The sequence below is a fragment of the Scatophagus argus genome, chromosome 1 (genome assembly GCF_020382885.2).
Source record: "Scatophagus argus isolate fScaArg1 chromosome 1, fScaArg1.pri, whole genome shotgun sequence".
Taxonomy (NCBI): domain Eukaryota; kingdom Metazoa; phylum Chordata; class Actinopteri; family Scatophagidae; genus Scatophagus; species Scatophagus argus.
The window spans coordinates 27,277,820-27,384,235 of record NC_058493.1 but is presented as its reverse complement, the minus strand read 5'-3'; the positions used below and the strand labels follow the sequence as shown (position 1 = coordinate 27,384,235).

Below are 106,416 nucleotides of genomic sequence, written 5' to 3'. Positions count from 1 at the left end.
TTGAGCTTTCCTGTCTGGTACAGTAGTACAGTATGTGTACATGCATCTTGGTCCCTGAACAGAAATGAAAAAACTCTCATCGCTGGCTGCGTTTGAGGGCCGCAACACGTCATGTGACACGCGTTAGGTTTGAATTCCTGTTTCCTGTGACAACTGCAGTGAACTGAAGTGTTTTATGTATTTCACTGGAGTCACTTACAAAATGAATATATTGCTACCCAAAGCCTTTCCCGGTTATTTCCCGAAGCCTATAACCAAACCTAACCTGACTCTTAGCATCAGATGTGCTCATAAAATAAGTGAAACTCTCTACAGCAAAGGGAATAATTTGCTTAAAGCTTGTTAATCAAACTGCCACGTTTCTTACTGCATCTTATCGCTGCTGTCTGAATGTGGTGACAGGGGAAAGATGCTCCAGTGCAAAGTGTCATTGAAGGGTGTGGATTTTGTTCAGGTTTCAGAATTCGTTATTGTCATTTCCACCTGCAAACATGTCAAGGTGAAATGCAGTATTCTGGCTCTGGTTTAGCAGCAAGATAATAGGAGCAAAATAAAAACAACAGTTGCAATAAATCAGATAAGAATAAGGTAATAAAATAAACAAGATAATAAAAGAACAAGATGATTTTGTAATAAATGCTTTTATGTTCATCTTTAAAACCTGCTCTGTTATTTTATTATGTAAGAATACAATAATAATGCAGCTTATACAGTAACAGTAAATTACTGTAATTACAGACACTTAATACAAGCATTACATGGTTTTATGTGCACACGTCAAAACCTGTTTTGGTTGGTTCTCCAGTCATGATACTCCTTTAACAGGAGCGGCTGTGGCTCAGGAGGTCGTCCGCTAATTGGAAGGTCTGTAGTTTGATCCCCGGCTGCTCCGTTGGTGTGTGAGTGTTGAAAGCACAGAGGGCTTTGGATATGAGCTGCATCTCTCCTAATGAGCAGGCCGACGTCTTGCCGCTGCCATCGGTGTGAATGTGTGTGTGTGAGTGCAGCGAGTGTGTGGAGTCGGTAGACTAGAAAAGCTCTAAACAAAGAATAACAACAGCTTACTCCTCTATTTATGTAATATTGTGGAAAACAGTTGAGTTAAAATGTGCAGTTTGTCACCAGATCAGTAAGGAATTTGTTTGCAGTCAACACAGCCTGTTTTTTCCCTGCATTAAAACAGCACTGATGTGTCGTGCCAATGGCTTCACAATCACTGTTATTACTGTTGCTTGTGAGGGATACTCGCCCCTGAAAATCATTGATCACATGGGCTGACTCCTCATGTAATGCTAACCAGGTGAATAAAGGCTGTAAAATCTCCCACCTCTTTCTCACACACACACACACACACACACACAGAGTCAGACACTGTAGGGATTGCTGGTGTTTGTCTGTACACATTTGTACCCATATGTGAGTGTGTGAATGCCTGCAGCACGTTAGATGAGAGGGACGCCTCTCAAAATAAAGCTTTCTGTGGAGAGCCACTTTCTGCTGGCGCTAAAATTTCACCTAATTTTAGTTTTTGCCAGGGAAACGATGAGAGCTCGCTGGGCTGGGAGACGAATCCCAGTGCTGCTGAGTGATGAGTCACTTCAGTCAAATAAACAGCAGAGAGAGAGGGAGAACAGCGAAAGGAAAAGCTGGAAAATGATCTGTTTATGAGGACTGTGCAGGCACTTGGTGTCAGCTACCAGCTGGATGATGAAGTTGGAGAATATTTGGCTTCTTAAGCACCCAAAATCTGGCCATCATGTCAGTAAATTGTAGTTTTCGTATTAATAATTGGTGCAGTTGACAAGGATGTTCTGGAGAAGATTGCACTTCTCTGTTTGTTTGCCCACAGCCCTGAGCACATTAGCTGTGTGCCTCCTCTCCATCACGACGGCTGCCTCACATGTTTATGTTTTGCTTAGTCAGCCTCCAGCCTCCTCTCACTTCTCACTTCCGCCAGTCCAGCCATGCATTTCTGAGGAACTTCCCAGACCTGCCTTTCTCCATCTGTTCACCTTCCCAAATCATCCCCACCTGCTGATAACCTGGTCTCATGACCTCATCAGTCCTTCATTTGGGTGTGTCTCAAAGTCAAGGAAGGGACCTCGAATGGCTCTATTTTAAAGATGTCATGAGATGCCATTGAAAGACTGTTCCGATGTTCAGGTTCCTTCATAATCTACAAAGTTTCTTCGTTAGTGCCACCAACAAAGATGGCGAACAAGAGTAACAGAAACAAATCGCAGACCACGCAGTATGCATTAAAACACTCACTAGTCTGTTGTGTTCTTCACAAGCTAAGAAGGAGTCTTGCCTGACCTCTGCGGAGCCCTGCTTTACAGAGCCAGTCCTTCCAAGGAAGCATCCTACACTTTGAGAAGCAGCAAGATTATACCGTCTAACCTGCTCACCATTAAAGTTGCTATAGCTACTAGAGATGCATCGATCGACCTGCCGGGAACCGAAATCGTCCTGTTTTCAGCGTGCTCGGCCTGAATCGGACTCCAGCTGGTCCGTCTCCTGTATCTCCAATTCCAAGCTGGTCCATTTTACGCGTGGGCCACATGCACACAGAGCACACAGGTAATGACGTCACAGCTGCATGCTAACAAGTTCTTCACTGTGAGTGAAGAAGACACAAATCTGTTCATACGTAATACATAAAGGCCTACATAAACCGTGGGGGACTACCACGAAAACATTCAGAACAACAAATCTAATCAGACACTTAAAACACCATCACCCAGCTGAGCATGCCCAGTCTGAAGAAGCTAACAAAGGGCTAATGGTAAACCTCAGCACCAGACACAAGCCACAGCCTCCTGTCTGTCCTTGGTACGCGCACTGAAAAGACCAATGTGTTCATATGGAAAATTAAGGAATTCATTGGAGTGAGTGGGGAAGTGAGAACCAGAGCGCAAGTGGCCAGTTGTGGCATGTGTGCAGCGAATCAAAAGTGTACGCAGAATTAGTCACAAGTTTGAGCTGACTAAATGCCCGGTACAAGTCACAGCCAGTCGGTAAATAAGTGCTAAGACTTCTGAAGTCCAAGCAGAACTCCTGTGTGCTGTTTCAGTTTGCAAAGCGAAGGGTTTAGACCCGAAGCCCAGGAGGGAAATCTCCCGTTTCCTGACCACACTCAGGAAAATAAACAGAGAAAAGTTTACCAGGAGGCTTCAGAAATCTGAGAAATGACCTCGGCCCTGATGAATTTGTAAGCTTACTGTAAAATGATAAAATTAACTAACATTTATTTTGTTGTACAAATCTGTTGCACCTGCTTTTGCTTGGTAAAGTAAAATATGTCCGATAAAGTTCAGTGTGCAGCTCATTTTCAGTTAACTGTTATTTGTAGCTCTTTCCAGTTACTTTATTTTGTGAGGAAAAGTTTAATAATTTCCTTTATTATGAAAGTAAAATTTTGCGTTGAAGAAAAGTTGAGTTTTGTTTGTCACATGTCCAAAATAATCAGAATCGGCTGAGAAGACTGCAGTCGGTGCACCTCTCGTAGCCACACTTGGGCCACTGGCAATCAGGTTACTTGACCTTCTATGAAAGGATACCTGCTACCAAACAGAACAAACATTTTTGAAACTGCATACATCAAATCCTAAATGCTGAAGTTTACATGGACCACCCAGCAGCCTGAGTTTTGACGCTGCAGTGATGGGACCAGAGGTGTTGTGGAACATTATGTCTTTAAAATGACGACTAATTTAGACTGCGTATAAAGAACCTGCTGTGTTGGTTCAACGTTCACTGCTGCTCCTGAAGGGACTATGTACACATATTTTGTTTCAAATTTATGATCAGTGTAGACCCTCACTGTTTATGAGCAGTTTTCCGACAGATTCAGGATTAAAACATTTTGAGCAACAGCAACCAAACCGGATTTTAAATAAAGAGTAGAAGGTTTTCAGTATCTCTCTCTGGAGCTACAGTAGATTAAGACAAACAAAACAGACAGCACTGATCAAAGAATTAAAAGAACTAAAAATATCAGTCAAACTGAGAGTGTACATAAATAGACAAGCTGGCACAGTGCTGTCAGAAAGTGTGCTCGTGGCTGCTATTCTTGATAGCAGTTAGTCACGGTCCTGTCTATAACCTGCAGGTGACACAGTATGAGTCAGTGTGATGACTGGAATAAAACTGAGGACGAATCCGGAAATGTGGGCCTGAAAAGCATTCACCATTCCATGAGTTGTTGAGACCTTCCGCCTCTCGTCATCTTAGTAGGTTGATGCTAAAATAGGAAAATTTAACCAACGTCTGAGAGTTGCACATTTCATTCCTCTTGAATTTGTCTCCTTATATTACCTACAGCAGATTGGGATTGAGTCTTTTGCACGTCACAAGGAAATACCAAATCTTTCCACTCAAGTCCCAAATCAAGACTGACGAGTTCTGAGCCGAGACCCAAGTCCTTAACTTTGAGTTTTAAGCATAAAGCAATTCATAATATGTCCTTTGACAGCTTAACAACAGAGTAATAATATGTTAACTTAAAGAAATCATAAGTGTGCTTTAAATGAAAGGAGTAACGTTATGTTATCATTTTGCAGCTGTGTTTCAGTTTCTAGTCTCATCAGTTAACTAGGAAGCTAGCTAACCATTAGCTTGCTGACTGCTTTCTGATGTCTCACTCCTTGTACAACTTCAAATGCTGTCAGTCCACACATTATGCGTACTACACTTCATGTTTTGGGGAATAAATAGCATTAACATCATGAAAATGAGAGTCCATGTGAAGTCACAAGTCATCTGCGTTCCACTGTTAAGAAGGCCAGGCGGCGTCTGCTCCACCTCAGAGACTTCAGGCTCCCCCTCAAGGTGCTCAGGAACTTCTACACCTGCACCACTGAGAGCATCTTGAGTGGGAGCATCACCACATGGAGGGGCAGCTGCACAAAGCAGGACCTCTCGGCCCTCAGGAGGGAAGTCCACTCAGCTGACCGGACAATCAGAACAACTTTACCCGACCTGCAGGACATTTACACCAAACGATGCAGGTCGAGAGCCGAGAAGATCCTCAGGCAGCCCCATCACCCCGGACACTCACTCTTCTCCCTGTTGCCATCAGGCCGTCGGTTCTGCTGCCTGAGAACCAACACTGAGAGGATGAGGAAAAGCTTCTTCCTCCAGGCCATCCGTCTGCTCAACAGTGAGTGTTAATCTGGACAATCCCACTCCCACCTGCACTACATGTAAATACTGTACATGTAAATACTGCACATTTTCACTTTTTTAATTTTATTAATTTTTTTATAAGCGTTCTATTTTACAATATTTAAATTTTTTACATACCTATTTTTGGTAGCAGGGGCATAAAGAATTTCACTGCACATTGTACCGTGTATGATTGTGTGTGTGACAAATAAACCTATCTTGTATCTGGTATCTTGTAAGTGATTCAACTCCAGGTTTTGAGAAAAACTGTAAAATGTTTGGCAGCCACTGGACTTGACCAGCCGACTGTACAGAAGATTTTTCGTCCAGTTCCAACACGTTACACGTTACAATATGCAACTAACATATTTGAAAATGCAACTTAGATGGCACACTGATGCATCAGTAGTCATTTATAGTGTGATACATCAGTCACACGGGCAGTGCATTATATCCATAGTTAAAGATGCAGATGCATTTTACTGACCCTGTGATTGCTTTTAATGATAGAAGTGTACAGTTTATCAACCAGAAACAAGAACTGATATGAAATTTAAGCTGACGACCTGTGAGGAACCCCTGATCCAAAGCGTGCTGCATGGCCCTGTTAAAGTGATGGAGGTCTGCTGCCTCCTTTTGATGGAAATATAAAATCACACCTTTATTGTTGTTAATTGTATTTATTAAATGTCTCACTCCATTGTAGAAATGAATACAAACTGACTGACCATAAATCTTGAACAAACAAAAGAAAGAACCCCACCCCCCAAAAAACAGAGATAAAGAAAGGACATTTACCCCTTGTTGTAATGATATTATTGACAGGCAGTTCAGAATTGATATCATTCATAATGTGATATCCCATCAGATCTTGGCAGTGGTGAAAAGTAACAAAATACCTTTGTACGATTTTGAGGCACTTTATATTTTAACTTAATCATAGTAATTTGACAGCTCTAGTGAGTATAATTAAGCTCAGATTAACATTTTCATACATATATGATCATATATGACTTGTTGACTGTTTCATCATCATTTCCATGCAGAGTTTATTACTTTTTCCATCATTAACATTCAACAATTCAGATTATTGCCTCTTGGCTCTCTCTGAGCACACTCAAAACCATAACCAGATATTAAAATTTATAATGTAAAATCAATAAAGGAATGAGTAAATCACTTAAATCAGAATACAAGCATCTGATGTCAGCAGAAGAAGATGTAATACCATGGACCTCCAACAGGTGGCCCTGTAGTCTGGCATGTTAAAAATGTAGATGCTGATTTTTTTAATTTATTTTTTTTGCAGTGTAGTGAATCTGGACTTTGGCGTGATCGTGTCCGAATGAGGCTTGAGCTGTCTCCAGATTTCCTTCCATCATTAAACCTCTGGTTCAAAAGAAAAAGAAAGAAAAGAAAAAGGAAATGGTGAGATTCTGATTTATAGAGAACAACACAGGTCTCTAATATTTCAACTTCTTGTTGCACTGTGCTGCTGTCACACCATAACTCAGTCAGTAGAGGGAAGTATTTGCATGTGTACATGATATAACATTTGTTTTTCACTCACCGCACTGGTAAAGCTTGTTGACACGCTCAATGTCATTGGCGCTCATCTCGCTGGCGAGTCCGAATTCAAGGTTTGGATCGCTCTTAGCTACGATGGTTGGCAAGCCGTTTTTGGAGAAGGCGTATCTTTAGGAGTACAGTAACACAACATTATTTAACACACAGCTGAACACACACAAGCACACTGACTCTGTGGTCACGCTCAAACAACTCCTGATACTTTTGATTGGTTTTGATGGAGCAACATTTAACTGCAGATGAGATATTTATTTCAGTTAACTTGTTATTGAATTAGTTATTACTTACAGTCAGCCAACATAACAGATGATAAATACATTGAAAAGCCCACATGTTTGCACTCACACAAACACTCACTTGCTGTAGTGCATGACAGAGTCAAAGTCGTAGGGAGTATTCAAGTTGTTAGTCTCAACCTTCGCAAAGTTTGATTCCGTTCCTGCACAGGAGAACAGAAAGAAGGCAGATATGTAAGCACAGCTTTTAAGTTTTCATCTCTTCTGTCTATCAGGATCAGTGGGTTTACTTTTTTTGCTCGTGGTTAAACCCCTGACGCGATGAGGACTCCCCAAAAGTGAAGCTAAAATGTTTGGATGGCCCCCTGGTGGCAGGCTGCAGTACAGCTCATAAACTCCTCGCCTTCCACATTAGCAGATGGAAAACCGGCCAAACTAAAATAAAATGTGTAAAGCTATGGCTTCTTGGCCACGCTAGCAAATGTGCTGATGTGATGCCTCTTGTAGAATTGTAAAACAAAAGTGAGCTGACCTGACAGGATGTTTTCGAAGAGGATGTTGACGTACGTGTCCCTGTCAGAGCGGACTTGCTCGTGGTGGAAGCCCAGCGCGTGGAGAATCTCGTGCTGCACTATGTCCAAGTACACGCAACCGTTGCTCTGGAGGGAAAGCCTCTGTCTTCCACCGATACGACCCACATAGGACCAACAGCTGACACAACAAAGACAGTGACATTATAGTTAAAAGAAAAAAAAGGATTTCTGGCCTTCTGCCAAATCAATAGAACAGGCACTTGTTTCCTTTCTGTTTCTACTGTCTTCACATATCAAGAAAGTCTAAAAAATAACTGGCTAAATAATGATAATGTTTATATTATATTACTAATGTCATAAATACAGTGTTTATAACTGCCTTTTAGAACATTTTCTACACTCACAAAACAAAAATCGTAGCATATTTTTAAATTTAATTCATCTTGGTATTGATTCATTTATTTTATTACTTTGTTTATAATTTTCTTATTTAATTTACAGCAGGAAATGTCTCATTTTACTCTTCTTTCTTTCTTCTAACATGTTGTTTTTTACTTGTTTTATTCAGCTGTGTTGGTCGTCCCGTCTTTTCATGTTAGCATAGCGTAGTGTGTGTTCCTACCCACTTCCAGGGAAAATCTGGATGTAATCGTTGCTTCTACGGGTCTTTTTGACGAAGCGAATGCAGGTTACATCTTCCACAGTCTTCAGGGATGAAAGGATGAAACTGCGCTGTTGTCTTCCTTAAGAGACAAAAAATCAGACTGCTGAGACATCTTCTCCCCGAGCAGGCCAGGCGCTTCCTCGAAGCAGATGTTTCCCACTTAATTCAAAATCTCACTCGCAGTTGGGAAACAGAAGTTGGACCGTGTGACAGCAAAGCGTTCAGTCAGTTTTTTCTACAGCCAACATTCCTGTGTCCAAATTTAAAGCCTGATTATCCCCCAACGGAGGTGAGACAGTAACAATCCATTAATATTAACTTTTCCCATGTTGCAGTGTCGGTAAATAAAATCAGAAGTTATCCAAGTCTCTGTTTGTTTACTCAAATACATATGCGAAGACAGTGAAAGCAAGCAACCCTGACTGGGCTGTTTTTTAGGGTTTGACAGTTTGACAGCCACTTACCGAACTTTCTGGAGATGGCGACGGGCACCTCGACGTAGCTTCCAGTTTTAGGCCAGAGGCAGCGGCCTCCGGTGGTGCAGGGGTCTGCGTTGTCGTACACATCTTCCATTACGTCACCGTGTTTCAGCTTCTTCACTGCGCACAAGCACATCAAGAGACACTCGGCCTTCAAACCAGGAGTTTCACAGGTTGATGGACATGTGCTAAGGCTGCAACTAACAGCTTTTACATTATTGCTTAAACAACATAACATCAACATGGCCATTATATACTTGAATTTTAGCCAGAAGATGATATTAAAGTGTCTTACCCATGCCGGCATTAACTTTCTCGATCATTTTAGAGGCACCTCCTCGCCTTCCTGGAGGAAAACGGAGAAAACAGAAGACATCAGAAACAAAGTACCAGCGATTTGAACTTATTGACATGTCAGTTGGGAAAGCAGTATAGAAAATGGATGCAAATTTTGCTTCAGTATTTTTCATTATTCAGCTCACCTTGAACCTCTTTGGTTGTTCCCTGTAAGGCACCAAATTGCACATTTTAAATCACGTTTTCTGTTTGTTTCTGTTTAATGATTTTATTTTTCAGTTTTTATGTGTAAAAGTTAAGGTCAGTGTGAAATCAGAACCAACTGAATTTTCTCAAAAATGACCGTCTGGTTGATTCCAAGTTAACCTGACAGACTTACCGTAGGACCTGCACTCGCCAACGAGAGGAAGAGGAGGAAGAGGAAAGCTGGAATCATGACGGTGGTCTTCTTCAGCTGCACTTCAAATCTGAAAAGTCAAAATCTGATCAGTGTTTGCTCACACACAAATGCGTTCGGTGTGTGTAAGTGCCGAATCGGTGATGTCAGAGCTCAGAGGAGCGCAGAGGAGTTTACCTGCTGTACCTGTCCTCCCGATGCTTGATGCAGCAGGTGCTCAGCTCGTTTTATAGGCAGCTCACACAGGGTGTGTCTGAGGCTTCGGCAGCATCTGTCAAGCTCAGCTGTCAATCAAACACCTTATGTGAAGCTGCTCATGTAGAATAAAGTTGCCGATTTTCCAGAAGGGGCTCACATCACAGTGATGGCATGCAGCGGGGGAGGAAGCCTTTACTTTTGTTCAAGTAACAACACAAAAGCAACAATACTGACAACGAGTTCTGCGGATCCATAAACACACTTTCTTTGTAATTTGAAAAACACAAACACAACACACTGTGGTACAGGTGGAGTACAGGAAGTCTGCTGCTCATTAACTGGGAAGAATAAAATTAAATCTGAAATCAGTGCCAAATTAACAGTAACATACTGTAAATCACTGAATTCCTCATGTCATGGCCAGCTGGTGATTCAAAAAGAAAATGACTCATTGTAGGTTTTCCATTAATATCGAGCAAAATATATTTCTGTTGTTTCAAAAAGTTTAACATATTTTGGTTGTCAGTAACATTTGCATTCTGTTAGTGTGGGACATTCAGATTCGTCCTTCTGACAGGATTATATGAATGCATAATGTTGCCCTGTCACTCGTGTCACTTTGATTACTACCTGAAGCAGTCTGTTATGCATGTTGGAAACAGGAAGGGCAGGTGGTGGCTTCAGAGCTGCGCCCAGGGTGTCGAGATGCTGTTCACCTCAGACTTCAAGTTCACGTCAAAGCTCAGTTTCCATAAGGTTACCTGATGAACAAAATGTTCTTGGAGACAGGAATGTGGTGTGGCTGCATGCTGTTCAAGGCCCACCCATTAAACCGGAACAAACAAGGGGAGATGTATTTTATTCATTCATTTTATATAACAATTTTTTAAGAGATTGTTGGAGATCAGGACAGTTTATTCAATACTGCAAAATGTTGAATTACTGGCGAAACTGGGATTATACTCTGTAATAATCAGGCGGATTATTGATGAAATGTTCTACCTGTAGTTTAATGTAAACCACACTTAACCTTCTGTGCCAAAAACTGAAAAATTCCACTTTTCAGTTGCAATTCTTTTATATTATGAGCACCACAATCAAAAATCCATTCAGCTCTTCTGTAAATCTCAAATGCCAAAAAAAACAATTTTTTCTTCAAAAAATAAGTAGTAGTACACAGTTAACCAAGCACATACTGATTTCTGAGCCAAAAAATTCTTATATATTTTTTATAAATATAATTTAATTTAATTCTAATTTAATAATTTAATTTATATTATAAAATTACTGGTCAGTTTAAATGATGTTTGGATGCAAAAATGTTCAGAAAATTAGGTGCAAATAAGTTGGGAAATAAACTGAATATTATATAAATACATACATTGTATTACGTAATATAATTACATAATTGGTTGCTGTGCATTCCTGAGGACCTGCTGATTTGTAAAAGTAGTTTATGTTTGAACCATAACTGTAACTGTAGCAATTTTTACCATAAAATACAGTGAAACACCTTCTTGAACTCTCTTGTTAACTGCTGAGTCATTTCCTGTGTTTATCACAGAATTTATAATAATGAAGCAGCTACTGTTAGTGGCCACAAAGTAGAAGAACAAGAACTTGGACACAGTGACAAGACATCTGCATAATGAAGTCAGGTGCTGAGACAACAGGGTGCGACACTGCCTCGTGTTTGCCACGTCTGAAATCCTACCTTTCAGGTGTCTGTCTCTGTTTTGACCTTTCATGAACCCGTCTTTTATCCATCTGTAAACTGCTTTATGTCTCATTCACATGTAAAAGAACACCTAACAACATTATAGTGAATGTAAACAACAAACATGGCCGCTTGTTAGCACTCTGTCAAGGCAGCAAGTTACGTTATGGAAGTTTTGGATCTGCCAGCCATCCTATGCGATCAGCTCGCCAACAGCTCAGGCTCAGCCAACCGGACGTGATTCAAACGAATGGACGGCCTTATGACAGACCTGCAACAGCCTCACAAGCAAAACGTCAGAGCGCTTTAATGGTTGCTGTTGAGATTTTCAGCACATAGAACAAATGATTCTAATACATTACAAAAGCTCACCAGCCCTTTGAAACAGACACAGTCCAGAGTAGGAGAGCGCTGATTATTTGTTTACATGTTTTTCCTGCAGTGACATGTTTGAATAACAGCAGTCCTCTCTCCTATAATGCTGCAGGTTGGTTTCCCCTGAGAACCAGATGTCAGTGAGCAGATCAAGCAATCATCATCAAAATGTGGACACCCAGTTGGAAATCAACTGGAATTATGTCCAGATCATGCACAGGAAGCAGGAAAACTGTGGCCACAACACTTGGAAGCATACTGTTGTTATTATAAGTAAGTGAGTTTAATTTTTTATGGCTTAAAAAAAGAAAATCCTCTCAGTTTAGTGCAGATTCTGACTTAAAGGTTTACAAAAATGATTGTCATGCTTGCTCTCTCACATAAATGGCCTGTGGGTTTTAACATATTTTAAAAGCTGTAATTATGACTACTGTGTGGAAGTGTGTTGTTGTTTGTGTGTCACACAGTGTCAGTGTGCAGTTCTGTTTGGGTGTGTGATTGATTTAAGCTTGGCAGAGAGTACGAGTGTGGAATGGCACCATGTCCCATCACAGACCTTCACTTCCACAGCCTACCTTATACTTTATAATACTTTACATACTTTATTTGCCATGAGCACAGTCTTCCCCAACTCTAACCAGACCATAATTATAGAGACAGCAAATATGCACGATTAAGCACAGGGAAGCAGGAGAGCTGTGGCCTCAACATTTAGAGACACACTCTGGTTATTGTAAGTAAGACGCTTAAGTGAGTTTCTTCATATAACGCAAACCATCAGTGTCCAACAGAAGCTATCTGAAAATTCTGTCTGAAGTTTCTCCTCAGTCTCAGTTTAGTGCCGATCTGACTCGACGGGTTAGAAGAATGCTTAACATGCGACCTGGAACAATGCCTGTGGACTTGAACAGTACATTTTAAATGGCTATAATTGTGACTACTGTGTGGAAAGGCATGAGTATGTAATTATGTTTGGGTGTGTAAGGGATATTTAGGTGCGCTCAAGAATGTAAATGCTGAAAAGACAGCTGCTCATGTCGCATTTAAAACTAAAAGTCAAGAGTTATTTCAACCTATGCCCATAGGTAAATGTAATTGTTTCAACCTTAACCACATCATTTTTACCGTGACGACAGAGGTCACCGCAGTCCTTTCCTGCATGTGGACCTCGTTAAATGATATGCAAAAATCTTTAAAATGTGAGGGCATAAGAGATAAAATGTCCTGAAAGAGTAACTAAACCCCAGAGTTGTGATTTAACTTTTGCTATCCATGAAATTCAAAAAAATGCATTAAGAACATTAAAGTATCAACTTGGTGCTGACTGATGCTAAATCAGAATCAGAAGCCTTTATTGTCATTGTACAAGGAATACAACGAAAATTGTAACAGCCTTGGAGTGGTGTTATTCTAAATGTACATTTATGTACAAGTATGTAAAAGACAAGACAACTTTATTTGTATAGCCCATTTTTACAAGCAGTTCGTCTCAAAGGGCTTTACATAACATCATAGCAACATCCTCTGCCCTTAGACCCTCACATCGACTAAGGAAAAGCTCCCAGAAGAAACCTGTAACAGGAAGAAAATGGGGGAGGGAGTTAACAGTCATGAAAGTATGGCAGAGATGGGGAATGTTCAGGATCAGAGTGTTAATATGGATATAAATAACTGTCTGGATGGATGCAGAGCTGTACTGCACATCGCCATATGGCACACATAATCGGGTCAGGGTGGTGTGTGTATGTGTGTGTTCAGTATGGTGACTGCTTGTGGAGAAAAGCTGTTCCTGAGTCTGTTTGTCCTGGTTCTGATGGACCTGCATCTCCTGCCAGAGGGCAGCAGTTCGACCAGATGGAAGCCAGGATGGGTGTAGTCGAGGCAACGTGACAGGTGAATGACCTTCAGGGAGGGGAGAGGGCAGCCGATGATCCTCTGCGCCGTCTTTACCGCCCTCTGGAGCCTCTGCCGCTCCGCTTCAAATCAAACCAGTCTAAAATACACAAAGTTAATCTACAAGTTAAATCTAGCCTACAGCGACACGAGCTAAAGCTAGCCCACAGCAGAACGAGCTAAAGCTAGCCTACAGCGAAACGAGCTAAAGCTAGCCCACAGCAGAACGAGCTAAAGCTAGCCTACAGCGAAACGAGCTAAAGCTAGCCCACAGCAGAACGAGCTAAAGCTAGCCCACAGCGGAACGAGCTAAAGCTAGCCCACAGCGGAACGAGCCAAATCTAGCCTACAGCGGAACGAGCTAAAGCTAGCCCACAGCGGAACGAGCTAAAGCTAGCCCACAGTGGAACGAGCTAAATCTAGCCTACAGCGAAACGAGCTAAAGCTAGCCTACAGCGGAACGAGCTAAATCTAGCCTACAGCGGAACGAGCTAAAGCTAGCCTACAGTGGGAAAAATGACAACCTAACACCTGTCTAAAATCACTAACCAACCTACTGCGAGGGGTGGTTGATGGCGTAGGCCGCCTCCAAAACGTCGCCTGCCTCCATATCAGCCTTTCATAAATTTCAGTTAGAGTAGCCGAGTTTCAGCATGTCTTGTTCATTAAAAATTGTTTAAATTTAAAGTTGTTAGTGTTTGACTGTGATGTTACTGCCTTGGCCAATGTGCTTACGACATGTGGTGCACGCATTAAACAAACAGGCTTGGAGTCAGAGATACAGGAGACCGACTGACTGGTCTCCAGTCCGGGCCGAGAACACTGAAAACCGTCTGATTCTGGTCCCTGGTCAGTCAATTGGTGCATCTCTAAAAAAAAAAGAAAAAAAGAAAGTGGTTTAGGGTTTAGTTCCTCCTTCAATTTATATAGTGCCTAAAAGTTGTCCTATGACACTTTCCAATTAGAGCAGGTGTTACCGGCGCCAGAGGTAAGGGCCTCTGGTCCGACAACATGTCAGTCAGGCGGCGGCCCAGAGTAACTACGTCACGGTGCCTGTGCGGCTGTGGATCCAACCAACAAGAGAGCTGTTCGGTTGTTGCTGCTGCTCGGCACGTTTATTCTCTGCACATGCTCAGAGCAGAGCAGAGACTGCTCGCTTGGACCCACTGGTGTTAGAGCACCCTCTTCTGGTGCAAAGTGGTAACGTTTTAGGTGAACTGTTTGTGTCTATGTTCATTTAAGGTTCAAGTATGAAAATGAAAAAGAGGGGGTGTCTGTTAACCTAATGAACTATATGTGGCTATTTCAGAGCCACTACACAGGTCTAGACCAAACTCTTTAATTAAATTATTTTTTTCAAGGGCGTTTAAATCAAAAGGAGACAAATGAAAATGCACCTTAAACAGTTGTGTCCAGACTCTCACAGTGATGACAGACTGAAGAACAAACGGCTGAAGATCTGGATGCAGGTGATGTTCCTCATGATCCATCTGGAGGGACCTATTGGAAAGCTGGTTCTGATGAAGCAGAAAATAAATCAGCTGAAGGTGAGTTGCAGTCATGACTTCACAAATTATGACTGGTTGAAGAAAAACGTAGGAACGCTATCTGTGAACTGACTGAAAAGGAAAAAGATTTCAGTGAACTGAGGGAACGTGGACATAGTCCTTCATCAGATGCCAATGCTGGGTGATGAGACCTGGCTCTGGATGGGGTTGATGTCAGGCCTCTGTGCCTCTGATACGCCGTCACAGAACAGTCTGTAATTATTTCTGGGTGTGTGAACGATTTAGTAGCCTGAAATAGAAATGTGTATAAACTGGGATTAGTTGTGTAAAAGTCAACGTTTTGGCATGCGGTTTAGGATGTACAGAGAAAACATGATGTACAAGTCAGACTGTTAGTGCAGACTTGATAGCGTGTGACTGTTGTTTATTATGGTCTTGTTGTTCCTCTGAAGAAATGCTTTCCCCTCGAAACAGTCAATGTAATGGAGAAAGATAATGTGACTCAGCAGTACAGAGTGTCCCCGTGTTGCTGTAAGATCGTGAACATATTTTTAACATGTCAGGAATATTTTAGCGTCTCTGTGGTGTCTCAAGAGAATTTGAATCCCTTTTCATATTATAAAAATGTTAAATTCAGTTTTCTATTTTTGAAAATAAAAACTGTGCTCATAGTTGCAAAATATTTAAAGGGCACGAGAGCATAAACGTACACAGTGAGAAGTAAAACACGATGACATGAAATAATAAATGCAGACTTAGTGAATGATAAATGCACATTAGGCTTCCCTGTTCGCACTGTATAACCAATAAATAAAGCAACAATAACTGACTTTTTGCCCACTTGGTTGGGGTGAGCTGTGTGCCTCCTCCTCTGTCACGACGGCTGCCTCATCACCTTCAGCCACTGGTAGCTTTCAGCGACTGTTGAAGAGTAAAACTATCCAGTATCTCAAAGCTGGAACTTCTCATCTCACAATCCTCCAGATGACTAAAGAATTAAAACTTTGTTTTTGACCACAGGACTAGACGAGCTAACTTTATGTAAATCATCTCCATCTCCACAAACTGTAGTATTAAAATGTTATTCACCAATGCTGCATCACTATTAATTTGATATGTGATATGTAATATATGACATATAACCTACAGGTGGAGTTTCTTTGTGCACGACATACATTAATGTTTAACGGAATTGTACGAAATAAAGAACTGATATGAAATTTAAACTGACGAGCCGTGAAGAAACTCTGATCCAAAGCGTACTGCATGTCCCTGTTGGTGGAAATATAAAATCACACCTTTGCTGTTGCTGACTTTATTGAATAAATGTCTCACTCCATTGTAGGAATGAATACAAAGTGAAAAAAACAAGGCAAAAAAAAAAAAAAAACATATAAAAATAAAGAGAAGACATTTGGTTCTTCTGATATTCACTGCATCAGTTTCCACGCTGCATCTGTCAACATCATCATTAACAATCATCAGATCTAAAGATCAAAGTCAATTTGAAGTAATATTCTAAAATCATTTTTTAATCAGTTCTTTTAACAGTATAATCGATCTGGACCTTTGGCCTGATCACAACCAGCAGAGACTTGAAGTATCTGGATGCCGACCGTTTCCTTCCATCATTAACCTTCTGGTTGGTTTGGAGGAAAAAAGAAGTGAGATTGTGATTTGTAGAAAACAGTCTTAGATAGATAATATCTCTTCTCTCACACCATAACTCAGTCAGTACAGGGAAGTATTTGTTGTGTTAATTATATGTTGTATAATTATAACATTTGTTTTTCACTCACCGCACTGGTAAAGCTTGTTGACACGCTCAATGTCATTGGCGCTCATCGCGGTGGCGAGTCCGAATTCAAGGTTTGGATCGCTCTTAGCGACGATGGTTGGCAAGCCGTTTTTGGAGAAGGCGTATCTTTAGGAGTACAATAACACAACATTATTTAACACACAGCTGAACACACACAAGCACACTGACTCTGTGGTCACGCTCAAACAACTCCTGATACTTTTGATTGGTTTTGTTGGAGCAACATTTAACTGCAGATGAGATATTTATTTCAGTTAACTTGTTATTGAATTTGTTATTACTTACAGTCAGCCAACATAACAGATGATAAATACATTGAAAAGCCCACATGTTTGCACTCACACAAACACTCACTTGCTGTAGTGCATGACAGAGTCAAAGTCGTAGGGAGTATTCAAGTTGTTAGTCTCAACCTTTGCAAAGTTTGATTCCGTTCCTGCACAGGAGAACAGAAAGAAGGCAGATATGTAAGCACAGCTTTTAAGTTTTCATCTCTTCTGTCTATCAGGATCAGCGGGTTGTTATTTATGTCTGTGGTTGTTTTTCTTCACACACATGCAGTGTAATTTCTGGTGCTTTTCCAAGAACCAAAAATCTCAGCGCACCACAACCTGGAGAACCTGGTTCCAGTCTTCTGGAAGTCCTGAGACCTAAAAAGTTCTTGCAAATCAGGGCCAAGCCCAGACTTACATCCCGACTTCATACACATTGCATTTCCAACACTGATACGTCTCCAAATATTTATTGGATTGATGAAAATTTGTACAGATGTTTATGAGGCTCAGAGAGGGAATCCTGAAGAGTCCGTGATTGCTGACTTTTCCTCTCATCCTGTCATAGGTGTTGTGAAACAAAGGTCTTTGCAGGTGAACTGACCTGACCGGATGTTTTTGGTGAGGATGGAGACGTACGTGTCCCTGTCAGAGCGGACCTGCTCATGGTGGAAGCCCAGAGCGTGGAGGACCTCGTGCTGCACCGTGTCCTGGTACAAACAGCCATTTTTCCTCAGAGAGATTGGCTGTCCTCGCCTCTGACGGCCCAGGTAGGACCAACACCTGACACACACACAGTGAAATTATCAGGAATAAAAACAGGTATTGTTGACTTGTGGACAGGGTGTCCTGCAGCCAAGTGGTTTTCCTCTCTGACTCTACTGTTTCCACGTGTCAATAAAGACTAAAATGTTAAAAATATGACTGTTTAAACACAGCAGATGATACAACTTCTGAGCCATTTGGTTTACGACCCAATTTCTTTACATTCTTGCATCAATATTCATTTTATAATTTCACTGATAATACATCGAATATGACACCATTTTACTGCAGAACTGTTTTTTTGTACTTTTAGCTGATAATACTGATAATACAGAGGTCATGAAAACACAACAATACTACTGGAAACATAATTATGTATAGTATACTCATTTTCTGCCAATACATCCTTCTAAATCTTATACACCTTGAGTAGAATTTTGAATGCAGGGCTATGGAGTACTTTTACATTGTTGTAGTGGTACTTTTACTCGAGTGAAGGATCTGAGCACAACGCTGACAGAATGTAAGATGAGAAAATGGGTGCAGGTGGACATGAGCTTGGCAAAGCGGATCAGCAAAGGAAAGTTGCATTCAGAGAGAAGGTGTTGGTCCTGGCCTTCGTGTCTTAGTTCCTACCCAGTTCCAGAGAAGAAGTAAAGGAAGTTGCGATGCCTCCTGTTCCTCCGGACAAAGCGAATGCAGGTGGATTTGTGGAAGGTCAGCAGGCCTCTGATGATGATGTTGCGCTCTCGCCAGGCTGCAGAGACAAAACCAGGACGTCTGAGACGTCCTCCCTCAAGCATAGTAACTCAGATTATTTCATAATCAGTTCAACTTTCTCACTTTTCATTCTCAGCTGGGAAACACAAAAGTGTAATGGTGACACTTTCTTCAAATTACAAGCAAGTATCATCATTCAGCTGTGCTTTTCGCTATCATCAGTGTGGATGTTCCACAGCTTCACCTTGATGTCAGTTTGAGCTTTGGCCACCAAAATGGATTTGATGATATTGCAGTTGAAAACTCAGGTTCCGTGTTCTGGAGGAGTTACAGCCCAGCATGTGAGTGGCCATTACAGCACATGAATGTGTACGGGACAGTTTCAGATCAAAGTTCATATTAATGGATTACTATTGTCTGATTTACATCTATTATCTGAAGTTCCCATGAAACTTTGGGGGATGGCAACACGAATAATTTTTTGCATGATGATAGAGAACAACTGGGAGGTGTTGGGGACGTGTCGCCATCTCGATTTTGTCTGAAGTGTCACTTTGAAAACTAATAAGCACAGCTAAAATAAGAAATAGTTATGGATGTAAATGTTTTGAAGAGTTGTAGTCAACAAAGCTTGACTGGTTTTAAACGACACAATGAGTTAACACCGCTCACTGTAATCTTTGGAGAAGTCGACGGGCACTCGGACGTAGCCTCTGCGTTTGGGCCACAGACAGCCTTTGGCGACGCAGGGGTCCGCATTCCTCTGAAGACTCCGTCGAATGTCGCCGTGCATCAGTCTCGTTGCTGCGGAACGACACATGATCTATCTACATATCTTCAAACCAGGAGTTTAACAAGTTTTAGTCTGTCCATTATTTTATTTATTATGATTTACCTGTTTGGTCTGACCAACAGTCCAAAACCCCAAAGATATCCAATTTACAAAGATATAAAAGAAGTCTCACATTTGACAAGCTGAAACCAGCAAATATTTGGAATTAATCCATGACAAACAACATCAACAACTGATTGCCAGACTAATTGATTAGTTGTTTCAGCTGTTCAGGTAACTTCACTAAGTCTCAGTGAGTTAGATGATATAAAACTGTCTTACATATGCCTTCATTAGCTCTCTCGATGATGTTAGAGACGTCTCCCGGCCCGTCTGAAGGCAAACAGAGAAAACAGAAGACATCAGAAACAAAGTACCAGCAAATTAAACTTATTTAAATGTCAGATGTGCATTGAGGGGAATAGAGAAGATCAAATTTTATTTCTATATTCTTTGACTCACCTTGAATTCCATTGGCTCTATCCTGTAACACAGAGGCACCAATTTGCACAATTTAATGATTTTATTTTTCTATCTTAAATATAAGTCTTAAATCCTTTAAGAACCAACTGAATTTTCTCAAAAATGACTGTCTGGTTGATTCCAAGTTAACCTGACAGACTTACCGTAGGACCTGCACTCGCCAATGAGAGGAAGAGGAGGAAGAGGAAAGCTGGAATCATGACGGCGGTCTTCTTCAGCTACACTTCAAATCTGAAAAGTCAAAATCCGATCAGTGTTTGCTCACACACAAATGCGTTCGGTGTGTGTAAGTGCCGAATCGGTGATGTCAGAGCTCAGAGGAGCGCAGAGGAGTTTACCTGCTGTACCTGTCCTCCCGATGCTTGATGCAGCAGGTGCTCAGCTCGTTTTATAGGCAGCTCACACAGGGTGTGTCTGAGGCTTCAGCAGCATCTGTCGAGCTCAGCTGTCAATCAAACACCTTATGTGAAGCTGCTCATGTAGAATAAAGTTGCCGATTTTCCAGAAGGGGCTCACATCACAGTGATGGCATGCAGCGGGGGAGGAAGCCTTTACTTTTGTTCAAGTAACAACACAAATGCAAAAATACTCAGCATGATTAACCCTCCTGTTATTGACCCGTGACTTAACAGGAGGGTTGATGACTCACCTGAGATTATTGTTATTGTTCTGTATTGGTACATCATAATTTACAATCACATATTTGTGTGTGTAATTTATAGTATAGTAAATGTTCTTAGTTACGTTTCACCAGCCCCTTAAGTTTTCAGTTATGTAAGAGTGGGTTTTAAAAAGACACAAGAAGGTTAGAAAGGCAAGAAAAACAAGTTGGGAGGAATGTGTCAAAGTTGCCTGAAAAGCTCTGTGACTTTGACTGGTGACACTAAGAATTTGTACTTGGGATTTTTCAGAAGGGGCTCACATCACAGCGACGGCATGCAGTGGTGGAGGAAGCCTTTGCTTTTGTTCAAGTAACACAAAAGCAACGAGTTCTACAGACCCATCCACTAAGAATTTGTACTCGTCCATGTACAAAGTGTTTGAGTTAGTGTCTTGTTTCTGTAGAATATAAATATAAATTTGTCTGTAGATGGCAAAGCCGGTGCTTCTCAGGAATGAGACTGAAGTCAAGCTATGATTTAGTACTTCTCTTGTCAGGGTAGAATAACCTTCCCACCTTCATCAGTCAACACTTAGTACATTGTGCATGTGAATGGATGAGTAATTTTCCAGTGACAAACTGACAAATGACTTATTGTTCACTTTGAGACAAAAGTCATTGGGATGGAAACAAAAAACGGTTAGTGCTACTTAAACATTCCCTTAAAAGGGCATGAAATTGAATTGAAAATGCAAAAATATTTTAAGGATGTACCTAAAGACAGACAGATTTTTAATTCCAATTTAGAGAGGAAGGTAACGGAGCACCAAGGTCCAGCAAGCTGAGCAACGTAATCCTTCACAGCCGTCAAAGTTACGTCCACTAAAAGTATTTTTTGTTTTCCTCTCAGATTGTTATTCTGAGTGTCTGACAGCATTACAGAAAGGATCCCTACAAAGAGATCTTATTGTTGAAGAGTAAAATCCTTTTTGAAACAAGTCTCGGTCAGGGAGACGTCTCACTCTGAAACCTTATCAGAGATGAGTCGTTTGCACTGGAGTAAATGTGACTCGGAGTTGGAGAGAAAGTCATGGCTTAAAGGCGTGCGTATTAAGGTTTTCTTGAGTCATTTTAGGTAGCAATGTCATAGAGAAAACATACAGGAGACTTTTTCGACACATACGGAAGACTTTTTAGATACGTACAAAAGACTTTTCCGTTACATACGAAAGACTTTTTTCAGTACGTAACGCTTAACACTAACCAAACTGCATAGTGGTGGTGTGAGCAAGACACTGAGGGTCACATGATGTAACCTCATCTTTTGCTTAATCTGACAAAACAGCAAAATGACAGAAGAATAACTATAAAGTCAGAAGAAAATAAAAATAATAAAAAACAAAACAACTTTTGGGAGCCCAGATTTGGAATCATTAACAAGAGACCTAAAGTCAACAGCACTCAACTTTAGCAACCCAGATGCCTCCAAACTTGTTCATCAGGAAGCACATTCTCATGTGTCTTATGTCAGAAACAGAAACATTTAGGTCTGCCCCATGACAGGAATATGTGTTTGCAAACATGTTTGTCACTCATCATTCATGTCACAAAAGCACAAAGCCTTTCAGTCTGTGATGCATGTTGGAAACTGAAGGGTCAGGCTGGAGCCATACAGCTGAAGTCAAGCATTTTACAGATTATCTTTCATAATCTGAAAGTTTTTCATGACTCTTTATGAGGCCTAACTGTGTTGTTGTTTTTCTTTTTCTTTGTTTTATAATTGGCTCAGTGTCACACTCACTGAATGAATGAGTGAACACGGTTTCATGATGTAACCTGAGGAGCAAAATGTTCTCGGAGGCACATGAGAATGTGGTTGCGTGGATGCATGTTATGATGGGGCAACTCTGCTTTTCTGTTAAGTCACTCAGTTGTGCACACACAAGTGACATAATGGATAACAATGGAGGCAATGTAGAGCAGCCAGTTCACCTAACGTGCATGTTTTTGGGACTGTGGGAGGAAGCCACCGCGCCACCATGCCGCCCCCACAGATACCTGTTAAGGAATACTCCTTAAAGAATACTCCTATAACAGTATTCTTTGCTTAAGAGAAGTTATTTGTCATAATGGAAATGTTATCTTGTGCCTGGAAACGTGCAAAACTGTGGCTCCAACAGAAGTTGTAGCAAACAGCAGAGTCAGTATTTTTTTTAATTTACTTTTTATTTTGCCTTTGTTTTACCAGGAAGTCCCATTGGTGTTTAGAATCTCTTTTACAAGGTAGCAGCCACAAATCACGACACATTAAATCAACAAACAACACATTGTATACACCAAAGTTCACAGAAACAAAACAGAAAAGAGTTATTTTTAGGTGACACTAGAAAATCAATCACATGCCTCCTTCACCACATTTCTCACAATACCCTTAAATTTGTTAATGCTTACAAATCTATCTGATTTTAGTTCTTTTTGCAGGTTTTTCCATTACCAAGATGCATGAATGAATATGTAGTCTGTATAGCTTATCATAGTATCTTTGTATAAGACAAACAGTATCCTGCGATGTCTCTTGAGCTTTCTTGGCATCGTTGCCTTAGTTTTCCCTGCAGACGTGCCATTCTGCTGTAGGACAGCAAGCGTTCTCTCTCCACAGCAACCCGAAAGCCACAGTTTTGCTTCACAGTCTGATTTCCACTTCCACTTTCGTCTCAGGCTGCATTGAAAACTCATGTGTATTGGTTTTTCTTTTAGCTCTTGTTACTGTGAGAAATCTGTCCTTCCTCGCTTTTCCCGTCTGTCTATAACTACTGCACAGCGGGAAAAGACATATATGTATATATAACAAAAAAAAAACAGTTTTACATGGTAAATTGTTTCTGGAAATGTACAGCAGGGGGGGAAATATGAGAATGAATCTTGCAGCACTGTTGGTCTGTTTTAACACGCCCACTTTGGGACCCGTTGCTGCAAAGAAGAGACAGGATTCTCATTCGTCCATCTGTGACAGAGAAACTGAGGATCCTAAAAAGCAAGAGTCAGTCCCACATTGACCCAACTGTCCGAACCCAAATGCAGGGTAGAGGGGTTCAGTGAATCTGGAGTGGAAGGTGTGGAGGTGGATCTGTGTGGCTGTGGAGGAGAGACAATAGAACGACACAGTGCCTGCAGGCCAGTCCAAATACACTGCCACCCTGTTGGTGTCAGAGGGCAGCGCTGTAGTCGTGTTGGCTGGTGTGTTATCGTGCCAGGGAGTGTAACCCTGAGCAGAGCAGGACAGACTCCAGGACTGATCGTTCAATCCAAAACAGCCATCACGAGCGCCTCCTCTCCTCTTGATTCCTCTGTATGTCACTCCTATATTAACTCCTCCTTTCCACCGTACCTCCCAGTAGCTTCGTCCGGTGAGGCCCTCACTGCCCAGCACCTGATTCCAGCTCTCAAATCTCTCTGGGTGATCAGGATACGTCTGCTTCTCTTTCACCACCATCACCTGTCTGTTGTCGTCAAACAGCGAGAGGTTTCTGTCTGCTGTGTTTGGGTCCAGTGAAAGCTGACAGAAATCTGACAGAGGAAACAAGACACAGTGAAACAGAGAAACAAGGAAAGGATGACCACTCACTGATTCCTTATCCCCATCACAGTGCAAGACCTGGAAACCTGGATGCTACTGCTGGCACTGCAGGCCCTCCTGAATGTTCCGAGACACGTACCCAAGGTTATGTTTTTTTTAATCTAGGTTGCTGAAATGAAGTCACGAAGGGCTAATAAGAGTGAAATGTTTTTATTCCAGTCATAGAGAACAAATGTTCTTGACATCACGTTTAGGGTTAGAAGATAGAGTGTTGAAAGGGTTTGATTTTAAGAACTGATTGGATGAACAATGTGATTTTGTCACAAATATTACCTTGTAGGACAGATATACGAACACGGTAGAATATGATAATCAGATAATCTCTCTGGTGGCACACATCGCAATAATGACTGATCCTTTCAGGTGTGTCCACTCACTTAGCTGTGCGCACTCTTTCTAATGCAAAACCGGATTTAATCAATGAATAGATCAACTTACACTTGAGGTACGATGCTTTCAGTCGACACTCTCCACAATGATCGATCCTGTGGGGGAGTTAGAAAATTGTGAATGACAGAGAAAGAGGAATGAATACGGACACTAACACATGCACATTACTCGACCTGAGAGTTTCCAGTTTCAAGTGTGGGTCAGCCAGTCCAGCAGACAGCAGCTTTACTGCTGAGGCTCCCGGGTGATTGAAGCTCAGGTCCAGCTCTCTCAGGTGGGAGGGGTTGGAGTTCAGAGCAGAGACCAGAAAAGTACAGCCTTTCTCTGTGATCTGACAGCCTGACAGGCTGCAAGCACAAACACAAAGCTTCGTGTTAGCTTGACACCTTCATTAATCAATAATCTTCATCTTCAATCTTCAATCATTTTTTACCATGACAGATGCAACATCTGCATGACTTGCAGCAATCTGCTTGTCAATGTCATTTTAGCAAACTTTTTGCAATATGACAATATGAGATAAAGTTGGGTGAAAGTGTGCTCAGGTGAAAGCTCAGTTGGTTTAATCAGCATGAGGAAACAATCAAATATTATCTCATGTTAGGCCTTGCAGTCCTGGTTGCAGTGATGGGACCAAGTCATCTTAAGTCAAGAAACAATCCAAGACTAGAATCACGTGCCAAGTCCTAAACTCTGAGTTTCAAGTTGAAGTCGACTGACTATTTTGGTATTTATACCCTCCAGTGTGGCAGATGGTCTTCTGGGATTTGCTCACCAAACTGAAACCTGCATTTGGTGAATGTTATTTCTGGACTTTTAGTGCTCATGTTAGTTGATTGAGCAAATAAAGAGGAATAACAGACTCATGACATGCTTTTTGGGCTTGGGAGAAGTTATCAAGTATTTTCAAGGCCAAAGGTGAAGGTCCAGGTGAAGTTGCAAGTCTGTCTTGATTTTTGTCAAGCCGAGTCTAAAACATCAAATTTGTCAGTCTGACTTGAGCCATGTGACTCGAGTCCACACTACCTGTTTGTTTTAAGACACAAACAGAAAACAGAATACTATAGAGGGATGATAACTGATACTGATAAATGATGTTAACTTAAATACTTAATGATCAGTGTCTTTAAAAGTTAATCTGTTCAACAAATACTTACCTGAGTGTCTCCAGTCTACAGTTTGGACTCTGGAGTCCAGCTGAGAGTAGCATTGCTCCTGTATCGCACAGGTCATTGTTACTCAGGTCCAGCTTTCTCAGACTGGAGTTCTTTGACTTCAAAACTGAGACCAGAGCTTCGCAACTTTTTGATGAGAGGTTGCAGCCACTCAATCTGAAGAAGAACAAAGTGTGAGTGTAAGGGTTTTCTATGTTCTCTGCCGTCAAAAATGATCATATTTAACACATTTTATGCTTCCATGTATCCATACACCTACAGAGATGTTTTAGATGCTTGGACCACTGGCAGCAGCCGCAGAAGTCCCTCCTCTGAAGCAGAGAATTTCTTCAGGTCAAACTCATTCAGATCTTCTTGTGATGACAGTAAAATGAAGGCAAGCGTTGCCCACTGAGAGGTAGAGAGCTTGTTTTTGAAGAAGTTTCCTGATCTCAGGTGCTGTTGGATCTCCTCCACCACAGAATGTTCATTCAGCTCATTCAGACAGTGCAACAAGTTGATGATCTTCTCTGGAGAAGGGTTGCCACTGATCTTTTTCTTGATGTACTGCACTAGCGTCTGTTTGACCTGTGGTGTTCCTCCTGTCTTTGTCAGCAGGCCTCGCAGGTGAGTCTGATTGGTCTCCACTGAAAGGCCCAGGAGGAAGCGGACAAACAAGTCCAGGTGTCCGTTTGGACTCTGTAAAGCCTTGTCCACAGCCCTCTGGAAGAGGTGTGTGAAGTTAGCTTTATACTGTAATGGTGTTGGCCGTACTGAGATGACTTTGCTTCTTTTTTGCAAATCGACGCCAGTGTCGATGAAGCTCAGGAAGACAAAGAGTGCAGCAAGAAACTCTTGAATGCTCAGATGGACAAAGCAAAAACGCTTGTCCTGGTTCAGCCCTTGCTCATCTTTGAAGATCTCTGTGAGGAGTCCTGAGTAGACTGAAGCAGCTTTTACGTCAGTTCCACAGTCTTTCAGATCTGCTTCACAGAAGATCAGGTTTCCTTTCTCCAGCTGCTCAAAAGCCAGTTTTCCCAGAGCGAGAATGGTCTCCTTGGTCTCTGTGTTCCAGACTGGACCTGTCCACCCACTCGTGTGATACTTTACATTCCAGTGTCTGGTCTGAACCACCAGGAAGTGCATGTACATCTCAGTCAGGGTCTTGGGAAGCTCTCCTGTCTCTTTTGTTTTCAGCACATGCTCCAGCACTGTAGCAGTCATCCAGCTGAAGACTGGGATGTGACACATGATGTGGAGGCTTCGCGATGTCTTGATGTGGGAGATGATAGTGTTGGCCTGCTTCTCATCTCTGAATCTCTTCCTGAAGTACTCCTCCTTCTGTGGGTCAGTGAACCCTCTGACCTCTGTCACCATGTCAATGCATTCAGGAGGGATCTGATTGGCTGCTGCAGGTCTTGTGGTTATCCAGAGGCGAGCAGAGGGAAGCAGGTTCCCCCTGATGAGGTTTGTCAGTAGGACTTCAACTGAAGTTGGCTCTGTGACATCAGTCAGGATCTCATGGTTGCGGAAATCTAAATGAAGTCGACACTCATCCAAACCATCAAGGATGAACACAACCTGGAACTCCTCAAACCTGCAGATTCCTGCTTTTTTGGTTTCAATGAAGAAGTGATGAAGAAGTTCCACCAAGCTGCACTTCTTCTCTTTCAGCAAACTGAGCTCTCGGAAAGTGAAGGGAAAGATGAACTGCACGTTGTGGTTAGCTTTGGCTTCGGCCCAATCCAGGATGTACCTCTGCGTTAGGACCGTTTTCCCGATGCCAGCCACTCCGCTTGTCACCAACGTTCTCACTGGTTCGTCTTTACCAGGTAGAGGTTTGAATATATCCACACATCTGATTGTTGTTTCAGAACCGGCTGGTTTTTGTGATGCTGCTTCTATCTGTCTGACCTCATGCTGATCATTGACCTCTCGACTCTCTCCCGGTGTGATGTAGAGCTCTGTGTAGATCTGATTCAGCAGTGTTGGGTTTCCTGCCTTGGCGAGCCCCTCAAACAAACACTGAAACTTCGTCTTCATTTTAGCCTTTAGTTTGCGTTGACAAATTGCTACCGCAGTTCCTGAGGAAGCAAGACATAATGTCAGTCAGTAGATGTGGAGGTAAATGTTTTGATGAATGTAGCATTCATAACTCCAGTTCTACAAATGACAAATTCATGTGCTTTAATTTGAAATAATGACTCGTAATGAAACGTGGTCTGTCCAGGAATTCGGTTCCCCATTAACAACACATTACCTTGAACAAATTATTCAGACAACAAGCTAATGTGGGTTCAGATCTTCACAGAGCTAACAGATATTTCATGTATAATTCCATATTTCCAGCGTCTTACTGCTCTGCAGAGAGTCGGCCAGCTGCTCCTGCTTTATGCTCTTCAAGAAGTGCAGGGTGATTTTCAGAAACGCGTTTCTGCTGCTCGTCTCTTTTTCTTCACCGCCCATCACTTCGTCGTCTTCTCTCAGCGTCTCTGAGCTTTGTGGATATTCTTGACTCAAAACCGTCTTGAACTTCTTCAGCTCGCTCTTCACAAAACTGACAATGTTTTCTTCAAGCAGCTGGAAGAGTTAAGTGTTTTAACAAAGACCGTCAAATCCATCTGCCTCCAATGAAAAACTGAAAACACAAAGACTGTTTTGACATCTTTTATGGTTTATCAGATGTCTATCTCTAAAAAACTGAAGTATTATTATTAGAATTTTTTTTTAGATTTTATTGATTTATTTTATTATAAGTGCGTCTGCACTCAGCTCTGAATTAATGTTTCAAAATTCAGTTTTAACTTAAACTGCATGTATGGTATGAAATGTGTTTCTTTGGCACCTCAGCTATAAGGACTAATTGGGTTTTTTCTACCAGGCTGTAAACATGTTTATTTTTACTGTAAATGTGGGCATATTAATGTAGAGCCCAATGTTAAAACACCCAAATTTACAGTAAAAATAAACATGTTTACAGCCTGGTACGTGTCACCTGCCTCGTCATGTGACATGAGGCATGAGTCCAATGCGTGAATAGTAAGTGGATGTCATCAAACAGGTTTCAGTGTGCGGGACTTTCAGGGAACAAATGACGGCTTTGACTGAGTGACAAAACAGGACGAGCACAGACTTTGAAATAGTAAACGTTACATACTGTGAATATGGAGTCCAGGTTTGTCTGATGCTTCCGGGCAGACCGCTTACTGATAATCTGGGACCTCTTCCTGTGAGCTCTGGAAAACAAACACATCGCATTCGCATTCATACTACTGTTTTTGTTTTTACTGATTTTGGTTAAGACTCCAGTTTAGAGTAACAGCAACCTACAGTCCACCTGTGCTAACGAGTACTTTATATACTCAGCCATCACAGGCCATCAAAGGGCAGGAGCCAATTTTACCAGCATGTTTTTTATTAGAAAGAGGAAATATTCTTCAAGGATGTTGAACGTCGGCTGTAGTTGCCAGTAACAAGTCCAAAACTTGTGACAGACTTCCCTGAAGCCATCCTAACAACTGAAGCAATTTAAATTTTTTACATTTTGCTTGAGTTTTACCATTCTCACTTGAGCTCAGGTCACTTCACCTCTGAGTAAAGGCAAAACAACACAAACATTCAGCATTTAAATTCCAGATTATTATCCGAACCTGAACTCCTCCTCCACTTGATAATGTTTTGCTCATTTGTGGAATTTAACCAAATTCATTGATTCATTCAAAACTACACACTGCAATAGACACAGTAAATCCTGCATTGACGGAGAAAATATCTGACGGTTAAGACTGAATTAGAATTAGATTGAATTAGTCACTTCACTCAGTTATGTAAAAGAAACTGACTGGAGACTGAGCTCTTCGTCATCCCAGACCCTTAAATTCTCACATCTGCTTATCGGCGATGCCTCCATCCTTGAAATCAATAAGCCCCATCCTAGAAGTGTCACTCTCACACCGCGGGGCAGGGGGGTCTGGTCTGTCCTGATCCTCCGGACTTCAACATGCAATACACAGTGAAAATCAAATTACATTTCTACATTCTGAAATTACTCTTGCCAAGATTCAAGATGCTGTCACTTCACTCAGTTCTATAAAACAATTTGATAATAAACATTCAAGCTATCTTTACGGCACAAATTAGTACAAAAATCCTTCAGTTCTCACGTCTGCTCATCAGTGATGCCTCCATCCTTGAAATCAATAAGCCCCATCCTAGAAGTGTCACTGTCACACCGCGGGGCAGGGGGGTCTGGTCCGTCCTGCTTCATTACACTTCAACATGCAATACACAGTTAAAATCAAATTACATTTCTACATTCAGAATGATGTCACTTCACTCAGTTATATAAAAGAGACTGACTGGAGACTGAGCTCTTCGTCATCCCAGACCCTTAAATTCTCACATCTGCTCATCAGTGATGCCTCCATCCTTCAAATCAATAGGCTCCATCCTGGAAGCGTCACTCTCACACCGCGGGGCAGGGGGGTCTGGTCCGTCCTGCTTCATTACACTTCAACACAACATAAAGAAGACGTTGAGTTGAGAGCTGAGCTGGTAAACACTCATAAACAATCAGAGGAAGCTTATCTTACCTGTCAGCTCCGGTCTGGTGGTCGTGTTTCTCAAACAGGGTCATGTGCCAACAGACCCCGTCCCCTCTCTGCTCAGACACGTCCATAGTCCACCTTCAGAGGAACAAGCTGGAATGATTTCTCACACTAAAAAAAGAATACACGTGCATCAAACTGCATTTTACCAGCCTGACAAACGAGTCCAACAGGTAGAGGAGGATATTTAGATCAGATGATGTAGTTCTGCTGTGTCTTTCTGCAAGTGGTTGTAATTAGATTTTCATTTAAGTCTTAAAGGAGCCTAAACCTTATAGACGCAGTAAACACTCTGCAGTCATCATGAAGCAGAATCAACACTTCTCCAAAACAAGGAAATTAATTTGTGAAAATGTCACTCAGAACTGCCCTTAATGACTGATCTGACGTATTGATGATCAACTGATTTGTTTTGACGAGTTCGGCAGGTTCACCTTTAAAGACGTTTTGTTTCCTCACAGTGACTTTATGCTATGCTGTGCGTTACTGATTTCCGGGTTTTGAACGTGTGTTATTATTATGATATTCATTGTTATTGGTCTTATGATCGACTGGCATGTGTTCCCCTTGCTGCATATTTCCGTGAAGTCAAGGGTGTGACTTAAATGTAGCCTACTTCCTGCAATCCATTTTTAGTTTCAGGTGTTTTCCCACCTGTACGTAAAAATAAAAGTACGTATTCTGACTTCAGATCAGCCGTAAACTCTTATGTTTGGATTCTTGTCTTTGCCCATCAAATCGATCCATTGCTCTTTTGTGCATCCTTGAACTCAGGTTCACCTCCGTACCTGTCAGGCTCAGGTTCACCTCCGTACCTGTCAGGCTCGGGTTCACCTCCGTACCTGTCAGGCTCGGGTTCGCCCCCGTACCTGTCAGGCTCAGGTTCACCTCCGTACCTGTCAGGCTTTGCCAGCCCGCGTCTCACACAGTTTGACAGGTAGTCATGCACCAACATTCATTTATATACATGTGTTTTATAGCAATTAGAAAGAGGGCAGGCTGTTCTGCGATAGAACACGCACGCGCGCGAGCAGGTGACTTATCAGATGATGGTCACGTGGTCCAGTCAGCTGATGCTAACACTCAGCAGCCGGACGAACGGTTCTCCTGCGGCACAGACGGATCTGACGGTCAGACAGGATGCCTTTCTCCGAGTTATATTTTAACGTCGATAACGGCTACCTGGAGGGGTTGGTCAGGGGATTTAAAGCTGGAATACTGTCCCAGGCGGATTATTTAAACCTCGTTCAGTGTGAGACCCTGGAAGGTGGGTTAAACAGATACTAGCTAACGGCTAAGAGCTAGCCGCCAGGGCTAAAACCACCGGCTAACGCAAGCTGTCAGTTAGCTCGGCTTATATCAACGATGTCGCTGCTTATAATCACACTGCCCGATATTGTGCTTCGTATTGGTGTCGAGTGCTGCTCATTAATATTACGAGCTGACCTACTGCACAATTAAAGATGAAATATCTTTCGAAGTTTGGTTCTATAAGCCTGCTAACATTAACCCCCTGACGCTTAGCTCGCTAGCTAACATAATGCTAACATTAGCCAAGCAGACGTAGCCAAGGCTTCTGGCGTCTGTTGATCAATAGTGGGCTTTTTAGAGGAAGTGAAATTACGATAGGGAGAAATTTAACACTATTGCGTTAGACACTGCTACGGTTTCTAATAAAATGTCATTTTTTCCAACAGCTTTAGCGTCCTCTGCCTGCTGACACTCGCAGTTTTATTGTGGTCATTAACGATTGAAGTGCTTGTGATCGTCTTCCGGTAAACATCAACTTGACAGCAAACGCTTCTTCTCTTCATGTCGATTTCTCATTACAGTTATGCTCCAGTCACTGTGGACCATTTTCCATACAGTACCTCTAAGCACAGTCTTACTGCCGCCCCGTTGTCATTCATTTCTGTATAGCATCTAAATCAAAGGGAGATAAGCTTAAGATGCCCCCTCTTAGTGTTTATGGTGTTGTTGTAGTTATTATGCAGCCGTAAGTGCAGATCCAAATAAACATCCCGCATTGCCACAAAGTAACACCTCTAACCACGAAGACGTGATGTTCGCTGTAATGTTTCGTGTATTTCCAGACATGTCACATCTGTTCAGTGTTAATGAAGAGAGTGTGGAGGTAGCACATGTGTGTCCGTTGTCCTCACCTTGTTATCGGTGGGGTTAGCAGTGAAATGGCCCGTGGGCAGCGCACAGAGAGCTTCACATTAGGAATGAGATGTAGAAAGACTGAAGTCCCCAGTAAAAAGGCTGCAGGGTGTTGTGGTTAGCAGCAGCTGTCTGAAACATGCAAACTGGATGGTTTGTCGATGAGCTGTTAAATTCCAGCGTTCATTGCTCGCCTCGCAGCTTGATTTTAAGTTCTTTCAACACTTTCATCAGCTGTATTTTCTCTGTCCATGTGTCCCCTGGCAGATCTGAAGCTCCACCTGCAGAGCACAGACTATGGCAGCTTCCTGGCAAACGAGGCGTCTCCTCTCACCGTGTCGGTTATCGACGACAAGCTGAAGGAGAAGATGGTGGTGGAGTTTCGCCACATGAGGAACCAGTCTTATGAGCCGCTGGCCAGCTTCATGGACTTCATAACGTGAGCACAAAGTGGTCGTGTTTAGGGTTTTGTCATCTTTAAGACTGCATCCTTAGGCCACTGAAATATTCTGGATGTCTTGGTGTGATACGCTTCAGTGTATTTCCCCACTTGAGATAAGTTAAGATAATCCTGTGCTTGTCCTGCAGTGGGGAAATTCACTCATTCAGCCTGACAGAACTGACACACTGCAGGTGTTGTGTAAACCACACTTTGATAAGTGAACACAGCAATGCACATGTGTGAAAGTCTCAGATTATTTTGACAGATACTGCAGATAATGGTAATATTTTCATTTCATTTCATATATATATATATATATAAATGACAATAATGTGATTTTGCTGCGTTTTGTACCAAACAAGGATGTTCCCTCATGTCTGGGAAATACGATTTCTAGGCGGCGCTTCATTTATGATGAAGCTTATGTTGTTGTCATCCTGTGGATGTTGTGCTACTAATCCATATCAGTAAATATTCAGTCACCTGATTTTTCTTCAGAGGTTTGTTATTTTTTGGTACTTCAGCTGAAAGTCTCTGGTGCATTCAGGTAAACTCTGACATCTGAGTACTGATAGTTACATGCTGTGACTACATCCATTGAAGAGGATGTTCTTGGAAAAAACACAAAATTATACGAAAGATCATGTGTTTCTTGCTTTAATAACGTTGCTGTCCAATAGTCCTTGAGGGTCCTTGAATGCACCAGCAGGGACAAATTTCATGGTGTTGCCTTCCTGTCAATATATTGCGATGCATTGTAAAAGAAGGGTGACTAAACTGGCTTCATCCCCTCCCCACCTGCTGCGTGACTTCAGGTACAGCTACATGATCGACAACGTCATCCTGCTGATCACGGGCACCCTCCACCAGCGCGCCATCTCTGAGCTGGTGCCAAAGTGTCACCCGCTGGGCAGCTTCGAGCAGATGGAGGCGGTCAACATCGCCCAGACCCCCGCCGAGCTCTACAACGCCATCCTGGTGGACACGCCCCTGGGTGTGTACCTCCCTGCAAACTGCAACTTAAACACAAATGAATGTGAAAACTGTGAATTGTAGTGACTGTCACAGAACAGCAGGTGGCGCCAAAACTTAAAGAAATATTCAACTTTGATTTCTGTAAATTCTTTTTTTTTTTTTTCAGCTGCGTTCTTCCAGGACTGCATATCTGAACAGGACTTGGATGAGATGAACATTGAAATCATTCGTAACACACTCTACAAGGTAAAGCAAACAGATTAAACTCATGCAAGAGCTAAATATTCTGAGAGATACAACGACTCACTGATGGCAAATGTTTTTTGAACGTTGCGTGAACGTTGCGTGAACGTTGTGTAAATTGCAAGACTTTACACTGAGATTATGTTTATATTTGATTATCATTTTAATAATATTTAATGAAACGGGCGATGATTTTGTTCATGTTTCCAGGCTTACCTCGAGGCTTTCTACAAGTTCTGCTCCAACCTCGGAGGAACCACCGCCGACACCATGTGTCCTATTCTGGAGGTGAGTCTGTGCTCAGTTTAGAGGGTGAAAACACACACACACACACACACAGAGCGGGTGGAGGACGTCTGATTAAAATCTGAAGCATCTTTGAGAAGGTCTGAAGTGTCTGGTTTGCTTCGATTCAGGCTTTTTAAAGTTGTCTTTCTGTACCATAAATACATTAAATCATGAAAGTGGTTTCTTACATAGATCAATATTGATACATTATTACATTGGCTTAAGGTGGACGTAGTGTGCTAAACGTTTGTAAATGGACACACTGTGACTCATCATGTGTGTTTTTTAGCTGCGGGTTGAAGAATCAGGTCTTTCATTCACCTGTTGTTTGTTTGCTGTCTCTGCTGCAGTTCGAGGCAGACAGGAGAGCCTTCATCATCACCATCAACTCATTCGGCACAGAGCTGTCCAAGGAGGACCGCGCCAAACTCTTCCCCCACTGCGGCAAGCTTTACCCAGAAGGCCTTGCTCAGCTGGCCCGGGCGGATGACTACGAGCAGGTCAAAGCCGTCGCTGATTTCTACCCCGTAAGTCCAAAAGGCAGCTGGGATCAGCTCAGCTTTGAGGTGTGAAATGTAACCAGCGATAAGTTAACCAAACTTGGTGTGTGAGTGTGTGAGCGTTAACTCGGTTTGTGTTGTTCCCTCATGTCTGTCCAGCTCTCCTGTCTGCACTGCTGATGTGAAACACTTTGTACCAATCACTGCGGCTGTCAGTGTGTCTAAACTTGTCTCACGTCCTCAGGAGTACAAGCTGCTGTTCGAGGGCGCCGGAAGCAACCCGGGCGACAAAACGCTGGAGGACCGTTTCTTCGAGCATGAGGTGACACGCGTGATCACACATACACGTAATCGTCAGCCTTTGGCCGTATGTACACACTGTCCGGCTGAACTCAGGCGCAGTCACGGCTCCGTCATGTTTAATAAGCAGAAGGAGGAGTTTGGTGCGATAACAGACTGTGGCTGTTTCTCCTCTTTTGAAATGTTCATACAGTGCAGTCCGTCTCACAGCACATCTTGCCCTCTGGTGGACAGACTGTGTAATGGTGACTCTTCCTCTAAATTACCTCAGAGTGACTCATTTCAAGAATTTCCCTCCAGGGATTAATAAAGGAATTCTGATTCTGATTCTGATTTCTGACAGGCCGGCACATAATAGGCCCATACGGATTTGTATCTGAAATGAGGTGTCAGCTTATAGACAATATGAAGTTTCCTGTTGGAACGGATCAGGAGTGTGTGTTTGTGCACTCATCAGTCTCTTCCTCCTCGCAGGTGAAGCTGAACAAGCTGGCCTTCCTCAACCAGTTCCACTTCAGTGTTTTCTACGCTTACGTGAAGCTGAAGGAGCAGGAGTGCAGGAACATCGTGTGGATCGCAGAGTGCATCGCCCAGCGGCACCGCGCTAAGATCGACAACTACATTCCTATCTTTTAAGCCATCTTCTTCTTCCCACCATCATTTCATTCAGTCTCATGTCTTGAACAGTGTGTCCAGTCCCACCTCAGTGTTAAAGGTCCTGATGGTTTGATGCTAAATGTTCTCCCTCCTTCACTCGTACGTGTAAATTGGTTCCCAACACTCGAGATTTTTGTTGTAATGGGAGTCTCAGCCAGTTTTGAACTGGAACACTGATCCAACAGGCGGGTGGTGCTTGATGTAATCAACTCACCAGGTGAAGGAGGCAACTCATTTGACTTTCAAACACTTAAGTTCTCACTGTCTAAGCTTTCTGTCACTCGGTGTGTTGTTTTAAGCGTCACGCCCCGTCCGCCTCGACACACCGGCTGGTGAAATGCATCAGGACTTCAGCCAGCTGACGCTTCACTTCAGTTTGCTGTGAACTCCCAGAACAGATCAAGATCAAGTTAATCTGCAGGCACATGAAACGCATTCAGGTTCAGTTGACTGTGGGTTCATCACCTGCCAAAGTCAGTCAAGAGATGAAAGTTAATGTTAACTTGAGACATGAAAACATTCCGGCGTCAGGCTCCCCCAGGTTCGATATCACCTGTATTTATTTCTGTTTTAGTGCTTTTTTCCTGCATGTCTCGTCATCACTGTGGTTTAATCCCCTAAAAACTAACGAGTGAAATGTGTGAGCCCTTCCTGATTTGCTGTCTTAACTAGATTGCTGTTCGATATTAAAAAACGCACCTGCTGAACGGGAGCTTCTTGTTCCTGTGTGAACTCTCACCTTTCTGTAAATGAACGTACTGGAATGACGCAAAATGTAGTCAAGTACATGACAGACTAAATGTTTAAAGTATATATAGAGATATTTAAAAATGACTATATATGATTTCGTTTTTTCATGCTGTAAAAATTGATTTGCTGTTTTGATCAGTTTCTTACTTGTGAAACGTGTATTGTAAATGTGGAGAAAAAAAATTAAACGGACTAAACTGCACTAAAAGGTGTGGAGACGGTCGGTGAACTCATGCAAGGCAGGCTTGCTGTGTTTGCAGGTGACGCTTCAGCAAAAAACAAAAAACAAATGTCAGTGAGCTGGAAGCACAAAACCAACAAGGCTCACATTGCAGTTTTTTACATCAAACTGCTGTAAATGCAGATTACAATGACAACATTTCTGAAACAAGTGATTATAAAACATGTGGATCCAAAGAGCAGCCAGAGGCTTCACCTGGAGGAGGCAGACCAATCAAACAGGTGAGTGATGATCCGTAAGATAGAAAAATCACAATCAAACTAAATATAATTCAGGCTTATTACTTAATTAGTGATTTATGGAAGAAAAATTCTGATTTGTTTGAAATTTAGCAGCAGGTACACACACCTGATTCTGCACAGGCTGAACTCAATCAAGCCAATCAGGCGGTTGAGCTGCAGCTGTCAGTCGACCTGCTCTTATCAGAGAGACCCTGAACAACTGACAGAGAGCGTCAAACCATGACCTTACAGCTGAGAACCAAAGCTCGACTCTTTGACCTGCACTGCTCTGTGGGCCTGACGGACTGGGACATGGACAAGGAGCTGAAACTGGCGACGACCACAGACCAGTTTTACCACGGTGACGGTTTTCCTTCGCTCTTTAGTGTTTGGCTTCACTGTAGGATGATTTGCATTCACTGTCATTCACTCGAGACAGCACAGGAAGCAGTTGAAAGACATTATCACGAGAGAAACTTGGACATTTAGAGGTTCCACTCAACATTTTGTATCAATTAGAATCAATGAATGGAATCTGAAAGTCAAATCAATTGATTTCAAGTGCAAAATGTATTTGTGTAATCTTGTGTGTGAACGTATTCTGTGACTGACAGATGACAAACTGAATGATCAATATGTGGTCCAGAGGCCTTCTGTGAGAGCCTCAAGAAGAAAAGATGACTTCATTTGGTACGATAAAACGTCAGGTGAGCTGAGGGGAAGAAACCATAAGTCTATGACATGAAGGTGAGAAAGTCTGCTGTCTGTCTGTGGATCAGTCTGCTGTCTGTGGATCAGTCTGCTGTCTGTGGATCAGTCCCCTGTCTGTCTGTGGATCGGTCTGCTGTCTGTCTGTGGATCAGTCCCCTGTCTGTCTGTGGATCAGTCTGCTGTCTGTGGATCAGTCTCCTGTCTGTCTGTGGATCAGTCTGCTGTCTGTGGATCAGTCTGCTGTCTGTGGATCAGTCTGCTGTCTGTGGATCAGTCCCCTGTCTGTCTGTGGATCAGTCCGCTGTCTGTCTGTGGATCAGTCCGCTGTCTGTCTGTGGATCAGTCTCCTGTCTGTCTGTGGATCAGTCTGCTGTCTGTCTGTGGATCAGTCTCCTGTCTGTCTGTGGATCAGTCTGCTGTCTGTGGATCAGTCTGCTGTCTGTCTGTGGATCAGTCTGCTGTCTGTGGATCAGTCTGCTGTCTGTCTGTGGATCAGTCTGCTGTCTGTGGATCAGTCTCCTGTCTGTCTGTGGATCAGTCTCCTGTCTGTGGATCAGTCTGCTGTCTGTGGATCAGTCTGCTGTCTGTGGATCAGTCCCCTGTCTGTCTGTGGATCAGTCCGCTGTCTGTCTGTGGATCAGTCCGCTGTCTGTCTGTGGATCAGTCTCCTGTCTGTCTGTGGATCAGTCTGCTGTCTGTCTGTGGATCAGTCTCCTGTCTGTCTGTGGATCAGTCTGCTGTCTGTGGATCAGTCCCCTGTCTGTCTGTGGATCAGTCTGCTGTCTGTGGATCAGTCTGCTGTCTGTCTGTGGATCAGTCTGCTGTCTGTGGATCAGTCTGCTGTCTGTCTGTGGATCAGTCTGCTGTCTGTGGATCAGTCTGCTGTCTGTCTGTGGATCAGTCTGCTGTCTGTTGTGACTTTTCTGTCCATCAGACACGTTTGTGAAGCCAAACCTGTGGCTGCTGGTGAATCCCAACATCGCCTGCCCGATCCAGTACGGAGAAAACGCAGCAGATCTGCAGAGTCTCTCTGAACCTGCTGAGGAAAACCAAACAGCCCTGCTGGACCCTGAGGAGACGCAGCGTCAACTCGCCACAAAGCTCCACGCGTTCGCCTCCCATGATGCTCCTCTCCAGGAGGAACTGCTGCACTCGGTCTCCTCCTCCGCTCAGTACATGGTGCAGCACACACTGCATTCTTGTCAAATGTGCTTAAGTATCAAAAGTACAAGTAAATAATTCATATATTAATGTACAGGTGCCACAGACACCAGTACAGGTGTTACTGATTACCGATGTAATCTCACCATCTTTGACCATTAGCTCAAGACAGATGACATCTCCTGTCGACCAGCCAAGAACAGACGCAAGGGAAGGACCACGACGTCCCGGGTGAGAACACTGAGGACCGGGTTCCTCCAGCGGGATGTGGTCTTTAAAGGCCGTTGACACCTGTTTTATCTTCTCACTGTGAGGTTATCAAAGTTACCTGCCAAAGTTGGGGCAAGCTGTTATTTCATGAAGGAGATTTCAGTTTGTGTGCATGTGTGTGTTTATCTGCTCGTTTCCGTCCGTGGTTGGCAGTGGGTGGGGCTCTGTTGATAAAAGGTAACATCAGCTGCTTCTGTGCACCAATTGGCATTAAGCAACATTTGGATCAAACTGTGGTGACAGTCGTGGGATGTTGTGAGCACCGTCAGTCAGCTCTGTCTGCACCCAGACAGGCCTGATGAAGCAGAACCCATAGAGTTTTAAACTTAACACCTTTTAAAACCTTTTGATTGTTACAGTCAGCTTCTCTGTAAGTTTGGATGGGATTCTGTGTTAATCGCTTGCAGGACAATAAGACCCTGAAGCCCGGATGCTGGCCTCGTCCACCAGTGAACTACTGCATCCTCATCGCTTTGGCGCTCAAGAACAGCCTTACTGGGAGCCTCAAGGTCCAGCAGATTTACCACTTCACCAGGTCAGAATTTAATCAGTTTGCTCGAAAGACAACGGGTCACGAGAAGACTAAAGGTGTCTCGGGTTTCTCCCGTCTGTTCCCAGGGAGAACTTCCCCTTCTTTCAGACGGCTCCAGACGGCTGGAAGAACACCATCCGGCACAACCTGTGCTTCAACAGCAGCTTCCGCAAAACCTGCAACCAGCTGTGCAGAGATGGCAAGAGGAAGTCGTGCTTTTGGCACCTGACTCCCGATGGCCAACGCCGCCTAAAGGACGAGATCCGAACCCTGTCTGGAGAAACCTTTAAGCAGCTGGAGAGGAGCATGTCCCACCCAGGTGAAGCAGACAGAACAGAGGTTCAAAACCTTTTGCCGACCCAAACCCAACTTTTCCATCCTTTATGGGCCAAACTAACCACCACAACGTGTGACCTCAGCTCTCACTGCTGCAGCAGCTTGTTGCTGTTAGCTGAATTTTGAGGGGATGAATTCAGTGATTGGATGGTACTGATTATTAATTCAAATCTAAGATTGCTACAGGATGCTCTGATACCTGCTGGGGTTTGTAAATATTGCTGCTCTGATATTTGCACAGTGTTATCAGATTTTAGTAAAATACTTTAAATCCTGATCAGGCGAGTTGCTGATGACCGTTTTCTTTTTGTTCCAGATGTCATACGGACTCTGCTTGCACTGTGACTGCAGTTGGAAAAGCTCTCAGAGTTTAAAGCGATGCACAATAAAACACAATGTGTAAAAAGTTTCTTCTGTCATGCTGCATGTCATTTATGAAGGTATTAAATTGAATTCTTGTAAATATTTGGAGATCCCTAAAAGTGCAGTCAGGTGAAGATGTTTGCACAATGATATCAGTTATATATATATATATATATATCAGAAATAAATGCATTTTTCATGTACATGATCAAGTCCAGCGAGTGTTGGGTCGACTACATTTTTCTAACGTTCTCTTCAATGTTTTTTTAAAATTGTGACAATAACTTTAATACAAACTGCTGTGGAGTGTTTTATTGAGTCGTCAGGTGTTGCCCCACAAGCTGGACTTTGCGGATTGTATTGTAACGTCCCTGCAAGAATGTTCAGTGCTGTTAATGTTGTTAGAGTTGATGTTAATGTTAGAGTCAGATTAGTTAGAGTTGAGAGCTAGGAGTTTTATAGTTTCCTACGGTCTGTGAATGCATGTGTGGTTGGATGTGAGAGCGAGAGGGCGGGGGAGCTGGGAGAGAGAGAAGGTGCCGGGAGAGGAGAGACTGAGCGGGGAGCGACTGGGAGAGTTGTTGTTGTTTTGTGGGACACCTTGATTGTTTTTTTGGCGTGGTTACGACCGACAGTAACCGACTGTTCTACAATAAATGAAGGTTTGTTGAACAACTCTCATCGTTCTTACACGTCGGGCTGGACGTTACAGTATTTTATTGTCTCAGTATTATTTGCACATAGTTTTTTGTTTGTTTGTTTGTTTTTTACACACTGTCTGTTTAACCCTGCTGACCTCCTGGAAGTGAATGTGATCATAAACATGTTTTATTGTTTTGTTTTAAGGTTACACAAAGTTGGGTGTGTCAGGACGCAGAGCAGCGACCGAACCTTTGACTTTCCCCGCTCAGATGTCCTGATGTGACGGAGCAGTACGCAGATGGAGCTTTGTTTTATTTGCCCTCACACGCTTCCTGGTGTGATTTTTTCCAGTCGGTCAGTAAATCTCACTTCATTTGCCAACAGTCAAATGGTTTGCGGGGAGGCAGCTGACTTGTTGATTTAAGGGTGTCTGCAAGTCAAATGATTGCTCTGACACGCAGAGCCGCCTGAGAAGTTCAGCTGGATGCTGGAGGCTCCTGCAGCGCGGCACAAGAGACAGCAAAACAAGGCGTGAGGGCAGGTGAAGACAGGTGAGGACAAAAAGACTCGGACTGTCACTCAGTCCACTGATAACTAAGCTTTCGGTTGATTGGCGTCTTTATGGTCTTTTCACAAGAATGGTTTTGTTGGGTCTCTAACAATCACATTAAAGAGTTTGGTGGAGACCCGCTCTAACTGAAAGTGTCATGAGACAGCTGTTGTGATGTGAATGAACTGAAGAGGTCAGAATCACAATATTCGCAAACGTGCTGCGGTCTTAAATCTGCTATCAAAATGATTTCATCTGCCGAAAAATTTAAAAAATGATTTATTCTCAGTACATGCAACAACATGGCATGGTTCAGTATCACGTTCTCTGTGCAACAGAAACCTGATGAAGATGACGATGATGCAGCAGGGCCTCTCAGGACTCCTTCTCCTCCTCCTCCTCCTCAGCAGCTGTGCGTCGGGACTCGAATCCGTGGTGAGGAAAGACTACAGGTACTTCGCCAATCAGCGCACCTGGAAGAAAGCTCAAAGCATCTGCAGGAGGTGGGGTTTACTTTTTATATTTACATTATCATCAACAGCTCTTAGAAGTTAAAAGTGCAGTGGAAAGTACGGTGAGATGACGAGGAGGCCGACTTTGTCGTTCCCTCATCCCTCAGCTCCGTAAAACCAACCTGAAGTCCAAATATTAAAACTCCGTTATGCTGTGAAATAAAGGGAGGTTCACCTGGCAGCAATGGGCTGAATCAGCATCCTGTGAACTGGTTTGACGTGGGCTTCAATGTAACACACGTTCGTTTATATGTAAAAAGCCTACACTGTGGGTTTAACAGACATTCAACAGACAGAGTTTCCCTCTCGCAGATCCATGAGATCGACGTTTGTGGTTCTGAGTGAAATATTTCAACGATGGATGGATGGATGGCTGGATGGATGGATGGATGGATGGGTGGATGGATGGATGGGTGGATGGATGGATGGTTTAGTGTCATGTCCCCCTGAGGATGAACCGTACTGACTTTGTGAGGGCAGAGATTCGGTTTGTCCGGTGCTTTGCTTTGTGTTCGACTATCTGCCAATCCCATCCACTGTGCTTTGTGCTCAGTGTTAATCAGCACTGGGCAAAACATCCTCAGCTGCTTGTGATCTGACTGATCACTTTGCAAATAAAATTATTATTATTATATTTTTTTTTTTGGCAGCAACAGGTACTACACTGACTTAGCCACCATCTACACACAGTCAGACACAGAGCTTATGAACATGAATGAGTATTTTGCATGGATCGGCCTGCACCGGCCAGCCAACTTCTCCACATCCTCCAACTGGCTTTGGTCTGATGGATGGAACAACTTTATAAACCGCTGGGCCCAAGACGAGCCAGGCGACGGTGAAAGCTGTGCCTTCATCAGTTCATACAACGACAGGTAACGAGAGGCTGTTCTTCTTTGTGTTTTTGCATGTTAAGTTCACGTGTATTTAATATTACTGTGCAGTAACAGAAAGTTATTGGAGGTCCTGATTGAAGATTTTCATAATGTACAGAAATCAAAACAATCTGTTGGCTGCCGGGAGGGGATGGAGATCAGTGCACTGCAACTTTAAGGCTCTGAAACCTTTTCTTAATCGGCTTCTAATTATTAGAGACGATAAACGCTCTGTTGCCTGCTAAAGTCAGAAGTTACTGTTTGACCGTTCGTTTGTTTGAAGTGGGCTTGTTTCCGGGCCGCTGCCTATTAAATCTGATTGGCTCAGAGTGAGTAGTAAAGAGGTCTTTGTTCTGTGTGACTTGCAGAGTTTCAGTATTTGCATGCTGTTTCTAAATGCTGCGCATGTTGTCAGATTGGTAATTTGCTTATATTTTGTCTATTTGCATGTGTTTTCTTAGGCTGCAGTGCACTGAGCTCACTTAGTCCCCACATGGGAGAGAAGGGACAAAAATATAAAGTATGATTTATGATATGATAGGCTGAAGCGTCAGAAACTTAAGACGACAAGACAATAAGACGACCAACAGTCAATTTTTCTTCTCAAAAGGACAACTTGGATTTGTTGTTCATGTTTCACTTGACAGGTTTTATGGCGCCAGCTGTGAAAAATATTTCTTCTTCATCTGTGAAAAGGACAGAGAAAACAATCCGCGCTACTCATTCTCATTTATACCACAACCAAAGACGTGGTCTGAAGCTCAGCAGTACTGCAGGGACCAGCTTGATGATCTAGTGACTATCAAACACTCCTTCAACCTGGACTCTGATGTCCGACACAATGGCTTTCCAGTCTGGACAGGACTGCACAAAGATGGTAAAGACAAACACACACAGCTTCTTACATGTTCAGTCCCTAAACACATCCATCTGTGACTTCTTTTCTTCTTGAAGATGTTGGGTCACAAAGATAGCTTGAACGTCTGTCTCTTCAGGATCACAGGAGTCTCTCTGGGATCAGATCTTATGATTCTGTGTCTTTGTGACAAGGAAACGCATCGAAACGTTGAGCAACAGCCACATGCAACCGTCATACAACCCCAACAGTCAAAAATCTTTGGAAGCTCGGAGCTCGTTCACAAAACTGAGTATAAACAACAGCCCACACTGTCGCATGCAGGGTGCAGGAAGGAGCTGAGGACGCAATAATAATCTTATTTTACCTTCTTGAAAAGTGTAGAAGGTGCAAAACCCCTGCTGTGTTGTTGTTTATTCCTCTTTGTTTAGCTCTCAAGGTTGTAGCCATGGAGTCAAAATTATACCTGGCAGCCCCCCCTTCAGAAAGTTTCAAAATCTGTAAAATAATTCACTAACAGATAAGACAAACTTTTTATGTATTCACAAACTAATGAACGGAATGTGTTTTTGTCTGATTTTCTGCCAAAAGGCAAGGAGACAGGCTTTCACCTCGCTCTTGCTGAATTTCCAACATCTCGTTCTGCAGGACAAACGTGGAAGTGGAGCAGAGGGTTGTCGGATTACAGGAAGTGGGCATCGGGTGAGCCAGGGAACAACAGCGACAACAACTGTGTCTCCATCTCCTCTTTCAGCAAAGAGATGGCCACCCAGAACTGCTCAGCTCGGTTTCCCTTCGTCTGCTTCAGGGACAACCTGGTCCTGGTGAAGGAGAAGAAGACCTGGGAGGAGGCGCTGGAGCACTGCAGAGCCCTGCAGTACGAACTGGTCAGCGTGCAGCCTGGAACAGACCACAGCTACGTAATGAGAAAGGTCATGGAGGCCAACACCGAGAAGGTGGGTTCATACTCATACTCCACCCACCAGCTTCTCATCCAGCACACATGCTAAAAAACTCCATACGAGTTCATTAGCATCTCCCTTCACTGCTAGCTATTTTATGTACATAAAATGGCTTTTCTCCCTTAATGGTTTGAATCTTAAAAATACAAAGAATTTTTATGTCAACAACTCATTTGTGATGGCAACCTATTGGGAAAATGCTTGTGGACAGCAGATCTGTGCTCCACTGTGGAGGTTCATCAGTTGTTTCCTCTCTGCAGGTGTGGGCAGGCCTCCGTTTCCTGGCCGGTCGTTGGCTGTGGGTGAACAAGGCGAGCATGTTGTACTCTGGTCTGCCCCACTGCCCCTTGGAGCGGCAGCACTGTGGAGCTTTGTCCAAGAGTGACTCGGGCAGTTTGGAGACCATAGACTGCTTGGAGAAACTCAACTTCCTGTGTTACAGCACAACATAATCGCATCAGCACCCTCATCTTCATCAGGGTGGTCACAACCAGGTGGAGTTAATGTTCACATGCTGTTCGGCTTCTTCAGGTGGTAGATTTACAACTGTGTGAACGGGCTCCAAACATGTTAATATCATGAAGATGATAATATAATACAACGGAATATAAAACTAGATAGATAGATAGATAGATACTTTACTGATCCTGAGGGAAATTCAAGCATCCAGTAGCCCATTACAGCAGTGTAGGTTAGTCAGAAAGTAAACAACCAAACAAGGCCTAACTGTTAGTGGGAAAAATAGACTAAACATATACTAAATAAACTAGCATATGCTACATAAAGTACAACAGAGTGCAGAGAAAGCAGGTCAAACAGATTGACTGTGTGTATAAAACAAGAGACTAAAGAGCCACAGTGTAAACACATGTAAACGGATTGTTACTCAGAATGAGTTATAAAGTGCAATGAGTTATAAAGTGTGGAATAACTTTGCAAATATCAAACTTGATAAAATGAGAATATATAAAGTGTGATTTTCTTTTCTGAAATGTTACCTGTAAACAGTGACAAACTGTGGCAACCTTTCAGACTTGGAGGTCCTGGATCAGCTCAGTAAAGTTATGAACCCCCTTTGTAAGTGCTATAAAAATTAGACAGACAGGAGACGGTTTAGCTTGCTCTGTTTAAAAAAAAATAAAGCACATTTCCATTAGTTTGCTCAGTTTTTTGTTGTTGTTGTAAACAAAAAGAAGAAAAACAACTAATCTGCACTCATTGCTGCATGTGGTTTAAAATGAGGATATTCAGGACAACTGATCAGAACATTAAACATGCGTTTTAGGTTAGTCTAAATACCTAATAAGTGTAGTAGCCTCTAATGAAATTTTGTAATGCGTGATGATTCTCCTACTAATGCAAAAAATAAAAAAAATAAAAAACAGAAAAACAACAAATTTGTCACATTAATCAGCAGCTATAAAAGCACAGGCTTCCAGTAAGGCCTGCAGGAAGAAATAATGTTGTTACATTACAGCTAATATAACAGGAATTTACAAAAACCATAGCAGCACTGGGAGAAGAAAACTATTTGACTGTTTCTGAACTGAAGTATTAACAGGTGGTATCACTCAGCAGACAGACTAACAGACGAGCTAAAGCTAGCTTACAGAAGTTATTTAAAGTTGAAGTTACCAAAGTTAATAAAGCGACTTGTATTTATTTTGAGCTGACTTTTACTCACAACAAAGCAGCATCTCTTCTTGGCTTTCTTGGCTCAGTTTCAGAATGAACGTTTCATGAGTATGTGATGAAGAACAACCCCGAGAGTGTTTTAATTTTAACATTTTAATGTGTGTAGCAAGTGATGGAAAAACAGAAAGAAATCAGTCCCACAATCACTAACAACAAAAAATTCATTCTTAGTACTTGGTGGTGTTAAAAGGCATTTCCAAATTTAGCTAACCACAAACAAGCTTGCTAGCTGAAGCGTTCGAAGCGAAGGCAACCGGATGTCTTTAGGCTTCTGAAGACGTTTCGCTTCTCATCCGAAAGGCTTCTCCAGTTCTGAGACTGAAGGGGAAAATCCATTTAACCTCTGGTGGGGTCGTCACCTCGGAGGTGGTCTTGAGGGTCGTTGACACTTCTTGCCATCATGTGAGTCGTTATGGTCACATGAGGGGGGTGTAAATGGGGGTTAAGGATCTCAAAGCTGCACTACAGGTGCCTGAAAGTTGGTGTCATAAGCCACCACCTCTGTTCAGAGATGGATGTTCTGTCTGGATGTAGATGGCCTCGTTCACACCTCTCTCAAACCATCCATCCTCTTTGTCCAAAATGTGAACATTAGAGTCCTCAAAGGTGTACCCCTTTTCCCTGAGATGCAGACATACAGCCGAGTCTTGTCCGGATGAGCTGGTTGAGTGGTTTCCCCTGTGAACAGGTCTGACCTCTACGAAGGGGAAACCAAACAACCACGCTTCTAGCATTTGAACTATCGTGACCCGGGTGACTGAGAACTACATCGACATATTGCCTTGCTAGCATTCGCTCCAGAAACTCGGAGTAGCCGACTGTTTAAGTTTCAACTTACGCAGTTTGTCTGTCTACAGCAGGAAATAATTTTAATTTTGGCTATCTGGGCGAGCTGCTGTCCCAATTTCCTGTAGTGTAGGAGACTCAGAAATACTAATTAGAAGTAAGAAATTCAAAGCAAAACGGAAGCAGTTACAGTTAAGTGATTCTGAAGCGTTTAATTTTTGGTTGTTGATGCTGTTGGTTGGTTTATGGTCTTACATCTACTTGCTTTTCTTCACTTAGTCGGTGCTAACTGATGATTAAAAATAGAAGTCGTGTGATCCCTCATTTGTGTGGTCACATGGTCGCCATGATGTCGCTCGAGATGGACGACGTGATCGACATGCAAACAAGCCACTGCGAGTCACGTTGTGATGGAAACACTGCAGCTGGAAGTGAGTCCTGTTAGTGTCCAGACTCGAAACCACTGCAGTCAGCTGGACGAGGGAGTGTCTCACACACACACACACACACACACACACACAGCTGCTGGGATCAGGCTACTGTCCCGTTATCTGAACGTCTGAGGAGCATGGAAATAGAACTTTGAAAACAGTTGAGTAAGAACAAGCTCACAGATGTCTGGAACGTGTTAGTGTCGATGAAGGATACTGAGGTTAGTGTGATTGGACTTTTCTGTTTTTGTCTTCAGCAGCAAATCCCTCATTGTGTTTAACGAAGCTGGCAGCTACTCAGTCCTGAATGTTTCACAGATGTGTCATGTGCTCATTATTATGAGCGAGTGATGGAAACCTTTCCAGGAAACCCAGTCTCTGTGAACCGTGTGTGTGTGTTGAAGTTGTAGAAGATAAATTTGACTTCATTTCAGTGCAGTCAGAAGTTTTTGGAAAATGTGCGAATGTGTTGTTTCTCTGACAGTGTGGAGAGAGCAGTCGGTCCTGAGGTGCAGTAAAAACAGGAATCCATTTAACGAGTTAACGAAAGCAAGAAAACATTTCACAAACAGCAAGTCTTCCAAACAAAATGTTTTGCGAGCGCCTTCCAAACCAAATGTGACTTTTTACAAAACTGATTCATGAAACAATTTTCTGATATTCTCATGCTGCAGTTAAGATCTCACACACAAAAACAAATTGATGTTGAAGAATACAGAAGAAAAAACATTTGATTCTCACTGGTATTAACCAAATAAAAAATGTACAGTATGTTTACAGTGTGTTTACATTCCATTCAATCAAAACTGCAAACATGATTTAAATGTTTCCTTTAAAAATTGTTATATATGCATTTATTTAAAAAATATATAAAAGAAAGCACATGAAGTGAACACAGTGGGCCTGTTGAGTGCACAGAATATGTTCCAGAAGAGTGTAAACAAACAAATAAAACTTGTATTGTATATTTTATAAAATGTTTAATTACCAAAACAGCCTTTTAGTCACGAATAAGGACTCGATGCTGCAGTTTGATCTGATACGTTCATTTGTCCAGCTGGTTCCAGGTCACATGCAGTACAGTTAGATGACCACTAGGTGGCAGATGCACTTTTTCCCACAGGCTGCTAACACACTGATAAACAGCCCCCCTCTGTCTTACACACACACACACACACACACACACACACACACTGAAAATCTCTTTCTCCTACACAAAATGCTTTGAAGACCAAACCAAGTTGCCTCCCTGTTCTGGTCAAACCCAGAGGAAAACTGAAAACAGATCTGATGAAGCCTGAAATCTGAACCCTGACGCCTCCAGCTGGTTTACAAACTGTTATGTGCTACTGCTGGTAAATCTTTGTGGTTATGAAGCTGTAGCTGTTCATTAATTCTATAAGAAATTCAGCTTTGGTCAATTTATTTATCATTTATTTGTGCAGAGAAGTAAAAGAAATCTTGTGTCCAGGGGAGATTGATGTGGATTAGAAGGGGAAAATGACCAAGTATTTATGGGAAGATGAAATGATTCATCCATTCCCTGATGTCACAGTTTTACTTTGCGGATGAAGGCAGATACAGAAACCCGAGGGGTTACTGAAATTAATAGCAGGAGGAATACTGATCTTTGTTGTCTTTGAGACAGCAGTGGCACCACTTGGACACAGCTGATAAGGTGGAAACAGGACTAAGAGTCCACAGCCATGCTAGCCAGTCTGTGGGACGGCACTTTGGCTCGGTGGCGCTTTGAGCTAAATGCTGTCGTCAGCAGAGGAAGTCAGGGGTTCACCAGAGTCGGTGTGGTTCATCATCTGGGCACCATGATTGTCTAAGTTTGGGGCAATCCATCCTGTTGTCGTCTTAAGATATTTTTTTTTGTTTTGTCTGGACCAAAATCTGGACGGACGTCTTTCCAGAAGGGGTGACAGTAAACTCAAGAACCTGCAGACTCAAAGAAGGCCACATTCATTCAAACATTCCTTCAATGCGGACAAAGACGGACCCACCAGGCGGCGTTTCCTTCCGAGGATTCACAGTCCCTCAGCTGTCCGGACGGGCGGCGGCTGCTCTCCTGCTCGCGACGCCATCTTCACAGGACGCTGGCAACGTTTACTGCAGTGAGACTGACGAGGTGTTGGAACCCAAAGGAGAGAACAGAGCTGCAGCCTTCAGGCCGAGACTCGGACGGAAGTTTGCAACACGCACGTCATCCTAAGACCTTAAACAAACAGCAAAGAAAGACAGGTTCACTGCAGGTGACAGGAACTCAGGTGACACATCTGCTCAAGCTGAAATTGTTTCAGCTTGTGGTGAGCAATTTTCATGATGTAAGAAAATCCAAATCCAGTCAGCCTGTTTGCTGCATTGACTTATTGTGTAAACTGATCCTGGTCCAGTTTAAAACCAGAACTCATCAACCAGACCCACATGACGACCAGATTTATCAATTGGAAATAAAACACACCACTGACAATGAATTTACTGGCTTTAAAGAAAGGATGAACGCGTAAAACAAAAGACCGAAGAATTAACCTAACACGCATGTTTTGGTGGGGGGAACCCGGAGCACCTGGAGGGAACCCACACCTTCTCCCCACAGAAAGTCCTCAGCCCAGCTGGGAATCAAACCCAGGATCTTTCCACAGTGACATGACGGTACTAAGCCACCATGCTGACGAAGTAGGCGGGACTTAAGTAAACTGTTACTGGTGAGGGATTTATTTGTTATAAAAAAATATGTCCTTCTATATAAAGCCACTAGGAGGCGCCAGATTTGGAAATTTGACAAGTAAACACAATATCGGCAGGACTCCATATTGTTTGCTCCAGACGTTATTGCTGCTGACGGCTTGATGCTGTACAGTCACGGTGAAGAAAGAAGCAAAAATACGTCTGACCAAGTAAACAGGAAAAGTTTGTGATGTATGACATATATTTATTTTCATTTTCATCAACAGCTTTGCATAATTCTAGCTTTTTAAATCTCATTTACAGTAACAGCAATTTCTGAAGCATAAAATGATAAAAAGTGCAAACACTACAAGCTTCAGTCCGGTAGAGTCTGTGACAAGCAGCTGCTCTTCAGGACAGTTTTAATCTGAATTATTTACAGTGTGTGCTGAGTCAGCATTGGCCTTCCTGTGCTCATTTACAAACTGAACTGAACTGAGCTCCTGCTTTGGGGAAACCAACCGGACAAAGTGTTGAAGTTGGCGGCCCGTCGCCGTCAGCCTCACGCCGAGCTGTTGCAACAGTCACGCTGTGCGAGGTGCTGTGGGAGGCGTTGCCATGGCGACCGTTTTGTGGAGTGTTTGTGAGTGTTTCAAGCTCCAGTGGGATTTGGGGCTGGGCGAGCAAGAAAGTGTGTGTGTGTGTGTGTGTGTGTGTAAATCAGTGTTGGCTGGAAATGCCTGGGTGACCTAATGCACATCTGTGAGTGTTGGACTGACAGACGGAGAGAGTTTTTAAAGAGAAAAGCCCCACTTGTGTCTCTGTGTTAAGAAGCAGAGAGCCGAGTGTCTCATCTGACGGTCTAAACACGGACAGACAGACAGGCGGATGGACAGACAGACAGGCGGATGGACACACAGATGGACAGGCGGACAGGCTGGGTCGTACTGATCTCTGATGCTCCCACATGATGAGACTCTGGTATTGATCGCTGATCAGTGCAGATCACTCGGAGCTGCCATGTCTCATCCATAACCCGCTGAGCAGTAATCAGATCCTCCAAACACAGGGACCGTTTGTTTCTGTGCACCACTCATCATGTCAAAGCTTGGACAACACTGTGCTTAATGTCCAGTTACTCTTAGGTACAAAACACAGTGTTACCTTCAGACACCTGGTTCTGGAGTCTGTGAACTCAGTTCAATTCAGTTCAAAGTCTGTGAGCAACTGATTTCTACGTAAACTCTTTTAATCCTGATCTCTCTGGAATTTCATTGCCTTCTCGTGACATCTGAAATCTTGCCTAAAAAGTAGCTGTAGCAGTAAAATAAATGTAGTGGAGTAGAAAGCAGCAGAAAATAGAAATACTTGCGCAAAGTACAAAGACCTCAAAGCTGTACTTATGTGCAGTATATGAGAAAATGTGTGCGGATTCTTTGCAGCACTGATGGTTTGTGACGTGAAATGTTTCTGATCTTGTTTTGTCCAGTATGTGGTCTTTCCTTTGTTAAAATGCTTTTCAAAGTTAAACACACAGAATTTCTGTCCCTAAAGTTAGACACCGTAGGCGTATCAGCGGTCTCTTTGTAGAAATAAAATCATTTTTATTCAGAGCAACAGCGAATGGCAGGAGGAAGCGTCATGTCACGCTCACTGCTGCGTTTTTAGAGTGCAGCGGCTCAAATGTATTCTTCCTGTCATAATAAAATGTAAACAAACGCCCTCATGGCCTCTCAGTGTGACGCTCCACTCACAACATGAATATTCACAACAGACATGCATAAAATATTATCACTGATCCCCTGTTATGATATCATCTTACTTCTCCTCCTGGGAGAGTCACATGACCCCCATTCGGGTGGGGTGGGGGGTCAAAACGCTTCAATGAAAACCACATGGAGGGAGGAGAGAGCTACAACCGAACAGGGAGGGACGGAGGTGGAGGGAGAGAGAGAGGGAGAGGGAGAGAGAGAGAGAGAGGGAGAGAGAGAGAGAGGCCAGCATGAGACACAGAGAGACGGACGAGAAGAAGAAGAACCAGAGAGCAGCAGCAGGGAAGAGCTAAGCCTCCAGACCAGAACCAGAACCAGGACCACAGGCTACAGGAAGACCAGAACCAGGACCACAGAGCAGGAGCCGCCCAGTCCACCATGTCAGAGTCCATCAGAAGAAAAAGCTCCAGCAGACAAGTCCTGCAGAACCTCATCAGGTGAGAGAGAAATCGCTTACAACACCTGGTGATCACCTGGTGATCACCAGGTGTTTGTTGTTTCTTTTGACTTCGCATGAAAAAACAAAGAAACGTCTTGAAATTCGCTAAACTGTGAGGAACAGAGCAGAATGTGAGTTTACAGCTTTCACGCAGTCATGTTAAAATTGAAACATTTGTCAAACGGTGCTGGAAAGTTTCTACATTCACTCAGTTATGTAGTATTTGTGTGTATATGTAGTATTTTTACTTTACTTAAATATTCTGCTCTGCTGTTGACAGGTAATACTTGCATTCCAGACACCCAACAGTGTAGAAAACATTTAAATGAACCTTTTCTTCTACCAGATTGATGCTCAGATGTCATTTTTGGGGGCCCTTCTGCAAAACAAAAATGTTTTCTTTTGATTCTTTAGCAACATTTTTCTGATAAAAACATCAGAATCAGCTTTGACCATACGAGGAATTTGACTCTGGATTTCTTCTCTCTCCTGTGCACCATACAAAATACAAAAATAACATATCATAATAATAATAATAATAATGATAATAGTAAGCATACCATTATATCCATCTACCTATCAAGACTTTGTAATGGAGAGTATTGTTGATACTTTTAGTGAAGGCAGACCTCTGAATGAATGCTAATAGTGTAATAGTATTACAGTAATATTCCATGACTGGAGCAAACCACAGAGGAAATCAGTTCATGTTCACAGTGCAGAATAAACTCAGTCAGTTTCTGTTCATTTCTTTTCACGTGTGTCACGACTGCAGTGGTGAAAATGACTTCACTGAGGAGAGATTAACGAGTTTGTTTTAGCAGAGGAGTGAATTTTAATTTTCTGTCTCCTGTGATGACATCAAGAGGAAAAACCTTATGCCAGGTTTGCTTTTGGATTTTCTGGGAAATCAACTCTTCTCAGAAAAGTTGTTCTTTTTATTTTTCACAAGTGCAGCTTTAACTCTTTTGTCCCTTTAGTTAATCTGCTCTGCGTCACACGTTCCCTCTCAAATATGCAGAACATTATGCTAAGAAAGCAGACACGGTGAACCAACATCAGCGAAGAATAACACAAATCTCGTCAGCATCCAACCTGATCACCAGTCACTAAAACAAGATGACTGATGACGTGACAGCCATGGCGTCGTGTTTTGCTGTTTCTGAATCTCTGAAATGAGACAAAACAAAGAAAGAGGACAGGTTTGGTCCTCCTTTGTGTCCTGTTGCGGCTCAGCTCTCCGTTTGGCCTCTTGAGTCGCTCTGTGGTGTTTGTCTGAACAGGCACAGGAGCCTCATGTCTTGTGTTGTTTTCTGTTTGTGTGCCTCTCCTGGCTACTGCTGCTTGTTGTTAGTGAGCTTCTCGTTTCCTCAGTGATCGGTGGAACGTTGCTGCGTGACCTCAGTGAAAATGACACTGAAGCTCTGAGTTCAATGGCTTCTTTTATGGCTGTAACTTCCTTAATGGCCATGACATCATCTGGCTGACTCCTGAACCCCCTCCTGCTCCTGCCGTTCCCCAGGCCTCCATTGCCTCATTGTGTAAATGGTGGAAAAAGTGATTCGTATCAGACGGATTTCCTCCATAATTTGCTCGCTTCAAATTTATGCTTCGCAGCATCATGTTAAATGTCCCAGCAGACCCTGAAGATACCTGGAAGTACAGACCGCCTTGTAACAGCAGTCAGTGCGTGAATAAAGAGGAGCAGACGTGCAACATCTGCTTCAGTTAGTGAGTCCCGTCGCTTCCCATAATAACTTTTGACGGAGAGCAGTGACTCGTTGACTTCAGATGCGGAGGTGACGTGTCATCTGTCATTACTGAGATCTTTGCAAAGTCCCATAAGATAGACACAAACCTGTATGTGCGTTACTAAAGTGTTTTCCCCATTAAGTTGTGGTGTCACACACGATCACTGCTTGGATTATGTTTAGAGAATATCTTTGTTTATCTGCGCCGCTAGAGTCACAAGGAGGAGGAAATTTGTTGTTGAATAACATTTCATCAAATCACTTTTTCTGAAAGGTCTAGTATCAACATTTTTATGACATTTTTATTTCCCAACTGGCAGAATGAATGTTCTGTATTTCTGCACACCAGGGATACGTTAAAACTCAGAGTTTGACAGGTTTAAATTTTAGGTTTCAAAACGTCTTCAGGAGTCTCTCGTTTGGCAGTCGTCTCGCCTGAGTTTCTCTCCACCACCACCCCGTCCTCGTACTGATGATAAAGTCAGATCTGAATGTGATGTCAGTCTTGTACAAATGCCGATATGATACGTATGAATCATATGAACTTAACGTGTCTGAGGTTCACACAAACGTGCAGGAACAGTTCCTGTTGACTGGCCTGTTGAAGACGTTTCCTCATTTTAATACTTCACTGTATACTACACTTATTTTCTTTTGTGCACCAAATTCCTACATAAGAAAATACGTCATTAACAAGATGATAGATGCTGTGATTCTGTTCAGGGTAGGAAATAAAATACATGTGATTTGTAGTTATTGGCTAAAACTCTTAAACATGCAAATGCCATCAATGTGGTCCTTTAACGGTTTCATAATGCTTCCCCTCACTGCAGTTCAGACAGCATTGATGAGATCCAGACAATCAAACCTCATCCCCAGTCGACTCATTTCACCCCAAAAACTGTCCCGCCTCGGGAGGCCAGCAAACAATCCTGTCACACATCAGATGGACTTGCAGCGACTGACTCCATCTCTGGTGAGAGTGGTCTTATGTAGGTCACTCTCCCACATAATAATGACCGCAGCATGTTTGACTCACAGCGTGGCCAGAGTCCTCACCAGCAGCCACAGCCAGCGACGTTTGCATCAGCTTTTCATATCTGAATTTAGTTTTTGCACTATAAAGACTTGTTTTCTTCATGTGTCGATTCCCTGCAGCCAAATGTTTGATGAACTGAGGGGAAGACATTGTGGGAATATTAATCATAACTTCTGGTGAAGGCGTGTGCGCTGAATTCACACGCAACTGGCCAGCACGAAGACGAACGGTCTGCAAGTTTTATGCTTTTCTTTAATGAGAACCAAAGAGCTTGAGGCTTCGGCCAGGCTTTCCGCTGCAGTTTTGGGACTAAATTCACAATCTCTGTTTACCAGCAGATTTTCTTTACCAGTCCTCAGATCTACTTTGTTAATTTCAGACCACAGCAGTATGAGTTAATAAAATTGAACACAACAAGCGACTGTCTTACTAAAAGAGACGTAACTTTGGAAGACATCCATTAGATTGTCTGACTGATGGAACCTCATTTTATCTTTCTGTAAAGTTTGGAAGCACCTCAGAAGCACGCATGAATAATACTTTAAATAGTAAAATCTAACAAATTGAACAACTCCATTATTAAGACAACTAAAAAGGTGGTAAATATGCTCATCATTCTGCTATATTACCTAAACCGCTTTATTACCTCCACCAAGCAGGTCCGGTTGTCCGGTTGGTTGGTTTGCCAACAGCCTGATTTTCATGAAAGTTGGTAGAAGAGAGTAGCGTTGGCCAAGAGAGAACTCTCTGACATCTGGATCATGCGGCGAATTCGCAGACTATTTGGTGGCGGTTTGTGACCTTCTTCCAGGCTTGATGAAGCAGCCATGGTCAAGTGAGCTAGACGGTGAATGGAGAGAGAGAGAGAGAGAGAGAGAGAGAGAGAGAGAGAGAGAGGAAAGCAGGGAATCAGAGAAATAAAAAGTTATTATCCGATAAACGTGAACCTGAAGCGTCAATAATAATTTCTCTCTGGAAGGAGGAGGGGATGGTGGTGCGACGGGTGTTTCAGACCACTTCAACCAACAAAACCAGTAACTGTCTGGACATTTTCCAGCAGAATTTGTGGAAACAAAATCAGGTATTTTAAGCCAAAATGTTATTTTATCCTAACACTAACCAAGAGGGTTTTTTGTGCCCAAATCTCACACGCTGTTGTTACAGCATAAAAACTGAAACATAATACATCAACATGGTTGTTAGGAATGAACAACAACGTTTATTCTGACCTTTAGGTCAAACTGAAACGTTAAGTCCAACAGGTTAAAGCTGACATAACCCTAATATTTAGTGCAAGCGATGCATGTCTGTCCCGTTTCCTGTTGGGTCGGACATGTTTAGCGATGACAATGCATTCTATGAGATCTCAGCAGTTACTTTGAGGACAACATCACTATGGTTCTAAACTAATTATCCTTTAAAACCGATGACATCATGCTTCAGAAAGCGTGTTTATAACAAGTCAAAGTCCAACAACAGGTGCTCTCCAGAAATTTCCATCCAATCAAGTATCTGAAAGAATATTTCAGATCTTGTTGCTCCATTGTTTGGACAAGGTTTTGTCCAGACCTCCATTAGTGTGATGAGATGAAGGTCTGGCTTCCAGTCTCTCTCTCTCTCTCTCGCTCTTCACCTCCTCCCTCTCTCCCTCTTTGTTTCTCTCCAGAGATTGAAATTAAGTGAAACAGCACAGCAGCTGGCTCGAGCTCCACCAGATGTGCTCGGACAATAAAAAGAGTTATTGTTATCAAGTCCCGCCCTCTGGAAACTGGAGCCAATCAGACGCAGGAACTGAATGAGCTTTCTGTGAAGCACATCACCAGTTAGTTTTTCCCTATGATTTTAATCTGCACTTACCTGACAAAAATCCTAACACACACACACACACACACACACACACACACACACAGAGTTTTCCATGGATACCTTCCACTGTTGTAGCAGAAACGTAATAAACAGGAAATGTGAACAATGTGTAACTGAGCGCGAGCGTGGCTGGTGGAGCAGGTAACACTCAGCGTATACAGTATCTCTCTACATCTTAGTAAGACTTTAGACAATAATGTGCTTCCAGCTTCAGTTTGGCTCCAAAGCCAAGTCAAGAAATTCTCTTGTCAGGTGTGGAAAAACTCAACCCCATCCAGCACCTTTGGGATGAAGTGGAGCACCAACCGTGAGCCCGACTCCATCACCCAACATCAGAGCTGGACCTCCTTAATGCTGAAGCAGAAAGAACATCTGGTGAAAGCCTGAAATCAGAAGAGCGGAGGCTGTTACAGCAGCAGATCAAAGCCCATGGTTTTGGAACAACATGCTCAGTAATCACACGTGGGTGTTGTGTTCTGGAGTCCACATACTTACAGCTATGCAGCTTAGCTGGAGCCTCTGGGGTTGACCCCTGAAGCAGGGAGGCGAAGGACGGAGAACCGAGCACGTCTAATGTACTCAGCATCTCTCCTCAAGTCAGCAGGAAGCATCAAACAGGCGAAGAAGTCAATTTCATCACTGACTTATGGAGGACAAACTTGACCTTTCTGATCCCATTGAAACCAGTTATCTGCTGGTGGGCAGGTCATTGCAAACTCATCCTAACATTGGTGAAATCAACAAACAACAAACAAGCAAAAAAAATGTCCACAGATACCAGATGTGTATTTTGATGATGTCATGAAGACAAAAAAAGACAGAAACACAGAAGAGGACGTCAAAGTGCCGTCCGTAATGTTTGACTGATCTCAGCGCAGGGAAGAAGAGCTGAACACCTGAACCTTCCTTGAAGTGCATCCTGTCTATTTGAGTTTGTCCAGCGTGGAGAGGCTGAGTGAATGTGGTCTGGACTCTGGAGAAGAGTCATGGATCCAAAGACAGAATACCTACACTGTGATCCAAGTACACTACCGCTCTGGATCACCGAGGACCTCCCACCAGTCCTGATACTGTTGTACCAGAAGTTCTAACTGTTTTTGTTGCAATACAACAACCAAGACTTGTCACTGTAACCGAATCTTCCTGCTCTGCTGATGTTCTTGTATGCGACTGCAACACAAGCTCCTCCTCCTCTCCACTCCACCTCCCGGTCACAACGTCTCTGCTCAGGACCTGGCAGCACTCGGTGATTCTGTCCGGGTGACAGCTCTGGTTTTGGGCTGAGGTTCTGACAGTAAAACATCTGTCAGTGAGATGTGTGTCCATATTTCATTCAGAAAGTCCTGCAGTTTGTCTCTGAGCTCTGACACAGCAGCCGTCACATCCTCAGAGTATCTCAGAAGACGGATGTTGATGCTGGATGAGTGGACTTTGTGGACTTTAATACAGTCCACGCAGTAGTTGTGTCCACAGGGAATCATCACCGGATCCTTCAGTAGATCCGGACAGATCGAACAGCTGAACTTTTCTCGGTTCAGTTGATTTTCTTGTCTTGCCATTTCACTTTCTCTGATGAAAAACAATCTCTGCAGTCTGAAGGACAACCAGTGTCTGCTCCTTCTCCTCTGGTTCACTTCATCAGCTCTGCAGATCTGTGAAGAGAAAGTAACACCGAAATATCTCGATAGGATGGAGTTGCTGTGTTTGATAACAGGAGAAAGAAGAAAGGGGTTTTCAAGTTTTGCTGCATTCCACAAAGAGCAGCTTGTCAGGAGGTGTGGAACGCGTTCGCTACCAGTCGAGAAGTCAAGAGAAAATGGCAGCAGGTAAAGAGTCGAAGTGCAAGTGAACATTTCAGTTATCCTGGAAACAGGACTTTAGTTAGGTGGCATTAAACAATGGGGGCGAAACTCCGACTATGTAGTACTTTGACAGCAAGGCAGATGAGAGTGAACATGACAATTAATCTTAGTTGTTGTTGTTATTTGATGACTGCTAATAAGGAGAACTAAGACGTTAACTGGCTGGCTATGGGTTTTAAATGAGCTCAGAGTTCAGTGTTCAGGGAGAGTGTGACAGCATGTTGGTGTCCATGCTGGTTTCAGGGTGACGGCCCAGAGGAGCCAGGAGGATGCTGAGGAGGTGGAGCGGGAGCGAAGGAGGAGGAGCAGGGAGAAGGAGAGAGGAGAAGGGAGCTCTTCCTGGCCGGAGCCTCCCCGACAGAACGAGGTGGTGCACAACACAGAGTGAGTAGAACAAACAGCAAAACACATTTTACTCCTCCTCTACAGGCTGTCCAGCTTCCTCGTCACCACCGCTGAGGTCACCTGAAGTCCACTAACTGCTCCAGCAGGTCAGTCTGTGGCTGAACTGGGCAGCGTCCAGGTGTGTGAGATGTGTGTCACCAAGTGAGTACGAGCCGGGTGTTGCTTCTGGGAAACTGAGTTCCAGCACTCATTCAGAAAGTCCTACAGTACCTCAGCATCACTAAGAAAAGTATTCACTCTATTATAAAGTATAATAGTAATAATATATGCAGTCGGTTACACAAACACGCATATACAACCAGGAAATAGTTCTGTAGCGCATTTTTTAAAAATTTGCACGTGGGTGAACGTCAGCGTGGTGAGATGATAACCTGGTGGAGATCTCCACATTTTGAATTTTGGATGTGGGACAAATCATTTGTTCGTGTTAACGTCGCAGATTGGATGTTAAATTGTCCTTGATGTTTCCAGGTGCGTATTCATTACCTGCCGTGCTGATGACAGGGGAAACATCCTCATCACCTGAGACCGTGAGCTGCTGAGCAGACTCATTCACAGTCCCGTGGAGTGAAATGCATTTCAGTCAGGCCATACTGCACCGTTCAGTGGTTCATCCTGCCTGCAAATTTACATCTTATTTATCTCTAATGATATTATTCTTTCCGTTCTATGATCAGTCAGGTAAAGGTGACATTTAAAGGGACAGTTCAGCCCAAAATCAAAATGACATATTTTCTTCCCTGCAGTGCTGTTTATCCATTAGGTAGATAGTTTTGGTGAGAACTGCAGAGTTTTGGAGGCATCAGCTTAGAGAATATAATGGATAAATATAATGGAACGAGATGACAGTCACTTGTGGTTCTCAAAGCACCAAAAAAAACCAAAAATACATTTGTAAAACTCAGCAGCAATCTGTCTTTCCAGAAATGATGACCTTGTTACTCATGATAATCCGCAGATCTTGCTGTGAGCAGTTTCTTGTAGGAACTATTTTCTTTCCGTAGCATCATGCAGAAGGAAGTGCGCATCTGCTTCTGGATAAAAGGTGTTTGTGACAGCACTGATGGCGTATCTAGCTTAGTTTAGCTAGTCCATCAGTGCATGTGCATTTCCCCTGTCAGTGTGGATTAAGTGAAGGCTACAACACACACACACAGCGCTAACTTTTAAACATCAGGTTTTGGGTGTTTTGTTCGTGCTGATGCGCTCCAGTGTGCAGATGCGAGCTGACCAGCTGATCAGCAGGTCGCAGCACCTCTTTGTGTACTGTTTCCATGACTCCTGTGTCTGCCACCTGCTGCCTGGCTCAACACTCAGCCATGTTTGAAACCCGTGGGTGCACATCAGAGACACCTGGAAACAAAAGCATGTGGAGTAACAGGAGACACAACAGGCAGCACTGCAGTATTTATTAGATTCTGCTCTTTTAGACCTTTTCAAGCAGACAAAAGACGACCACGTCCTCGGCGTCACCACAGATCTTTAGTGTGCGGCGCATTTGGGCAAACAGGATGGAGGAAGTGGGCAAACAATGCAAGCGTGAGTCTGACAAAAGATCTGCCCTCCAGCAAATTAAATTTATCAGAGCAGCGCTTTGATCCAGCAGAGACATTGTCCAATAACCGTCACCAACCAGAAATACAACATGGACACACAAACACATTCATCACTCAGGTGGTGATGACTGAGTCCACTCAGAGCTGAGCTGGATTAGACTGACCGGTACGCCACAAAGGAAGCTTCTATGATAAGGAAACACTTAAAGGGAAATACGGTAAAAGAGGAGGCCAGATCTAATACACTCAGTCCATGAAATCATCCACAGGAAAACAAATATAATAGAAGAATACATAGAAAAAGTAGAAAATAAGAAAACTGTACATTATGAGCCCAAAAGGTTCAAACAACACAAGCAGAAACCAGCAATGGGACAAAACTTGTACCGGCGGGGGATACAACAACAGATACTAACTATAAACGATAAAAACATTCACATTCAAATCTGTAAAAGAAGAGCAGGATTTCACTGAAAATGTTTGTATCTCTAACCATGTAAACAGAAGACCTAAGATCGAACCCTCAGGTTATATCACATCTGCATTCCTTCAAAATAAAACTTCCAGCCGATAGCTTGACTTCGTCTCTCATCAGTCAGTCAGGTCACTTAAAGGTTCTCTGCTTGCTCCTCAGGTTGGACGCGGATCTGAAGCCCAGCTGCTGCTTGGTTCTGGAGGAGGACGAGGGCTTCAGCGACTGGACTCACAGGCTGGAGCATCGCAACGAGCAGGAGGTGCAGGATGACTGCAGGGCCACAGTGCAGAGGCCTTCAACACCACAGTGGAAACTGGAGCCTGAAGAGGAGAAACAGCAGGAGGATGAAGAGCAGCAGGAGCAGGAGGAATGCGAGCCAGAACGAAGCATTCGGTCCCAGGAAGCTTCACCGAGACCTGCAGAGAAGGTACACCACCTAACAGATCAACAGGGGGCCTTTCAGGTGCAGCTGCTTTACAAAAACCAGATGAGTCTGCATTGCTGTGGGCGACGTTCAGCACAGTCTCATCACGTCGTGCTGAATCAATAACCTTTTTCTCACGTGGTTTCCAGATGACGTTACAACACAATTTAGATTGGCATATTTAAATTTTAAAAAAGTAAAAACATGAACATCTGCATCGCCCCCTGGTGGCTGGCTGCAGTACAGCTCATAAGCCCCTCCCTCCTCCATGGGACAAATTAAAAACTCAAAGTACACATCAAATTGATTTTTCCCCAAAAATGGTTTCTGTCACTTTAGGTAATATTTTTACTGCACAGTATTAGTATTTACTGCATATTATCATGCTATCAACCTGCTTTCCTTTTGCTTCCTTTTAGTTGACCAGCAACAGAAAGGAAGTCAGGGCGTCATACAGCTCAACAGTCTTCCTGCCACAGGACGCCAGGCTGCAACACGCCACGGGTCAACCAGCTGACAGGACGTCCTACCTGGTTGCCGGGACGATGAGGCCACGGTTTGAGGCCATGTTTCTGTCGTCCTCTTTTTTTTTTTTTTTTTTGAGCACCATCTTTTAATAACTGTTTGGTTTTCCTCTTGGTAAAGTCAGTGGTGTCGTTGGATGTGAACATGCTCTTTTCTACTTTATTAACCAGTGAAATCATCTCCTCTGCAGTGGAGCGGCCCCCAGGGTGGATGGGCGGGTGGAGCAGGAGGATCGTAAGGACAAGGAGGAGCTGCAGGTTGCTCTGCAGACAGACTGGAGGTCAACAGAAACCCGACAGAGCTCCAGAGATGAGGAGGAGGAGGAGGAAGACAAATTGAGCTTCACACATGAAAACAAGGAAGACCTCCACCTCAGGAGGGACGAGAGGCACAAGGAGGAGGAGCATGAGGAGGAGGAGGTGTCAGACAAGGTTGGCTTTCTTTCTATTACTACCACCACCACCTCTGCTGCCACCATTATGGGTATGAGTATTATTTTCCTCCCCAGTAATGAGAAGAAATAAACGTGTTCAGCTGGTTTGCCATTTTGCTGACCATCATCTCACATGGTCATGAAACCTGCTGCGGATATTCAAAACCTTTTCCTGATCAACACTTAAGTCCACGACAAGAGAATTTACAGCTAACAGGCTAACGTGGTGGTAGCTTCTTAAGCAGTTTTGAGGTTTGAGTCGCCTTCCAGTCATAATATTTCAGTGTTCATATTGTTCCCCATCTTCACTGTCATTGCCATACAGGCCTAACAACAGCCGCCGTTACTTTGAATTCAGGACCTGGTCTACGCCACCTAAACTCAGGATTCATCATGTCCACATGTCATCACGCCCTGTCGGGACGAATTTTACATTTTAACCTTGTTGACTGGACCTCTAAAACATACGTCTCTGGCTATGTCCAACTCTTTAACACGATGAAGAGTCTCGAACAGAAATCTTTCATGTCTTAAAGTAAAGTACTTCTGCTACACTGCGTTTCAGGACTGTGCTGACATAACGGCACACATGTCTTGCTTCTCTCAGTGTTTCATAAAACGTTTAATCAAACACATGCACGCTTATTAGAGCTCTCACAGAATTTGGCTTCAAACCTGAATGCTATAAAGTGAAAGAATGCGGCTTTGGCTCGCGGGGTGTAGAAATGAGACTGACGAAAGCAGCGATGATGTCAGATGTTGTAACAAATTCCTCCTTCACCCACCGGTGGTTCGCCAATGTTTCATTAGCCTTTTGCCACCAAATAACACAGCATGGGTGAGCAGCGTGAACAAGTTTTTCCACTATTTTTAGAAACAGATGAGGGAGCAAGAGGACTGTTTGTGAGATTATACTTTTTAACACAGTAAGACTATTTTCCTTTTACTATTGATCAGGTTCTCCTTACGAAATGGTAACATCTGTGTTGGTGTTTTAGAGGTCAGAGGAGGACAGGAGCAGCGAGGAGGCCAGCAGGAGATCCACTCGCTCTCTTTGCGGCAGCAGCAGAGGCGACGAGTCGTTAAACTGCTACGGTCCCATGAGCCCCACATTCAAGGTATCTCACTGAACCAAAGGTGGCCTGTGAAATCAAGTTTTAGAGATCCAGATGGAACTGAAATGTGCCATGTTTCACTTTTGAACATCAGTAAGTCCGGTGAACAGGAGTGTGTGTGTTGGACTGGCAGTTTCAGACGGACGGACAGACCTGACTTTCAGCTGCTGAATGGGAAACCAGAAAATAACCAGCTGATGCAGACGAAGCTCAGAGTCCTGATCTGTTTTTCCCTGTTGCGCAGTGCTCAGTTGAATTTCAGAAAAACTGTCACATTTTCCTCTAAAACTACATTTCAGACAAGTTGGTTTCATTTATAAAACCCAGCATGACGAATCACAAAGCTGCCTTAAGCGGCTTTCTGTTTCACAACAGTTTCTGTTTTTATTTCACATTTGCTTTGGCAATGTAAATTGATTTCAGCAGAAACACAGCTTTGACACAGTCGGAGGGTCGGGGGGATGCAGCAGATTCAATTCAACTTAAAGTGCCAATTCATAACAGAGTCATCTCAAGACACTTTACAGGTGTGTCAACAACACATTCAAAAAGAACAAGAGAATCAGAAAGAAACAGGTCCCAGGGCCAAACCCCACACTGAGTCAGCAGTGGCGAGGAAAGACTTCCTTTTAACAGGCAGACAACAACAGAAACCTCGAGCAGAACCAGACTCAGTGTAGACGGCCTTCAGGGCTCAGGATCCAGCAGCGGTACCAGGCCTCAGGAGGGTGGGGTAGGAGATTCTGGATCCAGCAACATGCTCCTGAAGTGCTGAGATAAGATGGGACACAAGAGCTCCGGGGGAGAGGACGAGTTAGTGCTGTACAGGTGATAGGACATGATGAGTGAGTCCTCCTGCTCTGAAAGCTCAGTGTCTCAGGATCTCCCTCAGCAATCTAAACCTATAGCAGCATAACTGGGGGTTGGCCCAAGCGGAGTCTGAACAGTCCTAACTACAGGCTTTGTCAAAAAGGAGGGTTTTGAGTCTACTCTTAAACATGGAGCTGAGCTGAACTGAGGCTGGTAATTGGTTCCACAGAAGAGGAGCTTGATACCTGAAGGCCCTGGCTTCATATCTACATTTGGAGATTTGTGGTATTACCAGTAAATCTGAATCTAAGGAACGCAGCACCCTGGAGGGCTGATGTGGTTCAATGAGATCAGTGATATATGATGGTGCCAGACCATGCATGGCTTTATAGGTTAGGAGGAGGATCTTAAATTCTACTCTAAATTTTACTGGAAGCCAATGTAGAGAGGCCAGCACAGGTGAAATGTGGTCTCGCCTCTTAGTCTGAGTCAGAACACGGGCTGCAGAGTCCTGAGGGACTTTTTGGGGGATCACTGAGAGTTCACAGTTTTCTAAAATCTGATTGTCTTGGTTGTCTCTAAAGCTCCTACGTTAATGTGATGAACCGCTGATGTTAAACGTATTTTGTGTGTATTATGTTTTGTCTCTTTTCACGCTCGCTGCTGTTCCACCAGAAACTTCTCATTCAGTTTTACCCAGTAAGTCTGACCGTTTGTACTTTGTGTTTGAAGCAGGAGTAACTTATTATTTATCCAGCCTGCAGTGGTCTGTATCTCAGCACGCCGTGTTTCTTTACAGGATGAAGTGAGCAGCAGAGTCTCAGCAGACGGGAAATGCACGGTGAGTGCTGCAGCAGACGGGTGTCGGGGTCAAAGGTCAGCAGCTGCCATAAGATTAAAGGTGCAACAGGTCAACTCTATGACGCTTTAAGGAAGCTGAGAAAAATCTGCCCTCTCGTGCTTGCAGTTATTAAGTTGGTGTCATTATTTATTGAACCAACTTGTGCTTGTGCCTAAATTTATCTTATTCTCTGAAATGTGAGATAAACAGACACCAAACCTCCTTCATCAGTCTTTGGACAAATTTACCAAATGTCTCCCAAAGTGATAAAACTACTGCTGTCAGATGGAAAGCTAAATTAAGTCTGACCTTTAATTTTGTCCATGTCTCATTTAAGAGGTTGTGTCAGACTGTTGCTACCCTAAAACTAAATCTGAACTCCAGTCTGTTTTAATAACAAGTCTGTGTTACTGTTGGCCATTTCACAGAGTTAATACTTCTTAATATTATGTCTTTATTCTCTCCACAGATCATAGAGAGAACTGAGTCTCTGAGGAAAAGGTGAGTGTGTGTTTGTGTGCCGTTAGCTACATGTGACAGACTGGCTGAGCGTTGTATTAACGCACCCAAAGAGTTATCATCGCTGACTGCTAAAACGCGTCGGATCTGCAGAAGATGAAGTTGAGATTCTGTCAGTATTCCAGTGCTGCTCCACCTCTTGGAAATAAAGGAATAAAAGTCAAAATTGTGCAACGGAGTAAGTTTAGGTCGTGTGCAGTAAACACATGGTGCTTGTGCAACAGCCTCATCTCTACTTTGATTTACAACAGAACAGTTGGCACCGAACGTTTCTGCAAACCAGCGATTATGTTGAAACATAACGTTTAATGTGCGGAAACTTTTCTTTACATTTTAATGTTCAATTTTAAGTTGTGACGCTGAGCTCAAGCTGTGGTTGGACTGAGGCACGAAAAACACTTGATTAGGGTCAGGAAAAGATCATGTTTTATCCACGGCTCGCAGAAACGTTTTAACCTTCAGTTTCGTCAGACTGCTCTGAACATTTATTGGTTTGTCCAAAGCACCAACAACATGAGGAAGACGCTGCAACCTGCTGTTTCCAAGATTGACAAGAAACTGGAGCAGTACACACATGCGCTCGAGGTAAAAACCCACTGAGCTCCCGAGTTTTTCAGATGCTGTTTTTCTTTTGTAAGGCAGTAAGAAGGTAGACCCTGAAAGTACTTCACCAAGTACTTTTTATTCTTCATGTATCATCAGGTCCTGCTGCTTAAATTCTCCCCATGGATTAATGGTGACCATTCATCATGTGACTTGTGTGTTGGTGTTGTTGCTTCAAAGCAGTTTGTTGCTAGACTTTGTAAATGAGTACTTTGAAACCACATGCAGCTCTGAATCTCACAGTGTTTTTCCCAGCTGGCCTCAAAGGAAGGCAGAACGGGCAGTCAGGCGCTGACGGACCTGACGAGTACCACCGAACTCGTCTCCTCCAAGAAGAACCTGTTCGAGGCCGGAGAAGCCTGGAGCCAAAACGCTGCCTCGGTCACACCATCCAAGGTGAGATGAATTTATCTTAACCACTTATCTAAAGCTTTTACAAAACAGTGCTGTGCTGAGTAGTGGAAGATCATTTACTCAGGTAAAAGTACTAATAGCACAACTGTAAAAATATTCTACTATAAGTTAAAGTCTTGCATGTGTGACAGATGCAAACTTGACCAAAAGCGGCTGAGCCTAAACATCAGGAATGTTTGGATTTTAAACTGTTCACGACACTTCGGGAAACCTTTTACAGTTTGCAGGTGTTCAGATGATGCAATGAACTTTTCAGAGTAACGTTAAAAAAATGTCTTTTTGTGCGTGTCAGGATGCAGATGGTTTAAAAGTCGGTGTGGCTGATCTCATCAATCAGTGGGTGAGAGGAAGTGAAGCTGAGAACCGGTGCAGCTCGCCATCCAAACCAGCAGTGAGTCCCATTTTAACCCTGAATTTTCCACAACAGCGTGAAGCTCGTCTCCTTACTTCCTGGTCTTACAGTGTGCCTCTTTAATTGCCAACATTCACAAAGTATCCTGAGAGAAATGCAGTACAAATTTTACCCTGACACTGACTTTTCTCCTCAGCGCTCTGCCTGTCTGATAACTTCTTTAGCTTTATTTGTTTCCATTTAGTTTCATGACTTTATTCTGTGCTCCTCACTGCTCCATGCAACCACCGCCAGCTCAGGCTAAAGGAACACTCAGTGAAAGGCTGCCCTCTTGTGGCTGCAGCAGCACCGTGCAGACTGACTGTGAACTGAGTGTTTTTGTATTTGAATGCAATGAAACCTGGTGGTGTTTAAAACAAGAACAATTTATAGGGGATGCTGGTCACTTAGTTCCTGTAAAGGAAATTATAAAATTCTGCTGTGGACATTAATGTGTTAAAAACAGCTTTGTACTGTCAACATTTTTCTGGTGCATCCAGATGAGAAGGCTCTTCACTGAATGTGGACAGTCAGATGCTGCAATATGTCCTCCATCCACAGAGACACACAGACTGAGGCGACAGCGTGAACGTCTGTGAATGTCTGTGAATGTGTCTGTGCTAAGTCCTGTTTTATCAACCATATTTCAGGACAGCTCCAGTGGTAAAAGATACAAATTTGTGGTGACGGGTCACGGAAAGTACGAGAAGATTCCTGAGGACAACAGCTGCAGTGAAGATGCAAACTGCCAGTCAGGTAAAACCCTCAACCAAACAGGAAGGAATAACAATGTTTTAAATATGAACTGTTGAAGTTGTTTGTCTAGTATTATTATTATTATTATTGTTGTTGTTGTTGTTGTTGTTGTTGTTGTTATTATTATGAGGAGGGGGAGTATGCAAAACAGGAGTGAAGTTTATTACTGTGAATAAAAATTAATTAAAGTTAGATATAATATAATATATTACATTAGATCTGTTTGTCATCAAGTTTGGTGAAATGTACTTGTTTTTCACAGGAAGATTTACTTCATGAGTCTCAGGATATGATACTGCATATTTTTCTTATTGTCCCAAAAATGTTTGAAGAAACTAAAGTAAAACTACGGTGAGCAGCTGTTTGAGGAAACTACGTGAGAAGGAACTGAGAGATGGACTAACACATTTTTGGTTTTGGTAATTCCACTGGATTTGTTGACAGTTTCAAAAATACTGAATGCCAACCACAAAAATGAGAAATACAAGACGGGCATTTCACATTCAACTTTATGAATTTTTGATAATCACACAGTAAACAAAAACAGGAGCATCAGTGTACAGTACTAAATAAGGCTGTGGTTAGCTTATGGGGGTAAAGTGTCCTTCACCTAGAATAAATTCCACATCTTGATGGTCATCTTGGGGAAAACAACAATTTTTAAAATCCAATATGGGGACAACAACATGCTTATATCTGCTACAGCAGCAGCAAAATCTTTCAAAACTGTGAATATCAGCCTCTAACATCTGTTTTCACTTAATTTTCCTTTAGTCCGACTTGTTACAGCAAACATCATCATCATCATCATCATTATGATCATCATCAATCATTCATTGGTTCTCACGTCTACTTCCTGGTTACACACTCAGTAATATTATTCTGAAGTCCTGGATTAACCCAACACAAGGCAGGAAATTACAGTTCAGTTTATCTGTCACACGGGCTGGGAATATTGTTAGTGTGTTTCACTGAAAACCTTTTTTCTTTTCAAATTTATTTTCATAGTTTCCTCATTTGGCAGAAGAGTTTAGTTCAGTTAGTGTGTATCAGTAAAAATGATCAAACACAAACGTTTTCACAGAACACCAGTTATTCTGGGGCAATGTTTGATGTGACCGTCTCAAATAATACCGAAAACCATTGATGTTGCTGTAAATTTTGATGTTGATGTTAATTTTCCCATCTGAGGAGACATTCTGACTTTCATGACAGTGTAGTCTAATTTAAACAAGACAAAGCCTCAACAGCTGTGCTAGCAGTACGCGACAGCGCTGTGAGCTAAATGCTAACTCCAGCATGCTAACACCCTCATTGTGACAATGCTAATACGCTCTATTGTTTAGCAGGTATAAAGTTTTACATGTTCAAGGTACCTCATCGCCCTGCCAAACAAAATGTTTTGTGCACTCAGGCCCTGACGCTGTAGTTTCCTGCCCTGATCAAAAAGCCGCTTCGTTTCCATCCACAGCTGACTTGCAGAAACCAAAATCTGTTCCTCCTGGACCTTCAGCCTTCATCTCTCTCTCTCATTTCCTTCTTTCAGAAACCATCTGCCCTGTTGTTCCAGGAATGTAAAAGCCCTATTTATCACAGAGATTAAAAACTGCCTACCAGCGGTGTACACTAAAGGCCTTTCTTTAGAAAAATAGAAAAAAAGTAGAGCTTCACAAATGAAACAGTCTTTTACCTATCAATGTTTCTACGGCACATGCATTCAACACCACATCTAGGCCCATCACAAAGGAAAAAACAAACAAAAATCTAACCAAGTACATTTTCAGATAATATAATACTCCTTTCTTTCTTTGCCTTATCATTTCTGATGTGATTTTATGAAGTGCAAATATGCCACATCTCTATTATTGTTATATTATTTTTGACCTTTTAAGCCCATAACTGCTAAATTATGCACTAGATTAAATGATGAAAATGTCAAAAAAATATATTAAAAAGTATTTATTTGGTACAGGAGAGCAATTTTCTTTTAGTGAAACTTTCTTTACTTTTTGATGAAATTTAGAGACCATGGCAAAGCTCCAATATTGACTCAGGTAGATGACACATTTGATCTCTTTTACCCTCAAGATTAATAATAACCTCCTCATTACAGGCCAGATTTATAAAATTAACTTTAGCTATTCTGCCAAAAATTCACAAATATTTTTCAGATTTTTTTTTTATTATTTTTCATTACAACTTCTCTTCGTATGATTCATTTTCTCCCTTGCTGACCTGACCATCATTGCATCTTTTGTATTTTGTGTTAAATTAGCGAAACTGCACACATCAGTTTTCAGACACATACTTTCCCATCAGTTCGATTTACATATCTGTACTTTTTGTCGATCCAAACCCTTTGGCTTTTCTGTTGAAGTCCTTGTGTTCGTCTTCCGGACCTTTGCGTTTTATCAGCCCCCTTTCAAACACTGCTGCTATTTTTGTGAGCGGCTTCTCTGCTGCCTCTTTAAGCTTCCTGGCATCAAAACGAGGGCTGTACAGTAAAATTGGCAGGCGATTGACGAATGAGGGAACCTCCGCTTGATTGTCTTTAGAGGCCTTTTTGTCTGAATCTTTTTTGGTGGTGTTGATTTGGCTAATGATTCTCTCTTTGGTAGAAAACATCTGAAAGAGGAGGGCGTCCCACATCTTCAATGCCCTGGGGCCTTCTTTCTTTGTAACCACTTCCTGATTGGCACATTGGTCTGCTGATGTTTCATCACTGCAATCTTGATCTGTTTTCTCATTCCTGCCACTGGAATCGACCTGAGATTTGGCCTCGGGCTGCGGAAACTGAGGTTCCTCTGGCTCAACGATCATGTGTTTCTTGAGCCGTGTCCATCCGCTGAGTTTACCTTTCAGGCCTTTCAACTTTTGGCCTGTCTTGGGCCAAGCCAATGAAGAGGATTTTTCTGTTGAAACAGCTTTGTTGTCAGTTGAAGATGCAGTTGATGTCGCTGACTTCGTGGAGGGTTCGACTTCGGGGGCTTCTGTCAGTGCAGCCGTAGTTTTGGTCCTCAGAACATCCTTGTCTTTGAGTCCAATTTTTTGCTGAGATGATGGTGACGTTCCTCTGTTTGGGGATGGAGCTTTGACTGAGACTGAGGCCTGAGGCAGAGAGGCAGGAGTGGCAGAGTCAATCACAGCTTTAACTATGGACGGTTTCATGACTGAATCTGTTGCTGGCTTTGCAGGGGAAATGTTCTCTACTGGTAGCTCTGTCGAAGGCTGAACATTACTGGTGTGTGAACTAATCTGGATCGGATCGGGAGGAGACTTTGAGGAATCGTTTTTTACAATTGAGGGTTTTGTTTCTACAGTGGCAGAGGAAGGTCTTGATGCTACCTGCTTAGTGGGAGGTTGTGCTTTTAAAGCAGATTTACTGCTTAAAACAGGATCAGGAGAACAATTTGGAGCAGTAGCATCAGTGTTCATTGGTGAGAGTTTTCCTTCCTTACTGGCATTCGTCATTAGATTTGTTTTTATCTTGTGAGTTTGGGAATGTACTAACTCAGTGCTGTTTGTCAGGACTGGTGTGTCCTTTCCTGTGATTGGTTTTATTTCTGGTTTTGAGATATTGTTTTTGATTAACTTAGCAGAGGGCTGAATATTGCTAGTAGGAGAATTATTTTGAAGAGGTTTAACAGGCGGTTTTGTTTCGTTTTTCGTAATAACTGACGAGGGTTTTGTTTCTGCAGTTAGGTTCAAAGAGCCGAAACTGTTAGAGGACTGGGGCAAGGTTGGAATATATGATTGAACAGGTGTATTGTGTATTTTTGACTCTGGCAGAGGAGAGGCTCTTACTGTTACTGCAGGAGCGTTGAGGAGGACTTTAGCCTCTCTGGTGGCCTCAGCAAAGGGGGAGATATTTGTAGCCGTGTGGTTATTTAAATCAGTGTATGAGATGGTTTGAGTATTTACAGTGTTAATGCTAGTTTCTGTAGATTTCTTTATTTCAGTGACAGGTTGCCTAAACTGTTTGACTCCAGTCTGAGAGCTCACTGAATTCACAGAGGTTTGAACGTTATCTACAGATGTAATTTGACTTGGCCTTGTAACGGTTTGCTGTTCTACACTGATTTTAGATACGTTAGCCATGATGTAACCAGAAGAGGAAGTTGTTGTCTCAGTCATAGAAGCTACAGAATATTTAGTTCTTCTAGGGGGACTTAGCAAAGGCTTAAAGGATTGGTCTTTTACAGTAGTGGTTTCAATAATAATTTGTGATGCTGGTGGCCTGTGCTCAACAAGAAGGTTGGCACTTGGTGCTTTTGAGTTTGTGGGGATTCTTGTTTGAGCACCTGATTCAGAAACAGGCCTTTCATCAGTGACTGGCTTTGTTGCAGATTGACTCCCAGGTCGGTTTGCTCTCAGCTGAGGGCTTTTTGGCATGACATGTCTCATGATAGGGCTAGAAGGCACAGTAGTTTTGACAACCTGCACTGTATTAAAAGATGGTGTAATGCTCACTGCAGGTTCTGTCATCACAGGCAAAATAACTTCTCTAAGAAGATTGTTCGGGCCTCCTGCAGCAGAAATACTGTGAACATTGCTGCCTAAATTGGGTTTATTTGATTGTGTTCTATCAACAGGTATGCCATGTTGAATAGCGACCACACAACCAGGTTGTCCAGGTGAAACCACATCTGTCTTTCTGAGAGCTAGCAATCCCATGGATGGTGAATTGGACAATTTGGGTTCACTGCTAGGTGTGTTCAGTACCATGTTATCTTTTGCAACATTAGAAGTTGGTCTCATTTCAATAACACTGTTTGTCTGAATGTTTTCTGCTCTAAAAGGCATAGTGGGAACATACTCTGTTGGTGTTTTCCCAATCGATAAACCTACTTTACCATTGGTGGGTTGTGGGCTATCAACTTGGCTTAACAGTACTGTGTCTTTCATAGGGTTGTTAGTACTGATTTCATTTGCTTGTGCACCCTCTACAGTAGCTCTGCCTGAATTTGTGTAGAAATCTGCTCCTTGAACAGCTCTGTCTTGGTCACTGGATCCTATGCTATGCTGTCTCTTTGGATGTACATTTTCACTAGTTTTGTTTAGCGTTGGGAGCTCACTAAATGCCTTATGTAGAGGGAATTTAGTATCTGAAATGCTGGGTAGTTTGGTAACAGTGGCAGGTAGATCAGGTGGTTTGGTTTCCACAGCAGGTTTTCCCAAGTTTGTATTAACAGCAGGTGTATTTGGTACACTCAGTGCTTGAGAAGATTTCAAAGAGAGACCTTCTCCAGAGAAATGGATATTATTTTCTATTGCTTTAATTTTTTCTTGATTTTTAAGTTCTACGCTGATTTGTTCTGTGATTTCTGCGCTTTGCGTAGTTGCAGATACTGTACACATACTGTACTGTGCAGAACACACAGATGCTGTTACAGGATCATGTGGCAAAATGGATGCTGTGGTAGCGATAACTGATTCTTCAGAGGATATATTTGGGAATTGGGGCACAGTTTTAGTTTTGTTGATGATAAGCTCTGTATTAGCAGCCACAGAAGGCAAAATGTTTCTCATAATCATTTTACTGGGAGGAGTACACCCACCACTTGCTTGATTAACCGCTTCCCTTGGTTTGTGTAGACTAGCTTCTGTAGTAACTTGACTGGGCAGCGGTGATTCAGAAACCAATTTGGTGCCTTGTTGTTTTCCAAAGATGAATGTACCATTTGTGGTGTCAACCCCTGTGTATATCTGCGCTAAATCTGTTGCAGGAGATTGAATAACCAGGTTTTTAGGATCAGCTGGGTCTTTAACAGGACTGGCAGCGAGTTGGACATTGAGACCATTGGTTTGGTAAGACTGGACCTGAGCTATCTCTGTTTGTGCTGCTTTTGCATTTGTGAACTTGGATTCTCCTTTTGTAGGCATTTTCTCAGGACTGCCGCCCTTCTCTATGACATCTATGCATCTTGCACTGTGTTGTGCTTCTCCATTTAAAACTACTTTCACTAAAGGTGAGGAAGAACCCGACAGACCACTACTATCAGTCAAGCATGGAGTCATATTTGGCGCTGAACTTTGTGTGTGTACCTCACCTGCTTTAGGTATTGGTACTGGAGCCTCAGAATATGAGGCTTTTGATGTGGATACGTCACTTGTGGACAGTTGCATTGTTTTCTGTGCCAAGCCAAGGGGAAGCTCAGGTTTTACTGTGTCCATGCTAGAAGGTTTATGGGATTGTATTCCAATACTGTGAGCTTCAGACCAACTTTCCTCAAACACATCTTTGTTATGCGTGACAATCCCTTTCGAATCCTTTAGAGTTGACAGAGGTTGTAAAACGTGAGTAGCAGGACCCTCCATCATAGAGGGAAGATCTTGGTGTCCATTGAGTATTTCTGTTGCATTAGACTTTGGGACATGTGATCCATCTACAGCTACATCTGATTGGGTTTTATTTGAAGAGGTTTCATTAATCCTGGAGGGTACAGTGCTGTGATGTGATGCGATAGTCCTGATACCACCGTAGGCAACATACTCGGTTGGGGTAAGCCCATAATACATTGATCGTGACTTGGGCTTTGAAGTCCCTAACGACATTTGAGTCTCCAGTAGTGACGTCAAAGACTTGCGTGCCTCGGCCACAGGGTGATGATAAGTAGATGACTGTGGGCTTGGACTTTCTGGTGCTTGCATAGAGATCCCTGGCGTAGGGTTTAGATTTGAAGTCTTTGGCGTAGTGGAGAAAAACGATGGAACCTTTGGCAAAGCTTTAGCTTCACTTTCAGAAACGTCTGTTTGTAGTTTTGGGGTGAGTGGTTCTCTTAATGTTGATTTGACCACAGTAGAGCCAGTTGCAGTTAAACGTGATGCCACATTCTCTCTGGGGTCCGGCTCAGTATTTATTGTACTCCTTGGTGTATTTTGAATCTCTGTTTCTTTGTAATTGCTGGCCTTTTTGATTGGAGTAATGTGATTAACCTCAGTCAGCGTCAGTTCTTTTGGGGCAGCTGGAGATTTATTTAAACTGTTAGTCTGAATTGTTGATTTGTGTCTTGGAACCTTGTTAGGAATTGCAGGAGTCTGTAAATCTTGAGAGGAGTTGAAAGCAGGACTTGCAGCAAACAAAAGTGGGTTAGGTTTGGAAATTTCAAAAAAGGGTGTGGATACTCGGGCTGGTGTGCAAGAGGGAGTCTTAGGTCTTCCACATTGGGACTTTAGTACAGATAGTTTCTGATCAGTCTTTGTCTCTGATACAGCAGTTTTCTCTCTGTCTACGGCAGAGGTTGGGTTTATTACTGTGAGGTCCAGCATGGAGGGAGGTTTAGAGATCTCATAAAATGTTGCCTTTGATGTGTAAATCCTGGTTTGAGCTGTGTCAGGCTTTGTCTCTTTCACTGCTTCAACGAGTGATATTTTTGAGGCGGTTATCTCAGTGGGCATCTGGCTTGGAACAAAGTTGCCATTGCTGATAGCCCTGACAGTCCAAGATGATGCCTGACTCTGAGGCTTGTCCTTTGAGCTGGTGTTTGTCTCCCTCTGGCTGGGAATGAAAGATTGTGTCTGACTGTTTGAAACTGATAGCAGCAGTGGAACAGGAGGTAGGTCAGTAACCTGAGAAGGTACAAGGCCTGGGCCACAGTTGGGGGCAGCTGGGGATAGAGTCAGGCTGTGAGTCGATATTTTGGTGCTGGACTGCGACACGGCGACCGGAGGGGTTGTTGTGACTGACCCATGGGAATTTGATGTCATGTTAAAATTGAAAGCAGAGGGAAGAGGTGGAGCTGGAACCTGCTCAAGTGGTGATGGGGGTGGTGAAGCTGAAGGGGGCATCATGACAGGAGTCACATCATCGAATAAAAAAGAGGAGCACTCATACAACGGAGCTACCTGCTCTTCAGAAGTCCTCATCTGAGCTATGTAGGACTGAGGGGGGAAGCTGCCTGTTTGGCTGTAGGGGTTGCTCTGAGGATGAGGGAATGCAGATGCAGAGTGATCATAGAGGGAGCCAAAGGGGAAACTGGACACTGAAGAGTCCGCATTGTAGGCTGAATCTGGTGTTCTTGGTGGGCTGGACTGGTCACTGTGTTCGAGGTCTGTGCTTGCTTCATTTACAGGCGATAAACAAGAGCGAAAGGGGATGGGCGTCTGAGAGAGGCTCCCTTTTTTCTTGGCTCGCTTCTTCTTGAGTTTCTGAAGCCTTGCATTGTCTTTGCCTGGTTTTGGCAGTAAGGGTGGGGGATACTGCTGGGACAGGTCAGGATCCAGCCCGTTACTGTAGCTTACTTCCATCAGCATTTTAGATTTCTGCAAGACAGATGAGACACAGCAGTCTATTTAGCCAAAACTCTTAAAAACAACAAGGAAAATGAATCCTCAAAATAGGCCTGTCTAAGGTTTTTTTTTCCATTATATTTGCTCGATAACAAAAGAAAAAAACTTCTGACATTATTTATAGTTAATATTAATGAATCAAAGTTTCCCTAAAAATTCAAAATAAGAGCCAAGGAAATGTTTCATGAAGAGGTTACACATCTCCGTGATAAGCCTGTTAATAATAGGAACTGGATTAAGAAGACGTCAGAGAAGGACTTTGATGAGATTCCAGCTGCATGGTGTGACATTCATAATCATCAGCAGGTGGAAATGTTTTGTTCCAAAACACAGCCGGGCTAGAAAATACACCTTTAATGCCAGACATCACAGAAGCTTATTTTTGCATATCATAGATGTTTCATTTAAGTCATTAATTCTGTTTGTATGACAAGTCTAAATGCCGATCATTTTTAATTTAATTTTTCTTTTTTCAGATGGACAGTTCTATGAAGATTTGTGAAGCACATGCTGGACTTTTGGAATTTTGGATTATATATATAAAAATCTTGCCACTACCCAGCCACTATCACTTCATCATATTCTGTATTCTAAGCTTTAGGTTGGAAATGTATTTAAATCCTGTTGTAATGACAAATTTCCTGTGACACTTTGGTATACTGTTACAAAAGGTAGTGAAGCTAATATTGAGTCTTTTTCTCTGTTTATACTGAACAATAATCTCAGAATATTTCAGTGATAATAAATCTTTCAATACAATAAAATAACTTCAATTTAACAAATTTCTGATGTTTTTTCTCCCCAATAAAAGCTTCTGTTTTTGCTTTCTTTGTCATTTACTGTGTAGGTGAGCTCATCGTCTTCTGCTGTGCTCCCAGAATATTGTTTTCAGCAGCTTACCAAATGCACTGATTTAACTCATGCTAATGGCTCTGAGACAAGAATACTGAAAACTATGAGCTCTCATGATAACAGGCACATTAGCAGGTTTCAGAATCCTTAATTGGGTCCTGAAGATGCTGCATGGCTACAAGAAGCGTCACTATTGGAAATAGAAAGGCATGTAAAGCTGTTGCTTATGGCAAGGCTACTTTGAAATGATGACAAACTACTTATGAAAATAGTCTCTCAAGGAGACAGTCGGATTTAAAAATGACCTCTGCAGGAAATAAAAGTAAACCCAAAGTAAGATGACTGACACATACAGGAGGGTGAATAGGTCCATACAAGGAGGGGAGGGGGGATTTAGCTAATGTTCAGAACCAAAGAAACTTAAAACATGAGCAGCTGTAAACTGGGTCCAAATTCTTCAGCCATTCACAGTTCAGGCAAACAATAATAAAAGATAATGCCAAAGGTCAAAAGCATAATTAGCTGACCATAAATGTAACATATATTCCATGGCACCCAAGATTATATTAGACAAAGAAGTGTTTAGGCAGGAAATTGGAGAAACTGAAGCTGCAGAGGGGGATAAATGTTGCCCCACAAATTCTACAAAAGCTTACGCAATATCTCAAAATATAATATTCAGATTTGACATTTACGACGGTCGGTTTGGTTTACAACATGATATACTTTTACTTGGTGGTCTTGAGTGGCAACATGAGCTGAATTGTTCCTTTCCTGTCTGAATAGTAGAGTATCTTTGGGTGACACTAGAAAAGGTCCAAGGTCTAATTTTAGACCGAGGGAAATAAGAGCAAACATCCTGACACTGAGCACCTGCTGCCTGCTGTCCTGCACTCACACAAACAGCCTCAGTCTGCTGCAAATCAATCCTAGACCCAAATCCACTCAAGGCTGTTCCCACCGGGAGCTTGGACTCTCGTTTCTGAGGTTTTCACTGCTAATATGACATTTTCATTAATGTCACATTAGCACCAGTTTGGTCTCGGTTAAGCAAGAAAATTACACTCAATGAGATGTTTTCTGCAAGTTTAATCACCTCTGTTTGTTAATTATTTTAAGTATAGATGGCGTGTCTCTTTAAATTTGAACACTCTGTGATGTTTGCCTGGTTTTGAGCAAATGTATAACATGAATCCCTCTTGTCAAAGTGAGTCCTGCAGTCATAGTGACAGAGATGCCATCTGACACATGAGAAGTGCCCCTTTTAAGGCACCTGGGGTTGGAGGGTTCCATTGGTGCAGCTCAAATGAGGAAAGTATAAGATTAGCGTTGTGATAAAACTGTGACATGACCTCAGTCTATCTAGCTTTGAAGAATACAATCAAACAAAATGGAGGACGAGCTCTTGGTTAATCATCATACTGCTACATCATGAACAACACTTACCTGAAGTGAAAATAGGTGCTGCTCGTGATTTGCTTGATAGGCTGCAAAGCAAACAGTTAAGAGTAAGAAGGCTGCTAAAGTGACAATTTATTTACAGCTCAAAGTGACTGGAAAGGCCAAGAAAAGGAAAAAATGTATAATCAGCGTACTGGGGTGCAGGTTCTGTTACTGACTGACTCGTGGTCACATCTCTTATTGCGTTAGATGTATGCAGAAACATGGTAAAATCTGCATTGCAAGCTCTGCACATCACAGATGTATGCATCATGCGTTTAAGATTTCAGATCGTGCACGTGCTTCTATTAAATCCTATGCGCCATTTGCAGGTTAGCACCAGGATGACGGGTCAGGACCACCCTGCTGTACCAGCAGCTTGTCAATCAACAGACACTAAGTTTGACTGGTTTACAGTACCTTCGGCGAGCGGCTGTCGGGACAAACTGCTCTCTGCTTGTTAATCCCGGCTCAGGTGCCACATGGCCGACTCATCCTGAACTGAACTGAAGCCTTAGGGAGCGAGCCACAGTGCCCGTGGCCACTCCAAAAATAAAACTGTTGCCTTCAGTGTATGTTGCAGGGGCAGATGGGGGTTTCCAGGCCACCTGAGATGGCTGAGATGCAGCCCCTACAGGCAGTCGGCAGACACCTCCACCTGAGGGTAGGTGGTTGTTCTTGTTAGCTCAGCAGACTAGAATGGGCATTATGAGCCTTTACCTGACATCAACCAGGGCTGACCTTCAAAAACTGTGATAAGCTTCATTTGCAAAAAGGCAGGCACTTTAGGATTCTGCTAAAACTAACACAAAACGTGTTTTATTCAGGTTTGATTTTAATCACGTATTTTGACCAAACTTCTGTTTCTGCTACAGCTGTAGCCTAAATGAATAATCCTGATGGACTACAATACAACAAGTAGTTGTTGCTGGTCAAGTTGTTTTATGTACATATATAAATAATTTTACACCTTCTGTTAATTTCTGCTATTAACACGTTTCCAACCAAGTGTCACTTGGAATAAATTTTTATAATGTAATCATAAAACTTTATTCGTTTTGTGAAATCTGTGTGACAGGATCAGGAACTAGATGCTTTCTGCTTTAGTCTGCCGATGAGACCAGTATGTAGACCAGTACGTGCACCAGTGGAAACAATGAGAGCCATCAGCTCCCACTATTTGATTAAAACTTCAAAACTCAGCGATTATCTTCATGAAAGTAATGATTACTGACAGTCATTGTTGTTGTAGTGACAACCAGTGACAACCAGTCATACTCATTCAGACGTACATCTTGGCCATTATAACGTGACACTTCTCACTCTCGCTTTGCTGATGTGTCCAGTGTTGGTGTTCATGTCTGTTAATGAGGATTAGCTCTCACATCCTTGTCATTGCTTTGGATTCATTAAGGGCTCAATGAAAGAGCAAAATCTTTCCTGCCAAAATGACCTTTTTTACTATAAATAGTCAATTCCAGAGACACCAGAGGCCAAAAGGAAATAAAAGCATTATGGTTCTGGTCAAATAATAATGAAGTCAAGACGTTCTGTCTCGTGCTTCAAGTCATTGTTTCCTTTTTCAATTTTAATCCAAGACCACCATCTTTCCTTAATCTTCATCAAGTGCTTTGACTGCCTAAAAATAAAAATGGATGAACGACGGTTTGACATCAACTTGAAATATGTTCAATATAAGCATTTTTGTGACTTTGCAGGTATGTTATAATATAATATAATTAAAGAGTTTGGTCTAGACCTGCTCTAATTGGAAAGTGTCATGAGATAACTTTTGTTGTGAATTGGCGCTATATAAATAGACTCAATTGAACTGAAATTGTTGTTAAAAACATTTCCTCATTACAGTGATAAAAAACGTCAGTCAGATTTCACTGTGCTTATCACAAATTATATTTCCCTTTGCCAAACACTATTAATTTTATTTCTAAGAGACAGAAGTGGATGCAGTGGTGGAAGAAGTATGTTGAAAGTATTAAACACAAGCAAAACTGGCCACAATTTTGTGGATGTCCAGTCAGTGTTGATTGTAAATTTAATTGACTGAAGCAATGAACTCCTTAGTGTGTGCTATACTGACCAAAAACTTTAGTTATTAAAATAGTTTTAATGAAGCAAAAATTCCAAAATTTCCCTCTAACATGTAGTGAAGTAGAAATATGTGGAAAGAAAAGACTCATAAAGTACAAGTAACTCAAACCTTTACTTAACTACAGTCCTTTAGTAAATGTACATTCTACTATTGGTTGGATATGAAGCTGCTACATCAAAAGCGCCCCAAAAGTGAAACTAAAACCTCTTGCTTGCCCCCTGGTGGCTGGCTGCAGTACAGCTCATAAACCACTTCCTCTCCATGTTAGCAGATGGGACATACTAAAAAGTGCAAATACACATTAAATCAATTTTTCCCAAAGATAGTATCTGTCATATTAGGTGGATCCTATCACACTGATGTATGTTAAATGTTATTTTTTCTTAACTTCAATTTCTTTTTCTTTAATAACTTTAATTTGTTATTTGATGCTAGAAAAGGGGCTGAAACATCATGATTGACAGCTGAGAGCTGCTCCTGATTGGGTGTGTGGGTGGAAATTCAATACTGTGGCTCCACCTCCTGATCACTACTGCACAGACTCTGGCTCCAAATGATGTCACCAGGACAAGAGGGTAGGGCTTGCATCCAAGATAATTTGGCTACACTTTAGTACAGTGGGAGGAAGTAGAGACATGTCGGCCATCTTTAAATATATCAATGAGGGCACTGTAGTGGGCATTTTATTGTGTTTTAACTATGATGAGGCTGGAGGCCAAGCTGAAATATAAATTTTTTTATGAATAGATAAGTTTAGTATATATAGTTTTTTTTAATATATATGAATGTAACTAACGTACAAGTCTCTGCTGTATACAAAGTGAGAACAATGAAACATTGTCTGTTTCTATTATTGCTCCATAAATCATATTACAACTGACTGATTGGTAGTGAGCGTTCTGTTTTTAGTCCATTCTATTATTATTCTATCGTTGCTCTGTACTGACTGAGTGTTTGACTGATTGACTGACTGGTTGATGAAGTGGCTGACACACACACACACACACACACACACACACACTTTCCCTCCATTGTCTGGATGCCATGCTGATGTGTAACCCCCCCCTCTCAGCCTTCTATCACTGTAAATTTAGCAACAGAAGCTTCTCAGCTGCTCCTTTCCAAAACCTGAGCCCTCCTCTTCCATCCACAGTATTTCATCCATCTCCTTCTCCAGGGTCATGGCTGCCCCCTCCCTCCCTCCTCTACCCACCTTTTCCACACATAAACATACATACTACACACACACACCCCACAGCCAATAAGGGCCTGATGAGCTCAAGTATCGCTATAACACAAGGACTTATTCTCTGAGCGGAGCCTGCAGGTTCTGACAGACCATCATCATCTTCATCGCTGGAGCTTCTCTTCCTCTCTGAGGTAAGTCAACCACAACCTCAAATAACTCATCAGCAGTAAAATACGGGTTTGTCCTCTTAATCCAAAAGTCTGTTGGTTGAAGGTTTTGTTTTTTACCGTATTTACGTCAGGCGCTATAAGACAGAGAGAAAGCAAAGATCTGTCCTCGAACAGGCTGTAACCTCAGGAGCCACGTTCTGGAAAGGGTGCAGACATGTTCTGCTGCATGTCAGACATGTGTAGTTTACACTTGGGGAGGTCCACAGTCTGGCTCTGCAGCTGGAGTCCAGTTTCCTGAGAACAGATTGATTTAACAGAGTCATAAAAAAATCACTTTGTGTCACTGAATCGCATGTGGAAGTTGCGATTCAACCTGAAGTTAATGTTAATGGTCTTTTGTGTTGAAGTGGACAAAAAAAATGAGAGTGGAGTAAAACCTGAGCTCTGAAGAGAAATTGATGAATGTATTAAAGTAATCATAAAGAAATAAGTGAAGTCTACACCTTCATCCTCTGTGACGTCGAACTTCTCGGTTCATTCTGTCCAAAAGTTAAGAGAGTTGTGAGTTACAGCCGTAAATGGATTTGACCTTTTGTGTTTTCCATCTTGTTCATCTTATTTCTAACCCACATTATCTTTAAATATTTTTAAGTTTAATAGCATACTTGGAGGTGAACTGTGACCTGCTGAACTGTCCAGTATGAACGTGGTCGTAGCTCAAAGAGGCAGCCGACATAAACGCCATCCAAATCACAACTACACGGTGGTGATTATGTCTCACAGAAATGCTTCAAAAGCCAAAGCCTCACCTTGTGACCTGTTGAACTTTAAACCAATACTCCCTGCACACTTCAGTCGACCTGCAAACCAGGCTGACATTTTACAGACACGAAATTTTGAGATAGTGATGATGCATTTGCTGTCAGAAGTAAAATACGCATCCTTCATCCAGCTATCAGCTTCTCTCATCTCTGTGGGTGGGACTGATGTGATTCCTCTCATATTTCAATCTAAATCAGCTCTTGATTGGCTCAGGATGTGCTGTCTCAGCTGTCTCACCTGTTTCATCGCCCTTTCACTTTTGGCTTTAGTTTCAGAGTTTTAGTTTCAGAAAGGCTCAGAAACACCTCTCAGACTTCACTGTCCACATACTTAAGAAATGAAGTGACCATTCACTAAATATACAGAGCGCTGAAGTGTCGGTATGTACTTAGTGAATGCTGGACACACAGAGGTGAGGCTGCTGTCAGCTGTAAGTCGATCAAAGAGCTCATTTGTTGGGGGAGGATGCTGATTGGCTGTTTGAGTGCAGAGGATCCTCCCGCTGGACCAAGCTAGGGGATTAAAGCAGCTATTTGGACACCGTTCCTCAGCTGATGGGTAGAAATATGATCCACAACTAATCCCCCCAAGTCCTCTGCAGCTGTGCCCACTGCTAAGTGTGAAGGAGTCATCCAAAGACCCTTTATATATATATATAAATATATATCAAATATGATGTATAAAATGTACAGTGAGCATAAAGCATCTGCTCCGACAGGGCTGCTCAGGACTGAAAGGATGTTGAGACTTTGGTTGAGCTTCAGTCAGACCCTTTTTGGGCTGATTAACGGGTATTTCCTGTTAATAGTAATACAGTTTGTTATATTTAAAAGTTTTTATGAACTGTGAAAGCTGGTGCTGAATTCAGCAGAACAGTCATAGTTCAGTCATAGTTCATCAACATAAATCAAGCAGGTTTTGGTGGACAGTCTGCACCAACAGTGAACTGTGGAGAAGGACTTGATTCTCATGTGTGAAGACACAGAAGATAACACCTCCCAACCAGCTGAGTAAACAGTCTTGGACAAGAAGTGTGAACATGCTTTGAACACAGTTTAATGCAAAAGCCTGCTTAAACTGTGGCAAATTAACAAGGATTCAAGGATTCAAGGATTCAAGGAACTTGAATGCACTGAATGACTGCACTTGTGGTATTGCACTTGTGTGGATAGTGTTTGTAGCTGGGGGGTCTACAGGGCATGGCTAGAGTTCAGCAGTCTGACAGCTTCAGGGAAGAAGCTGTTTCTGAGCCTGGTGGTCTTGCTCCGGATGCTCCTCAGCCGCCTGCCTGAGGGGAGGGGTTGGAAAAGTCCATGTGCAGGATGGGTGGAGTCCTTCATGATGTGGAGGGCCCTCCCCCTGCATCGTGCCATGTAGAGGTCTGAGGTGGTGGGAAGGCTGCTCCCCATGGTCCTCTGTGCAGCGTAACGTTAAAAAATAACGACAGACAAAGCAAAAGCAGACAGCATAACAACAGAAAGTCAAACAAAATGCAAAACAAAAAATATCAGTATGAAAAAAATCAATAACTAGACTACGTCGCACAAGAGGAGCAATAAGAACATGAAGAATAAAAGAATAAAAAGCATAAAGTATGAATTATGCAGTGTGACTGTTCTTGGATATATGTGATATGTTAGATGTATAATTTATTATACATCTAACATATCACATATCACATTTAACAAATAACTGGACTGGGACTGAGAAGTAAGTGATAATTGATTCTGCTTGACAAATGTAGCTGAGTAAAAAGTAAAATATTTCCCTCTGAGGCAGTTGTGTAGAAGTATAAATGATCTTAAAACGAAATATTTGCTCCAAGTAAAAATGCAAATGTCTCAGCATTGTACTAAATTAGTGTACTCGAGCCACGCCCCAGAAGTTTGCTCATTATAATGAAGCATTTCATACTTATCTTTTAATGACAGCTTAAAGGTTCCCAAACACACCGTGGACATCAGTTAACAGGTGTGACGGGGAACGAAACATGTTGCCATAATTGCTGATTCAACTTAATAAAAAAATAAAATACACGCCTTTTCATTTTTACCTTTGAGTTTGTGTGGAATAATAAAATGAGATATACAGTAACAAGTGCTAGTAGATAATTACTTTTTACCTTTAGATGGAGTCAGACGAGCTGTTTCCTGTCTTTATGCTAAGCCAAGGTACCCGACTGCTAACTGTAGACTCATAATTAACATTTAACTCACAAAAGTGATTAACATATTTCCTTTTGGTTTATGAGTACAAAATCTTGGACTTCTCTATCAAAGAAACAGATTTCCAGTTTAATAAATACAAAAAATTGGAGTTAGCAGGTTGGTGTTTCTGCAGCAGGACAGACGTCTCTGTGGGGATAAAACCATTAACCTCATAACATCCACGCTGTCTCTCTGCCACTGTTTAGATCCTGTCACCTCATCAGGCTCTTTGTCTTCCCCCCAGGTGTGAAGTCTGCTGTCACCATGTCTGACAACGAGGAAGTGTAAGTAAATCCCGCAATGTCGACAACAAGACTCACTGCCGCCTGATGTTTCGCCACTTTAAACTTTATCAAAAACAAACTGATGCACAGGAGCCAGCTGGGATTTCATGTTCGATTGATTTTTGAATGTCTTATCTTTAATGTTTCAGGGATCAGCTCGAGGGTAAGTGACAACCACTCAGTTTATTTTATTTCTTATGCATGTAAGTTATATCAACAAAGTAAGATGGAGGTGAACCAGACAAAAGTACTTCCTTTCTTCTTTATGTTGCGTCATTCCTAAATTGTTTCTCTTTCTTGTTCTATCATAAAACATTTCTCAACATTTATTGAAAACATATTTTTTATTGTTTTGTATGCATTTAATATGAGTGATATATATATCACATGGCCAGAAACCAAATGCCATCTCATAGAATATTTAACTGTTGCCTAATTATGAAATAACACCTTGTTATATTTGTTTTTGTCGTCCCTCTTTATGCCTCGTTTTCCCAAAACTGAAGATGAGGAAGGTAACGACGACTGAATCGATTTGATATTTCAGACGTTTCTCCACAGTACTAATTTGTCAGCTGCCTGATTTCACTCTTAATTTGAAGTGTTTGATCTGGACACTGCTCTTCATTCAGGACATACGAACGTCTGCGCAGATTTACTTTGGGTCACAGCAGCAGGTTTAAGTTAATGCTAAGCAGAATGTCAAACCTCTTTCGTGTTTATTGGGTGATAAAATGGCTTTGTTGAATACATCTGCCTTGCTGCTTAATTTACTCTTAGTTTTGTTAGATATAAGCTTTTTTTTCCAATTTTTGCTGTTAGTTTTCTTTTCGGTTCAAAAACCAAGCGTAGGATGTTTATTATTTTCTGGTAGGCAGAAAACTAAATTACACCCAGCTGCCAGTCAAACACTTCCAAGTTAAGGGTGACTTGTAAGAGTGATGTTTTGAATCACATGGTTGAGAAAAAAATGTGATTGAGCATCGCGGCTCTCTACATTTGTTTTCTTGGCATGTGACAGGTTTACACTGTCATATGTTAATGTCACATCGGTGCAACTGTCATTGACCTCATTCACAAGGCGGACATAAGTTTAACAGTGGAGGTGGAAAACTAGCCTGTACCTCATATACTGTCGAAAAACTTATCTAACTTAACTTCAAAATATGAATATAATCTAGAAATCACAATGAATGAATTTCACTGAAGATCAAACTGGCAACAAATTCAGAAAAGAGTCGCATCACAACACATTTAGAGAGGTTAGCTAGCTCTAATAAGCTGCACTGGTTCTCTATTAGCTTGCTAGCTAACACCCAAGCCGCTACTCTGCTAGCTTGTAAATCATTTAAATCTGTGTTTAAGCTTTCTGTAATTGGTTTTCTGTACATTTAGTGACACTTGCTCCTTGGTTTATAATATAATTTGAGGTTCGGGTCTCTTCTTTGATTGTGAAACCTTTGTGATTTTAACAAAGCAGATGTTAGCTTTCACCACATACCGCTGAATGGTATGTTAGGTCCAAGTTTTTGAAAATTTGAGTTATTGTTGATGAATGTATTTTGGATGAGGTTTTTTATGTCTGGAAGAGTTCAGATTTATTTTTGACTTTTTAAGGAACACGTAGGCCCACAGTATAGGCTTCTAATAGTGAAAGAGGCTACAATAGAGTGAGAAAAAAATGCGCACCAGGACTGTGTGAATATTGTTCATGTGGTCATTTATATTGCACACAACATCTTCACAAAAAACGACTGCAGTTAGTTTTCCACCTCAACGGTTAAATATGGCCTCTGTGTGAAAGGTCAACTGACTTCCTCTCATCCTCACGTGTTTCTCTCTCTCTTCAGCAGCTCTGTCCCTCGCTCACCCATCCATCCTCTCTGTTAATAAAGTAATCTCTCACTTTTGGTTTCTAATGGCTCTGTCATGTCTGTGGTCTTCATTAACGGCCTTCTCCGACACCCTCCCACTTCCCGGCGGTTTGGTGCATGCTGCGTGCCCGTAGCCCAGGAGGAGGTAGTAGAAGTAGAAGTAGCCCCTGAGGCGGAGGCCCAGGTAGAAGCAGAGCCAGAGGTAGAGCCTGAACCAGAGCCAGAGCCAGAGCCAGAGGAGGTGGTGCAGCAGGTGGTTCATGAGGAGGAAGGTACGTGGCATGGGCGGTGCGCTCACCCTTCTCCTGCAGGATATTCAGCACTCGCCTCCATAGGACAGACAATCCTGTCAACGTCAATACACTGCAAAACATATCCTGCCTGACAAGTCAAACCCTTGAGTCTGGAATGACACTTAGGCATGATCTGAGTTTTTGCTAATTTTTTCACATTTTCTGTCCCTCCTGTTGTAAACAATCCTATGTTATCATTTTACTTACTGTGAAGGAGAAGATTACATGTTCCTACAGTAAATAGGTCTCCAGTCATACAAAACTGTGAAGTATTAAAAACTCTGAAGCAGTAGTTTATGCATGAAGAGGAATGTTGTTAATACTAATAACAGTATAATGTTAATAGTTGTTAAGTTGTTAACTTTTGGAAAGTGTTATCAAACAACAGCTGCAAAATAGCTAGTGATGACAAATTAAAAATTGACAATAAAGGACAGTTTGACGTTCAGTAGTGACTGAAAAGATACTGAAATTACATTCTTTTTAAAGGAACTTTTAATATTTACTTGTAACTCGGTAAAATTGTGAGGGACGCTATAAAAGAGCAAAGACTCTCATCATACTCAAACCGGTCTTGAAAATTTTTGTTTTCCTTGCAGTGTCAGAAATCTGCCAGTGTGTGGAGGTATTTTCCCAGTGTCTCATGTTTAGTGTCATGTTCTCTGATTGGTTTCTGAAATGTCACCTCGCTACAGTGTTGCTATATCACACGCTACTGGCAAATCTGTCAGGCAAAAATTTGAAGACTCAAGAGTCTCTCGTCTTGTCAGGTCTGATGTGTTTGCGGTTCACCCATCTCGTTCTCCTTCAGCCCCCCTTTAGCCCTTCCCACTGGAGTTACCTCCTCTTCATAGCTGCCCACAGAAGATAATTCCTTATGATCTGTTGAACTCCTGACTGTTTGTTTCGAGCCACATACTGGTCAAAGCTTCTCCCTGACAAACATTTTGATCCACAGGGAGGTATCTCATGCTGCTGTGGATCAACTCCCCTTTTATCACATGTGCTTTCTGGATGGCATGACGAGGCCTGTGTGTTGCACTTTAGTCGGGTTCTGATGAGGAACACTGAAGTGCCTTTTGGTGTCTTCAGTCCTCAAAGAACCCCGATGAGCTCTCTTTTATTTTAGCATACACTGTAGAACATCTGGGCTTTGCTTTGAAAAGTGTCCACAGTTATCATATCACCATCAGCTGACACACAATCAGAACATTTCGTCCTGTTTATTCTTGCTCAATGTCTCAATGTGTGTTCTCAGTATGAGCTGCATATAAAGGGAGAAGAAGAAAATCAGCTGACTTTTACATGAATCAACTACCCGGTCTCATCCATCGCCCCGCAGCCATGCTTATGTCTCATTTGGTGGTTGATTGCCAGTGTTTGCATTTTGGCAAACCCGTGAAGGCTGTAGCTGAGAGGATGATGGGTAATTTCAGTCATGTAAAAGCTGTTTCTTTGCCTCCCTTCAGTCTGTGTTTAGCTTCTTTCTTCCTGTGTGTAGATGAATAGTGAGACCTGCAAACTGCTCTAAAGCATTTACATTGGGGTGTTGTGATGCAAATTGATTCGTCCTCTCTGTTCAAGTTTGCCTAATTTCTTTTATGATCTTTGCAAACTGTTTTACACAGTTGGTACCACTGCAGAAGTCCTGCGATTTACTGATTTCACCACTTCATCCCAATTACCTAACAAAATACCTAATGCAAATAAATATAAACAACACTATATAAATATAAAAAAAAACAATCAGAATAAGAGATATAAACAGTACTGTGATATTGTGCAAATGACAGTAGTGCAAATGAACTACCACTAATAACTTCAAGGAAGAAGTACAACGTGCATTTATCTCAGCATTTTTCATTGTTTGAGTTCTTTTCATTTCGTCACCGCAAATCTTCCATACACAACTGGGCAGAAAGACGACCAAAACAAACCAAATCAAACCACTGACTTATCTGAGCAGGTTTGTTTGTCTTTTTGTTTCTCACGATGTTGAGCTCAAAGTGTCAGCAAATTTAGAGCATTTCCTAATCTTCCAACACTAAGGCTAAGGTCTGGCTACCAAAAAACAACACTGATTGCTGGTAAAAGAGACGGGATGAAACCGCCCAAACATGGGTCCTTTGAAGCTTGGTTTTAAAAAGGACTACCCAAAGTGGGTCCATGAGTGTCAGTTTAGTCCACCAGATGTTTCTATCAAACGAAACTAAGAAGAAAAATAATTGAAATAATTGAAAAATTAAATTGCTGTTTATGTTGCTATTTTCTATTGTGAGGTAAAAAAAAAAAAAGCCCTTTAAATTGGTTCTGTTGGAACCTGTTGGAACCACTGATTATTTTTCTTTATCTGAACCGCCATCTTTCTGGTAACAACACAGTAATGAAGTTGAACTTAAGACGAAATCTGGTTTGCGTTTGTGGGAAAGAGCTTAGTCACACAGTTAAATCTGCTCTGTCATATGTTCACGCTCTCCCAGTCAGCCTTCTAAAACTTTGATGTTGTTCATATGAACGTTCTTATTGACATGCGGGCAGGGCGACAGCAGGAGCCGCCTGCAGCATTAACACATGACATGACACAGACTTCTGCAGTGGCTGCCGCTGACATGAACACCAGTACATGAACACCCCCAATTTGGTAAATGTGCTTCATAAGCTGTGCACCACAAAGAGGACAGGAAAAGGCTGCCCAGTCCGACCACTAATGATTTCTGTTCTGCTCTTGCTTTGGACGCTTGCTGCATGCAGACGCCTATGAAGAGGAAGGTATGTTGATTTGTTTTCTTCTCTGTTTTTCTGTTTCCATGGGACTCTTTCACGAATCAATAATTCATACTGTGTGCATCTGTTTCACCGATCACCCTCGAGGGAAGGGCAGAATTTAGTCTTTAGTGTCTTCATCAGCCGACAGAGGTGACGCAGCAGAACAGGGTGAAGGGTTCAGAAATGCTGAGTCACGGTTACGGGCCCCTCTGCTCATCTCTGCTTCTTCTCTTTTTTGCATGAATGTGTCCTGCCAGTGGAGGAGGGAGATCAAGATGGTAGTTTGTATTTCCTGCTGAGTCGCTGTTGCTTTGCCTGCACTTTCCTCCCGTGTTTGTCTGGTTTTTTTTTTGTGTTATTTTTGAGTGTGAGGGTCCCATAAAAAAAGTAAAAAGCTAATCACAAACTTTGTTTCTGTTAAAATTCCACTTGTGTTTTTACCTTGCAATTAACAGTAATCACACTGTCAAACTCGTTGTTGTGAAAAGTGTGCAGAAGAATGTTAATAAAATTACATTATTAAATAGGTAATGTGGTGATTTATGGTACACTGATCCCGATTAGTCAAATGTCCCAGATTATACTGGTTTGATTCACTCACTAATGCACAAGAAATTAACAAATAGAACAGTCAGGTAACACTGTGTACTTACAGCACTTAAGGCCGAGCGACTGATCGTGAAAACTGCTGAGACTCACTCAAATGACTGGAGGTGTGAAACAACCTGCAGCCCTCAGATGTAAACTCAGCTTGTCCACATGGATCCCCCCACCCCTGATTAACCAGCAGTCCTTTAGTCTTTGTCTCCCTCCATATTTATGTTCCTAACAGTTTCATCTCCCTCTTCTCTCCCTGCCTTCAATTTGATGCTGAAAAACCAGAAGAGAAGCCAAAGTTCAAGTGAGTAGATTTATTTTTTATCCCACCCGTCATGTTTTTTTCTCATTGCTGACATCTTGAAGTTATTTGTTGTTCTGATTTGGATGTTATTTCCTTCAACAGACCCTCTGCTCCAAAGATCCCTGATGGAGAGAAAGTGGACTTTGACGTAAGTGGACATTTGACGTTAGGACTGCAACTAATTATTATTTTCCTTCCTTGTTTTCACAAGTTACCAGAGGACAGAGTGACGTCTCTAAATTACTTCTTTCGTCCAACCAACAGTCCAATATCCAAAGTCCAATCGTTCATGGTCATAAATGGCAAAGAAAAGCAGCAAATCCTGACATTTAAGAGGCTGAAACCAGCAAATGTTTGACATTTTTGCCTGAAGAATGATTGAAATCACTGATGGATTATAAACATAGATGATGTGGATGGGGGGGTGTGGTCCTCTCATGTCAGGATACACACTGTACTCCCACAGGCCAGAAACTCATTTGCACATTTCACATCCGCGTTCATCAGGCATTCCTGCACTGTGAGTGAGAAAACAGAAGAGATAAAATACCTTACAGGTGACTGAGGCAAATCTGATGTCACAAAATGTTCTTCCTGTTGTGGCTGCACTCCCTTCAGTCTAAGTCTGCTAAAAGGGCTCCTCCACCCATGCAAAGCTCTGAGCGGCTGTCACGAGTTTGAGCAGGTTGGCCACTAATCACAGGGTTGCTGGTTCCATCCCCATCTCCTCCTGCCCACAAGTCTTTGAACAAGACACTGAATCCCAGATTGTTCCAGATGGCCATGGCAGCTCACTGCCATCAGTGTGTGTGTGTGTGTGTGCATGAATGGGGGAACTACAGGCAAATGGTAAAGCGCTACATAAATACCAAATATTATTCAGTAAAGAAGCTTCTGCAGGCAGCTGGTCATGTGGGTCATGTGCTTTTCTTGTTCTCATTTTGTTATGTATTGTTGTATGAGTGTTGGTCCTGTTAGTAACTGCTGTCTTGTCTTACAGGACATCCAGAAGAAACGTCAAAACAAAGACCTGATTGAGCTGCAGTCGCTGATTGATGCTCACTTTGAATGCAGGCAGAAGGAGGAGGAGGAGCTCATCGCTCTCAAAGAGAGAATCGTGAGATTTTACTCAATTAAGAGCTCATTACACATGCATTTACTTAGCTAAATATTCTATGTGTGTGTCATGATCAGGTTTCTTTTGAGGATGTGGAAATAATCCAGACTTCCCAAGCATTAGCTCTGCACATGGCAGAAAGTATTAATGTACTGTGACTGTCTTCTGATTTTCAGGAGAAGCGTCGTGCTGAGCGAGCCGAGCAGCAGAGGATTCGCGCTGAGAAGGACAAAGAACGGCAGGCCAGGCGGGAGGTACGCAGTGTCTGCTTCTGTAGGACCACCACATTAATGTCACTCTGTTGATTCTTTCACACTTTCTTCACTGAAGTGGGTGCATGAGCTCAAACACACACCCACTTCACAGTTACTATCATGACCCCAGATTCTATGAGTATAGCGTTGTAGAAAAACTTCAGCTTTGTCTGTTGTGAGCGGGATGCAAGCTTCTGCAGGTGAACGCTGAGGTGTGCAGAGATCCTGTTGCATCTGGGCTCGTGCAAAACACAGTAAAAGCTGAAATCTCACGCTGAAGTTTTGTGGCTAAGCATTAAGCGTCATGTGAGCTGCACATCTCCCCACACCTAGCAGTGATGTCAGAGTGTGCTGACCACACCCTGAGTACATTTCCACATCACTGCAAAGAGGTTAACTTAGCCACCTTTAATAAACACGACTGCCAAAAGTAAAATATTCAGTTGTTTGTCTCCATTTGTCTTGCTGTCCATTTGTGATCATTTAAAACTTATTTCACAGGCTGAGCGGCAGAGAAAGGAGGAAGCCGACGCCCACAGGAAGGCTGAGGATGAGGCCAAGAAGAAGATAGCGCTGAGCAACATGGGATCGGGCTACAGCGGCATCCTCCAGAGGGTACTGGTTTTGTATTCAGTTCATTTGTTTCTTTTTCTTTTCCGTAACTGTGATTTTTGCTGCAGGCTCAAAATAAAACGTGTGTGTGTTTGTGAGGGCACAGAGTTTCATCCTGCTGGAATTATTTCTTTAGGCTGAACAGAAGAGGGGCAGGAAGCAGACTGAAAGAGAAAAGAAGAAGAAGATTATGGCAGAGAGATGCAAACCCCTGAACATCGACAACTTCAGCGAGGACAAACTGAGGTAACACACAGGAGGAAGCAGGAAGTCCAAGTTTCCTTCATGAAATATCAGAATGCAGCCACTCGATTGCCACGAAATCTTTCACGAGTTCACCAGCATGTTTTTAAGTTTTCTTTGGGTTACAAATAATCCAGTAATATTTGACCATATTTCCACAGATACATTGCAAACAGAAGCAGCTGATAGCTAATTCAGCATACTTTAATGGTGACAAAAATGTCAAAAAGCCTTGGCTGCCTCACTCTTGTCGTGTGTTTGAATGTAGACGTGAGGAGATTAAAGGTGGAGCCATCAGATGCTGCCGCTTTCATCAGAGAGACACTCATTAGAGTTGTTATGTGATGAATGTGGCCGCTGATCCGAGACCAAAACACAGTTAGGATGAGGTGACTTTCCTGCTCGTCCTCAGACTCGTTCCTCAGGGCGCAGCGTCTTATTTTTCAGCTGCTTCATCAGATCCTTCATTAAGCGTTTGGTTTGTGTTTGACAGGGAAAAGGCGAAGGAGTTGTGGGAGAGGCTGCACAGCCTGGAGGCGATAAAATTTGACCACTGCGAGAAGCTCAAGAGACAGAAGTATGAGGTCAGTGAGGACAGGTTGTGTACCTGTGGCTGCTGCAGCATCTCCTGCTTTGTCTTTTCATCTGAAGTTCAGCTTCATGAACAAACGCCTCTCCTGAAAGCTCGTCCACGTTCTCCTCTGGTTAAACAGTCCAGGACTTTTCACACCCTTTGAAAAGGAGGCAAGAGATTTGGGCTTGGAATAACACTGTGGTGGTGTTTTAATGTGGAGGAAGCTGCAGCTTTAAGCAGAGAATCCGAAAGTCCTTAATGTGTGCAGGTGAGATGTACCTGCTTCAAACTGCTGTTTGTCTTTCAGGTGGTCTCCCTCAGAAACCGGATCGACGAGCTGCAGAAACAGTAAGTGAACCACGTGGTGAAGGCATCACAGAAACTCTTTCACATGAGACGTTTGAGTGCAACAGTACAGTGCAATATTCAGGTACTTTACCTGAGTATTTCCAGAGGTGGAAGAAGCACTCAGGTGTTGTACTAAAATCATACTAAAACCACAGTGTAGAAATGCTTGTAACGTTGTAAGTGAAAGTCATGCATCTAAATTTTTACTGCAGTAAAATAAAAGTATTTGGATCAAAACATACTTTAAGTAGCAAAAATAAATTACTCATTTAGCACAATGGCATTTTTCAGAACAGTGTTTATCATATTATTAGATATATAATAAAATGATAAACATTGTTCTGAAAACAATGTTTATCAGAACAGCATTTATCATATTATGAAAACATTGTTTATTAGAACAGTGAATCATATTATTGGATTATAAATATTGCTGCATTCGTGTGTTCAAAAAGCTTATTGTTAACGCTGGTAAAGCGTTTTATTTTAATCTATAATAATACATAATCTACATAAATACATATAGTGGACCAAAAAGTACAATATTTGTCTCTGGATTGCAGTGGAGTAGAAGTATGAAGTAGCCGAAAACGTATATACACCAATATTGTATTTGTACTTCTCAACAATCCATCAGTTTGACATGATTATATGTGACTGTAGATGAATTGACCTGCTCAGTCATGTAATTTCATTTCCTTAATAATAAAAAATAAAAGTCATATGTCAGTAATGATGTAAAGTTAAGTATATTTCCATGATTTAAACGGGTAAGCCTGTGTGTGTTTGTGTGGACACTAGATGGCGCTGTATGTCCGCTTTGTTCCTCTTCCCGTCCTCCCTGCAGCATGTCTTCAGTAAATCAGTCTGCCGTTAGCCCCACGGTTAGCCCCACGGTTAGCCCCACGGTTAGCCCCACGGTTAGCCCCCGTGGTGTCCTGCGTGCAGGTGTGACTCACATGTTTTCGCTCTTTGCGCTTTGCAGCAGCAAGAAGGGCGCCGCCTCACGCCGCAGGAAGTGAGCCCTGCCCGGAGGCGCCCCCTCTCGGCGACAGCTCGACTCACGGCGTCCGGCAGCAGCCTGACCGTCTGGATCTGCCTGTCATGTTTTTAGCTCCACTAAAGACGTTTTAGCTCACTGTGTTTGTGTATGAAAGAGGATTGGGAGAATAAAAGGGCAGAATCATTTACCCTCCAGTGCGCATGTCAAAGTCTTTGTCTGTCATTCAGTCTCTTTGATCGATTGATCTGTTGATTAGCTTCCTGTGAATAAACATGTTCATGCAGTACAAACTCCAACAAATAAAAAACAACATTAAAGGTTAAGAGTTTTTCACAAACTTGAATCTGAAAGGTCTAATTATGTAGAAAATCACCCAGAGATCTGAAGATCATCACTTCATTTTACTCAAAGTAAGTAAACCACATTTTATTGCTGTTTTCATAGCTTATACACAAATATAATAATACGAGCACATCACTGTGTGTTTATTATAATGTGTAACAGTTTTATGTTTTATTGCTGAGCCTAAATTGCTTCTTAAATGTTTTGCATTTGTTTCCTAATGTCAGAACTTTATATGAAATGTAATAACTGGGAGAAATAAGACATAAAATCTGATTCAGACTTTCCGGATTCTAAATGGAGATCTGAAGCTCAGCAAGACGTTTTTTCATGGGAAGTGCAGGAACTGTTTGAAGTTATATTCTGTCAGGGTCCGTTTTGGAAGATTTTTGCCAAAAGATAAAAACTTTTTATTGAGTGTTGAACTTCCTCCTTAACAGCTTCAAAGTCATTTTTCTTCCTCTTATTTGAACATGTTGAAACAAAGGATTTATACGACGGCTGAAGTATTAAAACTTACTGAGATATTCATATAATTCGTGGCTTCACTTGATGTCACGTGAGAAGTATTGGAAAAACCCTGCAATTGAAGTTCAGCTACTTTAAAGCTGCTGTAGTCAACATTTTTTAAATTACAGTTAAAAAGATCCGCTCAGCTCAGCAAAGCAGTTTCAACTCAAACATCTTCAGTGTTTTGGTTCAGTCTCAGCTCTGTCTGCTGGATCTCGAACTAAACAACTGAAAAGGCACATCAGTGTCGACAAAAATCCCCCAAAAGGCAGGCAGTTGTTTCTTTTGGCGAGTGGATCCCTTCATCAGAGTGTTTATTAATTAAATATCAGAGGAGATTAAAGTTACTGAGGGAGTCAGAATATAAATATTTCTTTATTAACAATGTCATTCACTCATAAATAATATATAGAAACATATGGCACAACAATCCCAGCATCCCTTGTGTGTGTGTGTGTGTGTGTGTGTGTGTGGTATGAACAAACAGCTCTTATTTACAGATGTACAAAATGGTCCTCGTGGTGTCTGCAGCAGACCGGTGAGCGTCGCGTCCTCTCAGCAGGAAGTCTTTTTGTGGAATACGAGTCCCCGCCTGCGTCCGGTTCAAAGCGGCTCGTAGATGCTGCTGGGTTCAGCCGACGGACTGGAACCTGCAGGGCTGTGCTGAGGTGATCCGGGGCCCCGGGGGACCACGCTGTCACCAGGGGGGGCCACAGCTGGATCTGTGCTGATCCGCTCCACGATGCTGGACAAACAGTCCAAACTGGAAATGAGCGATCGTTGACTGCTGCTGGAATCTGTAACAGAGACACAGGAAAAATGAGTTTTTAATCGATTAAAAAGTTATTTATTAGGAATGTGTCACATTAGGAGGAGCTGCTCGTATTAAAGGACAACCCGGTCATAACAAAGATCAAATCAAAAGAGTGAACTGGCTGGATCAAGAGAGAAACTGAACAAATCAAGCGAGAGGAGAGTCATGTTAAAGTAAAGACGAGTCATTTTAAATGAGCATCAACGGATTAACGCGACATTAAACAAGAAGTCAGACGAGTGAAACGCAGGCAGGATGCTTTAAAGGAAAACATTAAACTACAGTGTGGTCAAATCAAAAGACGAATCCGCTGCTGTTAAACAGGAAGGCAGTCATGTCACATCACAGAAGAAAAGAGGAAGTAAAAAGACGCACACACAAACACACAGAAGTGAAGCGTATTAAAGGCCGTGTGAAACTGACCGTCTGTCCGACTGCAGCAGGAGCCGTCGCTGTTCTCGCTTGTGGTCGAACACGGAGAGATGAAATCCATCTGCAGACACAGATCAATCAAGATCAATCAATCAGTCAGTCAGCGATCAGTCAGTGAACACCGCGTTCGAGGAGACAGACGACACAAGCAGCTGAAGGAAGTAAAATGACGCTGATAGAATTGTTCTATCTTCAAAAATTTTTGAAAATTTCAAAAAAAAAAATGTTTTGAAAAAACTTTTAGCAGTAAACACTTCTTGCTTGTTGCCTCCCTGTTTGATCTGCTCTGCGACAGCCTGACTTGGTTGAAAACCACGCAGGTCGTCACGTGTTCATCAGGTCATTTTTTAAAGCACAACTTCTCTGAGCGGCACATACAAACAACAAGCGCAGGGTCAAAAATATTTCACACAAAAGCAACTGAAAATTACATTTTGAGCTGCAACTCTTTTTTTTTTACAAATAAATGGCAAACTGCCTTTAAAACTGTCATAAATCCTTCAACAAATCAGAATAGAGAGGAGATGTGACTTTAGAGCTCACTTTTAAGATTCCTTTCATTTAAAATGTATTGAGCCGCTGTGGCCAAAAATAAATCTCACACACATTCCAGACATTTCCTGCGGCAGCACATGAACTGTTCAGCTGTTCCTGAACTCACCATGCCGTCGGAGCAGTTGGAGCGAGGACTGGACGCGTCCGAATCCCCGCTGTAGTGTTCCAGCCGAGGGTAGAAGCCGCCGTCGGCCCTCAGCAGGGCCTGCAGGGACTCGATGTAGCTGATTGCGTTACGCAGGATCTCCACTTTGGGCAGCCGCTGGTTTGGATTGGACGCCGTGCAACGCTTCAGGGTCTCGAAGGCGTCGTTGACTTTACTGAGCCTTCGCCTTTCCCGCATGGTCGCCGCTTTCCTCCGGTCTGCGTGGGTCGTCTTCCTCTTGCAGGCCTTGCAGGCCCAGAGCAGGCAGTGTCCCGCCTGGTGGAGGCCCCCGGGAGCCCTCACATGCTCGTCCTCCTCCTCCGCGATGGGGACGTGGTGATGGTGATGAAGATGATCCTCTGACTTCAGCAGGCTGGCGTGCATCAGCCGAGCGTCCAGGTCGTCAAAAAAGTTCATGTCGCTGGTGCTGAAGCAGGGGTCATCGTAGAGGTCATCAGCAGAGGAGAGAGGGAAGGGAAGGTCGGTCAGATCCATCGGCAGAAGACTCCCTGAGAGAGACAAGAGGGCAAAGACGAGGACGAGTCCCCTGGAAGGTTCCTCTGATGACAGACTGACAAAGAGTGTCCCCAAAGCGTCTTCTGGGTGGGTGTAAAACAAAGGGACAGAAAAGAAAAGGACGATTAAAGTCTCCTGTCAGCCAGCTGACCTGATGAACAGAGCTGAGTGTCTGCAGAGGAGAGCTTTTAAAGGGCCAGTCTGAGTAACTTCAGCTCCCACGGCTTGCTTTGTCTTTATAAAGGAGTCAGTGTGTGGGCGGGGCTGTGGTTTCAGTGACCAATGGTCTGAGGGGTGTGGTGTGTGTGTGTGTGTGTGTGTGTGTGTGGACAGGGAGGGATGGGGGGGGGGGGATTCACTGAGGTGAAACTCAGCAACAAAATGGAGGCAATAAAAAAGCAATTAACAGTGACAGAGAAGCAGCTCCACAGCGCCACCACAGGACAAACAGGCCACAGGGAGCCTTTAAGTGGCACAACGTGAATTTGCATGTGCATTTTTCTCAAACATCATCAAGTTTAATTGGTTTAAAATATTTTCTTAAATCAAGTATCAAAATCCTGAATTGAGGAAGTTTCTTATAGAGAAAGAAATTTGGAAAAACAAATTTTCAAAAATAAATCCCCGTCTTTAAGATGTTTTAGGCGCTTTCATGTCTAGAGTTTTGTCACACAGGAGTAACTCGATTGTGTGAGTCAGATGTTGGAAATGATCATCTGATCACAACTTGTTAGGACGGACGTTTGTGCACGTACATGTTATAACTGTTCACGTGTTTAGTCAGAATGTGATGTACGCATGGAGACAACATGTTTGCCAACAGCGTGTTTGAAACGTGAGATTTCACTTACTGACTTCTGTTCACGTCAGACGGTCGTCTCTCTGAGCTCTGAGATGTTCGGTATGTTCGTCTTGATTCTCATTAATCATAATAACACAAATGCAGAACAGCAACACCAGAAGCACAAAAAAAGCAATTATTTTTCATAATTTGGGGGGTTCTGTGATTGATTTATTATTTACTTATTCATTTATGTTGGTGTGTTTAGCAAAATCTACCACAGGGTTTACAAAAAGGTTTTTTGATTCCTCCAAAGTAGTCGAGTCGAGTTTAAATGTTGTTTTAATGTGAAAGTTTCAGGAGTTTGGATGTGACATCACACAGACGTGACTGCTGAGGGCCTCAGCCTGACGTCCTGCTGAGGAGGCCATTAAGTCACGCAGTTGTCAGGTCTCTGATCTGAACAGGACGAGGCTCCTCCCCCTCGAGGTGTGTGTGTGTGTGTGTGTGTGTGTGTGTGTGTGGACAACAGTTTAAGACAACTTGTCCAAACAGGTAAAATAATCTCGACTCACAGACAGACCGATTTTCATTTGCTGTTAAGTTTGTTTGAAGTGGTCGCCTGTTTAAGTCTTTTTTGTCCTCATGTCTTTATCACAAAGGACATGCAGGACATTCATGTCCTGCGTGTTATCCAGTTTCGTTTGCAGAGGCTGATCTCAGGGAAGACGTCAGGTCAGACAGTTAAGGTGTTTTCATCCTGATATCCACATTTTAACCAAACATATGAGTCACACCAGGCGTAAATAAAAATCACATTTACTTATTGGACATTTATGCCACTATGCACCTTGTATTGTTTTGCATAATTAACCTGCACTTTATAACTCATTGAGTAACAATCCGTTTACACGTGTTCACACTGTGGCTCTTTAGTCTCTTGTTTTATACACACAGTCAATCTGTTTGACCTGCTTTCTCTGCTCTCTGTTGTACTTTATGTAGCATATGTTAATTTATTTAGTTTATTTAGTATGTTTAGTCTATTTTTCAGTTTTTCCCACTAACAGTTAGGCCTTGTTTGGTTGTTTGTTTGCTTGCTTTTGACTAACCTACACTGCTGTAATGGGCAACTGGTGCTTGAATTTCCCTCGAGATCAATAAAGTATCTATCTACCTATCTATCTATCTATCTGTCTATCTATCTGTCTGTCTATCTATCTTATATTCATGTTCGAGCTGATTTTCTTGGTGGTGGATTTTATCCTCTGTGAGGCTGCTGTTCACGGCTAATTTAACCGACATTTTACTGCCATCTACGAGGCAAGAAAACTGGACATTTTTAACTTATCTTTAATTCACATTTCACAGTAAATTTTGATTCTCCTTTCAGACTGAAAAGCTCATTTGACGGCATGTTTCCACGTGTTTGGTGTTGTTTTACTTGCTCTTGAACATGCGTTTTGTGTCTGTTTACATGCGTATTGTATTGTAAATGTGAGATATGAAGCGGCGGTGAGGGAGAGGGGAGCTCACATCACAGACTCCTCGCGGCTTCACGGGAAGGCACTACGTTAAATTTAGCCGGCCGTGAAATCTAAGACAAGTGCCCTTTTAACTGAGGCAACCCTCTGCCCTCGTCAGGACACGTTCAAACACACCAAGAGGACGTGAACACGACTGCAGCAGAATCAGAAGGCCTCAGTCTCGGCATAACTTTGAATCTTTCCAGCTCTGATAAAACATTACGGGACAGAATTCACACATGAAACAAACAAATAAAAGATAACAAAAGCAGAGAAAGTGAATTCTGAGTGAGAGTTTGTGCTCTTCTTCAAATGTGTGCTGAGTTAACAGGAGTTTAATGCTAAAACTCAACATTGCACTTTATTTAGCTTTATACTTTTCATCCACCAAATCTCAGAGGCAAATATTGTGCTTTTTACTGCAATATTTTTGTCTGACAGCTTTAGTTGCATTTTCAATTCCCTTCCTGTGCGGTGAAGAGCACATATTTCTAGCTGCGTTGATGTTGAGTGTCTGTAATAAACTGAGGGATGAAGTCTTTCTCCTCCTTCTTCAGCTGTTTAAAAGGCCTCCTGGATTTGAAATGCATCATCACAGAGCCGAAAACGTTTTTCTGAGCTCAGGAAACACGCGGGACAACATGTGATGATCTTATAGAATATGAGGCACTGCTGTCCATCAAACCAGCCAGCAGTTCAGAAGTAGAAAAGTAAAGGATGTGAACACTTCTTCTACCACGGCATAATAAACAGCATGGCTGAGGCCACTAACTGACTCTCATTGTTGCTGCTGTGTACTTTTTTACAGCCAGAGGAACGTGTAACGTCATCAGGAGTTTCTGTGTGATCGCAGCTTCAGTACTAATCCTGAATTACTTTCAGATATTAAAACCCCATCAGGGACGGCGGCGGACCGGACTGAGCTGGAACTCGCTGTGGCACAGACATGTGGCCGATCAGAGGCCAGATAAAGGGCCGAGCAGAGACCAGTCAGAGTCCAGGTCAGACGATCTGAAAGCATGGCAGCCGTCAGAGTGTGTAAAGGCAGCTTTACGTCGGAAAAACATACAAAATACGACTTACACTCACTGTGCCACACACACACATTAATGCAAGTGCAATTCAGTTTGTTCATTTTTACATTCCTTTTACAGTAATATGGATTCACATTAAAAACTACATAAAAGAAAAAAAACAAGCTTCAACCTTCAGTAAACTTTTCATGTTGTGATGGCGTCAGACAGAAAATCTGGGGTCACTGAGTCACTCCTGATCTTGTGATGCTCCATTGATGTTTCTTGCTGAGTTGAAGAGAAATTCTCAGCTTTTCAGTCCCTCACTGGCCCTCCCTGATTCCTCAAAATCCTCTTCGTACATGTGTGATGAGTGCGATGACTGGAAACAGGACTCCTCCACGCCGCTCTTACGCCACACGCTTATTTTCACGCTAGATGTGTGGGAGGCGTGCAGATTGTGCCTGTTCACTTGATGATGTGATGATGATGATGATGATGATACTTTTAAAGGGATACTCTGCCATTTCTTGAGGATGGTGGCTCCACTTCCATTTTCTTTTGTTTTAGCCCCATATTTATCGCATCAAATAACTAAATAAAACCAAACTGATCAGAAAAATGAACACTTGAATGCACATCAGGGTCAAAAGAGCTGCCTAAAATGACAGAAACCATCTTTGAGAAAATTTTATTTGACGTGGACTTTGAGTTTTTAGTTTTGGCTCACGTCCCATCTGCTAACATGGAGGAGGAGGAGTTTATGAGCTGTACTGCAGCCAGCCACCAGGGGGCGATCAAGGGGTTCGGACTTCACTTCTCATATCCAATCAGTGGCATGCGAAGAGACTGAGATGACAACATGCATGTTGGCCTGAATAACTCGTTGCTGCTGCTGCTGTGCTGCAGTAAAGTATGAGCTGAGGATATTTTTATTAGATTATTTTACACTATATTAGTGTGTGTGTGTGTGTGAGTGTGTGTGTGTGTGTGTGAGTGTGGTTTTGGGAGGTAACATCTGCTGCTGTGTTGGATTTGATTTGTATTTATACTTGATGATTTTATTGGCATTGGAATTGTCAACCTTATGTTCAACATCGTCTTAATTGGTTTAATTTAATGTGATTATTTTTCACCATCGATGACACTAATGTGATCATCAGCTCAGTGCAGCCACAAAAACAAAAACATGTCATGATATTAAATACAATAAGCACACATTTTAAAACAGAAATAAATCTGTGAATGTTTGGTATTTTTTTGATTTTTTTTTTTTGATTACTCTCTTAAAATAATTGATTGATTAAACTGATTTGCTCTCGATCGCCTCATAATTTTAGCTCAGGTGTTTTTTTTGGTTGTTGTTCTTTGTTGTTTTGAAGTCTGTCTTTGTGAAGTGCTGCTGCTGCTTTTCTTTCTAGCAGAGAACAAACAGGCAGTAAATCTTCATCCCCGTCAGCTGTCGTCGACGTCATCATCAAAGCTCAAACGAGGAAACCATCGAACCTCAATGTGATCTGATGTGCAGCGAGCAGACATGTTGGGACACGCAGGAACAGGACACAGTGACGGACCTGGATGTGGATTCCAGATGGATCGGAGCTCAGAGGGACTCCCCAAACACACACACACACACACACACACACACCGCGTGTACCCCCTCCTCTTCTTTACGGCTTCTGTTAACAGTCAAAGCAAACTGACCGTCGTCTGGTTTATGAGTTGTTTCACTCCTCTTGATTCTCAGCTCCTTCCTCACTGTTTTACTTGTTCTCAGTGGAGACACAACACCAAGAAGCTTCAGACTTAAAAGTCTCTGAAACCCACATTTTGGGGAAACGTCTACAATATTTAAGAAACAAAACAAAAAAAACTGAAAATCTGATTGTGCCAAGCGTTTTCTGTTTGTAGCTTTTTGAGTGCAACATTATGAATGGTGTTTGCGGGTGTTTAAAAGCGTGAGAGGAAGAAGAGGAGAAGTGATGAAAGCAGTGAGAGCAGTAACCACAGCTCTAAGACAGCCTAACGTTTAGGAGCCTGAGAGAAACCCGCTGCCTGCAGGTATGCTTCTGTTGGACTCACCTGAATTTCCAGGTAACAAGCTGCCCAGACGTCCTCATTTCTGAGCTGTCAGCAGCACAAGAGGATCTCAGCTACAGCGAACTGTACTGACTGGTATTCAGCTGCACCGACACACAAAACACTAACGTTTTTTCCTCAGAAAAGCATTTTATTTTGGGTGTGTGTGTAATTTTATTAATAAAAGATATAATTAGTTTGGAGTACAACATATTAATTAAAAAAAGGGAGAAGTTAACTTTGATATGGCAGAGCTTTTAAGGATGAAACGTCACATTAACCTGCATGAAATTCATTTAAAGGAGGACACTTTTGTATTTGCAGTTCACTTTAAGATTCTGGGTCAGTTTGAAATAAATTCAACCATGTTTTGTGCACAGCTGCAATAAACGAGTTATGAATTTGCCACAGTTTGAAGTCTTGACTAATACTATGGCTCATGAGTGTTGTGGTATCGAGCAGGGGCGTGTGCGGTTAAAGACTTATTTTCCAAATAAAAAACGTTCTTTCTGGGAACATTTTACGCCACAAAATAATGTCTGAAAATGAGATGAATGAAAACGTCCAAACCAAATTAAAAATCCAGGCAGCTCCAACAGGCAGCTGCTGCGTGTCGTAGTGACGTGACGGAGGGGGTGGAGTTTGACAGGTGTACAACAGAGCCGCCACTGGCTGACTCTGAATTACTACTTCCTGTTGCGTGGCGAGGTGGCCGACCTTTGGACACGCCTTGATGGCCGTGACTAACTGTTCTAATAAAATGTGAGCAGCCTGCTGAGACACACACACGCTGATTGACGATCGCTCGCTGTTGATCAACTCTCGTTGTTGATTTTTCATATTAATTTTTCGTAGATTTGGTGTTGGGACAGTTCAAGTCATCAGAACACGACTGTTAGCTTGCAGCTTATGTGATTTTTTTTTTTTTAAAAATGACTAAAAATTACGGTACTGCATTTCAGTGTCATGTCAAAATGTTTTGCAGATACGTTCAATGTAAACATTAAGTTGATGAAAGGTTTAGTGTGAAGTTTCATAGCATTTCCTGTTAAACTCACTAGCCAGCATGAATGAGTCACACAACCTTTTGTCTTTTCATTCATTCCTATGAGAATCTGTGTGACCTTTGTTTCATATGTTTGCATGTTTACGCTCCTGAATGTGCCTCAAATATGTTGAAAAATTTTAACTTTTGCTGCCCCTTTTGGACAGACCATCCACACCGTTTGCTACAGCTAGTTAGCAGAAAACAAATATGTTTTTATTAGGGCTGTCAAACGATTAAAAAAATTAACACGATTAATCGCAAGATTACCGTGCGATTAATTAATCACGATTAAAACGCTAACATTATTTGTATTTTGTTGGGGAGATAAAACAAGTATGTTTACACCATACAAAAGTATGTGGTGTTGGAAATAAAGAAATGACAAACTAGTTTGAGAAATCAATTTCTCTTTATTATTACAAAGTTAGTCTTTCAACCAACATATTATTGTGCCTTACATTAGAGACAAATGAACAGTCCTATTTCACGGTTAAACCTTTAACGCACTGCCTGGCATGACAGACTCAAAATGAACACTGGTTGCACTCTGTTACTTTAACTTGGCGGACATGACTTCCAGCAAGCTCTGTGCTACTGCTCCTGCTAGCACTAGCATACATGAAGCGCTTGGCCTTGAGGTGATATTTAAGGCTCGTTGTGCTTCGGTGATACGATAAAACGTCGCGATAGCATCTACAAACAACTCTGGTTTTGTCTAAATCCCCACCTGGAGGTTTTACGAACAGGAAGTGATTGTGTATAACGCCTACGTGCGACGCCTCCTCCTCAGCCATCCGTCTGTGTCGCTAACCGGGTTGCATGTGTGGGTGGCGACTCAGGACGTGG

At 42.5% G+C, this 106,416-nt stretch overlaps 9 protein-coding genes across 17 annotated transcripts; 5 read left to right on the top strand and 4 right to left on the bottom strand.

Annotated features, from left to right (window-relative positions):
• Window positions 1-6,501: 6,501 nt before the first annotated feature.
• Window positions 6,502-20,214, bottom strand: LOC124062849 (high choriolytic enzyme 1-like). Of its 2 annotated transcripts, none has more exons than XM_046395887.1 (9): window positions 20,085-20,214; window positions 19,921-19,942; window positions 19,741-19,791; window positions 19,299-19,430; window positions 18,543-18,663; window positions 17,746-17,924; window positions 7,111-7,192; window positions 6,737-6,861; window positions 6,502-6,555 (listed from the first exon to the last, which is right to left on the bottom strand). In XM_046395887.1, exons 1-9 carry the CDS (start codon window positions 20,139-20,141, stop codon window positions 6,548-6,550), a joined length of 777 nt encoding a protein of 258 aa, XP_046251843.1. In that variant the 5' UTR covers window positions 20,142-20,214; the 3' UTR covers window positions 6,502-6,547. The 2 variants fall into 2 exon arrangements, with proteins under 2 accessions (XP_046251843.1, XP_046251834.1); XM_046395878.1 differs by lacking the exons at window positions 6,502-6,555; window positions 6,737-6,861; window positions 7,111-7,192 and adding exons at window positions 16,357-16,689; window positions 16,850-16,974; window positions 17,224-17,305.
• Window positions 20,215-22,687: 2,473 nt separating this feature from the next.
• On the bottom strand, window positions 22,688-30,440 carry LOC124062825 (protein NLRC3-like). The gene is made up of 11 exons (XM_046395826.1): window positions 30,316-30,440; window positions 30,126-30,233; window positions 29,887-29,994; window positions 29,609-29,716; window positions 28,881-28,959; window positions 28,081-28,303; window positions 26,004-27,807; window positions 25,727-25,900; window positions 24,743-24,916; window positions 24,618-24,664; window positions 22,688-24,109 (listed from the first exon to the last, which is right to left on the bottom strand). The coding sequence occupies exons 1-11, from the start codon at window positions 30,399-30,401 to the stop codon at window positions 23,535-23,537; spliced, it is 3,486 nt and encodes a 1,161-aa protein (XP_046251782.1). The 5' UTR covers window positions 30,402-30,440; the 3' UTR covers window positions 22,688-23,534.
• A 950-nt stretch (window positions 30,441-31,390) lies between these two features.
• Window positions 31,391-36,850, top strand: LOC124062838 (V-type proton ATPase subunit d 1). The gene is made up of 8 exons (XM_046395852.1): window positions 31,391-31,597; window positions 32,761-32,932; window positions 33,751-33,929; window positions 34,077-34,156; window positions 34,364-34,441; window positions 34,792-34,968; window positions 35,186-35,263; window positions 35,716-36,850. Exons 1-8 carry the CDS (start codon window positions 31,471-31,473, stop codon window positions 35,875-35,877), a joined length of 1,053 nt encoding a protein of 350 aa, XP_046251808.1. The 5' UTR covers window positions 31,391-31,470; the 3' UTR covers window positions 35,878-36,850.
• Window positions 36,851-37,308: 458 nt separating this feature from the next.
• On the top strand, window positions 37,309-40,529 carry foxr1 (forkhead box R1). Its single transcript, XM_046395865.1, has 7 exons — window positions 37,309-37,471; window positions 37,725-37,817; window positions 38,756-39,000; window positions 39,145-39,213; window positions 39,660-39,787; window positions 39,871-40,103; window positions 40,437-40,529. Exons 1-7 carry the CDS (start codon window positions 37,351-37,353, stop codon window positions 40,463-40,465), a joined length of 918 nt encoding a protein of 305 aa, XP_046251821.1. The 5' UTR covers window positions 37,309-37,350; the 3' UTR covers window positions 40,466-40,529.
• Window positions 40,530-41,022: 493 nt separating this feature from the next.
• On the top strand, window positions 41,023-45,619 carry LOC124062817 (macrophage mannose receptor 1-like). Of its 2 annotated transcripts, XM_046395802.1 has the most exons (8): window positions 41,023-41,145; window positions 41,330-41,479; window positions 41,587-41,676; window positions 42,014-42,178; window positions 42,838-43,062; window positions 43,710-43,939; window positions 44,567-44,874; window positions 45,141-45,619. In XM_046395802.1, exons 4-8 carry the CDS (start codon window positions 42,021-42,023, stop codon window positions 45,330-45,332), a joined length of 1,113 nt encoding a protein of 370 aa, XP_046251758.1. In that variant the 5' UTR covers window positions 41,023-41,145; window positions 41,330-41,479; window positions 41,587-41,676; window positions 42,014-42,020; the 3' UTR covers window positions 45,333-45,619. The 2 variants fall into 2 exon arrangements, with proteins under 2 accessions (XP_046251758.1, XP_046251768.1); XM_046395812.1 differs by having other exon boundaries at window positions 41,330-41,676; window positions 42,844-43,062.
• A 6,840-nt stretch (window positions 45,620-52,459) lies between these two features.
• LOC124062805 (lymphocyte-specific protein 1-like) lies at window positions 52,460-77,574 on the top strand. Of its 2 annotated transcripts, none has more exons than XM_046395780.1 (14): window positions 52,460-52,674; window positions 59,438-59,578; window positions 61,790-62,057; window positions 62,474-62,610; window positions 62,770-63,010; window positions 64,011-64,130; window positions 65,613-65,636; window positions 65,737-65,838; window positions 66,248-66,279; window positions 66,801-66,882; window positions 67,156-67,296; window positions 67,607-67,705; window positions 68,356-68,461; window positions 77,227-77,574. In XM_046395780.1, the coding sequence occupies exons 1-14, from the start codon at window positions 52,616-52,618 to the stop codon at window positions 77,250-77,252; spliced, it is 1,578 nt and encodes a 525-aa protein (XP_046251736.1). In that variant the 5' UTR covers window positions 52,460-52,615; the 3' UTR covers window positions 77,253-77,574. The 2 variants fall into 2 exon arrangements, with proteins under 2 accessions (XP_046251736.1, XP_046251745.1); XM_046395789.1 differs by having other exon boundaries at window positions 52,463-52,674; window positions 65,737-65,778.
• Window positions 68,953-72,654, bottom strand: LOC124062797 (histone-lysine N-methyltransferase SETDB1-A-like). Its single transcript, XM_046395768.1, has one exon. It carries the CDS (start codon window positions 72,593-72,595, stop codon window positions 70,787-70,789), a length of 1,809 nt encoding a protein of 602 aa, XP_046251724.1. The 5' UTR covers window positions 72,596-72,654; the 3' UTR covers window positions 68,953-70,786.
• A 4,831-nt stretch (window positions 77,575-82,405) lies between the features above and the next one.
• On the top strand, window positions 82,406-95,997 carry LOC124062760 (troponin T, fast skeletal muscle isoforms-like). 6 transcript variants are annotated; one of them, XM_046395699.1, is made up of 16 exons: window positions 82,407-82,532; window positions 85,785-85,824; window positions 85,974-85,987; window positions 86,331-86,339; window positions 87,833-87,970; window positions 90,743-90,760; window positions 91,015-91,035; window positions 91,640-91,658; window positions 91,761-91,806; window positions 92,659-92,775; window positions 92,952-93,029; window positions 93,531-93,644; window positions 93,778-93,887; window positions 94,378-94,468; window positions 94,766-94,806; window positions 95,792-95,997. In XM_046395699.1, the coding sequence occupies exons 2-16, from the start codon at window positions 85,805-85,807 to the stop codon at window positions 95,826-95,828; spliced, it is 873 nt and encodes a 290-aa protein (XP_046251655.1). In that variant the 5' UTR covers window positions 82,407-82,532; window positions 85,785-85,804; the 3' UTR covers window positions 95,829-95,997. The 6 variants fall into 6 exon arrangements, with proteins under 6 accessions (XP_046251672.1, XP_046251655.1, XP_046251664.1 ...); XM_046395716.1 differs by lacking the exon at window positions 90,743-90,760 and having other exon boundaries at window positions 82,406-82,532; XM_046395708.1 differs by lacking the exon at window positions 86,331-86,339.
• Window positions 95,998-97,023: 1,026 nt separating this feature from the next.
• LOC124062790 (myoblast determination protein 1 homolog) lies at window positions 97,024-99,430 on the bottom strand. Its single transcript, XM_046395755.1, has 3 exons — window positions 98,569-99,430; window positions 97,899-97,968; window positions 97,024-97,458 (listed from the first exon to the last, which is right to left on the bottom strand). The coding sequence occupies exons 1-3, from the start codon at window positions 99,100-99,102 to the stop codon at window positions 97,265-97,267; spliced, it is 798 nt and encodes a 265-aa protein (XP_046251711.1). The 5' UTR covers window positions 99,103-99,430; the 3' UTR covers window positions 97,024-97,264.
• Window positions 99,431-106,416: the final 6,986 nt, after the last annotated feature.

What these genes read in the sequence shown, in the direction of transcription:
- LOC124062849 (XM_046395887.1), bottom strand. Translation starts at nt 20,141, where the DNA reads ATGATTCCAGCTTTCCTCTTCCTCCTCTTCCTCTCATTGGCGAGTGCA. An exon ending in TGGCGAGTGCAGGTCCTACG is followed by an intron (nt 19,943 to 20,084) that starts GTAAGTCTGTCA and finishes TCTGTGTTACAG; the next exon opens with GATAGAGCCAATGGAATTCA. An exon ending in TCTGTCATGCACTACAGCAA is followed by an intron (nt 6,862 to 7,110) that starts GTGAGTGTTTGT and finishes GTACTCCTAAAG; the next exon opens with ATACGCCTTCTCCAAAAACG.
- LOC124062825 (XM_046395826.1), bottom strand. Translation starts at nt 30,401, where the DNA reads ATGGACGTGTCTGAGCAGAGAGGGGACGGGGTCTGTTGGCACATGACC. An exon ending in GGCCGACTCTCTGCAGAGCA is followed by an intron (nt 27,808 to 28,080) that starts GTAAGACGCTGG and finishes TTGCTTCCTCAG; the next exon opens with GAACTGCGGTAGCAATTTGT. An exon ending in GAAAGCATCGTACCTCAAGT is followed by an intron (nt 24,110 to 24,617) that starts GTAAGTTGATCT and finishes TTCCTCTGTCAG; the next exon opens with ATTTCTGTCAGCTTTCACTG.
- LOC124062838 (XM_046395852.1), top strand. Translation starts at nt 31,471, where the DNA reads ATGCCTTTCTCCGAGTTATATTTTAACGTCGATAACGGCTACCTGGAG. An exon ending in TCAGTGTGAGACCCTGGAAG is followed by an intron (nt 31,598 to 32,760) that starts GTGGGTTAAACA and finishes GTCCCCTGGCAG; the next exon opens with ATCTGAAGCTCCACCTGCAG. An exon ending in CCGTCGCTGATTTCTACCCC is followed by an intron (nt 34,969 to 35,185) that starts GTAAGTCCAAAA and finishes TCACGTCCTCAG; the next exon opens with GAGTACAAGCTGCTGTTCGA.
- foxr1 (XM_046395865.1), top strand. Translation starts at nt 37,351, where the DNA reads ATGACCTTACAGCTGAGAACCAAAGCTCGACTCTTTGACCTGCACTGC. An exon ending in TTGGTACGATAAAACGTCAG is followed by an intron (nt 37,818 to 38,755) that starts GTGAGCTGAGGG and finishes TCTGTCCATCAG; the next exon opens with ACACGTTTGTGAAGCCAAAC. An exon ending in CAGATTTACCACTTCACCAG is followed by an intron (nt 39,788 to 39,870) that starts GTCAGAATTTAA and finishes GTCTGTTCCCAG; the next exon opens with GGAGAACTTCCCCTTCTTTC.
- LOC124062817 (XM_046395802.1), top strand. Translation starts at nt 42,021, where the DNA reads ATGAAGATGACGATGATGCAGCAGGGCCTCTCAGGACTCCTTCTCCTC. An exon ending in GACAGGACTGCACAAAGATG is followed by an intron (nt 43,940 to 44,566) that starts GTAAAGACAAAC and finishes CTCGTTCTGCAG; the next exon opens with GACAAACGTGGAAGTGGAGC. An exon ending in TGGAGGCCAACACCGAGAAG is followed by an intron (nt 44,875 to 45,140) that starts GTGGGTTCATAC and finishes TCCTCTCTGCAG; the next exon opens with GTGTGGGCAGGCCTCCGTTT.
- LOC124062805 (XM_046395780.1), top strand. Translation starts at nt 52,616, where the DNA reads ATGTCAGAGTCCATCAGAAGAAAAAGCTCCAGCAGACAAGTCCTGCAG. An exon ending in GTCCTGCAGAACCTCATCAG is followed by an intron (nt 52,675 to 59,437) that starts GTGAGAGAGAAA and finishes TGCTGGTTTCAG; the next exon opens with GGTGACGGCCCAGAGGAGCC. An exon ending in GCTCGCCATCCAAACCAGCA is followed by an intron (nt 67,706 to 68,355) that starts GTGAGTCCCATT and finishes ACCATATTTCAG; the next exon opens with GACAGCTCCAGTGGTAAAAG.
- LOC124062797 (XM_046395768.1), bottom strand. Translation starts at nt 72,595, where the DNA reads ATGACTGAGACAACAACTTCCTCTTCTGGTTACATCATGGCTAACGTA.
- LOC124062760 (XM_046395699.1), top strand. Translation starts at nt 85,805, where the DNA reads ATGTCTGACAACGAGGAAGT. An exon ending in ACAGCGGCATCCTCCAGAGG is followed by an intron (nt 93,645 to 93,777) that starts GTACTGGTTTTG and finishes TTATTTCTTTAG; the next exon opens with GCTGAACAGAAGAGGGGCAG. An exon ending in TCAAGAGACAGAAGTATGAG is followed by an intron (nt 94,469 to 94,765) that starts GTCAGTGAGGAC and finishes TTTGTCTTTCAG; the next exon opens with GTGGTCTCCCTCAGAAACCG.
- LOC124062790 (XM_046395755.1), bottom strand. Translation starts at nt 99,102, where the DNA reads ATGGATCTGACCGACCTTCCCTTCCCTCTCTCCTCTGCTGATGACCTC. An exon ending in CCAACTGCTCCGACGGCATG is followed by an intron (nt 97,969 to 98,568) that starts GTGAGTTCAGGA and finishes CTGTGTCTGCAG; the next exon opens with ATGGATTTCATCTCTCCGTG. An exon ending in CTGCTGCAGTCGGACAGACG is followed by an intron (nt 97,459 to 97,898) that starts GTCAGTTTCACA and finishes TCTCTGTTACAG; the next exon opens with ATTCCAGCAGCAGTCAACGA.